Source organism: Mytilus edulis, chromosome 14, assembly GCF_963676685.1.
Source record: "Mytilus edulis chromosome 14, xbMytEdul2.2, whole genome shotgun sequence".
In the NCBI taxonomy this organism is placed as follows: Eukaryota; Metazoa; Mollusca; class Bivalvia; order Mytilida; family Mytilidae; genus Mytilus; species Mytilus edulis.
The window spans coordinates 31,129,577-31,259,514 of NC_092357.1; the positions used below are offsets into that span (position 1 = coordinate 31,129,577).

The following is a 129,938-nucleotide window of genomic DNA, read 5'->3' on the forward strand; positions in this document are numbered from 1 at the left end:
TAAAGTAGATAATGTAATAATACAAAAGAAACCATTTTTGTGTAAAATTCATTTCAAATGTATTCTCCCACACCTTGTCATTTTCAAACTATTCTGCATGTATTGTCATGATTAAATTAAGAAAAAATACTTCCCAATAAAGCACCAACCACTAATCTTTTAAATAAATAAATAATTATTTTTTTTGTGTTTTCATTATTTGATTTGGCCTTTCATTTTTTAATATATTTGTGTACTCTTTTTGTTGTAAAAAACATTTGTTAATTTTCCCTAACATGTTTTAAAAGTGTGTTTTGTTCAAATGGCAAAATCGTGTTTTAAAGGAGGAACCTTAAAGTAGATAATGTTATTATACAAAAGAAACCATTTTTGTGTGAAATTCATATCAAATGTATTCTTCCCACACTTGTCATTTTCAAACCATTCTGCATGTATTATCATAATTAAAATATGAAAAAAAGAAAACTTTTTTAGGATCGCATCGCATGTATTTCAATTGTACAGTCATGTATTACGAACAAACTCAATATTGTTGAATTGTTTCGCGTTTACCCTGTCGCTTTCTATCAAATGGCATATTCATGATATTTTTGTTCATTAAGTGCTAGTCTTTGTAAGAAGCAGGCAATTTAGGTAAAAATCAAAACATGATCAGAAAAAACCCACTGAGCTAATCATGTTATTTAATACTAACCATCATCCTGAGTTAAAAATTATTAGTCTTTCGTTTGTGTGTGTCTGGTAATATCAAATAACTCGGTTAGAAAATTGGTTAGAATGATAGCAAATTACAGAGTTATCTCCCCTTATTCGATAATTTCTAGTGCATTTCAACCAAATTGTATCTTCTATTACCAAAACAGAAAACGAAAATGAATGTTACTTTTGTGCATAACTACATATTATGAACTGAAATCAATGTCAAATTGGGTGGGTTTTTTTGTTCAATGTTTTCACCACTGCCTGATTCTTAGGCAGACTGGCACTTAAAAAGTGTTAATAATGGAAACGGGGTCACAGAGACAACAACCTGAACAAAGAGTATAAAGTTGCCGAAAGCCATCAATGGGTCTTTAAAACAGCCAGCAAATCCCGCACTCGGAAGCGGTTTTCAGCTAGCCCCTAAAAAAAAAAAAAAAAAAAAAAGAACTAGTTCAGCGAAAAAAGACGTCACACTAAACCTCTAAATATTAACCAAAATCTAAAGAAAAAACAAGACCAGACTAACAAAGGCCAGAATCTCCTGACTTGAGACAGACAAAAACATTACATCCGGCGGTGCTAAAATGTTTTGTAAGATCTCAATCATCCCCCTTTACCTCTAGCCAAAGAAGAATAAACAAACACACATCAATACACATATCAATACACACAGTAAAACTCACTTGAAAGAAGTCCGAGTCCGATATAAGAATTGGTACTGTAACAGAAGAAACTAAGCAAAATGACAATGATACATAAACAAACAAAGGTCTAATAGCAGTAACTGACAAGCCAGATTTGGACCTTAATGAAACTGATTGAAAGATTTTCTTTTCATCATATGAAAATCATATATTTGTGTCTGTTGGGTGTCAGTAATTGTATTTTACATTGTGTCTTACGTAATTGTGCTATCTACATGTAGGGGCTTTAAACTTCTTAAATTTAGAGCAAAAGAGCAAAACTGTCAAAACAACCTCGAACTGAGAAATTATCGTTAATATAAAGATGTGAGAAAAGGGTTAACATGTCAAGATATTGCTACAGCTGTTTATAAAACAGATATAAATCTGTCTAAAATAAAATTTTGGGGAAATCTCCTATATTCTTTGTCCAAAAACTAGGTGTAAACTGCACATGAACTGTCCATATCTCAGTTATGTCAATTTCGACATGTTTATGATATGATCAAGGTGACATCAACAAACCAATGACCTTTATGCAGTCAAGTATCCAGATCAGGTCAACACGTGTATTAATAAAATGAACAAAAATTGCAATGGCACGTGAGCATTGCTATGGTTTTACGGGGGAAATGCACAATGATGCGTTAATTCTCTCTTTATTCCCCCTCCCCCTTTTTAGTACATGTTTATAGATGCAATACATTTCTACTATCATTAACCAACAAATCAAAAAATCAAAAATGGGCAATGTAAACATACATGTGACAGTTCCATTCAACCTGAGTTTATGGAGTCAATACACCAGGGAAAATAATGATTCTCATTAAACCACACCCTTTTGAGCCTCTAGTATATAAAAAAAAGTTCACAATACCACTCGTTTTTGAAATACAACAGAAAAGTGTTCATTTGTACCAAGTAAAATTATATTCTTTGGAAAACCCTATGAAGATACTAGTCGGTCAAATATCAATATTCATATTATTATTATTATTCCATTTCTGCTTTTTTTTTCAATTTGTTTTATTATCCATTTGTAAGAGAAAAAATACCTATTTAAAGAGCCAGGAAATTTGTTTAAAATTAAAATCAATTTTTTAAATCATTAACCTGCAAACATAATTTGTAAGTTTAGTTATAGTACTACATATTTTGACGAGGGTCATAGCGACATCAAGGACTGACATTCATGTACTTAGTGACGAGATAAGTTCATCCTATTCACACATCAACAAAAGGAACATATCATTGAAAGCCGAAGGGATTGGCGAGTTTTTTTATCATGTTGTATTTCAAGGGTTAAACGTGACAAAAGCACGTGTCTACGAAATTACTACGAAGGACTTGCAAATATCAGTACAGCGCCCATGTTTTAAATTTCAACTAATATCACCGGTTTAATAGCAACAAATAATCAGTTCTACGGAGCTCATGCATGTAAGATGTACAAGTCAATTTTCATAAAATGACAAAAACAAAAAAAAAAAAACAAAAAAAAAAAGAGAAAAAAACACCGTCTCAAACTTGTAACGTATTCTTGAAATAAAAAAGCTGTTAAAGATATTTCTTATAAAAATAAGTTTTTTGCCTGCAGACAAGAGCAACAAATTTCAAATACTCCATTACAAATTCCGTATGTTGGTACACTATTTCACTAATCTGACACATAGGACAAGTAATTGGTATTTGGAAAATAAAAAAAAGCCATTTATATATTAGCACCTACAGTTGGTCAAGGTTGACTTCTCCCTCACATGTTGTAATATTTTGTAATCTAGACTTTGTTATTGATATTTGCTCCTGATAAACACGTGACCTTGAATGCTCTTGTAAAGCAGCAGAATACAAGAAATGGGTCCTTATCTTTCTTGGTGTAGTAATTTAACAAATAAGACGGGGAAAAAAATGAAACAATATTTACCTATAATATAATTTTTCGGGCAATTTAAGAAAAAATCCAGTTTTACGCTTCCGCATTTTTTGTGCATTACGTTTCCGAAGAAAAAAAAATAGATACATTTCCGCATTTTTACCAGTAAAAAAATGCTAATAATGATACATGTATATAAGACTTTTTTTCTTGGTTTGTATTTTATTATGAATCTGATAATATAATTCCTTCAACATGTATATTATATTCATATTTAAAATTGTCAGTACTTTTCAAAAGTCACCATGTGGAAAGTCACCCCATATGCACTGAATTCCGTACTTGGATATATCTTTTATATTCATTTGCATATTTTTTATTTATTTTTTGGACATTTGGTGTTTGAACTTCTCCGGGTATTTAAGAATTTTGGTGCCCTTTATAGCTGACTATGTGGTATGGGCTTTGCTTATTGTTGAAGGCCGAACGGTGACATATAGCTGTACATTTCTGTGTGATTTGGTCTCTTGTGAAGAGTTGTCTCATTGGCATCCTCCCAAATCTTTGTCTCTACTTATATTTGATATTTTGTAAAATGTTTTGTTATGTATAATTTAACATTTAGTTTAGTATTTTGAATTGTTTCACAATTTTCATGTCGGACCTTTCTAGAAAACTTTACAGTATCAGGTTTGTGATTGCTTACATCCACTTCACACTGATTTTAACTTCGGTGAAATATTTGTCACTGGGCGTAAAGAAATAGCAACAAACAAACAATCAATTTACGATTAAAAACGATAGGCATAAGTGACATATTAAGACGAATAATTATGCCAGAATGACGCAGTAGGTGTTCAAGTAGCGTTTAACATCAAACACCATCGAAGAACAAAACACACGACCCAGGTTTACCTGGCAAACGGACGAGGCATACATTATAATTGAAAATGCTGAAACGTAAATAACCTTTAACAAAATCAATGTAAAAACAAAGCAGAAAAGAGTACTTCAGAAATGCGGAAACTTAGGAATTTTTATGCAGAAACGTAAAACGGCGAATTTTTCAATTTGTACCTCGATGAAAATAAATGAAATTGAATAAGGATTTACATTTTGATATTTAGTTTATCATACTTTCACATTATTTTATTATCCTGTATATCGTTTGGATGAAAAAATAATATTTTAACAAACATATTCTATATGTATTGAGATTTTCTTTTCTCTGCCTTTATAGTTCTAATATAACAATATTGGTTCATTTTTGTATTCTTAGGGACAACATCAAAAGTTCAATGAAGGATCAAAAACTTAATTCACATAGTTTTTTCACTGACCCCCCTCACCCCTTTTAAGTTAATACAGGAAAAATTGATTGACCCATATGGATATATGTAAAAATCAATGTCGGATAACCAAATCTTGCAGCAGTTCAACCCAACCCCCCACCCCCAAACTATTTGAATTAAGTTTTTTTTTTATCTTACATTGATCTTTTGATGTCGTCCCTTATTTTGTGTTGGTAATTATAGTGAAAGTTTTGTCTATTATTTTCCATTATGTAAACCCCTTGTGTGTACGGAACACCCTATTATTATTATTATACAATCATTGCCAATAAAAAGTTACGTGCACCAGATTACATGATTTTTTTTAATAACAATTTAATGTCCAATTTGTTACATATGATGAAGTGTGTTTTTGTTGTTTTCTTTTAAAAGTAACTAATATAAAAAAAGGTTGTCAAGAATCTTGGGGCTGCAAATATATGAAAATGGCACGAAATGTGAATAATTTATAATACATTTAAAACAAATTTGACGAATTACTGCAGATGATGATGATACATTGTAAATGGTGAGACATAAACAATATGTTGTTTATCCATATTAAAATGCGTTCTGACCCCAATGACCCTTCATTTCTATTTTTTTTTTTTTTTTATAAAGATCCACTTGCATTTTATCAAAGTTAAATTTGTTTGTTTCATATATTATATAATTCACAGGCACTTTTCTCAGAATTTTTTTTCCAATATACCTTAATATGACATAAGGTACATTGTATATAGGACATTTTTTTTCTGAGACAAGTGCCTGTGATATAATTGTATAAATTAAGTACTTTATGATTCCAAGTCATTTTTGCAAGTGATCAAACTCTAATATATAATTATTGGATCTACAAATTGAAATGAAAAAAAAGTATGAATGGACATAAAAAAAATCGCACATTAAAATGTCAAAACGGGAAAGTATTTGAAGCTCGATTCGCGCGAAATATTTACTACAAACTTTTCACATGAAATTTAGGTTAAATTCATGTTTTATTCACGTGATCGTTATGTAAAATCCACGTGAACAAAATTTTCCTTTGAACGAAATAAACAAATATTGTTTATTTCTCATCATGTATCACCATCATCAATTACATAAAGTAATTTGTCAAACTTTTTTTTTCAAATTAGAATTTTAATATTTTACAAATTATTGACATTTCGTGTAAATTAAAAAAAAAATCTAGCCACAAAAATCTTGACACCTCTCTCGAAAACAGAAGATTTTGTCTTCTGCTCGGTTCTCGTTAGCTCCTACAGTTGCCTGTGATTTAAATCGTTCATCATTTGTGGTGTATGTCATCACTTTGTGACAGAATAAATTAATAAATAAATAATTGCAACATGTTTTGATGACGTCAGAGTTGACTTTGCATGTTACTGTAAAGGCTGGTGTGTCCAGTAGTATTTAACAATCATGTGTATATATCCTGTTTCAAGGTCAGAGGTTTTTTGGTACAATCAAATCATTAGTACGTATACATGTCAGTTAACTGAAATAGTTTATCATTTTTTTTTATTTGGCATTTTGTTAGATGGTTGATGGTACATGTACATGACGTATTGTATTAAACAGTCAAACTGTTTTACTATTAATTATCAATATTCAAATAAAGTCAAAGACAATATGTGTCCTATTTTGAAATCTGTTTTGAATGAGATACTTCTATATTTGTAATTATTTAACTCAACAACAAAATAATGTAGTTGAATGTGAAATATTATAAACGAACACATCAGTACCCCCTCTTCAACCCCTTCGTTTTCTATTTCCCTCCTGTCACCAAATTGTCTCCTAAGCAGTCGAATGCATTTGAAATAGGATATCAAGACCTAGAGCTAATGTCTTTCTCTGCCATCAGCTATCGTTATTGCAAGTGATTGTTTTTCGTTTGTGTTTGTCTTGTTTAATAACTACTTTATAATACATGTAAGTGTCTTTTGTAGGTTTATATAATTTTTTTCTAAATGTATGTTTTTAAATAGCTCAAAGATGCCAGCTAAATATACTGTATAGATAACTGTGAAAAATGCACATACAAATATATGTAACGGATCAAGTATAAGCTAGCCGTTTTCTGTACTGAGGTAACAATTTTAGGAGACTGCATGTAAGTTCTTGTTAGTATTATATTTTTTAAAGTTGGAGGGGTTCACGGATGGGGCAATGCTCGTTCTCTGCTCTTGTTGTGAATATAAGTCCAGAAAAGCTTTTCGAGCTTAAAATGTCCAGTGGTCGTGAACTTCTAATCGTTCTAAAATGGTTTAACAGAAAAAAAAGACTATTCATTGTAATGGATTGTATTATTGCCCTAGCAAGTGCGACAATTGCTTATGGTGACGAATGTTTCGAAATATAGACAGTGAATTCGCCGATCCGGAAATAAATCCACGACGAAGAAGATGTGTACATTTAGTTATGACTTTTATAAAGAAAGTGGAACTCTCTGCACAAGAAAAAAAACCAGCCGTAGAACAACCACGTATATAGACTGTCGATGGCTGTTTCAAAGCATATTACGTACTTGTCCTATCTACTCAATCCAATTTAAATTCACATCTTTATCCACTCGCTCTGCGTACATATAAGCGATGGTGTCCCACCACCAATTACACCCTCCAATTTAGAACGGTAAAAGTAGCCCTTCTCTGAAACAAAATAGTGCTTTTGATATCTTTGTTTACTTAAACTAACTAACAAATTTACAAAAAATGAAACTTTTGATGAAAGAGAATATATGTATACCATTTTGAGCCAAAATTTACTTGTCTATGAGTTGGCATTAAAAATGAGGATAAATGCGCTCCATAGTATACTAATTTAAGATTTCCGAAAAAACAGGTATTATTTTTGGAGTTCCTCTATTCGAAGGACAGTTTTTTTCTTAGATGGCTTAAAGGTGTGTTGAAAATTGGCATGTAGAAAGCAGATACATATACATTTCAATATATATCCGGTTTCTATGAAGTTAAACTTAAGGTAAATTGTTTAGAAAGCTGTGAAAAATACAAAATTTGGTTGAACGGATAGGAATTGTTAATTGGTGATCTGACACCATAATTATAACGGAATCGGAGAACTATATTTTGATTTTATCACTATCTTCTTTAAACTCTATTTCAAATGGCAGTCTAAATTTACCATACCTAATCTCGATCAAACTACATGTAACTTAAATCTACATGTTGGATCAGTTGTCTTTTTGCATGTCCGATAATTTCTGTTTATTTACGAAATACTTGCCAATGGACATTAATAGTGCATGTACACCAATCAATCATGGCATAATACTTTTTCTCTCACTTTTAATTATAACTGACATGCACTTTTATTTCATTTGACATATCTGCAATGAAAATAGAAGTAAAGAACGTATTGATTCTAACTGTCATTATTAGTATTTAAAATATTGTGATATTCAGACACAAGACGGTCTCCTACTCAAACGGAAGGCGACAACAGAATTGTTCATTTGAAAGGCGTGATAGTTTGTAATATGCTGTATCATATTCAATGTAGTATTGACCAATATATTTATTTGTTGATAAGTCTGGTGTTTTAATGGTGCTTTTATTTTTCATTTTCGTCTCTCTCTCTCTCTAAAGGTCATTTATGAGGATGTGGCTGAGGGCTTACAGAATAGGGAATAATGGTAAAAATATAAAGAAAAGTGAAAATTAAGGAGCTAAAATACATAGAATAAAGAAAAAAATAAAGAATTTGGGGAAATGAGGTGCTAAAATATAAACATAATAGAACTAAATAACATAAGGTATAAAATAATATAAAAATATACAGAAAATGGTTAAAAAAAAAACAGACAAAAATTGACAAAGAAAAAAAGACTAACACAGAAAAATACAGATTTGAAGAACATCCCATCAAGAACTGTTCAATTATCATTACTTCACAGATTCGACTTAAAAACAGCCATTGCATGTTATCCACATGTAAATATATCAAATTATTTACATGTATAATAATATGACTCTGTTAATTTTCTCGACATCAAAGTATTTTAAACAATTCATAACATTTCAAAAAATCCTACCACAAAAAAGGCGACAACCTTGATATTATTTTAGGTTTGATATAATTGATGTATTTACAAACAAATATCTTTGTGTGTATCAATAAACTGTCAATTAATATGTAATGTGTCATTTATCAAATGAAAAAAAAAATAAAACTTGTCAAATATAAGTGCATTTATCAAAAGGCTTGCTTTACGAAAAAAAGATTTTTTTACCAAATATGTCTGTTATATAGTCTCTGAGTCTACATGTACTAATTTTACCATTACTTATCATTAATTGTTGTTTTCCTCGAATTCGATTCGATGACAAATTCTATGTGCATGCATGGTCAGAATATGGTAGAAATTAAATCAAATTCAAATTTAACTAGAAAAGCATCGTAGACTGGTACTACACATTTCGATCTTTTGAATCACTGAATTATTGAAATATAGTCATGTTCAAGAGCAGTATACTATAGAATTTTTGATTTAAATTTTATTTAAATGTGCTGATTTCGTCACAAAAATTCGTTTCTTTATTCCATCCAAATGTTTTTAATATCCTTGTCAAAAATATACACATGACAAGCGTGTTTAAATGTGGTGAGAAAAAGTGGAAGGATAAAAGCATACACATTCAAATTTCACTCTAAATATACTTTCTACATACTTTATTGACACAATTAGCTTACTCACATGGACCATTTCCGTAGCATGTTAATCTGTTTTAATAAAATTTCGTAATATCTTATAAAATTTGTAGATTTTGCTAACAAAGTCCTTATATTTGTATAAAGTAACATTCGTTTATAGTCGAAAATTGTTTTAAAGTTAAATAAGCTACATTTAAACATTGCTTGCTAGTCCCTCACTGTGATTTATATTAGATAACTCTGGTTAACCTCCCAATCATTTTTTTTTCTCTTCATAAATTTCCCAATCATTCTATCACGACAGGGGTGATAAATAATTATCATTTATAGTCTTTTTGAAAAATTATGAACGGTTCCTTATCCTGGTAAATGTATGTAATCACTTTAAACGTTTCAAATTTATGAAATTATATTTCGTACATCAATGTCTTTGGTACACCAATAACAAAAACTGAAATATATTGAATTGATACATTAAGTCACTATTCAAAATTAAATCAGAATTCTATACTTAATTTTAAAATAATGAACCTGTTCAAGGGAGACAATACCCGCATTCGAATCGAAACATAATACAAAGGAATGTCACTCTTGCATACAAATGGTACATGTACATAAATATAATTAATTAACTGTGCATTCATGCTCCACCTTCAATGAAGATTCTTAATTATAAATAAAACCAAAAGTTTTAAATCTATAACAGAATAGTGAAGACTAATGAAAGCTAACCCACTGTAAAACATATTTCTTTGAAATTTTTTAAAACTTACTCAGAAAAATGCATGAGCCACTCGACTTTCATAGCTCATAATTAACGTTTTACACATTATTTTAATAAAGTAGTTAAAGATTATTGATTTCTCAAAGTGTAAGACGCAATATAAATCGTATGCGTGCATCAACTTACCCAAATAAAGATTTAATTAAGTTCTGAACATTTCGACATGGTTTTGTTTATCTTCACATATACCGGTTTGTAAACAAAATACAAGTACATGTTAAGATCCGACTAAATACCTATATCCCTATATCGTCAGGTAAAAAACGCTACATTTCGTGCTAGCGACTACTCGTTGCACCGAAAAGATTTTGTCCTGATTATATTATGTGTATTTGACAGCGACTTACTTTATTCTCTTAATATGCTTTATGGATAGATAAGTGTTTAATGTCCAGTAGCAAATATTACATATATATCAGGGCGATAACATGTACATGCGATATGAATGGTGAACGTACTGAAACAAATGCAAGGAGCAAGCAACACCTAATTGATGTACGTAAGGAGAACTAAAAAAGATGCAACGAGCAAACAAAACCTGAATGGTATGCATAAAGAATACTGAAACGGTTACTACGAGCGTGCTAAACCTAATTGGCATACGTAAGAAATACTGAAACTGATGCACACAGACAAAATGCATGTTATGTCGTTTTCCTGACAAATTCTTATTCAAAGTATGCAGATCTAGTCAGATTATCAAGGACATACATATATCACATGGTAAACATTTTTATTGCTTTTTTTTTGGCGTTATAGGTGATCTATACAAACGATAACATATCAGTAGTTACACTCCACAAAATTGACACGTGTGGTTTGTACTTATAGTCTACTTATTCACCTTTTTGGCCAATGAAATGTTTAGGTCTACCGGTAACAATTGTAGTGTCTCTCATATTACATTGAATAACTATGAACATGGTAAAGATAAATGCTCGCTGTCATGTGAGATATAAAAAAATGTGTTCTAGGAAGTGCATAAGGGATGTGTATTTATTTAGTCTACTTTTGAGATGAACATCAATTAATAAAACATAACAAAACTATTATGTATGCCTATATTTATTTGGGTATTTCCCATAGTAAAAATTATGTTGGTATTAACTAAAAAAAATATAGCTGTTCAGGCACACCAGAGATCCTTTGCTTTTTACATTTTTATACTATATAATGCTAAATGTTTTAAATTGGGTTACAATAGAAGTTATTAATAGCAATCTTATCGAAACCCCGCTAAACAACATATTATTACTCCAAGCTATATGAAATGTAGTGCAGAGAAAGCTAAAGTGAACTTCATTGTTTGCTTTGCACTCCAATTGCTACATGTACAAAAAAGTCATCCATTTTGTAAATTGTGCGTAGGTAATCTCATAATAAATGTACAAACTATCAAAGAAATATATCATTTTTTTTTGCATTCTAAATAGGTACAATGTAATATGGTTCTAATGGTGAACTTCCGAAATTGTGTAATTATCGTATACATCAAAGTTAACAACGATGATCAATATATCTTCAAGTATGCGTCTGTACCATGCCAAAGTTCTAAACTGTATAACACCGATTTGAAGTTTTCAAGCGTTGATAAATGGTGTCTTTAAATGATTTCGATTTTTCCGTACATGAAAACAAATATTTGTTTCCTGTGCTTTGTTGTCTTTCATTTTACCATCAGAAACACAACATTTGCCACTTTTGTCGTATTTACTGGTTACATTCTTATTCCACCGAATGACTGTTGGGTACGGTTTGTTTTACCAAATCTAAGTTTTCTCGGTATTTTGTAAACTTTTTTTTCTGTTACTTTTATCGTGATTTTTCTGTTACTGGCGATGTTGCTTCTTTTTTCTCTTTCTTTGTTATCATTGTTTTGATTGCCTCTTTTGTTTTTCCAATTTTTCGCAATTGTATTACGCGGTTTTGATCTGTACTTTATATATTATATTAAGTTGATTGTTGTTTGTTGAATGTCCAGTGGCAAATATTTTAGACATATTCAAGGTGAAACCAATTTTACAATTAGTACATAAGGAAGGTTCTGCTAAAATCGTACTCCAGAATTTTCACCTCAAGAGCGGGATTTTTAATGCCTCTAGAAAATGAATGCATGATGAATTGGAGCAGTAATTTTTCTTTACAATTGATCATGCACGACAGCGTATGGAATGTGTTGGACGTTCTCTAAACTTGGCGTTGAATATTTTTGAACCATGCCTTAAAAATTCGAACATGGAATAAGAAAACGGGTTGAGATTAAATAAAATCGAGAATGGAAACGGGAAATGTGTTAAAAAGACAACAACCCGACAAAAGAGCAAGAAGCAGCACGAGGCCACCAGTTGGTATTCAAGACACGTTATAATCTTGCATCCGGAGGTATGCATAATACATGTATGTATTAGTTCGAAACTTATATATGCAGCAAAGTTAAAAGAAAAACAATACAAATACAAAATTTACAAAGTGTTTGTTTTGCAAGAATTAAACAAACAGGATGCCTTGAAAGTTTTTTTTTAGCTTAGATGCACGAAGTAGTCCCAAATTGTACAAATACAATAACAATCAAAACCAAGGAGTAAACACAGACTCAAAAAAACAAAGGACATTTACATCAACAGTTATAAATAATAAATAAGAAACAACACGAACTCCACTAAAATGCGAGAGTGAAATCATGTGCTCCAGAAGGGAAAGCATTTCCTGCACCGTATACGGCAAGCGTTATTTTGTTAAGCCTCTCTTTTATTTCAATTGAATCGTTTAATATGTTTCATTTTTTGGGCCCCTTATCATGCTTATAGTCGACAATACAGTATGGTTTTCTCACTGTTGAAGGCGTACCAATAATTACTAACAGACACTTCATTTTGAAAATTGAAAATCCAAAATCTAGTTCAAACACAATCTTCAACTTTCAACTTGTTGGTCAATACTCCAATTTTAATGTTAAGGTCAACTTCTGGTGTAATTTATCATATTCATAAAACCTCTAAAACATTCTTTTGTTTCTCTAATTCTAAGGAAGTACACTTTAGAATATTGATGACATTCTTTACATGTGACAGTACAAAGAGAAAAACAAACTATAAAAAAAACATGCTAACATTTTGAGAGTGATACAAGGACGTTCAGAAGGAAGACCTTGTCAATATATATTTCTTCTCTGTGCTAACTAGATCTGTGACGCGGTTGGTTGATTGAGGTGACAGGTGCGACGCCATTAATTATAATATTGTCATATTGTCTACCTGGATTAGTATATATATAGTCAGAACAAGGTAAAAAGTATTCATATTAGATATCAGACTGTTGAAGAAACAACTCTAAAATTTAAAAAAATAATCATTTGTTGTGGATTCGAATTGTGTTTTGACCGTTCTTGGGAATTATATTTTGATAATTAGAAAAGAATAAAAATGAGTTTTCGTTCTTTACAAACTGATCGGGAACACTCTACAGAAAATGTTCAGCTTCACAGACAACTTTGTAGACAGAGATCAAATTCTACTCCCACTTTGTGTAATGTAGCATCTGGAGACGTTAATGCTAAAGACAGCAAAGGTCGCACGTTGTTGTATTATGCTGCTAAGTATGGACAGACGGAAATAGCTAGATCGTTGTTAGATGCTGGATGTGATCCTAATATTACTGACTGTAACAAAAGCACTGCTCTCCATGAAGCCACTGATGGTTCTCATCTCGATGTGATCAAATTACTTATAAAAAGTGGTAAGTGTTTAATGCAAGTTGAAAATCAATGTGTTCTCTATTGGGGAATATAGAAAATTATGCTTTAAACTTCATTTGCCAAAAATAAAAAAGATAATCAAAAACAAATAATCAAACCAAAAACAAACAAACAACAACAAAAATATAAACCAGGACATTTCGGTTTCTTCTATATACTTAACTTTTTACACATTTTGATAAGGGTAATGACATATTTCATATTGATATTTTTTTCATTATAAACTTATTGTACTACTAATTGACAGTTGCTAAAAGTTTACTAAAAATAATTATATTATTTTTTAAAGATGTATTGGTTTTCATGCCCAGTTTTGTAGTCTAAATAAATATGAATTATCTAAATCTAATTTGATAGTTATTGCTAAAACTAATCAAATTGTTACAACGTTCTACGTAGCAATTTATTTCCTGAGGACATGAAACTTACATTTAATTGTAATTTTGAAAGAATGTACAATTTTCGAGAATACAATATCTACATTTTAATAAGATCCTACAAAACAATGTTTACAATATCTGAAACAAAAACGCCAACGTTATAATTTTAATAAGATTGTAAATATAATCTCTTAATTTTTTTTCTTTTAGAATGTGATTTGAATATTAAAAATCTACAAGGACAAACAGCATTGATGAGAGCTGTATTGTTTGATGATATTGCAACTGTAAAGATTCTCCACAAAGCAGGTATGTGTTTAATATTTTAGAGGAAACATGTCTTTGGTATAATTAGAAATTGAATTTAAACGATATTCTCTTATACTATGGCTCCATTAAAGGGCTAAGTATACAAACATAGCACAAAGTTTGAAAACCATGAGAGCTTGGCAAATTTGATATACACTACTGAAAGAGTATACTCGTTTGAATTATTTCACATTTTGGGGCCTTTAATAGCCGACCACACGGTCTAGGTTAATTTATGGTGAAATGAGTATGGTGGATGATCTATAAAGACTTACAAAAAATATTATTTGAACAAAAAATATATGTCCACATATTTGAACTCTGATGGATGATTGTCTCATTGGCAATCATACCACATCAACTTATTTTCATACTGAAATATTTTGAAATACTTGCTGTAGGTTCAACGGTATATTAATTTAAAAGTTCAACTGTTATATCTTTATTTAGTTTTTTTCGTCTGAAAATTCCCTCAAATTGTCATAAACGGACTTGTAAACATGAACGTAATTAAAATTCAGTGCAACATTGTTAACCATGACGTATATCAGAAAATTGTGACTTTCGCCATAAAAAATGAAAAATGATGTGCAACAAGGTCGCCCTATTCGTCACTACACATATGATATAAATAATAATTATGTCCATTAGAGCTTGAGGGATTTACATGTAATAATTAATTTTATTGTCTAATATTAACAGATCGTGTAAGTGTTGAACGATATTATGGTGTAGGTGTGTGTGTTATTGTGGTTGTCACACTGACCTAACCTCATCATAAGTATATAGGAGTGTCTCGACAGGGGTTATGCTTTTCTTTATTCTTAATTTTTGAACCATTTTTCTATATCATAAATTTACTATGTCCATTTTTTAAAATTCTTTATATTTCAGCTCTATACTATTCTCTACCTTATCTTTTAATTTTGCTTATCATTGCCCAGCTTTATTTTATTTGTAGCCATTTAATTTTCTGCATTTTTGTCCATTATTCTCTATTCTGTAAACTCCATTCAGACTTTCATATTAGGAAAGTCATACGGGTTCGAGAGTATGCCTTTAATTTCACGTTAACATCCGCTTCGCGTAACAAAGGGATAAACAACTTACATTTTGCATTCATATACACAAAAATATCGACGGAAGGATTATAAGTACAAAGCTACCAATAGAAAATAAAAACGTTACCAATAGAAAATTAAAATGTTACCAATAGAAAATTAAAATGTTACCAAATAAAAACGTTACCAATAGAAAATTACAATGTTACCAATAGAAAATAAATGTTTGACTTATTTTTTTCAGGTGCAAATGTTGACGAAACAGATTGCACAGGGAAAACAGCTTTACTTATTGGACTCCAAGAAGGTAGAGAAAAATCCTGTGTATACCTCATAAAGCATGGTTGCGAGGTGAACATCGTGGATAAACTTGGACAAACAGCATTATACCTTGCTACACACACAACCGTAAAATGTTCACCAAGTGTGTGTAAAAAACTGATCAGCGCTGGATATAGACTTGACAATGATTCCGAGTGGTTACCTAAAGACTTACTGAAAGGTCTTACTGAACGTGGAAGGAATATCCTTGGTCGTTTCTTAAATATTTTCAATAAGAAGAAACAACCGTGTAATTTGGAATTTGTTCCTGAGGAAAGCGATGAACTGGAATTTCCGAACTTTCGAATTTTAGATATCTGCACATGAATACAGTTTCGGTGAAGGATGAAAGTGCTTAAGACAAGTTTCATTGAATACATGTAAATTTCCTAATTTATGATTTTGAATGTGGAGCAAAGATCAATGAAATCCAAGACTCTAATATTGTATTTATATAATAAGAAATTCAGTATTATGTTTAATCTATTTATTTGACAAATTGATTACATTTACGTGTATGTGTAACTATGCTCTAAACATTGTGAAATACATTATTAATATCTAAATTTGATTTCATACATTTTATGCTTTAGTACACATGAAACAACCACATTTAAAGCTTATTACATTTTGTCAATTGAGAATCTGAAAATTTCAATATTTGGAAACAATAAAAATATTGGTTTCGTTTGAAATAAAACGAATAAAACACAGACAACATCAATAAATAAAAAAAAAAAAAACACGCACAAAATTAAAAAAAATCTTGAAAGTGCATCGTGAAAATGTAGCTTTGCAATGTTGTGTGTGATTGAACTCGAACAAACAAAATGCGAAAATATCAAGAGTTTATATAGTAATTTGTAAAAAATCAAAGCTACTTGATTGACGCTAAACTCAATGTTTAAAAGTGCTACCGCTTCAACAAAAAATTGTTCAAAGAGCGTTTGCAAATTCAGTGGTATGAACAATGCAATACATCAATGGTAAGATAGGATGGGTCCATCAACAACATGTGCAGTCTGTGCCATCAATGGGCATCTTTCTATGTACATGGTCGTTTCGTAAACCAGATTCGTGTAACATATGCAATAATGTTGCATTACAAAGTAAAACAAAAGGTGATATAAACTTCAAATTGATAATACTGTAAATTCCAAAGTCTTTGAGCTGTTTTTATCATTGCGAATTCTACAACAGGATATGTTTCACCAAAAAGGAGAAACTCATTTTGAATTTCTATATAATTATGTGTATACAGCTTTTCTTAAATCGCAAGAAACGAGATAGTACACCTTTGAATAGACCATTTGAAAAAAGAAACTTATTGTTGTGTACTGTCTATATAATTAGAAAAGATACTTCTTCTTTAGACTCAAATGTTTGATAAAACCATCAATTGTCAACATACGCGTCGATTTGTCATGTCCACATCTTTCTAGGTTAAACGATTGTTTGATCAACATGTATCTTTAATTTAGCGTTCTAAATACCCAACTTCTAATAATTATTTACTTTATTGTCTGCATATCACCATTAATCAAATACCTTTTCGAAGAAAAAAAAAACAGCTATTACTGTAAAAACATGTATCTGTCGTCTAATGTTACTTATAGATAATTGAGTTATCACATTACGGCGACTTTTTCTTGTTTTATTGTCATGACACAACCCCCTACACCTCATGATTACAGGATTTTTTGTCGTTGCCATTACATTTATAGAATGTTTTATTCCCTAATGCAGCATTGTGAAAGATTGGGACTTGCACGTTTGTCGTGACAACTTTTATGTATTGGCATAATTATCTAGGTCAAAATATAATTTGATTGACAAAAATCTCATTGATAATAACTAAAAAATGTTTCACAATATAATGCACAAATGTAAAGAGGAAAAGTTGATATAAGTGATGTTTGGTTTAAGCATAGATGTAATACCCATTACATCTATGGTTTAAGCAAGGATTTGTATGTTTGATATAAGGACAATTTTCGAGTAATCCTCACCATTTTGTCTACAGTCAGTGTAAAAATTAATATCAAAACAGTTTTATTGTACACAACCAAATACATGTAACATTTTTAATCATCGTAAAAGAACATGATATGACTCCACAGAACGTAGCATGCAGTTTGTTTTTTTGTAATATTTCATCAGCGTAAATTTAAATTATAGACACCAGTAGGTAAATATGCTTTAAACAGTTTATCAAGCTTTGTTTTCAAACAGTTAAACAGTTATTGCATCAGTATCCGCGACAATTATGCCTCATTTATTGCACTCGGAAGATTTTACAACTGTATATGTCTGAGGTTATGAATAACATCTTACAAAAGAAAAAAACACATTACACGGTACAATATTCACTTATGGTTATGCAATAACCTAATTATACCTATTCGAACAAATAAGATGAAAAATACACGGAGACAGAAATTGTACCTTCAAGTTGTATAGGATAACAGTATACTTCGTTAAAGCTATAAATAAAGGCACAATTAAAGTTAGTCTGGGTGCAAAAATGTGTAACACCATAAACAAAATACATAAGTGCACTTTTTAGTGTCAACATTGAGAGCTGATTGGTTTGTAATTGTTTACAATGAACCAATGAAAAACATTCAAAGATAAGGCTTTTTGTTTATATCTTTTGCAATGTATTAACTGTCAATTAGATGTCATAAGCGTAATTAAAACGTCGATATATATCTAATATATCGGTATCTTCCAATTAACTCGATGTTTAATGTTATATGTAATAGTACTGAATACTAGACAAGTATATACAATTCATCCTGTACATCTCAATAGATTTTGAAAAATCAGTAAATACTTCTTGAAAATGACTCTTTCTCAGAAAGACAAAAAAAAAATGTTTAAGTGCATATGTTTATCGAAATGTTTGTGCGCGGAAAAGGGGACATTGTTTAGCTTTGTAGTAATAGCGCTCGTGTTACGATTCCTGTCTTTCAATATTATGCATGTAGCCAAGTTAAAAGAAAGTATCTTAATTTTACAAAAAGTGCCATGAACAAAAGTGCACTCTTCACAAAATAAAATAAAAGTATAATTTTACAATAAGAACTTGCAAACTTACGTTCAAACATGATTAGTATTACTGTATCATTCTACAATTAAACCAAACGGCAAATGTACATGTAGTATATCGTTCTTTGTTTATGTTCCGGACCCTATGAGTATTTGGACCATATGCGTATGGTCGGACCGTACGCGTATGGTCGGGGTAATTAACAATCCGTTACAGTTTACTTTTAATACTTCTAAAGTCTTGATATGGTATGACCGTTCATTTAAAAGACGCTATCACATAGGTAATTTTATTATTATATTATGATAAAAAGATTAGCTAAGCAAAAATTGGAAGTTTCACAGTTAATTTTACTTACTTGTCAAAACTATAATAAACACATTTTATACCAATGGTCATTACCGATGGTCTTTACCGATTTGTTATGGCAATATGTCGACTAAAATGAATAAATTCCAAAAATTTCTTAATAAACTGCTACACAAGAAGTCACTAGAAACTAAAATAGTTTATTTAAGTTGTCTTGTGAATATGGTGTATTGCAATCATGTTACGATATTTGAGATCTAGAGCTTCTTAAAACACCGTAGAAATATCGGAATGGCCCAAGACCTCGGTATCACTGTACGCAGCTACAAAAAGGCTAGCTTTTCACTCGCAAACAAAGGTGTAAATAAAAAGGATCGTGAGCAACCAAGACTTACAAATGCAAAAAATCTTTGATACCATGTGGAAGTAAATGTCACCCCAAGCCTACATGCAAGAATTTAATTAGCGATTATGGCATCAATGTTTAATTTTTACGTAGTATTTGAATTATAAAAATAATACATTGTCATGTAACCATCATTCTTCTTTTAGATAAAGTTTTCGTATAATTGAAACTTTTATAATGTAATTTAAAAAAAAATACCTAAATGGTCCGGCCCGTTAATAACCAAACGAGTATTATACTCATATGGTCCGACCATATGAGTATACGCGTATGGTTCAAATACTCATATGGTCCGGAACATTTATACATATGAGAGATCATAGGTTTACATATGATATGCCTGTAGAAAGGATTTTGTTTTCGGCAAATTGCGTAAATTGGGTATCTGACAGCATATTGAAGATAATATTATTAATTCGATGCCGATATATATGTGGAAACTTGAATCCTGGATTCATAGGATACTACATGTAACAATTACAGATAAATAGAACGTCCACTGTGTAAAGGTTCGTTAGACCGAGGTTCCAAGCTGCTGTATCACGGTTGCAGCTAGTTTTAATGCTTTTAAAATCATGTGAAGTAAATTTATTGACACGTGACATACACTTTATAAAATCTTTTAGATAATACGTCTTACTTTATGATTGATTTATTTTAGTTTCAGTAACGTTCAGTGGCAAATATATCATGCATATTCAGGATGAAATAAAAAATGATTATACAAAACCATATCCGGACGCCCCTTACCAAATGTGTCCTGTTGAAGGATTTGATGAATGAATTCCTTTTTGAATGTCTTAAAGTTTGGTCAGTGGTGTAAAACTTACAAATGCAAAAAATCTTTGATACCATACCTGATGAAATTTATTTCAGAAACATGTTGTGCGCACAGATATCATATCATTTTTGTTATGAATATGTTGTTGTCAAAGAGGAATAACTCTGATCTTTATTTTTTTTTATATATTTGACAAACAAACTTATGAGTGAAATCTAAGAACTTTAAATGAGTACGATTTCATGTATTGAAGTTTTCCCGTCGCATTTTGTTCGTTTTCTTTCTTCTTTTTTTCATCTTTTTCAATGAAACCCTATTGAACAGTTGACTCCCACATCGGCTTATCTTAATAAACAAGTACATGTACAGATGACTCTGCTATCATTTGGAAATTTACTAGAATGTTGATTAACTATACAGAATAGACATTAATGGTCAAATAATGTAATGAATAAAACAAAATCTTAACATTTAAACATTGACTAATACAGAATTCAATTATACCCCTGCTCCTATTGTATGGGACATACTAGTTATTTTTTTGTATACTCGTCCGTTCGCCAGTTAGTGGGTCGTCGGTCCTGTCGTCCGACCTCCAACTAGTCCATTGTATATTTTTGTTTTTAAATCAAATTTCACATTATAAAGCTTACTGTCCCCCTTTTCAGAAACTGGTATAAAAAGTAAAGGTAGTCTTGATTTTTAACTCACCTGGCCCAAAGTGCCAAGTGAGCTTTTCTCATCACTCGGCGTCCGTAGTCCGTCGTCGTCCGTCGTCTGTCGTCCGTCGTTATCCTTTACACACATCCTCTCCTCTGAAACTACTGGGCCAAATTTAACCAAACTTGGCCACATTAATCTTTGGGGTATGTTGTTTAAAAAATGTGGCCGATGACTTGGCCTGCCAACCCAGATGGCCGCCATGGCTAGAAAAACGAACAAAGGGGTAACATGTTGATTTTGGCCTAGATTTCTAAAACCAAAGAATTTAGAGCAAATCTTCAAATAAGTCACCATGACCAAAATGGCCGATTGACCCTTTAAGCAGTAATTGCCCATGGATGACCATAGCTTCGAAAACATTTATTGCTTTTGTGTAATTGCAATTTTAATGAAAATTTATTAATTGATGTCATCAATGAACATGCTATAACGATAAATATCAAACGGCAGTCTGCAGTTCCCTGGCTTTGTACAGGAACACAAATCAAGACTTCAGAAGGTATACACAGTGGTTGTCACTTGTTGCGATGTTAAGTTTCTTCATACTTGTTTTTAGTTTATTATTTTGTTCATAATAACATTAACGGCACCAGATGCGCATTTCGACTATACATGTCTCTTCAGTTATGCTCGTGGCCAAAATATTTAAAATCCAATGTTTATATAAAAGATGAAGAGCTATAATACAAAAGTTAGGAAGCAGGTTTGCTAGTTTGAATTGTTTTAAAGTCACATCGGGGATTTGTATACCTGAATATACGCTTTGCCCATTGTTGAAGGCCGTACTCTGACAATTTGGTGTAAATGTCTGTTTCATTATGTCTCTTGTGATGAGTTGTTTCATTAACAATCATACCACATCTTCTTTTTTATATAATCAAAGAGGAATAACTCTAATCTTTTTAATTATACACTTGTTAGTGATATCTTTGATAATACCCAAGACATGATCATAATGTCATATTCTGAATTTGTCCGGGTGCATTTTATTTGATTTTTAGGACCATCTTTGTTCATGGAACTCTGGTGAGTAATTGGAATGTTACTCATTAGTCTTGATACCACGCCTCTTTATCTAAATATACTATATGTTTTAATGCTATCAATTGGCAATTTACAAGGAGTTTGACGGGAGTTATATAATAGAGAATTGTACTGAATAAAGCAAAATGAGCAAAGAAAAATATAAAAAGAAAGAATAAAGATTAATGGGGTGCAAAAACATAAATAATGATTTGATAAATAAAGGAATAAGGTGATTAATTATTCAGTACAGATATGAAGGATACACATAACAAAAAATCATCTCATTACCAAGATTTTTTTTTTATAATACAATCACTTTCAGGAGACCTTAACAGAGTAAACGCCATTTCTAAAGTAAGAAAATTCCTTTAACTTTAAAAAAAATTCAGAAGTTGAATATTTAGAACCTAATATACCTACATGTACCTTTAAAACCATCATAACAGCAAACTATTTAGATTTGTTTTGTAAAGATGATTTTCCATTGCTCCTTTATATGATGCGGGGCATACATGTACATGCATCTATTTTTTTGGCTTGTTCGTCCGCTTGCCTGTTAGATCGTCGGTTCTGACTTCAGACCTCCCATTAGTCTGTTGTTTTTTTATCTAATCGCAATAAAGTTTTACTTTTTGAAGCATAATGAACACTTTATCGGAAACAAGATAAAACAGCTAAACACAGTTTTCATTTTGTATAGAGAAGGAATAATTAAAAATATGAAAAACAAGGATTGGGAAAACTGAAATAAGACCTTGAACATTGAATATCAATATTTTTTGTCCTTATAGTGGGAGATAATATGGAAATAATTGCGCAAATTGTGATATTAGCATGACATTTGGTATACAAGTTGACTAATTGATAATTACAATAAATCAGCTACTGGCCATACAAATTTTCCGTTTTTATTAAGATGACCATCGCGCATTTTGCAAATGACGTCATATAAAATTGGCTACATTTCGCAAATCCTCGAAAGCTGTGTTGTAAGTATAATTCAATGATAAATTTGATTAAACGTAAATTTAAATTCCTTAAGTACGAAAACAACACATTATTGAAGAAAACGAGTGACGTCCGGTTCCAAAATTGCGTCAAAAACGTTGAAATTATATTTTTTTCATAATTTTCATCAACTAAACAAGTGATAGCACTTTCTTTGTTAAGTTTAAATGCCTAGTTTAATGAGAAAGACAGGTTGCTTATCTTGTAATTATCTAACAGTTGCCAATACAAAAACATGTACAAGGAAGGTCAAAACGGTAGCATTTACAGTTGCCAACACAGCTGGATTTTTTGCCTCCGCATTTCAAAAGTTCCTGACACGAAGATGCAATGGCACCGAAAGAAGTCCATTTTTGCTTTCAAGTGTCATTATTTTTTTTCTCACCCAACCCCAGTGTTCATGACTTGGTACATGTACCTGTCGAATACATGAATTAGGCTGAGCCCAAACATGGCAGCCTTGATATGCTTCTCTTTTGATGTGCTCCTGAGAAGAACCTCTTGAAGGCGGAGTTGCATCACAATGCCGCTACTTTCTGTCTAACAATTCACATCGTGCCTCGTTAACAGCAAATGTTGATATTGTTCTGTCATACATGATGCAAACAAATGCTTCTATGATGTCCATGTCTTTGTCTTCATATTTAAACGAAAGTCAGGAATATGACAGTTCTTGTCCATTCGTTTTTGATGTGTTTTGTTATTTGATTTTGCCATGTGATTATGGACTTTCCGATTAGATTTTCCTCTAAGTTCAGTATTTTTGTGATTTTACTTTTCACATGTCAGCCAAGCTGACCTCTTCCCTTTTCCACGAAAATCTGACAAAGTGTCACATCCACTGAATGCATGAAATAAGGAGGAACAGCTACACGAGAACAAGATGCATTTGATATGTCACGTACAAGAAGCCATCAAAAGTCTTTCTTCCTTTCAAAACATATCCAAAATTTGTCCATCCTAATTTTGCGAGTGTATTCTTAATACTAATACATCTATGTCAGTACTACCTAAAATTACCTTTTACAACAATTTTCATAATCATGCAAAACATGGACAAACATTCGTGTATCTGCTTCTGCATGATTACAAGGGATACCATATGGGAAGTATCCTTATTGCAATTGCAAAGAATAATTTCACCATGAGTAACATTTTTATAAGCCTCTAAAGAAGCAATTCTGTCGACAAGGAACTTGAAAAATTTCGTTTCGTTGTCGTCTTTACAGGGAAAAATACTCCAAACCCTTGGTGTTCTACTAGAATCAACACCTGTCGGTCTAGCACAATAACCTTGTATTGCCTTTGTCCTTTAACAGCTTTTAATATAAATTATTCTTTCAGCAAACATCAAATACAATCTTTACTTTTTGAATACTTATCGATGCAAGATTTTATGCAATGCAGTATGACAGCATTTAAAAAATCATGAAATATTTTTGCCTAGCTTGGTGGCCTCGAATTAACCATTGCTGCCCCATTAACGATACATGCGTCAGAATTTGGATCAGCATATCATGCATATCGCACTAGAATGTTTCAAAATATACCTATTTGCAGTGATTAAATACCACTGTTTAAAGTGACATCCTGAGATAAAGACGGAGGAGCAGTTTAGGTTTTATGGATAAAGAAATATTCCAAGTCGAACTGTCTACTGTGACAAGAAATGAAAAGTTTAGAAAAGATATCGCAATCACTTTAAAGGTTCTCTAGCATTATTTTTGACAAAGACGTTTCCAGTTTAATTTTACAGCCGTAATAGGAAGAAGATCTTTTTGATCTGGTTAGAAAAAGCAGGTTCTCTTTCGTTTTTCATTTGCTTCAAAAGATCTGCGTATTGTTTGTACCAATATCTTGGAGTTTATTTACATATCTTACCTGCTTCCGAATCAACAATTTCCTTAATAGACTGAGTCTTTTTATAAATCTGACGACTCTTCTAGATTTCCAAACTCATGCATCACCTTACAAAGCCTTTGCAGGTTGCACTTTGTAAATACAGCTGTTTCTCAAACCACGCCTCCTTTTGGGGAAATCTAGAATATGCATAAAAGATTATTTTTTTTACATACTGGTTCCCAGTTATGCTCTCTGTGTTCCATCTCACAGAGACATAACTTGTTACCAGTAAATGAGACCTGTTTGTGACCTTCTGCTGTTGTCTGTTCTATGGTAGGGTTGTTGTCTCTTTGACACATTCCCCATTTTCATGCTCAATTTGATGTGCATATTGTTTATATTGAAATCTGTGGTAACCCTTCATTCGAGGTAGGGGTAGTTAAGAAAATGAGTGTTAGTTTAAACTCTGATAAGTTTAGGGCATATTAAAACGTTGGAAATATGCCACACAGCCCTATATTTTGACCTTTGTAAAAAATTGCAGTGCATATGAACTTTCAAGTTTAGGATAAGATTTTTTTTTCAAAACTTCATAGTAAAAGTGGTACAGTTTTAGCCGTAAACGGAGTTCCTATGGACAATTGCATTGTCAATATTTACAGAAATGCAACCTGAAGATTTTTAAAGAAATTCTTTTGTGTTTTCGTAGAGTCTTCATCATGCCGTTCATCTGTTGTAGAAAGACTCTTACCACTAAATCTTTCAAATTCATCTTCTAGTCGACTGACTCCTGGTCCAGCTACAATTAAGTTTTTTAAAAGGGATCTTCTGTTTAACATATGGCACCAACATTGCCCTTCACAATTTCATTATTCTGTTTTGTATCTGATCAATTGTGTAATAAGAAACACAATTTGCTGGTCTTACGTACAGTGAAATTATCATTTTCAAATTGTATTGCCACCTGTTTGTGATGTTCGGGAAGGGACGCCAGGTCTCGGGGTAACGATCCTGCACAATCTACACTATCAAGACCTAAACAGATACGGTACCATGCTTTACATGAACTGTTTGTCAAGTACACGAAATGAGCATACTACCAAAACAATTATTTGCACAATTCCCTCGATTTTGATAGCTAAATAAATATCTTTCACTATATTGCAGAAACAGGTATTGTTAGGTTTGAATGAGGTAAAATTGTCATTATTTTGTCCATTCATATTAAAAAAAAAAATGCGTAAAAATACTTTGGCTTCGTAAACAATTCTTCTTTTTTCTATTGAGATGTTCTTGCCTTTTACGGGGACTAAATAAATGGACAAGACATCATTACAAACACGTCTTTATTCTCCATAAGCACGTTCACACTCAAGAAACATTAAAAACAGCATTACGGGTCTGACCTTACACCCTTACCTGGAATAGCCCCGACCTCGAACAGAATTCAACCCTAATACATAACATCCCCCCGCTTAGCAAAAATTTGGATAATTTTTTTCCACAGGTTGAATTCAGTTCAAACCATAATACTATGTAAATATCAATTTATAAAAAAACAATCTTCAGTACAATACGACTCCATATGCAAAAATCTTATTGAAATACGTTTCAACTCTTATCTCTACAATCTCACATCTTACTCCATATGCTCTAGTAAAATTTGTTAACGTTATGAAATCACAATACAATTATTTGTAAAATAGCATATATATATATGAAACAATTTTGTCATGACTGTAGCTGTTTATTATACATCGATAAGGAACCAACAGAGACCGCTACCTCTTATTGAAAATGAGCTTTCCACAATAGGTTTCATCCACCATAACTGTTTCTCTCACACTCTCATACCCCACCCCTTTCTCTCTCTCACAGACTCGTGGATCCGTATTTATAGTTAATGAAACGTGTTTCAGAAAAGCAGCACCTCTTGAAACGGCAATTTACGATTTCTATCACACCGCTACTGACAATATTCCACATGAACATTCATTCTACTGTATCAAATGTACACGCTATCAAATGATTTCCGTTATCATGAACAAATTTGATGAAAATCAGTTATGTGCAAATAGTGAAAACTGATATGCAAATCTTGAATGAATTTATGCACACTTATTAAAAAAAATAAAAAATGGGCTATTCCAAGTCAACCAAAAATATAATGAAATGCAATAAATTTGAACAAACGATTAACATTAATAAAGTGCTTCAATTAACAGTTCAAAGTTTATCAAATTGTTGGACATCTATACAAGAATACGAATGACGGCGAGATAACCCTCACACAAATATCAGGTGCAACAGAGATGATGCTAGTGATTCTTTTCTTTTCTTTTTCTTACATTACTTTGTTACGCAAACTTTATCTCTGGATACTTATGAATTAGCGGCAGTGAAAATCCCGCACGCTTATGCACGTCATTTATTTCATTGTAAGCGGCGGAATAATTTCCACACGCCCAAGCTATAATACACTTAATTTATTATAGGCGGGGGCCTTTTACTAATAATCTCTTTGGCTTTAACGTTGAGATCAGAAATATCCATCCAACGTGCGTTCTATGCAGGTTCGCCACAAAGATGAACTAAATACTTATGTGTTCCGTTCACTATTTTACAAGCTAGTATACGTTTGATTTTAACATAGTCTTTGATATGCCTATCTGTGGACGATTCAGGTGTCGTAAAATTAGTGTCTCGGAAACGCATGGGTTTTCTGTGTGTCCTTTTAGAACGTCGCAAGGGTAAATTATTTTCTGATGTGCTTACATCCGGGACATTGGATAATTTATTTTCGGATGAAACAAGATCATTGCATGGACTATCGTTCTCACTGTGTTCCGAATGTTCATCTGATAGTAAATCGTGTTCTACTGTGAACTGATTGACATTTGTAATAACTGGATCCATGAAATAGTTACACTGATTAGGTTTGCGAACATATGCCGGCTTTAGTCTATTAATATTGATTGACGGGAAAATTTTAGATGTAGTCTGGTCTTTTAATGTATATAAGTGTGGACTTTCACAATTTTCCACAACATATGGTCCTGCAAATTTGAATTTAAATTTATGTCATGGACCTGTCGGGTCTTTACTCATGTATACAAAGTCGCCAAGTCTTAATGTTAAGTTATGAACTTTTTGATTAGCGCGTTCCATCATTGCTGTTTGCGACTTTAGTGCGTGATCCTTTACTTCATTCCGAATAATATCTAATCTTTCGGAAAATTGTTTAAGATAGTCATGATAATCTTTTGGGATTGACGCTAAATTCAAATCACGAACGTGTTCCGACAAAGGAAATTTAGGACGACTGCCGTAAAGAATTTCAAAAAGTGAATATTTTACACTGTCATTGGCAGTTGAATTTAATGAAAATAAAATAGATGGTACCATATCCTCCCAATGTTTTCCCTGTTGAATGTAAGGCGTCATGCGTTCTGCAAACGTTCTATGCGTTCTTTCACACAAACCAAGACAGTGGTGAGTAAAACTCGGTGTGTATTGCTGATTTATCTCCAGTAATCGACACACTTCCTTAATTGCACGAGCGGTGGCTTCCGAACCACGGTCACTGATCAGAGTATCGCAAACTCCATATTGAGACACAAGTTTAAACAAGACTTCCGCAACTGTCAACGCATCTTTGTTTGATATAGGCTCTGCAACTAAAAATTTTGTGAACGCATCGACGGCTGTAAATATATAAGAGTTTCCTTTTGCTGACACTGGTACAGGTCCGTATAGGTCCATTTGCCAAACCTGAAAAGGCGCTTCAGGCGTCTTAAAAGCGACGATACCTGCTTTTGTTTTAACTTGAGTAACTTTTCGGCTCTGACAATCGTGACAACTTCTAACATAATCCGTCACACTCTGTAATAATTTCGGGAAATAATAATGTTCTTTTAACATGTCCGCTGTATGTTGAATGCCACCGTGTCCACCTAACGGTGAGTCATGGTACAATCGAAGAACGGTTTTAATAGCGACCTCTGGTAACGCTAGTTGATACGAAGTGAAAAGTTTTGTCCGTTTACACTTTGCTGTACGAGTATGAAAAAGCAATCCATCCACCATGTCATAATTTGGAGTTTCGAGTAGAAGTTTTCTAGCAGCTTTCTGTGAAGAGGGTAATTTATTCTGTTCAAAATATGATATAAAAGGTCCAAAGTATGGGTCCCGCACTTGCAGTTTTTGAAAATTGTTCTTACTAAAAATCACCATGTCTAAAAATTTCAATTGAATCAGTGAATTTAACTTGCGTATTGTTCTCACTTGTAGCCGTTTCTGTATTAAGATTAGTTTGGGTTTCGTCACCATCGGTATTTAACGTTGTAAAATTTGAATGATCTTCCTTTTCCGTATAAATTTCTGTATCCTGATTTTTAGCACTTGTTTTGTGATCGACTGCTTCTGACTGATTTTCAGTGTCAATATTTTGAGATGAAGTTTCCGGTATATCACGGTTTCCTGTATCTGCTGTTATATTACGGTCTTCAGAATCACATTTGTCCGTGAATTGTTGATATTTTATGTAATCTGGTAACTGACTTTTTATTTTGGAAATTGTTTGATCTGCTACATCGTAATCTTCTGTATCAGCGTCATATCCAAAATCTAATTGTTTGTTTTGAAATTGTTTACTGCGCTTAAAATGTTTTAAATTCCTAATGGAGTCGTGACTTTGCATTACGTTGTTAACTTCCGGAAGATTGTGTTCTTGAAAGTCAGTACTTTCAGAATCAATAAAATTCGGAAATTTAACACGCTTTCCTTCAAATTGTATATCACCAACATGTTCGGGAACGTACGGAAAAAATGGGTCCTCTTGATCAGGACTATCAATACCTTCACAACAAGTCAATCGAGTTGACCGAGATAAAGCGTCTGCAACCTGCATATCTTTTGCCGGTTTATATCGTAGTTCAAAATTGAACTGTTGCAATATTGCTACCCAGCGTTCATATATGGCCCCTTTAAGTTGTTTTTGAAATATAGGCCGAAGGGCCTGATGGTCGCACTCGACAATAAATTTACGACCCCTCAAATACATTGCACAATCTAAAATAGCTGTTACCATCCCTAGTAATTCTAATTTTGTAGGTCCGTACGATCTTTGCCATTTGCTTAATGACTTAGAACCAAAACGAATTACACTGACCTCCTTACTATCGCTAGCTGTCTCCTGATACTGGTACAACATGTATCCTATACCTTTAGAACTGGTATCCACTGCTAAACAAAACTCCGTATGAAAATTTGGAAATGCTAAGATCGGAGAATTTGTCAATAAAGATTTCAACTTGGTAAATGCATTTTCTTGTTCTGATGTCCAACGAAATTTGGCGTTTTTCCGAAGAAGTTTGGTTAGAGGTTCTATTTGAGCGCTAAAATTTGGAATAAGTTTCTTGAACCAGTTCAACAGACCTAGTGCACGGCGAAGTTCACGTACTGATCGGGGTGACGGATATTTTTGAACTGCTGTAATTCGATCAGGCGGTGGTTGTATACCGTCTTTAGAAATAAGATGGCCAAGGAACAAACAAGATTTCTGTGCAAAATGACATTTCTTGGGGCCCAATTTTAGGCCAGCGGCTTGTAAACGATTAAATACCTCATGTAAATCACTAAGGTGTTGCTCAAAGGTTTCTGATGTTATTAAAACGTCATCTAAATAACACAGACACGAATTGAATGTTAACCCATGGAGCACTTTGTCCATTAAAAGTTGAAATGATCCTGGCGATGAACTTAAACCCATTGGTAGGCGGAGAAATTGATATGTACCGTAACAAGTGTTGAATGCAGTATATCGTTGGCTGTCTGGAGATATAGGCATCTGAAAAAATCCTGAACTTAAATCGATATGAGTTATGAAATTCGGGGTCCTGTTTGAGAAAGACTCTGTTAAATCCTGTAATTCTGGTAGTCCATAAAAAAACTGCAGAAACAAAATCTGAACTGAGAGAGACTGTTTGAAGACTGATTGAAATCGCTATTTTGGCTATTTCGGGACTCCTTGGCTCTTTTTGAAACTAACACTATGGGATTTGTGATGGATATATCTTCGGTTTCACCAACTGGGGAAATTATTCCTTGTTTTAGCAAATGATCGAGATGATCCCGAAGTACTTGTTTTTTATCTGGGGTAAGGCGATACGATCGCTGATATTTTGGCTTGAAATCCGGTTTTAGTATAATCTTGTGTTGCACTACGTCCGTGAAACCTAAACCAGGATTTTCATCTGTTACAAATATGTTGTCATGCGATTTTAAAAACCCTTTCAATTGTCCTTGTTCAGACTCAGATAAATGTTTTGGAATATCAAAATAGGAGAAAAATTTTGTCCCACTAAGTTCCCCATCTTCACACTTTTCGGTCGAAAACTGTACATTATTAACCTCTGGATTTTCTCTATTTCCTATACATGTAGCTATTAAGTCAGAGTCATTGTCAAGTATCTCAAATTTCGCAACAATCTGACCCCTTGGAATATCAACTATTTCACTTGTAGAATTAAACAGTTTGACAGGCACCAGTTTATCTTTATTTACAGAAACTACCGATTTCGCTGTCAAAACACCTAATTTAAACAAATAAGTATGGTTCGTGTATATTCACGATACCATGTAAAATATCATTATGAACTTTGCCCCATACTATCATCTCAGAATTTGGCAAAACTGACAAACGCTTTTGATTTTTCACTTTACAGAAACGGGAACATACGGTCAACTTTGAAAAATCTAGCATTATTTTCTTCGAGACCAAATAGTCTGTGCCTAATAATAACGGATGTGATGTTTGTGAAAATACATGTACTAAAATCCAATGTTTTCCTTGCGGAATTTGTATTTTAATTCGTGAAACACCAATAATGTTAACAGATTGGTTATTAGCTAAAACAATTTTCTCACTAGTTGAATTTACCCATGACTTGTGAGTTTCAGGTATTGAATTAAATAATTGTTGTGAAATTACATTTATTGAGCTTCCCGTATCTACTAGGGCTGCAATTTTCAAATTCAAAATCTGTACAGGCAAATAAATAAACTTATTCCGGCTTTCCATATTTGATGTAGAACACTGCATTTCATCATCGGAAGTTTGAAAATGTTCAGATTGAACAGTGTTAATAAATGACCTAGAAGGCGAACGACTACGACATCTGGCACCTATATCAGTCCTCCCGAAAGACCGTGCCTGGTGTCCTCCGGGACTGTTCAGTTTCCCGAAAGTCTATTACAATTAACCGCTAAATGACCAATTTGGTCACACAACTGACATGTGATATCGGAACTGCTAACTCCTTGTCCGTTCCAGTTGCAATAACGTTTAATATGATTTGGCGAATTACAATTGAAACAAAGATTGTTTGTTGCCTGAGGGAGGTAGGTTGCCTGCTGACGACTGTTGGTTGCCTGAGGGGGGTTGGTTGCCTGCTGACGACTGTTTGTTGCCTGAGGGGGGTAAGTTTCCTGCTGATGACTATAAGCAAATCGATCGGTACGTCTGTTTTGTTTTGTACTTTCATCAGTTTTAGATGTAGTTAAATTTTGGACTGCCTTAGTGAGAGTGTCTATTTGTGACTGTAAGGAGGCGAACTCGGAGTCATGTTTATCACTAGGTTTTGCCTGTTTACTTGCCGCAGCTACTTGTAGCTCAGCCTTCCAATACCCATAAGCTTCGCCCATTTTAGCGGCTGCTAATGCCGATGGGCTGTCTCTATGGTGACCGGCTCTTACAAAAAATGCTAGTTGTTCGGGTAACCCTTGAATGAATTTAACTAAAATTTCGTGATCAGGTTTTTTCAATGTATTTGCTTTTTCCACAAGTTGGCAATAAAAATCATCAATTGACTGGCCTGACGATAAAGACATGTTTTCAAAGATTTCACTATCAAGCATAACTGTAGGATTTTGCCAGTCTAAATCAACATATTTATCTGTGAACAAATATACTATAGCTTCCCATGATGCCTTATTTTCAGACGATAGTGAATTAAACCAGGTTAATGCTGGACCAGTCAAATGTAAATGAAGCGCCGCTATTATGCGGTTGTCGTCCAGTGGTGAAATTTTATGTAGGGTTGCATATGATTCAAACTCAGCAATAAATAATGCAGCATTTTCATGGGGATAGCCGCCAAATTTCCGACAGTTTGCTAGTTTTTTCCATCGTGTCTGAAATGGCAAGATTTGAATTACATGTTGAAAAGTTCAAAGGTAGTTTTGGGGACGGAGTAAGTAATAAATTAATATCTGGCTCCTGAAGCTGATTTAGCGACAAAAATTCGTTTGATAGAACAGAGTTTGGTTGTTCAAGTTCAAATTCTAGGGAATCGACAGAGTACTGGGACAATGGTGATATAGAAACGGGTAAAGGCAGTAGAGGGGTTTCAGGCGATTTAATTGATATCAATCCAAATTTGACCTCACTGTCGTACTCGTCATCAGAAAAATTTGCCGAGAGTTGATTTGAAGTCATTTACTAAATTATGTTACCAACGATCAGGATTACCCTATACATGTAGCGAGTAAATTTTCACATACACATTCATAAGATGCCATTTAAATATAAAGAGCAAAAATCAACAGTTGTGGTCTAGCGAGCTAGAATGATAATATTACGCTTTTATATGTATACTTCAGTCTAAATGTATTACGCTTTGTTTAATGCCTTGTGTAGCGAGTTAATTCTTCCATACACTGAACCACTATACATACAACCATGTTCATGTATCAATACAAAGAGCAGAGAGATAAATTCTCACAAACAAAACTGAAAATCTGTGAAAAACATACCAATCAGTTAGGTAAATGTTTTAATTACAATCTTTATTAAGCCTTAAACAAAGTATGAGAAGCCAAAGCTTCGCTAGTGTAGGTGACGGATGAATCCCATCCAAGTACAGAGCGAACGATGTACTATAACTCGTTTGCAGATCGTAGTGCCGCTTTCTGGATGCCAAAATGTCCAAATTGAAATCCGGTGAGTTTTGTCCTAAAAATTCGTTTAAAGTGATGATGTATTTATTCACTTTTAATAACTGCTCATGTAGAATATCGCCCTTCTTTAAGAAATGGTCGAGGTCATGGTGGTTATGAAACTTGTTCCACCAGTAAATAGTATAAAACGGAACTTGAAGAAAAATAAGTCGCACTGTTGGGAACTTGTGTATAAAGGTGTAGATATCCCGTAAATCCTGGCAAAGATCTGTTACCACTTGAAAATCAGATGATTTCAAAAAAATATATTTACCAGTCTTGAATGTTAAGTCACAGGTGCCCAACCATATAAAAAGAGTAATGTGTATCTGCCCTAAGTCCTGAAATGTCTTCACAGCTTTTTTCTTTCAACCATTGTAAATTATGTTGTACTGTCGTGCCGGGATGTATCCACCATACAATTTTCCGTTCAGGGTGTTTATCTACAGTCTGATCCTTTAAATACCTTCCCTTACTGTCAGATAAAACGACAGGTATATTTTTCAAAGTTCCCACATTTTCTAACCTCGGACTTAAGTTGGTGAGATTTTTCTCGGCTTTAGAAATAAGACTCATTCGGGTACAAAAATTTCAACAACCAACGGAAATAAAATTGTCTCTGTGTAAAAACCAGGTGCTTGCCGACTACATGTAGTGTCACGCTTCAGTGCACGCAAATCGATACTCGTGGTAATTCACAAAAATATTTCAGTTACACAGTATAAAATTGAAACAAATTGTCAAAAGCGGTTTACAAAACAAATTAATCCATTTGAAGTCCTCCACCATGAGATGTTCTTGCCTTTTACGGGGACTAAATAAATAGACAAGACATCATTACAAACACGTCTTTATTCTCCATAAGCACGTTCACACTCAAGAAACATCAAAAACAGCATTACTGGTCTGACCTTACACCCTTACCTGGAATAGCCCCGACCTCGAACAGAAATCAAACCCTAATACATAACACTATGGAATTACCATTTTTTTTTCATTTTGGTACCTTTTAAGGATACTGTTGCCACTTCTAACGTTTATCAATTTCGTATTGTCTATTTTAAAGAAATATATTATTTAATAGTTATAGGTACTGATATATATTTTTGCACTGCTGCGATTGTAGCGCGTTTCAGCATTTTAATAATGATACTAAAACACATGTAATTATGCAAATTTATAACTTATTAAATATTTGAAAGAAACCAACAGAAGTCAATTTAGGAATACGGTATACCAGATAAAAGATAACCTAAATTCGTTGAAATCCCTCGTAATATTTCCAATATTCTCCAAATGGCAACTGGGCTACCAGACGCCAACTGTGATAAATTCAGCCAAAATGCCAATACACTCCGTTTGTAAGCATCGCCAAACAAAATTAATCAATCCATGACAAAAAATTTCAACACTCAAAACAAATTCTGTAACTACATAGGTTTTCAACTCAACCATATCAATTCAACGTAGTATATCAACTTTATTTACAACAGTTCAACGTAGTACATGTATATCAATCATACTATACAACAGTCCAACGTAGTATATTAACCATACTATACAACAATTCAACGTAGTATATCAACCATACTTTACAACAGTTCAACGTAGTATATCAACCATACTATACAACAGTTCAACGTTGTATATCAACCATACTATACAACAGTTCAATATAATATATCAACTTTACTATACAACAGTTTAAACAGAGAATATCAACTATACTTTACAACAGTACAACTATAAGCAACGTGTACAACACAGCGTTTATTCACTTGACTGTACATTTACAACTTGGAACAAACTTGTTATTCAACAGCACTGTTCAACTTAATGCATGTTTATAAAAACTGAATAAATTTTGAACTAAATTACAAAGATAAACCAATAAACCAAATGTCATAATTGAATGGATCTCCCTTTTTGATCAGTTTATTACATATTTATAGTAACAAAAGGCTGATGTTACAGGGTCAATATAAACATATCGCCTATGTTCAACATTTGATGTAGTGGCAAGTTCACACACGTAAAAATGCAGCAAATGCGAAGTTAAATGCTGTTTGAAGCTTTATAATTTTTGTATTTCAAATTGCAACAATAGCCATATTATCATAATGAAATTCATTTTAATGTATAAAAAGATGGCCAAAGCATTAGGTATTATTTTCAAATAAGTGATGTCAATTAATAAAACTTTGTCCCAATTGTATATTATATGACAGTTCTTGTCCATTCGTTTTTGATGCGTTTTGTTAATTGATTTTGCCATGTGATTATGGACTTTCCGAATTGATTTTCCTCTAAGTTCAGTATTTTTGTGATTTTACTTTTTATATAGCTATTGTAAAAATGCCCATGACCCAAAATTAAATAAACTTCACAACCCAATGAAAAATCACCTACACTGTTAGCCTACAAATGTTAATCAGCATTAGAAAAGAGTTCATTTACATTAATTGAAGATGTTCATCGAGCCTAAATATTAAGCTTGTCTGGATGTATTTCTGAAATATGTTAAATTATCTTTTGTAAAAACTTCCTTTTGGGTTTTGTCTATTAGCAGAGTTGTTTAGCAAAGGTGCAATGTCATTCCTATTATCTGTACCTATATGGAACATTATCAAATTCATTGTCCATAAATCGACGACAACTTAAAGCAGAATGATCAAATAAAGGCAACAGTAGTATACCGCTGTTCAAAACTCATAAATCCATGGACAAAAAACAAAATCGGGATAACAAACTAAAACCGAGGGAAACGCATTAAATATAAGAGGAGAACAACGACATAACACTAAAATGTAACACATATAGACAAAATCCCACGAGAATAACAAATATAACATATATATAACATCAAAACCAAATACATGAATTTGGGATAGACAAGTACCGTGACACGTCTTATCGCAATGTGAATTTACACTCAAAAATAAGAGAAAACAAACGACACAACGTTATAATGTAATACACACAGAAACGAACTATAATATAACAATGACCATATTCCTGACTTGGTACAGGGCATTTTTAAAGGAAAAAATGGTGGGTTGAACCTGGTTTTGTGGCATGCCAAACCTCGCACTTTTATGGCCATGTGAAATATAACATCAAAATGACAACACAGGACTACAATATAAATAAATTGGAGAATACAATTGACAAAGAATCACACGAACAACAGCCAACAAAAGGCAACAAGTTCAAAATTTAAATACGCCAGAAGTGTATTTTGTCCACACAAGACCTATGTGTGACGCACAGATACAAAAGTTTGAAAGCCGAAACGAGTACAAAGCCGAACAGCATCGAGGACCAAAAGATCAAAAAGGTTGTGCCAAAAACGGCAAGGGTTTTCCGTTAAGTTACCAGAAAATCCCTATAATTTAGAGTAATTTATACTTTTGCAAACAGTAAATTTAATAAAATGAATATTCAAAAGATGTACATGATAAAGCTGAAGTATTAACTAATTACAGGAAACAACTGAAATACATTTACATAACCAGACATTTGAAACACAAAAGTAGACACATCCGAATACGTTTAAACCTCTACGCCAAGTGACGTCCTATTTGAAACTGAAAAATGACGAAAAAATGACGTCATTAGAATTAGTAAAACAGAGCATCAAAAAATGAAAAATGACGAAAAAATGACGTCATTAGAATTAGGATTAATTTACGATTATATATTTGAACTAAATACTGATATTGCATTTAATAACAAAGCACATTTTAATTCTTATTAATATAAAACTGAGGTAGCAATTAACTATATTATAAAACTATGTCAGGTTTGTTATGAATCTAACTTCAAACGTAAAATATCGTACTGATTACTTTGAACGAAATCAAATCTGATAAATGAAGGCGGTGATTAATTTTCTTTACCATAACACAGAAATATAATAGAAAAGACGTCAACACATTTGACAAAATCCGATGAGAATTACAAATATAACATTAAACATTTAAACTAAATACATGAATTTGGGATGTATAAGTACCGTACCACGTCTTATAGTAATGCGAGTTCACACTCGGCAAAACAGTCACAATCGGGAATAAGTCACGTTTGGTAATTAAAAGATTAGACGACATTATGACAAAACACAATCTACCATGTGGTAAAAATGTCCTTAGCTAGTTTGGTCAACGAAACATCGTATGGATCCACCAAATCGTGATGGTGTCCATAAAATTTACGAAGTGTCAATTTTAATCTGTCCTCCTCATAACTTTGTTGGAGCAGTTTCTGCGTAAGGAGCACACTCCTGTATATGAAGTCCGTATAGTGTGAACAAGCACGTGAATAACGTATCAATTGTGATATGTAAACACCATACGAAGGGGCAGAGGGTATGTTACTGCTGAGAAATGGGAAATTGATAATTGGGAAGTTGAAATCGTCCCGTTTATCATAGATTTTCGTGTGAAGTCGTCCATCTACGTCAATATTGAGGAAAAGATCAAGGTATGAAGCAGTCCTTCTAGTATCAGTGGTATCCTTAATTTCAAGTTCACTTGGATATATGAGATGTAAGTATTGGCTGAAATATGGGTTATTCAATGATAGAACATCATCAATATATCGGAAAGTAAAATTAAAGAATTTCGCAAGGTGCTTTTTCTTTTTGTCTTTTAGAAGGTTCTGAATGAATTCTGCTTCATACGAGTACAAAAACAAATCAGCCAGCAGGGGTGCACAATTAGTACCCATTGGAATACCGACTGTCTGTTGAAATATAAATCCTCCAAACTCAACAAATATATTGTCGATCAAAAAGTCTCAAAACCACATTTGAGACATGCATGTCTGTATTGGCAATTGCGTTTATTGCAAAAAACATTTAAAATTAAAATCGTAGCATTTATTACTAACATCAGCTTGTTGTTGTTTTTGAGTATTGGCAGTTAAAATACGTAACCACAAAAAACATTTATTGATGACCATTTCCTTGTATGATCCCTTGATACCCTTAAACGGAATTGTTGGTCATAAGAATACCATTTTTCAAAAGAATGATCAGTTGCTGCACCCCTTATTATGGACATATACGAGAAAAGTTCACTTGCCTTTCCAGAATACCTTTCGATAAGGACCTGGTCATAGGCAATACATGAATCAGTCCAATCTTCAACAGAACTAACAGTATGTTTATTTTTTAAAAACTTTGTTTTAAATAACTAAAATTGAGAATGGAAATGGGGAATGTGTCAAAGAGACAACAACCCGACCAAAATAAAAAAAAACACAACAGCAGAAGGTCACCAACAGGTCTTCAATGTAGCGAGAAATTCCCGCACCCGGAGGCGTCCTTTAGCTGGCCCCTAAACAAATATATACTAGTTCAGTGATAATGAACGCCATACTAATTTCCAAATTGTACACAAGAAACTAAAATTTAAATAATACAAGACTAACAAAGGCCAGAGGCTCCTGACTTGGGACAGGCGCAAAAAATGCGGCGGGGTTAAACATGTTTGTGAGATCTCAACCCTCCCCCTATACCTCTAACCAGTGTAGAAAAGTAAAAGCATAACAATACGCACATTAAAATTCAGTTCAAGAGAAGTCCGAGTCTGATGTCAGAAGATGTAACCAAAGAAAATAAACAAAATGACAATAATACATAAATAACAACAGACTACTAGCAGTTAACTGACATGCCAGCTCCAGACTTCAATTAAACTGACTGAAAGATTATGATTTCATCATATGAACATCAGCTACAATCCTTCCCGTAAGGGGTTTAGTATCATACCATCATAACATATATGAGAAGAACATAACCCGTGTCATGCCAACAACTGTTTTTAGAATAAATGTGTTTAGTTCCGACGCAAAGACCTTATCAGTGACTCAATATTAAAGCCAAAATATGCAATCTTTAATGACTTGACAAAAGTATCGTAATTATATCCCTTCTTAATAAGTCTATTCAAAGGTTTTGTAAGTTTATGAGGTGAATACTGACACCTTTGTGCTTTATAAAAAATATTTCCATAAAAAATTGGATGTGAAATACCTAAACGTATAAAAAGTCTGCATGTTGAGCTATATTTACGAATGATGTCTTTATACCGATGATAAAATTTAGTAAATGTTTTGACTAGTTTGTGATATCGAAAACCCTGGTGTAATAATTTTTCAGTAATACATAAATTTCTCTCGTTAAAATCTAAAACATTGTTACAAACACGATCGAATCGTACAAGTTGAGATATATAAACACCGTAAGATGGTGACAATGGAACGTCACCATCTAAAAACGGATAATTAACGATAGGAAATGAAAAATCATCCCTTTTATCATAAATTTTAGTATTCAGCTTTCCGTTAGTGATATAGATATCAAGATCGAGGAAAGGGCAGTGGTCATTGTTAGTATTAGCTTTATTTAAAGTAAGTTCACCAGGATAAATTTCATTAATATACATACTGAAGTCGTCATTATTGAGAGCCAAAATATCATCCAAATATCTAAAAGTATTATTAAATTTGTTTATCAGATGTTGTTTTGATGGGTCTTTGCTTATTTTTGTCATAAATTGTAACTCGTAACAATACAAAAAGAGGTCCGCAATAAGTGGTGCACAGTTAGTCCCCATTGGAATTCCGATAATCTGACGATATACACAATCCCCAAAGCGAACAAAAATGTTATCTAGTAAAAATTCAAGGGCATATATAGTATCAAAGCATGTCCAATTAACATAGTTTTTTTGTTTATTGCTACTAAAAAATGACCTAAAAGAGTTTGAACATATATATTCACATTCTGATTTTTTGAATGCCCATTTAAATAGGTGTGTGAATTTTTTCTTCATGAAAATGTGAGGCAATGTGGTATACAGGGTAGAAAAATCAAAACTTTGAACAGAACTAGCATACCCTCATTAATGCCAATTGTGTTTTCATTATTTGTTTGAAATTTTCACGATGCATAAGAGACAAATCAATGTATTCAAAAGTCCAAATTTTATCCTTAAGTTTTTGGCTTATAAATATGTCAACTTCATTAAAGCTAGGTAACATTAGAGGTTCATCATAAACTTCTATAACCTCACCTAAGGCAGCTAATTGCGGCTCATTCACTCGAATGTCTACAGGGTGCATGGCAACTAATTCGGGTTCATCAACCCGCAGTCTTCTTTCTATATATGCTTTTTGCTCTACATCAACTGGCGGACGCCTTCCCACATTTCTGACAACTGGTTGTGGCTGTTGTACTTCCCTAGGAGGCCTCCTAACCCGTAGCTCCGGACATCTAACCTGGTCCTTTCGGCGACGTCTACCTCTACCTCTTGGCATTGTTATATCTATTATAATCATAAAGACATATTAGATACATACATCAAGTCTTAAAAGTCCAGTTTATATTTAAAATATATAAATTTGACTTAAGATAAATTAATCAACTCCAAATAAGTTGAAATACAAATATGTGTTCACTGCGTAGCCTTAACTAAACTTTTGATACACCTTAATGCATCCATACAAATGAAGTTGATTATAAAACGTAACTAAAAATAGCTACAATGTGTGCTTTTTAACAAAATAAACATCGTTTTGAAACGTTTTAATAGCTTCCATTACCACGCTTAACTTAATCAAACTATGTATCCGCCAAATTAAACATACATGCTATTCAAGTGAGCGAAACATTGAATAATTAATCGAGCTATTTGCAAGAAATAACTTTCAAATAAAATCAAATAATTTCTTTTACAAATTACAGAAATAAAATAATCCGTAAAATACAATTGCAGTAACTATATCTAACTATCAATAAAGCATATGTCCTTTTTGTGTTCCTTCCGAGTTCAAATCACGAAAAGAACAAATCACGAAAAGCATGCAATTTTATACTAATTAAAAGGGGAAAACCGCTTATGAAAAATGTAATTTAACAAAAGACGCTTAAGTCCATCAAAATTAAAGAAAAGTTAACTCTAGTTTAGCAGACGATACTCTCAATTTATTAAATTGATTTAATGCTTAATGATTAATCTTTACAAGGATATGGTCGATGTGTTATCCTAAGAAATTTCCAATACCTGTTTAAATGTCTTTGTGAATTTTATTTATAGTTATGGAATTCAAACATTAGAAGTATCTATTTTATTTCAATATTGCTAGTATAATTATTATTCTTTGGTTATATGATCGATAAACAGTTAAAGAGACCATTAACAGTGGTAAAGGAAAACCTGTTTAAGATAGTAACTTCTGATTTATCAAAAAAGACGTGTATTATTCGCAAACAAATTCCAGATTTTGATGAATTATGAGGAATCATAAATCTATCTATGATATATCTATTGAAGGTAATTGGAAATATTCATAACTTTCTGGCTACTTGTCTTATCCAAGATTTGTGTTGAACAATGCATAGACATTGAACTACTAACAATTTGATAAACAGTGAGTATCATTTTTTCAATATATATATATTTTTTTGAATATCTATATGATAAAAAAGGCAACATATATCTGATACATCATTATTTCTCTTTGAAATACAGATTTACAAAAACTTCTTTGATTGACACAACAGTGGGTATACGTCAGTTGAATTACATAGATACCTCAATAGTCACATTAATACCAGAAGTACAGTCCCCGGAATTTGTACAGTCACAGATAGGGAAATATTCGAGGGTTTATATATTTTTTGACCGCTGGCTCCCTCTACCCGGTCACTCCCTCACATTTGAAATGTAATATTATTCACAACAAAATGAAAATAACTCAAGAGGCATCGCCTTTATTTGTTCTCCTATTCGCAAAGTAATAACGAAACCCTAACGTCCAATGAAGCTCTCACCATACTGCATTTTTGTTATGCTTTTAGAAAGCAGCTGCAGGGTAATAAGGGCACGTCGGAATATATTTTTGCATAGACAATTGATTAAAGTCACAAGAAACCTCAAATTAAAAGAAATAATGCATATGTTTTTTTATAACTCAATGGATAGTTTTCATTATAAATCTTTTTAAAATTCTTTAATTTGTTCATATTAAGAAAAAGTTTTGCTACCTTCCAGGAAGCATTTCCCAACATATTTTCCATATGCAAAGTGACCTCAGTGTGATACATCTCGTAAAAGTCCGGTGATCGCAATACGCATGGATGTCCTAAAAATAAACTATTATCTGATTGTACATGTTAAACACGTGCTCAATATCCATGCTGTTTGGTAAATTGTTGACAAACATATTTGAATCAGGTGACAATCTTTAACTTCGGCTTCAAAACACAAACTTTAATTACCTGCCATATTTTCACAACAACACTGACCGATGAAAAAAAAATTGACAATTACACGAAATTTAAGCGAAAAAATGATAAAATCGTGCACAGAAGACTAAGTTTATGATGTTTGAATGCATTAGTTCAAGAATTGGAATAACATTTGTTTTCACCGGTCACTCGTTTAATTATGACTTTAAATATAACTTTTTTTTTTAATAAAAAAGTAGCAAAAATTATTGTAATTTTAGTTAAAATTACCGTTTTAATGTGATCGATATGCAACTAGCCGTTCAATAGGCGTATGTCGTTCTTGAACTTGATTTTCAAAAAACATTGTTATTGTCTATCATTTTTCAGATTTGTAACGTTTATATTGGGCTATTGTGCAATTCTCCGCCACAATTAACAGACTTATATCACCGTCTAATTAACCTATTTTATTTCAACCATTGTAACTAAAAACAATACAATAACATGTCACATATTGATTAATATTTTGATATTCACTATTTTTTTTTTGTATATGCAGCCATATGTACAAATGTATGCGTTCTAAAAATAACCCAAAAATTTCATTTTAATTTTAAAACTGATTGATAACAAGTTTAAGAACATGAAGATCATTCTTCAAGAACCATTACTTTAATTTCCGAAATTATATAGAATACCCTGTGGACAATTTTGATATTAATAACGTTTTTTCCGCCATCTTGAAAATGGCAGCCATATTGGATTTTTTTTGAGTTGGTCCATAGCAGAAATCAAAGGGTATAAAACCAAGAACTACTGTGCAAAGTTTCATGAATTCCTCATCAAATGAGCAATTCTGCTCTATATCTGCACCAATCGGCCGGACAAAAATAATGTTTTAAAGAGTTATTTTTAATTAGTACCTACAAGAAAAATTATTTCAAAGCAAGTTAAAAAATCCTTTACGTATGCGAAATCAAATTAGGTTGTTCAATGTTTGTGTTGTAATAGACAAAGCCACACTCATATATAAACACAAATATGAAATGTAAAAACTTGATGGAAAACATTTTATTAGCGGTTAAAAATTGTCATGACTAAAAAGGCCAAATTTAGTGAAATTTGCGAAATATTAAGAAACAATATAAACATGCAATGGATAAACATGTTGCATTGAGAATGTCTAACAAATACCTGCAGTTAATAAAAATAAGAATACCACAGGCCTTGGGTAATACGTCAATATTTGTGTAATATAGATCTCTGACAGGATATATACTCTAACTCGACAATGTTAAAATATATACCTTGTATTAGTCCTGAATACAATATATTTTACTGGGCATCAAATGAACATTTATAATGACATATCATTATGATAAGATTACGAATGATAAATATATCGTTGAATAAACACACAACTTTTACATGCAGTTTGCGTAGGAAATAATTCATCCGAGTTAATTTTTTTACCGTGTTTCAAACTGATATTTTTAAACGAACGATTATTCCTAGCGCAATTGATCAATATAATTATTGGCAATGTTCTGTTTACTACGTGTTACGGATCTGATTATAAAACATAGTTGTTAAGAAAACATAAACAAAGCATAGGTATTACATATCAATGGCAAGTAATTCAATCACTGATTTTAAACCAAGATAAATCTTTAAAACTGAAAAAAAAACAGATCATGAAATTCCATTTAATCTTTATATTGATTTTTTCCCCAAGTTAGTCTTTATTTGTGAGATATTGACTAAATTATACGGATGGCTTTAATGGTGTGTGTTAAAATTTGCGTCAAAACAAGGTTAAAACAAGAATTTTCCTGCAATCAAAGGTTTAACTGATTTAACAAGAAGTGAATATTCCTATTACATCGGGACATTCAATGATTTGAATAATGGTCAGCTATATATCTCGAAATCGAAACAGGAAGAGTAAATATCGAATCAGAATATCAACTGTCTACATGGACATACAAAATAAAACCAAAAAAATCTACTCGATATTGCTTTATATATGTGTTTCCCTCGAAACAAAAATGAGTTTGCGACTTGAACCTATATTCCAACTTTTCACATTTTGTTTAATTTGCTATCATGATTCGTTTTCACAAAAGAAAATAGAACTAAAACTGATCGTAAGTCATGAACAATTCAGTATACCTACGATCATACTAAATCCTACAACCATATCATCTGCTCTATTGATTGATGTTTACATATGGCAAGAAATACGTTACTTGCATGTTCTCACTAAAGCGACTTCATTAACATATCTGTGTTCGAGACAACAAAGCTGATACATAAAAAAACAAGAAAGAACTACGAAAATCGCCACTCCATGAGCTTGATTGTCACTATTGCGAGAGGAAAGCCTGATTACTAAATGTACTTGTATTTAACAATATGATAATGCTTACGTGTAATAACAGGGGGAATATTCGGCGGCCGAAAAATAAGGTAATCCTGCCATAATCTGTATGTGCCTATCTCAGATCATCAGCGTGTAGTTCAGTAGGAATTGTTTGTTGATGCGTATTCTATTTGTATGTCGTTCATTATTTAGAATTTTCAACTAATCATTGAAATGACACAAAAACTAACAACTATATGTCACCATAAGGTCTTCAACAATGAACAGTCTATAACGGTTAGTCAGCTATAAAAGGTTTGAAGTGACAAATGTTAAAAGACCTGATTATTGTTAAAATACAGAACTAAAACATTGCACAGCATAAATGATGACCAATAAAACAACGAGCTCCTGATTTGAATAAGATGCATACAGAATATGGCTGAGGTGTTGACATCGACTCGTGTAATTCTCCAAATGATTCGTTTGTTTAATAGTGCGGTGACTGAAAGCAGATTTTTTAAAAATTTAATCTCCCCACCGAACACACACCTATATAATATATCATTGGAAAGAAGAAATCGTGTACTATAATAATATGCCTGTCGTCAGGACTTGATATGGTCACATTTTTTTTTTAATTGAGGTCAAAGGTCATGTAAAAATCTGTGAAAATTAGGGAAGGTTTCAATTTTGACATTTTTTACTAGTTCTAAACTCTACCTAAATACAGATGATACTGTTTTGGCTTAAGTAATGTTTGTTATTATACATAAACCTTAATCATTTAGGCTTTTTTTATCAAAAAAAATTCTAAAACAACGTTTTGTAACCAAAACTTCAAAAATCAAGTTTTCAACCTATAAAATGTTTAGAGCACCTTAACCTTATGAAAAATTTCAATTTCAGGTAAAAATCAAGTGTCATAAAGGACAATACTTTAAAATTAGTTTTTAAACTATCATATTGAGTGAGGTATCAAACCAAAGCAATAGAACACTACAGTCAAATATGAGCTCAAATTGTTGCTTTTTTTTTCTTCACAATTATTACTGCTTCCATAGTATTATCTGTTGTTGTGCATTGTACTCTGGTTAATATCTATCACATTATAGGTTTTGTACCTATATTCCCCCTTTTTTCCTTGCAACGTACCACAAACTTCAAAAGTATTCCATATAAAAAAAGAAGATGTGATATGAATGCAAATGAGGCAACTCTCCATTTGAGACCAAATGTGACATAAATTAACAATTATAGGTCCCGTATGGGCTTCAACAATGAGTAACATTCATACTGCATAGTCTTCAATTCCCGAAATGAATAATGTAAAACAAACGAAAAATCTAACGGCCTGATTAATGTACAAAATAAATAAGAAAGAAACAAATATAGTATATAGAAACAAACGACAGACACTGCATTACCGTCTCGTGAATTGAAACAGACACATACAGAATGTGGCGGGGTTTAACTTTTTTAAGGGTGCGACAACACTCCCCTAACCTGGGGACTGGGACCGTGTGTACCAGTGCAACAAGCGTTATACCAAATCAACTGTTATCTCCATCATCTTCATTTTCATCAACCGTCACAGGACATCTTTAAATATTTCGACACATTTCACTCTTCTCAAAGCAAACACGTTATTTTGAGTTTTTCTTTTCAAGTACAGACAAGGTATTGTAGGAAGTCCGAAGACATTTGCTTCTGAAAAAAATACCAGCTTCAAACCATCCCTATCAATTCATCCAATATTTAACAAAGATCTAAAAGGTGGTTTAGGAAGGTGTGATGAAATCCAGATGCTTGTATGCAAGGATGCTGGGGAAACATTATACGAGACGTACACACTATCTTGACATAAATTCGCTCAATTTCATGGTTCGCAATGCATTAGATAGCGTCGCACTTTACTTTAAGAAGCATAAAATCCATTGGCATTCAATGTTTCAACAAGGTGTTTTGAACCAAACTCATGGTACATTTGTTAAGCCAATCCTAAATGAAGAGGAGTAAAAATAAATTGACCACACTAACGATTGACTCAACAATTGCTTAGCATTTACGCAATTTCACTGGTGCCATTTCCTGAGAATAGTCTTGGCAGTATGCAGTTTCATCGAGTTATATATAAGTTATATTTCGAGTTTTCAATTGACTATCAGCTGATATGGCATCTCAAATAGTTATTTTGCTACTAAATGTTATTTTATATTTGCCTCGAACTTGTTGAAGTTGTTTGACAACTGAATTGCTATAGAAATCAATGAGTTTAGACTACATTTTACAAGTGGAATATTTCAAATTTCAGTCGAGTTTTTTTTGTATATTAAGCACTAAATATTATTTAACGACTTTTGTCTTTTCTTTGGACTTAATGGAGCAAGTTGCAACGGACTTGACATATCACGGAATATTTACTGAAACTATCCGTAAATTATTTTGATTTTACAAAAAGACTTTTCTGACAAAGTATATTTGATGTTTTATAACAAAAAAACATAGAATATAAATATATACAAACAAAGTATGTGGCATATATCAGTGCACTTTAATTGAAAATATGTGCATATATAATAGCGAAAAAGGTAGTAATTTCATATATCAGTTGAGGGAAAACGGTATTATTTAATTTTCCCAGCATTAGGTTGGCCTTTTGTGTACCCAAGACAGGTGAAGGAAGTCAACTTAGGAGCGCCGTGATTGGATGTAAGGGTACAATATATTTTTTTATTTATCTATGAATAACTTCAGTGTTTATATTTACAGTATAAATTTTAAAACCTATTGAAATATTTTCTAGAGAATTATTCGAAAAGGCTTTCAAAATTTCGTAATATTGCTGCAAAATGACGGTGGGCATGGATACCATAAACAAGCTCCGTTGGAAATTGGTCATGATACTATTTGGCTTCAATTTTTAAAATAGAGTAATAAAGTACTAACACCACACATAACTGTTTTATCCAGGTTTTTATTATAAAAAGTGGTAAACTTAGAAAATGTTAGTATTGTCGCCTATGGCAGAATAAATAGTACTGTTTTCCCTATATTCAAGATAGCAAGGGAAATCAAAATTAATGAGACTTCAGTCATATTATACTATTTTGAAGCATTTGATAAGTGCATTTGATTTTCATCACAAAGAATAGAAATTTTTAACTGAGAACAGTACTGTGTTGAGAAAAGTGCTGAGTCATCATTATAATTCAAATTGATGGGTACTGATATAAAACTTTATTCTAGAATTTCAATATTATCTATATTGTATAAACTGCACCAAACTATTCTTCTTTTGTATTTGCTTTCACCTTTAGCAATGATTAATTCAACTGGAAATCCCAGAATTCAAGTCGCGACAAATATTTTTAACCATATATTTGCCTTTTTTGCTGTGTTAAATTCCCTAAATGTATCACTTGGGTATTTCTCTAGACATGATATTTTAAAATAGGAAATTGTCTGGTTAAGCTTGTAATGTTTATGGAGTAAGACAATATTTGGTCATACTAAAAGCATTTTCAGTGTTAAAATTGTCTATTTAAGAAAAAAATGAGGCCCACCTGAGGCTAAATTTGATAGAATTTGTACACTCCTGTGTAAAGAATTGCTCACATTGTTGGTAATTCATGCAGCAAATATTTCAATAGTGCTTCATTTTGTAGTTTCTATCTTTTATTATATCAGGCATATATAATTTGTCATTTTGTACAGTCTGAAAGGACTTTTGTTGAAAATTAATACTCTCAAGGGACATAATTCAGCCTTTTCATAGATTAATACAGGTAACAAAGGCATCTTTAAAGTTTAGTATTTTGCATATTAAATATTTTAAGTGTCTTATATCTTTGTTTTCATCATCTCAAGACAGAAAAATAGATTTTAGAACAACCTAGCACCACAATATGGCATATAATAAAGCATGGAATGGAGATTAGTATGGAAAATCTTGAATTTGTACTTTTGTTGTAAATTTTGGATAAAATGAATACAAATTGAATGCAATTGTCATTTTTATCTGTTTTCATGGAACTGTTTATCATTCTTTTTAAATGAGATAAGATATGACTGGATACAGGTTGTTTATTAGGCCTTATCTGAAAGAAGTAGAGAAAGAGGTAAACCTGCATGTAGGGGTAAGGACAAAAAATGATCCATGTTTCTTTAATTAATGAGGACATACAAGTATTTATTATAGCTAAGGTTTTCACAATAACCCAGTATTGCATTAATAGTGTCATAAGAATTCTTTATAGCTTTATGTCACAGTATAGGGAAAACGGTAGTATTTATTTTTCCCAGCATTAGGTTGGCCTTTTGTGTACCCAAGACAGGTGAAGGAAGTCAACTTAGGAGCGCCGTGATTGGATGTAAGGGTACAATATATTTTTTTTATTTATCTATGAATAACTGCAGTGTTTATATTTACAGTATAAATTTTAAAACCTATTGAAATATGTTCTAGAGATTTATTCGAAAAGGCTTTCAAAATTTCATAAATTTGCTGCAAAATGACGGTGGGCATGGATAACATAAACAAGCTCCGTTGGAAATTGGTCATGATACTATTTGGCTTCAATTTTTAAACGAGAGTAATAAAGTACTAACACCACACATAACTGTTTTATCCAGGTTTTTATTATAAAAAGTGGTAAACTTAGAAAATGTTAGTATTGTCGCCTATGGCAGAATAAATAGTACCGTTTTCCCTTGAGAGCAAATTATTGACTAATACACAAAATGTGACGGAAGGCAAGTGATTAAGTTCCGTGTTTAAATTGAAGTTTTTTACTTCATTCCTTTTCCATTGAATTTTTATTTTTTTCATGTTTTGGTTCCGAAATTTTTATAACTTATTAGTTTAATGAAAAACTATATGATTGAAATATTATGAGATAGTTTGTATTACTACTATGAGGAAGAAAATAAAGTTTGCGTCTGAAGTTGCAATTAAAATTACCTCAATTTTAAACAGTCCAAACTTCGCAAATTTTATAGGTTAGAAGAAAATGAAATACTGAATAGAATATTTTGATATATAAATGTCGCTTCAGGAAAAACTATTTCAATTAAATGTAAGCAAACATACACAATTTTTTCATTTTGAAAAAGGGGGGTTGAATGTCTCCAATATACTACTAGTCATTAAAACAACTTTTTGAAAAATGTGACCGTACGAAATTCTGAGGACAGGGCAAAAACTAAAGAAGACATATTTATCTTTAATTTAAGACCATTTTTAGCCGTGTGTTATTTTGGGAGAGTAAACTCGCGATCTAGACGACTTTTTACACTTCTGTCACTGCACTATAAATACTTGGCATTTAAATATTTATCTTTACACGTTTGTGATAAAGATAGACCAACAAGAGCTTTTTAGACGTAAACATTCATAAAAACCAATGTTTTCATTTTTTATGTGAAAAGGACTATAACAAAAATTATACAACAATACAAATAAATTACTTTCCATCAAGTGGCGACTTGCAGTGCCAGGCAAGATCCAGTCTATTACGTATTTTTTTAACGATAGCAATATTTTTTTTATATCTAAATGAAGTACACTTAAGAATTTAATGCTTCTTTTTGTAACTTAATTCAGGTGTATAAGTGTTGACCGAATTTTATTTTATATGAAGGGCGGAATAACGCTAGATTGCAGTAAGCCAATCGGAGTATCGTATTATAAGGACACATACATCTAATGCAACTTTTATGCACTCATATTTATTTAGAATGTATGTATAAAAATGAAGATGTTGCATAATTGCCTATGAAATACTGTACATGTCTCTCTTCACAAGATCCTGTTTGAAAATAAGCTAGTAATTATAATTGTCATCGCAAAATTGACGCCAAATATGCAACGCGCTACAAAGCGTCACATGTGTACATATTAATTGAAAAGGACTCATCTAGTAATATGTTAAAAACGAACATTGTCTAACGTTAAGTTAATGTAATGCAACTGCTATCAAATGACTAAACAAACATTCATGTGTTGGAAGTCTGCAGTCCGAAGTATCAGTGTCCATATGAGGACAAATATTACAATGTATAGTGGTCTTGCATATAAAAATGATTGAGTCGTGCCTAATATACATTTTAACCATTTCATAAATAATTTAAAGATAGTTCTAGAATATCGGTCGGTTAAGTCTAAGAGTACTAATTAAGCCTTTCTAATTCTATATGACACCTCTAAGATATATCAATGTAATTAGTAGATCATAATAATGAATCGTGATCAATATTTCAATAAGAACGGTAATTTATTTATTTCATTAAGAGACAATAAGTTTAAAATCATCGTTCAATGTCAATAGTGAAAAGTAAATTAAGGTAGCCAAGGAAGATCCCATTTACTGACTTCAAAAAGCAAAAAAAACAACAACATTTAAATCCAAAAGTAAAAGGTAATGTTTTAAACGCCATAACACGATTACCTTTGGCTGTCTGCATACAGGTACTGCATGCATGAACATAAAGAGTTGTGTCATGATTGCAAATGAGACAACTAAATAACCACCGAAGAAACCCTTGTTATTTTACTGATTTTTTTTATGTATATAAATATAATATATGTAGTGTTTATAATTTGGTATTTTCAGAATAGATATACATTGCAGATAGAATTTAAATATGGAGACAAATGGAACACTAATTTGTGATCCTTTACAAGATGATCTTTCTACTATATCAAATGAAGATAAACGCCGAAATACGATTAACAGAAATTTAGAGGTATTTTGTCTTTATTTTTTCATGATTTGTTATCGCAAGATTAACGCCAAATTTGCAACGACCTACACAGCGTTACATGTGTACATATCAATTGCCTGAGACTCATCAAGTGTTTCACCAACACGAACTTCGGAAAAGAAATGTCTTACGATAAGTTTGCGTAACATCCATAGGAAAATCATAATCATTCGAACATGTTGTATGTTTTTTTGTTTGTTTTCCATGTATTTTCAAAGTATATAGAGACAACGTAAATTCACGTTTTGCACGACAAACACATAACTATCTTCCTAACAGTCTCAGAGTCTATTACCGCCTTTCGAATAAATAAATAAAAAAGATGATTTAACAAGTTCACATATCTTTGAAATGAAAGAAGTATAGTATCATTTTAAATCTAAGATTTCAACTCTGATAAAAACAGTATAGTGTTGTAAAAGCAAAAATGTCCATATTGAAATAAATAATAACTCAGTACAAGAGGGACGAAAGATACAAGAGGGAGAGTCGCAATCATAGATTGAAAATAAACTCCATGACCAAAAATAAAAAAAAGACAAGCAGACACATAATACAATAAAGTCACAACAAAGGAAACTATTGACTTAGCAACGTAAACCCCACCAAAAGCACGTAAACCCCACCAAAAACTTGGGGTGATCTCAGGTATTCCGGAATGGTACGCATATCCTGATCCACTTGTGGCACCCTTCGTGTTGCTTATGTTATTACAAATCCGGTAAATAGTCTAACTCGGTAGGTCACATTCGTGAAAGGGAAAGTGTATTGTACTTACGAGATAAGGAATATATATATCCGATACCATCTGTGATGGCGTCCGTTAAACTAACGAAGGGATGATTTAAACTTTGAAACTTTGGTTTAAGGGCTTCGTGGTGAGTAGCAATCATCTATCAAAGAAATCATGATAGGCAATACATTCCCGGGAATTTCGTATCGATTGGGAGATAAGTACTCCTTATGTAAGAGCTGCTGGAATTTTGCTTCATAGAAATGGAAAGATCACAACTGGGAAGCTGAAATCATCTCTTTTGTCGTAAAGATTTGTTATCAACCAACCCTCATTGTCAATTTCTATATGTATGTCAAGATATGAGGCAGACTTATCGGGGCTTTTTATAGCTGACTATGCGGTATTGGCTTTGCTCATTGTTGAAGACGTTCGGTGACCTATAGTTGATAATGTCTGTGTCAATTTGGTCTTTTGTGGATATTTGTCTCATTGGCAATCATACCACATCTTCTTTTTTATATTAACTGTGTCTGTAGTATTATTTATCTGTAGTTCGATGGGATAGATTCGATCAACAAGTCATCAATGTCTTTAGTGTAAGAACATCATCTATATAGCGAAACACAAAGTTAAAGGGAATTTCTTACTTCTTATCTTTCTTTCTAAGTTGTTCCTGTATGAAGTCAACTTCATAATCACAAAGAAACATTGTTATTTTTTAGTACATTTCCCCCCCCTTTTCGTACAAAATAACTCACACAACCGAGGCACATAAAACAAACGACATATGGAAATCGGTTTGCAAATAGACCTATATTTTTCCAAAGTAGTCACGTGGTTTTACCTCATCTTCAAATAAACAAGTTGTCGACTTGATCAATTAACAAGTTGAATTCATCATGTCGACTTCTTATTACTAGTCCTTATATTTATATTAACTAGTCGACATTGTAATGCAATTATTTCCTAATCATTCCGACAAGTTGACGCTACATGATGATTAAATTACAACTTATAACACACAACAAAACTAATGATTCCGACTTATCAGCAACAAAATAACTTAACAAGGGGTGCAACATATGCACTTCCAAATAATAATGTCGTTCCAGAGAATTGTTTGTTAAAATCAGAGTGATTCTTTACAAAGTAGGATGTATCCCTCTCCCAGACAAGATAATTGAATCTACGTTCGCTACTCTTATTGAAACAAAGTAATACCAAATCTTTTTGAAATTGCAAAGGAACACAGAACAGACCTATGATTATCGAGGATTTCCTCTTTGGTAAATGTCGTGAGGGTATATAATAAGTTACCAAGCAAATTGTCAATACCTAATTCATTTATCAAGTAGTTATTTAATAATATTTAAAAACAAACACTATATTGTTTTGGGCTTTATTTGCTGGGAAAACAACATATTTGACATGGAGGTAGGACAAGTGTCTTGCAACATTTGGGTCTTAAATAATTGATGTAATGTGGGTATTGATAAACCCATTAAGGTTCTTAATTCGGATTTGTATTAACGACCTTACAGCCTTCACCCATTTCGAAAGAGTATCTACGTCTTTGTTCTCGCGTTTAGCCCTACGACTGCCATACTCCTCGACTGAATCTATCAGTATATTGAAGTTGTATTTCCAATTGTTGGAGTTAAGCTCAAGATATTTCGAACCTCTGGAGAAAAGCAGGGTAGTGTTTTTGACAAGCAGGGACCTGATTTAAAAGTACAAAATTCATAACTCGATCAATGATATTGGTTAGCGTAATGATGCATTTGAAGAAGACACATGCATCTATAAGTGCATTAAAGCATTGTCAAAAGGGTTACTGCAAATTGAAAATCATTGCATGTATATGTATTAATATTACTATTTGTGCTTTTTGAAGAAGAGACAAAAACTACTAATTATTCAAAATTCAGTAAAACTTGAATCCATAGTTCTTATTGGTACGATCCTCATTCAGATTATTCGGTTTTGTTTCTGTAAAAAAATTGTCACCAGAAAGGGTACTTAACTTGAAAGAGAGTGTCTATTTTAAAATTGCAATATAAGTTGATTAATCGAGTGATTGGTGTCAATACCACTTTCAACCTTTTGTTCTATTTTACGGTGATTCCTTTATGTTTATGAAGGAAGCCAGATTTACGAATACATCATTGACCTTCCTAGGAAAATTGACAACCCTAATCATTCTAGATTGAAATCGAACTTGTAACTTCATTGTCAATGTATTTTGATTTCTTAGAACACTCAAAAACGAAGTTCACATCAATATTGCAATATGATATTGGTATGATAAGTGTGCGTATTGAACAACAGTATCAGTTTATATGCGTTATATGATGCTAGAAGATATGATCATTTTTTAGTCGAGTGTCCTGTCAGATTACATCACAAGTTCAGTCAGATGTACTCCTAAAGAGAGAACAATTCACGAAAATTACCATGAAAGTGAAGAAGAAAGATCGAAGACACACGAATTAAGTTTTCTGAATAAATGTATTATGATATTTCTGTTTTGGGATTCATAAAAAACGGTAACGCATAAACAAATCGTTGATCGATGTCAACAACGTTTATATCAACAGGATAATGATTCGTATGACTTAAAATTATACAGTGAAAAAATATCTTCGTTAAGTATTTCATTACTATTACGTAGCTTTTTGTGCAATTTTGAGACATAACTTGACAAATGTCTATCATCAATGTCAAAAAGGCATCTAATTCGATTGATAGAAACATGCATTCATAAAATTAGTAACTTGCTACAAATTGCAATAGAACAGTAGCATAATAAACAAGCACATTGAAAAGTAAAATCACAAAAATACTGAACTTAGAGGAAAATTACTTCGGAAAGTCCATAATCACATGGCAAAATCAAATAGCAAAACACATAAAAAACGAATTGACAAGAACTGTCATATTTCTGACTTGGTACAGGCATTTTCAAATGTAGAAAATGGTGGATTAAACCTGGTTTTATAGCGTTAACCCTCTCACTTTGATGACAGTCTCATCAAATTCCGTTTTATTTACAATGATGCGCTAAAACAATAGTATCATTTCATTTTTTAAATATGCTTTACACGAATATTTTATTTTATTTTAGTCCAGTTCCCAGTCATATACAAACGAGGAAAGTAGTTCAGACGGAATGAATTTTAACCATAGAACTCTTAGCCAAAATTACCATGAACGGGAAATAGAACACATCTCCATGACACGAGAAGTATGTTTTCTAAATAAAGATATACTCATATTTCTATTAGATAACTTTATTAAACAGCAATACAGGTAAAACGATTGGTCAATTTCAACATCATTAAGATCTGTATGTGATTATTTCAAATTGTACAGAGGAAAACAACTCAAACAAAATGGTTTGAACCGAACATATTTTATTACAACTATTAAGTTTATCATGACATTGCGTTACTGTGCAATACACCTTATCGCTATTTGTCCGCCATTACGGGAAATCACACAGGTTCCCGTAAAATTTTGACATCATAAAGCAAAATATCTGACGCCACAATGGAAAAGTGATTGTTGTTTGCGTCAAAAGTTCAAGCGGCCGGGTCAGCCGGGATTAGCGATAAGGTGTATTGGCGAATACCCCCCATTTACTTATCCTAGATGTTATCTTTTTTGTAAGATAATTGACACATGTACCACGTACTAATTGTAGTTTATTATACTCTTTATTGAAAAGAACAAACGAAGTAAATGAATGTAGTATTCGATGAAAGCAACAAAAATTTCATAAACCGTACACAATAGTTAAATGTCAATCAAAAAAGTAAATACTATTATAAGAGCGATTAAAATACGTCACTTGATACCCTTCGAATAAAGATTAATAAGGGTGATTTTACAAGTTCAAATATATTTGAAAGGAAAGAAATATGTTATCTTTTTTAATCTAAAGTTTAAACTGTGGCAGAAACAGTTTAGCGCTTTTTGAAGAATAGACAAAGAAGATTATTATTCCGAATTCAGAAAAATTTAATCCAGAGTTATTATTGATGCGGTCCTCATTCCGATTATTTGCCCTTAATTTGATAAAAAAAAAAGTCACCAGAAAAGGAGATTGATTTACGAAAAAACGACGAAAGATACCAGAGGGACAGTCAAACTGATAATTCGAAAAAAAATCTGACAGCGCCATGGATAAAAATGAAAAAGACAAACAGACAAACAATAGTACACATGAAACAACATCTATAACTTAAGAATAAGCAACACGGATCCCACAAAAATCTAGAAGTGATACCAGGTGCTCCAGAAGAGTATGCAGATTCTGATCCACATGTGGCACCCGTCTAGTTGCTCATGAAAATGAGTACCTATCTCAATTTAAGAGGGCAATATTAGCTAACTAATCGAGTAATTTATGTCAATGCAACTTTTTACATTTTGTTCTATTTTGCGGTACATTTCTTTATTATGGTGGATGAAGGTAGATTTACTTGAGAAAAACGTCGACCTTTCTAGGAAAACTGGCAATCCTAATCAGTTAAGATTGGAATCGAACTTGAAACTTGACTAGCGAAACAGTAATTCGACATTTCCTGTTTACATATGATAAAGGTTTTCTTATCCCAGGCATATTTGGCACAATTTTTTTTTTTGGATCCTCAATGCTCTTCAACTTTGTACTTGTTTTATAAATATTTTGATATGAGCGTCACTGATGAGTGTTATGTAGACGAAACGCGAGTCTGACGTACTAAATTACAATCCTGGTAGTACCTTTGATAACTACTTAGAGCACTCAAACACGGAGGTCTCATCAATTGCAATATGATCTTGGTGAGATAGTCAGGGATAATGAACAACAACATCAGTTTACATGTGTTTATATTATGCTAGAAGATCATGAAGATATGATCATATTTCAGTCGAGATTCATGTCAAATGACAACAGATTTACTCCTAGAGACAGAACTATTCATGAACATTACCATGCAAGTAAAGAAGAAAGATCGAGGACACAAGAAGTAAGTTTTTAGAATACATTTAAAAGAATATTTCTTTTTTGGGATTCATAAAAAAAACGGTAAAGCATTTTTTATGCTATTGATGTATTCTTCTGACATTACAGTCTCGTTCAGTTTCATTGAAATCTCGTTCTGAAATTATTTCCCAAAAATGTGATATAAGTGTAAAAAAGCAATGAATTTGATAATTATCATTCTCAAACATAACTCTGAAAGAATTGTGTATTTCCAATAAGTTGTATTTGAGTGATGATTTTTTTAAGTTTTATTACGAATCAGTCATTTTTAGTGAAATTTTGAGAAAAAAGGGGGAGGGGTACAAACAATGATTTTACAAGAAACATAAATTACCATGTTGTTCTTTAAACAGAGAAAACATACTAATTGACAAAATTGACAAAATGGTAAAGGAGTACTGCTATATTTTGGGGCCAAAAAGGGGTCTTACTGGACCTACTCCTTTGACATGAAAAAGCATCAAAATATGATAAAACTTACGTATATTAACACCTACCTATAGTTTTTAGTTGAATTTATTCAGATTGGTCCCCTTCATCTTTATTGAGAGTATGAAAAAAAGTTTAATTGTGGAACTGTGATTTTTATCACGATAATAGCCCAAAAATGGGTACAAATTGATGAAATTAGGAAATACTTTCAGAGGGCTGTAGCAAAAAAAGCGCACTACCATATGATTTTTTCTTCACCAATTATTTTTTTACAGTCAAATAAACCCAAAAATCAGTTTTAGAAAAAAAGTTTAATTGTAGAAATTGTTGGCTTGCTTCTCAGAGGTCTACATCCTTAACAGCGTAAACTATCAACAGGAAAATGATTCATATGACTTAAAATTATACAGTGAAAACACTTTTTTTTAAATATCTTTTTAAAGTTCTCCATTGCAATAACTTAGCTTGTTGTGCAATTTTGAGACATTGCTTGAACAAAGTTTAACATCACTGTCAAAAAGGATTCTTAGTCACTAAAAATTTACATGTATTTGATAAAATTGGTAACTTTGTACATTTTGTAATTTGAATTATTGTCTTTTTATATTCTTTTATTGATATTTTCTATAGAGCAGGACAAATACATATCATCATAGAAGCATTTTTCCATAGATTTATAAATCGTAACGTATGTGCTTTACGATCTACGTATTTCAACAATATGATTTCGCTCTAATATTTTTTTTCATCAAAATCATAAAACAGATTGTTATGAAACGGTCATTAAAACACGGTGTACAAATACGCTTGTATGCTATGACCATGATGAAATTGCCATTGAATGAAAAATATCAATAAGACCATGAGTGTAACGACTGAAACATTTTGAGGTGTCTGTCTCATTTATAGATATTTTTCTTTATTTTTCCCTCGATTTATAGTGACTTTGAATTAGACCTACACACATGTATAAGAAATAATGTTAACTTGTTGTTAGTGAAATAACAATACACCTGCATTAAACCACTTGACAATTCTGAACAACGTAATCACATCCAAAAATAGATCATCGAGTTTTAAGTTGGTTGCCGGATATGTCATTTCAAAATCATTTTTATTTTCTTTCTTTGGACGAAATCTTCACACCGTATATATAAAACTGAAAAAAAAAAAAAAAAATTCAAAAACATAAATTTAAAGACGATGTGTAGTGATAATCAACATTCGTATTACGTTTTTGGAAATATGCGTTTCGCATGGCGCTGTGTTTATGAATTGGTTTATTGTGCTATGGTTTAATGTTTCACTTTAACTTAATCTGTGCTTTGGTCTTAAAGTGTGTCATCTAAGTTAACACTAATAGTCTACTTTTGTAACATCCTTTTGACGTTGCTCAGTTTTTATACATTCCGCTTATGTGTTATTGTGTTATTGTGATATTTAGTATTCCTGTTTTTTTTCCTTCACTTTTACTTATATTCTTTGTTTAGAAAGTGTATGCATGTCACTTTGTCTTTTGTTTCTATTTATAGTGATTAAGACTCAAACACAATGTTGTCTGCTTCAATTCATTTTTTTTTAAATTTTCACCTATGATATTTATTACGCATATTTGTTGACATAATAGAATTGTATGCAACTAAGAGTTTAGCTAGCTAAGAAACCAGGTAAATTCACCATTGTTAAAACAGGGAAATGTTTGTTCGTTGTGAGGAATAGGACAAATATTTTTCCAATTTATAAAAGTGTACGACTGCAAAATTGAGGATTCGACCAAACACAGAAGGAAATAGAAAAAAAAAGAAAATTGACAATACAAAATGGATGTTTTAAAATAAGTATCATTTTCTCTTTTTAACTGGATTTCGAATCAGAACACATATGCAACTAAAGAAAAATGGTATCCAATGTGACTACCATCACGTGCATTTACATGACAAATAAGCGAATATGTTATTATTTACAAATGAACTCATCATAGATAGTAGGAATAGATTGAGTCTATACACCAAATACAGCTAAGGTAATCTGTCCCTGAGGTAGAACAGCCTTAACAAGAATGTGTCCTCAGTAAACGAATGCCCCACTCGCACTTTCATTTTCTATGTTCAGTGGACCGTGACATTGGGATAAAAACTCTAATTTGGCATTAAAATTAGAAAGATCATGTCATAGGGAACATGTGTACTAAGTTTGAAGTTGATTGGACTTCAACTTCATCAAAAACTACCTTGACCAAAAACTTTAACCTGAAGCGGGACAGACTAGACAGACGGACGAACGGACGGACGAACGGACGGATGAACGGACGCACAGACCAGAAAACATAATGCCCCTCTACTATCGTAGGTTGGGCATAAAAACTGCATTATGTTAAGTATAACCTAAGGCGATGTTAAACAATTGAATCGCAAAAAACTAACAAGAGAAAACACAAAAGTCAAAGAACTATCAAAATCACGTGCGACTACCCTACTGGTATCAGTAGATCTTAAATTTTCCATACATTTCTTTTTATAGCTATTCAGTTAAGACTATGATACATCGTTTCGGTCAACCAAAAAGGGTTGTGACTGTGAAACTTTTGTGTTCCCCTACAAAAGGTACAACATAATTGGTATGATTTTTTTTCACTGTACGGAATATGTTTTTGGATGACAGCGGTGATACCAAGAATTCGGACTTTGACGTATACCAATATTGTAGCCAAATGAATGTATTCCTGAACCTTTTAGGTTTTTTGTTACTTTCGAATCACATAAAGTTGTTCCGTAGCTTTTTTATTTTTTTATAAACCGTGTAAACTCGACCACCTATTTTGTTAACTTCAAATGGTATCATTAATCGTCTCGGAAATTTGTCCAATCGTTAATATTCTGACAAATTGATAAATAACAAAAATGTGACAGTTAAAAGCCCCCCCTTCCCACACACACTTTTGACCTTAGAGTGAAATTGAAGATCTTATTGACCTGGTTTTCCTTTGCAAACCAATTATATTCTTACGACTAAGATACAACAAGATTACTTAATGCATTTACTCCTCATGAATACCTAAACATTGAATATTGTTTCAGTATACATGGTATGTCGCCAAAAAAAACCAAACCACACACACATGGTACAGGATTATTCATGATATGAACACATGAATATTTTTAGTGTCTTGCATAGTTTTCTGAAAAGTTGAACAGGACATTGGTTGCCTTGCCTTTCTTTTATGAACGAATGCAAATACAAAAAAAGAGTGAAAAATTCTCAAATGAAATTTAGAATATTTTCTATTTCAGTCGAAGCTGAATAAAAAGAAATTACATCTTTATTCGTGAGTAGAATGTTTGTATTATCGATCTATTACAATTACATAGTGCGGATAGTATTGTCCCTTATACCATTGAATTTTATTTCATATCACGTTGCATGTTAAATTAGATTACGCCCTTGGGTTACTTCTGTTACCATGAATTATAAAAAAAAAATGGTTAATATATTTATATACACGATATACTGTGTGTGAAACAATTTTTCAAAAGTCATATGTATTGATTAATAGTTTGAGAAAATCCAACATAAACTAGCGTCTTGTGTGACCATAATACACTGTTTCTTTTTTATACACACATATATTAAAAGGAGGCTTATATCAAATTTACGTGTACTTGTACTGTTTAAACTTGTATTCTGATTGTTTGACCCAATGATGTAATGAATCTAACAAATACCCTATCATGACTACGAATAAGAAGCAATAAAGAACATACAATATATTTGTCTGTACATTTGTCATGGAATGTATTGCAAAAAAGAAACACAACCAACTTGTCAATTAAAACTTGATGTCGATTAAATTACTAAAGGGTGATTCAGCAGTAACAAAGTTAGATCAAAAGCCACTAGGTAGTCAACAGCAGCTTAAACGGTCATTAAAACACGGTATACAAATACGCATGTATGCTATGACCGTGATGACATTGCTATTGAATGACAGATATGAATAAGAACATGAGTGTAACGACAGCTTAAAGTAAATTCGGCGAAAATTACCAGTTTAGTTACTAGTTGCGTAACTTGTTATCCGCCATAAAATTTACCTCAAGACAAAGTTTACAGTAAGAATAAACAAGTTTCAAATAACATCATTATCAAAATCAACATCATTATCAACTATAACATCAAAATCATTATAGACATCAACACTAATACAATACTGTAAACGTCATAAACGTGACTGAACTAACCCAGCTGATAAGTTTTAGAAGAAGTAACTAGTAACTTAAGTCTTTAAATACTTTTCATATGAGGACAAGACCGTAAAAATTAAAAACAAAAGAAGTCAAGATATATCACTTGTATAAAACACAATGAATTATTTTAACATGCATACAGTTTATACAAAGGGACATATTTATTGATGCATGCATGATGAGAACTATTCCCAGTAAAATAATGTTGATATGTAAAGTTTGAATATATACATCATGAGACGGTACTTTATAAGTATGCTTTAGAAATAAGAAATCACTTCTCAGTATTGTTCCAAATGTTATGAAATGTGTTGCGTACACATACAGTTTGTTTAAAGTTAAGTATATTACGTATGTCGTTTTCTATTAACCATAAGTACTACGTTAGAATGTTTTGCCACCTTTTCGAAGCGAGAGTACACAACAGTAACTAATAGTATATACTCTCACTCCGATTTATTTGTTCTTTTTAAGGCAATTTATCTTGCTTTGCATACTTTTAGTTTTGACAGTTGTTTTTATGTCTGTATTGCGTACAATATTGAGTCAGAAAATTCTTTAATGTATGGGCAATGTACTAGGATTATAATTTAATACGCCAGACACACTTTTCGTCTACCAAAAAAAATGTTTTCTTATCAAACATGTCAAATGGAAACAACCAATTGCAAAGGCTACAGTTGTGGCTCTCATGTCACGCAAGGTCCTGAAGGTGGAAGGCCATATTTGAACATTTTTTAAAGTTTCATTTAAAGATCTAGATGCTTTAAACACCTTTTTTTTATATTTTGTACACCTTATCACATATTCAAGAATTAACCAGCAGAATTGAAACCTTATTTCGATATTGTGTATATAAAAGGCATTGACACGACTTGTCATTCTTTTTTTAAGGACAGAATGTGAGAAAAATAGTTCGCAGAAAGGATTGGAATGTTTTATTGTATGTATTAATACAATAATATTGTATTACATTTGTATTACCTATGAATATGTTTCGTCAAATAAATCACTTGATATTATAATATAATGTTTCCCGAACGCTTTAAGTACATCACCATGACCAACTGTGAAATATTCATATTTTGGTTTAGCTGATTCGATCATAGTCATTCATTTTTTTGTATGAAGAATACATCAGACTTTATTGAAAGATGAAGTAAGAATATAAGGATTTTGACAAAAAAAATGCAACATTGTGAAACCAAAAAATTCCCACCAAGGAAGCGTAAACAAAACATGTTCTTATGAATTATAAACCTCTTTTTCATATAGTGCAAAACTATTATCAAGTTGACCAAAACCTATCTATATATATATACGATATTTTAGATAGTGTGGATATGTCACTTATTTTAAGTTCTTTTATGTCAAAGTATTAACGCATTTATTTACCAGAACAGTAAACATTAACCTTCGCTTCGATTCGATCCAAAACAGTGTTATCCAATGAGAATAGAATTGATTCAAGGATGATTGACTTTATACTGCTTATACAACAACAACGTGTTCGCCCTTTATGCAGATATAATTACCCTTGCTGTCGCTTGCGCTATAATATGGTACATAAATTGCCAATCCATGGTAAACGCGGTATTAATTCAATCACCATGAATTATTTCTTATTTCTTTTATCAAAATAAGTTAATTGTTACTTGTTACTGCATGAATAATCGTGTTTTCCTTTCTATTTACTCTCAAAAATAATTTAGAATTTTGATTTAGATATGCAAGGTGCTGATACCTAAACATGCTTGGATTGAATATAACTTTGGTTCATTTTGTTTTAAACAGCCTTAGGCCGTACCTTGGCCTATATTGGTTTACTTTTATAAATTATTACTTGGATAAAGAATTGTCTCATTACCAAATCTTCCTATATCCATTTAAGGGTTAATCTTTTAAAAAGTATGACCATGAGAGGATTAGGGTCGATGAAGTAAAATTTTAATATATTTGTTTTTCGAGGAGGTTTTATTGAATCGCATGCTCGGCAATAAACGACAGCACATTGTCAAAACTGTTGATAGTTTAATCAAAACGCAAAGAGAATATTTTTTTTCATCTTTCTGCATTTTTAGCAGATTAGAAAATCAATTATTTTATTTTCCAGTGTTCACGACAAGATAAATGGACAAAAAAGCTAGAATGTGATAAGAACAAACCAGTTGCACTCCTTTACATTATAGGAGAATCACATCAATATTTGCCTACTGAATCTATTAAAAATCAACTCAAAAGTGGTTTGCTTGAAATAATAAATACGATAAGTAAGCTTACATTCTTTTCATCGTCATTCAATTTTTGTTTATCAATATGACAACTTCAAATGGATTTATTTTATATTGAATTATTTCAACTAAAAAGAAATTTATTATACAGTCATGCAATTTTTTATAGTTGATTGTTGTATGTCAAAAATAGAGATGCAATTCAAAGAAATCAAATGTCTATTGGCATTTGAAACCAGTATTATAACCGAAAGAGATATTACACGAGAGATGAATGAATAATACGAAAACACTAAATACGTTAAAAAACAACATGCAGCGTAAATAAGTATAGCAGTATAGTTTTAAGCAAAATCGTTCTAATTTGCTTTTGATGTCAACGTTTTTACGAATTTTGTTATAAAGTTTTAGTTGCTTAACTTTTATCGTTTTATAAAATGCATTGTGGTTCTTTCTCTTACTCTCTGACCTTCTTCTTTAGCGATCAGTGTTATCATTCTTCATCAATTGTAAAAAGCAGAATAACCAAAGACATGCAATGTATTTGATAAATGTCCACAATCTGTTATGTCCATGGCCGTCCTCAATGGTTTGAAAAGATTCAACGAACCATTGGTAGGGTTATGCCCTATGAAAATTAACCGGTGTCGGTTGGCCACCAAAACTCAGAAACCGTAAGTTGTAGACACCTATGATAATCACCATTCATCATCAATTCATGTGACTTTGAACAATACCTCAAGGTCAAATGTGTAAAAGAGGGACGAAAGATACCAAAGTGACAGTCAAACTCATCAATCTAAAACAAACTGACAACGCCATGGCTAAAAATTGAAAAGACAAACAGAAAAACAATAGTACACATGACACAACATAGAAAACTAAAGAATAAACAACACGAACCCCACCAAAAACTAGGGGTGATCTCAGGTGCTCCGGAAGGGTAAGCAGATCCTGCTCCACATGCGGCATCCGTCGTGTTGCTTATGTGATAACAAATCCGGTAAATAGTCTAATTCGGTAGGTCACATTCAGGAAAGGGGAGGTGATTGTAGTTACGACGTAAGGAACATATCCGATATCATTTGTGATACGGTTATTCCAAAACGGTCAACCAACTCGTGATGGCGTCTGTAAAATTTACGAAGGGATGATTTCAACTTCACCATTTGGAACTCTTGGTTTAATAGCTTCCTTGTGAGCAGCTAGGACCTTTGACCTTTCAACTTCCTGGTCGATATCTCCAACAGGGTTAATCTTACAGAAATAGTAAACAGTGATAACGTCTAAGTGATTGAGGCACTACTTTTTTTTACATTTTGACCGAAGAGACTTGACATATTTTTAGAAGCATAACCCTCGTTAACGGTTCCGAAAAGATAAAATAAGGTTTTAACTCTTAAACAAAATGTTAGATCCATGGGGTCATTTGCAATGACATTGTGGATTGATGATCTTCACAAATGTCACAAGGTCAAAAGTAATCTCCTAAAAAGCGAATCTGTAGATTTTTTTTCATATTTTTATAGTTTTATGTGTTGAAGAACTTTTCAATACATTCTACGTCTATTGGAACATATATTTTACATTGAAAAAGGAAAGACCTCTCAATTGTTCAAGAACAGTTGCCATTTTAATTAGGTCTTTCCACTTTTTTGTGGAAAGACCTTTTGTTTTTCCATTTTTTTTTATTTTTTTTTTTCTTTTTTTTCTGCCGTCTGAGATGCTTCTTTTTGTCTTACAACATATCGAATGGATTTTTTGGTCAATGATGTTGTACAGTAATGGCGGTTTCAAAACTCACCCTGTGTGACCAAACACTTATTCTTATAGGAGTTATCTCCCCGCATCCCCTTTTTATTGTTATCACTATATCTCTAAAACCGTAAAAGATTTTAGCAAACTGTTTTCACCAAATTGTTTGTCTACTCTTGAGAATGATTTGGTTTATTTTGACTTAAGTGATTGGAAGACATCTTATGTGAGTTATTCCCCTTTGAAAATTTAAGATAGGCGATTTGTTGGATAAATTCATACGTTATAAGTCATAGAGGCCTACAGTCTTTTGATATGCAGTCCTTGGTCCATTTGAAGGAAATTGAGGTCAAGGTCAAAGGTCAAGTTCATGTTCTAAATTTTGAACTTTGTTTGTCATCGTTATTCCACAGAAACTGTGGCAGTAAATGATATGATGTGTTTGCCAAAAACTGTTTACAATAAGGCGCAACTTCAACCTATTTCAGTCAAAGTGTTTTGGTTAACCCTTTTATGAGATTTCTCCCCTTATGTATTTCAAACCAGTATTTCTCTACAACCATACAAATGATTGACCTCCGGTCTTCCGTTTTGAGTTCACTGACCTATGACCTTGAAATTGAGGTCAAGGTCGAAGGTCAAGGTCATATTCTAAATTTTAAATTTTGCTTGTTATCGTTATTCAAAAGAAACTGTTACATGATGTGTTTGCCAAATAACTGTTTACAATAAGGCACAACTTCAACCCGTTTAAGTCGAAGTGTTTTGGTCAACCCTCATAAGAGTTTTCTCCCCTTTTGTATTTGAAATCGGTATTTCTCACACCTATACAAGTGATTGACCTGGGGTCTTTTGATTTGAGATCTCTGACACCTATGACCTTGAATTTGAGGTCAAGGTCAAAGGTCAATATGACGTTCTAGATGTTGACCTTTGCTAAAAATTCTTTCTTGTTCATTATGAAACAATGAAATCTTCTGCATATACCTATTAATCTTACTTTTTATATCAGTTTGAGGTACCAAATTACATTAACAAGGAGTGACATTTTCTAACATCGTTTTTTAAATTTCATTCTTATTATCGAGGTGGAAAGACCTTCAATTGTTCTGTGAAGAATTGGTTGTTAATTATTATTATTATTATTATTATTATTATTATTATTATTATTATTATTATTATTATTATTATTATTATTATTATTATTATTATTATTATTATTATTATTATTATTATTATTATTATTATTATTATTATTTTTATTATTATTATTATTATTGTTATTATTATCATTATTATTATTATTATTATTATTATTATTATTATTATTATTATTATTATTATTATTATTTAACTTTATCATATCTATTATTGGTGGTATGACTTATGATATAATTATGTTTAGTATCAATTTTCTTACTCATTTAACATATTTTATAATTGTGTTTTCCATGTAAGGTATTTGGATGATAACTAATAATGGAAAACGAGGCATTGGTATGATGATTAACGACGTCTTCCAATCTATTGATAAATGCAAATTCCATATTTTTGACGAAGATTCTTACTTTACTAATATAAAAAAGGTAATTGGAAATATAATCCTACGGTAGTATTGATGTTTTTGTTTAATCTCAGAGATAAATGTAAAAAAAAAACCGCAGGCACAATGCAAATTAGACTTGTATTATTTGACAACTTGTTTGTTTAGTGATTTTCTTAAGATGTATACATGTACATTGGTCGGTACCTTTTTATGAAATATATTTAAAAGAGGGACGAAAGATACCAGAGGGACAGTCAGACTCATCAATCGAAAATAAACACACAACGCCTGCCTGGCTAAAAATGAAAGGAGACAAACAGACAAACAACAGAACATATGACACAACATAGAAAACTAAAAAAAACAAGCAACAGGAACCACACCGAAACATAGGGTTGGTCTCAGGTGCTCTTGAAGGATAAGCAGATCATGCTCCGCATGTGACACCCGTCCTGTTGCTTATGTTATAACGAATCCGGTAAATAGTCTAATTCGGTAAAACACAATGTTATTTGACAAGCAAATGTCATGATTGGCATGTTTAAAAAAGGAACAATGCTTGGAACTAATATATAACCTTGTCTAAAAAAGACTATATAAGTTATTAGACGACCCTCTATTTCCTGTGGTAAGAAAACATAACTTCGAAGCATTTTTTATATGATCAGTAGTGTAGTTAAAACAGATACTTTGGAAAACAGCAATTCAGTCATCCTGAGGAAAATCAATTTTTGAAAGGAAATACTTTATGAGATATTGGTGCAAAAATTTAAAAATCTAATTTATTTCAGAGATACTTTTTTTCTGTATAAAAAAAGTTACAAAAAAAGACAACATAGTCAATTTAAAAATAATTGACATATAGTTGGATGGTGTTTGCTTTTTATTTTTAACTTAAGAATTTGAAGGTTCCTTTAATATTTGTCGCCTCTTTTTTTATTGTAATCCAACAGTAGTTAATAATGTTTAGATAAAATAATCGTGTTTTTATCGTTCTATTAAAGACAGTACTACTAACATATTGCTACTTAAGACGATGATGATAGAAACATTCAACACGACTTCACGATAGATGTTTTGTCTACAGTTATTTATTTTGACAAGTAACAAGTATTTCTAATAAAGTTTATGTTGATTAATCTTTATTGAAGGGTCGAAACAAGAAACAGCCACAAAGTGTTCCATCAGGAACTGAAAACATTGCAAATTGCATCCGAGGTAATTCAATATTGTTTTTATTTATTTATTATAAGAGAAAACGTTCATTTAGCGCCATCGTACAATAACGTGTTTTACTCTCTTGATCACATATCAAACACCTAACAATGCACTTTCTATTTTAAGTTTTGTAAAAGTGTGATACATTGGACGTCTTGAATTTAATAGATATACAGAATTGTTTGTTTTAAATAGAAACATTTAATTTGTGGTAAACTATATCAATATCTATGCTATAATTTCAGAAATTTCTTAGCAATCTTTGTACTAGCCAGAAAAATTCAATATATCATTCTTCGTATACAGTTTTGAATTAAACAAAAAATAAAAACTATGGACTTTCATTTTCTATGAAAATCATAAGGTAATTACTTGCATTTACTGTTTTAAGTTTAAAAAACGAATCATTAGTTGGCAGTTTTGTTTGTCAAACATTTAATTTTTTTCGACTTTAATCTTAACTGTTACCTTTTGAACATAATGTGATCTTTCGAAAATAAAAGTATTACAAACGCCCTACTGATCCTCTATGATTTGATTGACACATATATTTTTTAATATCAGTGTTGTAGTCTTTTTCCCCTCGTTTATGACATAAATAATTGAGACTTTCCTCAACTACACATTACCTTTACGTGTTTTATTCAGGATGTCAATTACAGCTTAGTCTTGATCTGTATACCGATGTTTAACTTTTCTTCTGTTGAATATTTGAATTGATTTAATGATCTACGAAGTTTGGTGTTTGACTGTCAGTGTGGTCATGTTTTTTTCTTCTTTTGAAATGTTGTATGACAAGGTTTTCGTACACAGTATAGGTGTAATAACACCATCGATCTCCCCCTCTTGTTAAATCTTGACAAAAAAATTGTGCAAAATTGTAAAAATATTTTACAAAAGTTGTTTTATAGTCATGTACTATAGGCATACCAAATAGTTGTTCATTATGTATTTTTTTACGGACATGGAATGTATGGTATGTTTTTTCAACCCTTATTCGTATGCAACTGGATGTGACGTTCTATGATTTGATGTTGCAAGTTAGTTTAAGTGTTTTTCTTGGTAATGTGTGGATTTGAAAGTTACTGAATAAATTCGTATGAACATCAGCAGTAACATGGTATTGATTTAACATATTCAATGTACAAAAAAGAAATCACGAGACAATACATGCATGTATGTTCACAAAGTCCATATAAGAACAGTTATAACAATACAAATTAGAATGAAACAAGAATAATACAAGTTTGTTCATTTATATCATAAATTTTATACCTTTTCAAAACTAGATCACTTGGAGATTCCTTTGATATTGATTATTGTTGGAGGCAAACAAGAATCGTTTGAAGTTGCTATGAATCATTTGAAGAGGAATATTCCTGTTTTAGTAATAGATGGATCTGGAGGTTCGGCTGATTTCATCAGTAAGGGATACAGAATGAGCATGAAGACAACATGTACAAATGAGTTAGTGATTTTATCATTCATTATTGTGCAAGCTGCATTTTTGGCTGTATATTTATAGAAGTTGTTAAAATTCTTTCATAAAGAGTTTAGAAAAAATGTCATACAGATAATCAAGCAATATGTTGTATTAACACATCTGTATTGATGCCTTTGCTTTTAACGAAACGGTTAAAATCTGTTACAAATTTATCTTTACCTACTATACGCAATATGACAAAGTTTAACGAAAAATTCACATTTCAAGGTAGAAAAGTCCCGTGTATAAATACAGTATGTATTTACAGATGCAATATAATACAGCCGCTTCTCAAACATGATCATTGTTTGGTAACGTGATCAATGGTCGGGAAAATATTCCCTAATCTTAAATGATGACTAAATGCCTAGATGTTTTTTTTTTTTTTATAAATTTGCCATTACAGTTAGCAAATATAAAGCAAAATATTGCGTGAGCAAATACATGTTATGGTTGATGTAATTGTTTTCAGGCTCATGATTGAAATTCGTCGTAAAATGTGTCTTTAGTTATTTTTATTTAAAAGATCCCGTAAGTGTGATATTCTTTTATTATATGTCATTATGATATATTATATGAATTAGAAAATATGTTGAATCAAAAACGTTAAAATTATTCAATCGCGTAGTTGAATGAACTATTTGTGGATTCTTATAAATTCTATATAACTTTTTGACTATTCTAAATTTCGGTATATTTCTGAAATTAATTCTTACATACTTTTGATTTTTTTAACCCTGTATGCAAACATTGCCCATGTGAAATTTTCAAATTGTTAGACGTATAAACATTGAACGACAAAAAATATGTGACGTATTAAATTTTCTCACATCAGACACGCCAATCAAAGAATGTGTTTGTAGATAGATGTTGTTGTGTTCTGTTAAATGTTCCTTTTAAAATTGTTACACGATGATCAAGATGATGACTGCTGTACCTATATTTTGACTATTTTATTTATTAAGTCTGTTTAGTTGATCACGCATCATTATAAATATAACGGAATTTGATGAGACTGTCAACAAAGTGAAAGGTTTAGCGCTATAAAGCCAGTAGTACGGCGGCTTTGTGAAAAATTGTGCACATCCTGCTACAAGCATGAAATTTGGCATAGACCTTCCTCAACTATTTATCTTTTATTTCAGATAGGGAGGCATTTGAAAAAAAATGTCTCAATTCCGGTAAAATCCAAAATGGCGGACATCATACTTATATTAGCCCAATATCGAAGGCTAGTATGTGAAAAGGTGTTATTAACATGTTACTATCATAATATTTGGTACAAACCTTTGTTATGTACTAATTTTGGATATATGATATAGATTAAATGTCTTCAAAAACCCTACTTCCGGTAAAATCCAACATGGCTGACATTGTACTAAAATAAGCTTATTTTAGGGAGGGTAATTGAAATGTGTTTTAAAGTATTGCTACTATGATTATATTGTGCAGGAACCTTTCTTTGGTGCTTCTCATGGATACGTCTGTCTTTAAAACCCTTACTTCCGGTGATATCAAATATGGCGGACATAGAAATATTGATAATTTTTCATTTTAATATTCAACTTTTTTCAAAATGTAAATAAAAGGTGTTTTTTTTTTGCTGGTCATTAAACTTTTGGCTTTAAGTCATCCTCAAAACCACTCATTCTATTCAGCTTTATATGTTTAAATACAAAGTTAACACTTCCGGTAAAAAAAACCAATATGGCGTAAATTTCAAAGATGAGTCCTCAATCCATACCATGATGTAGAGTTTTTGAATAGATAGATTAAAACAAAATAAAATCACTAAAGTTCTTGAACATCTTTAGAATGACTTATTTATGGCCGCAAATACATGTTTATTCACAATCGGAGAGATTATATTCCAAATTTACAAAGATCGTGGTATTGTTTCTTACATCTATAATGTACAAGCTCCTGATAAGATGAAGAGGCCTCACAAAGAGTTTTCCAAAAGGGTTCCCATGGATCATATTTTTCCCTTCGCCATTCATAAGCAATGGACTAGTTAGCGTATGAACCAAACCAATCTTGTTACTCATTCGCACCCGCCATGGTATATTGCACGTTTTACTTGCTGAAAAAGACTAGACCGAGTCGTGGGAATAGCCTCAATAAGTATTTCCTCTTCCAAAAACACATTTTTTCTTGCCTCGTTAACCCCATCTGATAAGTTTGTTCGATCTTACAACAAAACCACGTATCGTTCTATCAATGACATTGTTAAATCCATAGCTGGTGATGTTGGCTGATCAATCATCATTCTAAATGATAGAGTCACATCTTTAAACACCATCCATGTCACCAACGCAGTTCCTTTTCCAGCAAACGTGTAATCTCTCAATGCCTAGTGTATTTGAATGGTCATGGATAGATATATATCTGAAGCTTTTCCCACTTCCAAATGCAAGCCAAAGTTTGCCTGCCCCTATGTCACTGAAGAGCGAAACAGCAATGACAGCAACATCAGTATCGACTGTTCGATTGATGACTTAGTTGAGTATGTGTTTTACTGCATCAGACACATGCATCTTGATTCAAGTGTCAGCCTCTTCATGTGAACATGATGCTAAGCTTGAAACATCATCATGTGGTGGATAACACAGAACATCCTGAGCAATTGTTGCTACAACTACCTTTTCCTCAAAATCTATTGAGCAAGCTGTTGCGAATGAAAACTTAAAAGTTCTTTCTTATTGTCGTCATCTTGTTTTGAATCTTGATTCGTCTGTGTATTCTCTTTCCCCTAAATGTAGCACTTGCTTCTTATAACAAATGATCAGGATATTCTATTTTATCTACCTCGAGATGCATTTCAAGTTTATCACCATGTTCACATTAAGAGGCTGACATTAATAGAATCATGGTGCATGTGTCTGATGCAATGAAACACGAACTTGCACGAGTCATAATTCGAATAGTCGTTACTGATGATGCTGTCGTTACTGTTTCGCTATTTCGTGACAGGGGTAGACGAACGATGCATTGTGTTTGGGAGGGCAAAAAGCTTTGGATAAATATATATCAATGACCTATCAAATGATAGCACCTGGCAATGAGTGATTACACACTGTTATTGTGATGCATGTCTTTACCAGTTGTGATATGGTTCTCTGATTTCTTGAAAAGGAAAAAAAGACTGCGTAGGAGACATTGATGGCATTTGAAGATGTGACTTTAACATCAAAAAAGATGATTGATCAGCCTAAATCACCGAGGTTTAACTGTAAGATCACACAAACTTTTCAGATGGGGTTAACATGGTTAACGAATCAAGAAAATAACTATTTGCGCAAAAGGGAAGACTAATTGAGGGTATTCCCTCAACCTGGTCTAGTCTTTTCCAGCATGTAAAACGTGCAATATACTAAGGCAGGTGTTTAGGAGATCGAGCTTGGAATTGGCTCTTATGCTACCCAGTTGAGGCGCTAATGGATGGCGAAGGGACAAAGAGGATCACTTTTAAATAACTCTTTCTAAGGCCTCATCATTTCAGAAGCTTGTGCATTGTAGATGTACTGGGGAGTGCGGTTCAATGCCAAAAAAAGCTACATCCTAAGCATCAGACGCCAAGCCATAAAATCAGTTTAAATGGACACATACTACAACAAGTCAAGCATAACCCGTACCTAGGCCTTCAAATTTCGGAAGACCTCAAATGGCCCAACAACTTATTAAAAGTGGCAAAGAAAGCAAATTCAACACTAGGCTTTCAAAGAAGAAACTTGAAATACTGCCCACAAGATTGCAAAAATATAATTTATCACCATAGATTACAAGTCACGAAAGGAAGGATGTGTCTCCAATATGCTTGCCCAACTGGAACTACAAGACCTCCAGACAATTGCAAGACGAACAAGCTAGAAGTTGATATATATGTACAAAGTGTTATAAGGGCTGATTTCCGCTATTGAATCAGACGAATTTCTCAAAAAGCACGTCCTAAGAGAAACATAACTGCCAATAAGTTCGAAGAATACCCCTCAACAAATATTGTGGAAAAGCAAGTAAAGAATCACTCTAAGTGTTTTGACATTCCACTAAGCAAAACACCACAATACTAAAACTCATTCTTTGTAAAGACACTGATCGCGTCGAATCAGCTAGACGACACTGTAGTGCACGCATCAAGCGTAAAGAGCGTCAAATCTGATCTTACGCCTCGTCAATAAATTGACGGCACTCTCTCAAACCGTTATATTAAAGCCAGAATTGGTATCGAAAATATATTCATACAGATACAGAGGATGTCGCGGTCGTTGTTAATGTGGAAAATCGGGTCTCCCGTGCACTGCTTTGTTTGCATGTGGTGGTGACTGTGAATAAACATGTATTTTTTGCCAAATAGTAGTACTTTGAAAAATGTTTTAGTACTTCAGTAATTTTATTTTGTTTTAACCGATCTATCTAAAACTCTAAATCAAAGATATGGATTGAGGACTCATTTTTGAAATTTACAACATATTGGTGTTTTTTTTACCGGAAGTGTTATTTAAAAATTTACAACAGAATAAAATTAATGGTTTTGATGATAACTAGAAGCCAATAGTTTAATGACAAGCAAAAAAAAAAAACAACATCAAAAAACATTTTCTTTACATTTTGAAAAAAGTTGAATATTAAAATAGATAATTGATATTTCTATGATGTCCGCCATTTTAGATATTCCAGAATTAAGGTTTTTAAAGAGATATGTCTTGTACATTGTATCCATGAGAAGCACAAAAGAAAGGTTGCTGCACAATGTAATGATAGTAGCAATACATTAAAACACATTTCAATTACCCTCCCTAAAAATAATCTTATTCTAGTACTATATCCGCTACGTTGCATTTTACCGGAAGTAGGGTTTTTTGAAGACATCTTATCTATATCATATATCCAAAAGTAGTATATAACAAAGGTTGGTACCAAATATTATGTTAGTAGAATGTTAATAACACCTTTTCACATACATCGCCTTCGATGTAGGGCTGATTTAAGTATGATTTCCGCCATTTTGGATTTTACCGGAAGTGAGACATTTTTTTCAAATGCCTCCCTATCTGAAATAAAATAGTAATAATTGAGGAAGGTCTATGCCAAATTTCATGCTTGTAGCAGGATGTTCACAATTCGTCTGAAATATGCTTGTAGCCGCCGGACTACAGGTTTAATCCACCATTTTCTACATTTGAAAATGCCTGTACCAAGTCAGGAATATGACAGTTCTTGTCCAATCGTTTTTTATGTGTTCTGTCATTTGATTTTGCCATCTGATTATGGACTTTCCGATTAGATTTTCCTCTGAGTTCAGTATTTTTGTGAGTTTACTTTTTATCCCGATTAATCACGTTGCCAAATAGTATTTCACGTCAGGAAAGGCACAATTCTATTAAAAAATCATATAGTACTAGAACACACCCGCGATATGGCGGGTCTGTGACTATGTTTAAATTATCTAATTCTGTGTTAGCCTTTTTTAGCCCGTTCTTTTAATTATTGGCATTGTCATCTGATAAAGTCATACTGATTATAAGATGAAGAGTTTTCTCTGCTTTCAAAAACTTTCTGCTTGAAGCTGTCGAGTTACAACTTATCAATAATTGGTAATATAAATTATTAATCATTTAGAAAACAAAAGGGCCTGAAATAGAGAAATGTTTAATCAACATCATTGTGCTATTAATGATGTTTAAATCTTCGATTCGCCGTGTTTATGTCGGCAAACAAATTGAAACTGTACTAACTATAAGTCTAGATGTTTAGTATTTGAAAATGTTTGAAACGCATGGAGTGGATTGGAAAGTCTAACAGTTCCCCTCAAAGAAAAGACTTATACAAATATATCTATAAATTTCTGACGTTGTCATTAAAGTGCAACTCGTAAGATCATAACCTTAATTGCCAAAAATAAGAATAGACATTAGACAAGTGAAAATAAGAAAAAAAATAAACAACAGTAATGATAATATTAAGGATAATCTTACATTATTAAAAAAAAAGATTAAAAAGCGACTGTTTTAATGGATATATTGACTGACTAAAACGGTGGACGGTTCAGCTGATAAACGTTTAACGTCATGTTCTAACTGTCACGTCTTTGAATACATGGTCTAACACAGACCGATAACCTCATTTATACTGTAATTTCTTGCAATTTGATTGGCTGATATTGTCCTAATAAATTACAGTACATTTTTGTATTACGTCGATTGGAATGATCTTCCCTATTTATTACGTTAATTATAATTATCTCCCTTATACCATTGACCTAATAAATTCATATCGTGTTTGGCTTCGCCTCACCCGATATGAATTTTTATTAGGACAATTGCACACTGTGTAACTAATAAAATACAACTTAAAACTTTTGCAAAAATAACTTTGTTTAACTACTTCTATTTAATTTCTTTGCCAAATCTTTTAAGAATTATTTTAAACGAGAGACGTTAGATACCAAAGGGCCAGTCAAACTAAAAAATAAACTGAAAACTAATGTCTAAATAAGAAACAGATAAACAATAGTACGCAAGGCACACGTTTTGCTGATTTTACAGAGTTACCTCCCTATAGTGTTAGGTACCACCTTTAAGGTTTAGTTAGCTTCTGAGGTAAATACTGGTATGTTTGTGCTTTGTAAAGAATATTATCATAATCGAATAGATGTGAAATACCTGAACGTATAAAAAGTCTGCATGTTGAGTTATATTTACGAATGATGTCCTTGTACCGATGATAAAATTTAGTCAATGATTTGACTAGTTTGTGATATCGAAAATCCTGGTGTAATAATTTTTCAGTAATATGTAAATTTCTCTCGTTAAAATCTTATACATTCTTACATACACGATCAACTCGAACAAGTTGAGACATATAAACACCGTAATATGGTGACAAGGAAACGTCATCATCTGAAAATGAATAATTAATAATAGAAATGACAAATCATATCTTTTATCATACATCTTTGTATTAAGCTTTCCACTAAAGAAATAGATATCAAGATCGAGGAAAAGGCAATGGTCAGTGTTAGTATTAGCTGTATTGAACGTAAGTTCAATAGGATACATTTCTTTAGTATACATACTGAAGTCGTCATTATTAAAGGCCAAATATATCATCCAAATATCTTAAAGTATTATTAGATTTTTGTATCAGATTTTGATTTGATGTCTTTGGGTCTTTGCTGATTAATAAATGCAGTGTATAAATTAAACGAATGAAGATGTTCTACGATTCTCACTGATATATGCATACTATAGCTATTCCTTTTTGTATATTGACAGTGACGGCAAGATCATGTTCTCTGATACATTTAAATCTGAAATGGTTGCAGCAGCAAACAGTATTCGTAGGACCACTGATTCAAACGTTTGTGAGGAACTAGTAACTAAACTGCATAATGAATTGGAGATACATCGAAAATATGTATGCATTAGATGTTAACATTCACATATTTTACAATTACCTTTTTTTATTTCAGATAAAGTCATTGTCTCACATACTCTTGATAGCATGTTAAAGAATCATCAACTGTTATAATAAAACCCGAGGTCAATGTTTAATAGTGTGTGATACCAAACAAGACGATGTGTTATTGTAGTTCAGAACGTAAAATGTGTCATACATGTATCTGTTCGCTACAATATTAATCCCGCCCATCTCCCACGCACTTCTCCAACATTTGACCTACATAATTAGAATCATAACCGGATTCGTACTAGCATGAGTCTGCTCTTATGTTAAGTTTACCTACTTTGAGTTTGAATACTGTTTTAGCTACTGTTTTTTTTTGAATTCTTATATGCTAGCCACAAACAAACACGATATCCGTATGTCATCGAATATAATTATATCATGTTACTACAAGTTTGTTTTAGCTTTGTATTTTATAAAACAAAAACATAACAACGTACAAATATCTCAAAATCGTAAATACCATAACAGATAACTTATAATTGTCCTTATTGCACGGACTGTCAAAACCTGAGAGTTAGTATCGCAGATGACCCCCCTCCCTTTGCGTAGATAACAGCAGTAAATCAGCGACGCTTTTATTCAATAAAACATTGACTATATGCTTATTGGGTGTTATTCCTCCCTTCAATAAGGCGGTTAAAAGCTGCTTGAATAACTCTGTTGGCTGATGATCTCTGTGTACACGTTTTTCAAGTTCATAACATAAATGTTCAATGGGTTATTGATCTTGAAATCACGCTGGCCATATATACATATGACCATTTTATTCTATCATGTGCAGTGTTTTGATACACGAGATATAGCACCTATCAGTGTCCTGTTTAAACTTATATCATTGTCCATGCCTTGACATGAATTGTTTGCCGTTTGGAGCGAACATTTCGTCACGATAACGAACTCCAGTTCATACACATTCAGTTAGCGCATCCAAAAGACGTGGTCCCTATACCACCATAATACAATCATACAAGCGAGCGTATTCATACTAAATAACTGAAATATGTACGTATCCCTGTGTATGTGCAATGCACTTTTTGTTCATGTTGTTAAAATTAACTTAGAACGTTAGTGACCTAACGACTTTAGCTTAAACTATTGGAAAATTACCTTAGTATGAATTAATTTTCGCGGAATTAATTTTCGAAATTTTCATTTATCGGCCAAAATTAGCGAAACTAAACAAAACGTGAAAATAACCCGCTCTACGATATGTCGTTTCTTTGTTTGGCTTAATATATTCATGGCTTTTAAATATTCGGCTCAAAGCGTTACCAATAAAGATAATGTACATTCAGCCGACCCATTTAACAGCGGTGTTTTCATTTTTGAAAGATATTCCAAACAAAAAAGGCGTCTTTAAATTGACCAGACACGTAAAACAACCGATCAAAAACAGAAATAATTTAAGGCTTTCTGTTTGTCATTAAATTCATTAAAATATTAAGTTTTAAAATTTTAGCAATTCTAAAATTAAATATTCTGGCAGTATAAATAGAAATATATTCCAGACATTTATGCTCCATCTCCGAAGTGACTTAAGAAATTAATCAAATTATTTTAATTGCCATGACTGTTTATTATTAACTTAGAAATTAGGAAAATTGCAAATCAACTGCAATGAAATTATAGGCAGCTGTGGACAACTAGGGAACCATCTTGTGCACATTTGTTTAAAAACTGTTTAATGTTTAAAAATTATTCTTTTTTCAGATTTTTGTGCACTCGGTAAATGATACCACTTACCCATTGGAAAGAACTATTCAAGATATAATATTCCAGTCATTTTGTGAAGGTTTGTTATTCATCTAGTATACTTTTTTTTATAACAAACTCTTGAATAAGTCGACTCTGCATTGAACATATGGAAAACACCAGATGTTTGGTACCACGTATATTTATACAATTATTCAAAACTATTCATGACTGGAATAGAAATGTTATTCTCCCAGCGATGCAACTATTGCCCTATGGCAAATCAGAGGGCATAACAATTATAATATTTAAAGAAGATAACCATTAAACAACTAAACCTCCTACTTACCAGTTTCCTTACTCAAGACAGAATATTGATATAAGCTGTGTGCATTGACTGGATATTTGTATCGGTCTATGTTTGGTTTGATTTATTCAGTAAAGTAAGTCTGTTATCACGATAATCAATTAGTAAATATTATTTATATCTACAAATGATATATTGTGCGTAAATGATATGCGAAATAAAGGCAACAGTAGTATACCGCTGTTCAAAACTCATAAATCCATGGACAAAAAACAAAATCGGGGTAACAAACTAAAACCGAGGGAAACGCATTAAATATAAGAGGAGAACAACGACACAACACTAAAATGTATCACACACAGAAACGGACCAAGCATCAGACAAAATCCCACGAGAATAACAAATATAACATCAAAACCAAATACATGAATTTGGGATAGAAAAGTACCGTGACACGTCTTATCGCAATGCGAAGTCTGTATGAAACTGCTTCAAATTAATGTATTGGCAAAATTAAAGACATAATAAGACATTAAAAACAAATTACATTCAAAGAACACAATAGTTTTTAGTGTTCAATATTGCAAATGTTGTGGGAACCATTTATGATATCAATGCAGTTCTTGAAGCAAATGTTATGCAATTACTTACACAAGCATACAGTTCTGTTAACATCCTTTCTTTATTTTCACTAAATTATTAGCCTTGATATACTAATTTTTCTCATTCATTGGCAAATAACAATTTATTATACATTTTGTTTTGATGTCTTTTTCTCGGTTTTAGTTAGTTGCTCGGATTTGTTTTCTCTCAATCTATTACGATTGTCGAACAGCTGTATACTACAGCTGTCTTTATTTATAAACATTGGAACAATAATCAATTGTATTAATAGAAAAAAAAGTAGATGTTTGACAAATATGTTTACTCATGATTTAGGTGAAAATAAAAATTCAAACCTATAATCTTAGATCACAGAAGAAAACATTACTTGCAGGAATCAAAACTACCAGGTATGTTTTTAAAATAAGTTTCAAATTACATGTATTCACAACTATGAAAGATGCTTTCTTCCAACTGTCTCATGGATACATGCTTTTGATCAATTAAAAAAAAATGGTTCGAAGGTGGATACCATAATATCAGCTGTTGCCCTGGCATATCATGTACGTTTTACCTTTTCATTTCATTTGACTTCTTGGTGTATGCATACAGATTTTTCGTATCTTTTACTTGATATTGCTCAATATTTCAACTCATGTTTTCTTTGGTGCTGTGTTTTTAAAAGCGAATGACATACAAGTTAGAGGTAAAGTCAGCTACATGTAAAACAAGACAGGTTTTATTCATCATTTTCCTTTTTCAAAAAAATACATGTATCAAAGTCAATAATATGACAGTTGGAATCTATTCGTTTAATGTGTTTGACATTACTGCCTTTGACATTTTTTGAGGGACGTTCACTTTTAAATTTCGCTCGGAACTTGGTATTTTCTTTTGTTTTTACCATTAAAAAAAATGGATTTGATGATACATAACGGTTTGAGTTGTGTTTTTGTTTAATTTTTTATACATACTTGAACCTTGCGTATGATTTATTGTTTCAGACCCGAAATTTGACGTGAAACTAACAAAGAAATTACTACATTATGTGAATTTATGGGACAGACCTGACATTGCAGAGAAAGAAGTATTTAAGTTAGAAAACAGAGATGTGTTAAATATTTTAGAGGTATTCGTTTTCAATAAAGCAAACAAAGACTGGAGCTGCTAAGTTTCCGATAACGCCAGTTTTTGGATAGTTTTTTTTTTAACTCAGTCTTTACGTGTTTATGTATGTTTTTAGACTAACGTGGTAATTTTTTTAACTCATTCTTTACGTGTGTATGTATGGTTTTAGACTAACGTGGAAATCTGGTTATTTAATCCTTTTTCGTCGAATAATCCGATTTGCTTTTTCTCTCAATATATCCTACTCGATATGTAGAATTCAGTTGAGGTTGTTTAATGATAAAACAATTACACTGACTTTTTACTTGAGATTTCATTCGTCGAAACTCATGTGAAAAAACTAGTGAAAAAAAAGATGATGTTGATTAAGTACCCATGAGACAACTCAATCCAGTCATAATAAATGAAAATGAAAAAAGGTATCACATATACATCTTGTTCGCTGCCGTTTATAGCTGACTATGCTGTATGGGCATTGCTTTTTGCTGAAGGCCAAACGATGAATATAGTTGCTAATTTCAGTGTCATTTTGTCTCTTGTTGAGAGTTATTTCATGGGAAATCTAGCCACATCTTCTTTTAAATGGACATGGTTCGGTTAGTCTATTCTCCCGTCCTCTTGTTAATTAAAAACATGTTTAACACATCCGCGACATTGCGGGCATTTAGAGCTTGATTGAAAGTATGTAAACGGTTGTAGAGAGAGTTTTTATGTAAACTATCTTATGTCTGGAGAATTTCAGAAAAAGCAACAAAATTCAGAGGTACATTTGTACTTGGAGATTTTTGAGCAATATCCATTTTTCCAAAAGTTTTTTCTGTTCAATTCCATTGTTTTCGCATTTCTATATACTTTGAACATACGTATACTATAAATAAAGTGTTTTTTCTATTTACTATCAATTTCAAGGTTTTTCTGCATGGCAATCACTTCTATACAATACAGAGAGTCTCTATCAACGCGAAAATTATTGTCCTGTTCCCGTGAACATTATTTGCAAGGTAAAAACTGGAATTCTTGTATGACTTGAACGTATGTCTGATGATGGAAAGAATATCCGGACGTCTTTAATTTCGTTTTTCTCGAAAAATAACTTAAACTGAATAGTCATAAGATTAGATGAAAAAAGCGTCTAGGCATAGTACCTATATAACACAGCGTCATAATAATTAATTTATTGTGGAAGGCGGAAAAGCGATACACACAATGATTTCTTTTCATTTAATGGCATAGATATAATTAGTCTGCGTTGATAAAAACAACAGTATGAACACAGATCTGCTCTGTCTATTTCTTTCACATTTATTAAAGAGATTAAAAAAGGGACAAAATCAAGTAATCATAGTGTTGTATTGTGCTTACCTAGTCCAACTTGCAATCTTGAGAGATGCATCTCTATGTGATTACAGAACCTAAACCGTAACAGTTACAGGACAGTGAGTTGGATGAGCTTAGTGGGGTGTGCATTCTTCTGTCTTCTTAGTTTCAATTGTCAATCCTTTACATGCAAAAGTAACTGGTTATCATCTAACTTATTTTACCTGCGAAAAACCTCAAATTGCAAAAAGTGTGGCTAAACATAATGCCAAACGCGATAATTGGTGTCTATCACATTACCATTAGGTTGTGCGTAGCTTTTTGTGCATGTATCTGATTGCATTTTCTAACGAAAGATTTTTTTATAGAAAGAATTTAAAGATCCCAGGAGTTCTTTAACGGAATTACTCAGGAATTCATTGGTGTATAGCAGAATAGATTGTGTTCGTCTAGTGCTTGAATACATCCAGAATGAAACTCTATATAAAGTTTTTTTGAATCATCATTTAAAAAACTTATATACGGTAAGTATAGATAATAATACATCACTATATTACATAATCTGATTTAAAGTGTACTTTACAATTTTTATAATAACATTCATTTTCAAAAAAGTTCAGTTCTCGTTATTTTCCGTTTCAATTGCATCCCAAGTTTTATGCATTTTGTATAGGATCACTCTGATTCTAAAAAACATATTTGTTATGTTCGGAAGACATGTTTATCAACAGACTGTCGGCTTTCCAATAGGAAGAAATTGTGCCCTTCTTCTTGCCGACTTATTTCTTTATTATTAAGAAGCTGATTTCATACAGGAACTTCTTAGGAAGAAAGATAAGAAGTTAACAATATCCTTTAAATCTACTTTCTGCTATATAGATGACGTTCTTTCACTAAATTATTCAAAATTTGGTGACTATGTTGAACGCATCTATCCCATCGAATAAGAGATAAAGGATAATACAGATACAGTTAAGTCGGCCTCATATCTTGACTTACATCTAGAAATTGACAATGAGGGTTGGTTGAAAACAAAACTTTACGACAAAAGAGATGATTTCAGATTTCCAATTGTAAACTTCCATTTTTAAGTAACAACATTCCAGCAGTACCTGCATACGGGGTATATATCTCCCAATTGGTACGATAATCCCGTGCTTGCATTTCCTATCATGACTTTCTTGATAGAGGGTTGCTGCTCACAAGGAAGCTATTAAACCAAGAGTTCCAAATAGTGAAGTTGAATTCATACCTTCGTAAATTTTACGGACGCCATCAAAAACAAAACCGCTTGATTTAAAACTCAAATATATCGAGAATGTTGAAATGGTTGACGCGCGATCGACATTTATACCAAACCAAAAAGTTCACAAAGCTCTTTAGTTCGTTTGCACTTTTTTACACATTACACAAGTATTCCACACTCCATAATAAAGACAAATTGAAATAGTTGGTATTACATTGTTTTATGAAAAAATAATGGCCAATGTAGATAATGTCTTAGGGAGGGATAAATTCTTCTTTGTAAAGTATCACTCTGATTCACACATAAAACTGACATTACTAATATGATTTTAGTACGTTTCGAGGAAGTGTTTTTCAACAGACTGTCGGCATTCCAATGAAACCAATTGTGATCCCTCTCTTGCCAACTTGTTTTTTTTATTATCATGAGGCTCACTTACATTTAGAAATTGACAATAAGGGTCGGTTTCAGGTAGGTTTAGGTAGAAATAAAACTAGTTTTAACCCAACATATTTCTCTGTAGCTGTACTAAGTCAGAACTTTAACTATTGTGTATTCGTTTGATTTGTTTGAGATTTTGATTTTCAGTTTTGAACTTTCCTCGGAGTTCAATATTTTCGTGATTTTAAACTTTTCATACATGTTCTTAATATGGCTTGTCCCAAGTCAGGAGCCTCTGGCCTTTGTTAGTCTATATGCTTTTTAGTTTCTTGTGTATAATTTGGAGTATAATATGACGTCCATTATAACTGAACTAGTATACACATTTGTTAAGGGACGGGAGCGAGAGTTTTTCACTACAATGAAGACCAATTGGTGGCCTTTGGCTGTTGTCTACTCTATGGTCTGGTTGTTGTCGCTTTGAAACATTCCCCACTTCACTTCTTAGTTTCAAAATGTGTTAGTCTTGATTGTTATTTTTTAAGAATACGCAGAATTGTTAGAAAAAGAGTTATGCGAAAGGACTACTTCATTTATATTATTATAATGAACTCAGTGATCAAACACTCTTTATCTGGTCTAGCTTTACATGTTTAGTTACAAGTTTATTGTATTGCATTTAGAGAAGATCATATATTAGACATGACACATCTAACTCTTTATCATGTTTATTCACATTACGATTTTTATATTTCTTTTCTGAATAATTTTCTTTGTATAGTTTCACCTCTTACAAATTTTGTTTAATAATAACCGTCAAGAAAAATCACTTGGTTTCATTGATGCCATCATGTTATCAGTAAACCACTCACAGAAAAGATATATAAGCTAAAAAGTAGTCATTATCACAATTTATAAGCATTGCTCGGATACTTGGGACACACCCCAAGCAAACCAAATACATTAGGAAATGAAAGGAAGTTCATGTTCCATGTTGCAATCAATGTCTCATCCGTTAGAAGTGAAAGTTATTAGAAGTAATGTTATAATCGAGAAAAAAAAATTACAAAAAATTTGGTTAGGAATTGAATATATGAGTGTCATCTTTGATTTAGATATTTCCTAACGTTCAACCAAATAATTAAGACGTCAAAGTGTATCAAAAAGAAAATAACTGCTGGTTGTCATGCCAGGTTCTTTATACCTAAATATGCGGAGGGAATTGGATAAGTGTTGTACTGTGTTTATGTTTGATCTCAAGGTGTGTATCTACACAATGGAAGGTTGAGATTAAACATATCTAAATAAAAACATTGGCTTAGCAAAAAAAAAAGCGATTTGATTCTAACCTTATGTGCATACATCATAGGTAAGGAACGATCTGTATAAAAACTTGTTTCAATTTGGTCTTTTGAGTGTTTAAACAACCATGTTTGTAGTCGGTGAATGAACATACATTGTGTTCTTTCAGGACACGGGTTGCCAAGCAGGAAACTTTATATATAAGGTAAATATCATTACATTAAAGTTTTATAAATAATCAAACAAACAAGTATTTAAATTGTATGATTATTTTGCAAACCAGCAAAGGACATTTAATAATTTTTACAATCAAACATACCATGAACAACTTTTTATCTGCGTTTAATGGTATTCGAAGATATCTTATCATTTTTTAAATCTAATGATCAGCGTAGCACAAGTTGCCTAGTTGGAAATTTAAATTCTGATGTTGACATTTTACATACATTTGCTTCTATAATGTGTTGTAGGTCACATTTAACCATTTATGAAAGACATTAGGTAAACATAGTGTTTATACGTAACTATCTTGACATTTCTAACCTCTATCCTGATTGACACGAAAATATTCTTCAAACTTGCTACACTGAAACGATAACAACGAGGTATTATATAGTATTTTTGACAATGAAACGACAAGTGTATGCAATACACATCATCCAGAATTTATCAGCGATTTATTTACCCCTTGTCAACTAAGCGTCGTAATGTGCTAAAAGGAATTCTTTGTCATTCTTTAATTAAAGCTGCTCGTAAATCCTGTACATTCAGAAAAGCTTGAACCCTATTGATTTTTTTACCAATATTATCCCATACATGCTCACTGGGATTCATATCCGTTGACATGGGTGGCCTATGAATAGTGTCAATTGCCTCCTGACGTATAGAATCTGAAACAAAACATGATATGTGTGGCCTAACATTATCGTTTATGAATATTCGTCTAGTTGCAAGATTGTGATTGTCTAAATATGGTACAACGATATCCCGGATGAGGTGTATATTAATCAATGAACAAAAACAGATGACAATATATTATGTTGTTAAGATTATAAACAACGACAGCACTCATAATCTGTACAATAAACAATATGTTTATGATTTTTGCTTAATTGGTATTTAAGCTAGACGAATCATCCAGTAACAGGAACATTGTCGAATTGGTAAATAAAGCAGTGATAGAGATACTCGGAAGCCGGGAAATGAAGCCCTTTACAGCAGGTAAATTGTGCATGTCAAGAAGATACTGAATGTAGAGACATGTAAGTTAGACTAATAGCACCTACATGTACGGAAGGTCGGCAAACACTCTTAATTTAGGAACAATGCACTGCCCAGTGTGAAATACCGGGTAAGATCTAGGTTTCACCGAGTAGTAAATAGCGATACTTGGATTACAAAAATTACTGTCCTGAATTTTTAAGATGAAATTGAAAATAGAAATGGGGATATGTCAAAGAGACAAAAGCCCAACCATAGAACAGACAACAGAAGAAGGTCACCAACAGGTCTTAAATGCAGCGAGAAATTCCCGCACCCGGAGGCATCCTTCAGCTGGCCTCTTAAAAAATATATATACTAGTTCAGTAAATATGAACGCCATACTAAACAACAAATTGTACACAAGAAACTAAAACTATAAATACAACAAGACCAACAAGGGCTAGAGACTCCTGACTTGGGAAAGGCGCAAACATGCGTCGGGGTTAAACATATGCATGAGATATAAACTCTCTGCCTTCACCTCTAGCCAATGTAGAAAAGTAAACGCATAACAATACGTACATTAAAATTCAGTTGAAGAGAAGTCCGAGTCTGATGTCAAAAAGATGTAACCAAAGAAAAAAAACAAAATGAAAATAATACATAAATAATAACAGACAGTAAACTGACATGCCAGCTCCAGACTTCATTTAAACTGATTGAAAGATTAAGTCTTCATTATATGAATATCAGGCACACTATTCAGAGTATTCATTGATAAAACACAAATGCATTACATTAACGATATTGCATGTAAGTATGGTTTATTTTGTAAGATTTATAAGTATTTGTACTTGTTTGAGAGTTTTATAATACAAGTATAAAATTGGCCATGTAAATGGTTAATGTGTCAAAGAGACAACAACTCGACTAAAGAGCAGAAAACAGTCGAGGGCCGCCGATAAGTCTTCAACATAGCGAGGAAATTCCTTACCTGGAATCGTGCTTTAGCTTGCCCAAACACAACAATGTTTGATAGTGTTATCAATAGTGGTTGACATATTTAATTGCAATAAATACAACATGTTAAATATATTTTTAGCAAAATATCTTACATGAGTAACCATAGAAAACATCCAAGAAAGCTTTAGTCTAGCAAATCTAAGAGAAGTGAAGACACATTAGAAAAATCTTGATAAACAAATCCTTTCTCAATATTTCTATTAAAAATTGATTAGATCACCTTTCTGTTTAGATTGTTCAAACTGTTAGGATGAAGCCTAGATACCGTTAATGAAATTTAATTAATGTGTTAAAGTAGAATTTAAGATACTTATAAATATAATCAATTCGTCTAAAATCTGAGCTGTGTACTTTATAATTTGCCTAACAATGACATTTATGGCTTAAATTTCTGACCTGATAATAAGGTCTTTCCTTTATTATTGCCAGGTCTATTGTATTTGTTCTTAATATTATCAATATTATAATTATTTTATTCCTCTGTTAAATTTTGTTCTTGAGATAGATATGTGTTTCGCATTTTTTCGCTTATAGATATTTCTTTCATTGTATCGTACAGTCTTTTCTCTTTTAGATTATACCCTGCTAAGCCGAACAATTATCTTTGTGAGAGTCATCTTGTTATTTACTGTTTATCAAGTGTTTTATCTCTTCTGTAACAAAAAAAAGATATTGATTAAATCAATTTTTATAAATTGTTCTTTACACCCTCGGGATCTTATCGAATTTGGATCAAAGCGATTAGATGGAATTTTATAGGAGTTAACTACCTTTACCAAAACCTTTGTCTGTATGTTTTTGTCACTTATAAACTGTTAGCCGTATTACCCTATATTTGTATTTGAGGCTCCTAGGTACTAACTTAGAAAATGAGGTCAAAGATCAAGGTCAAGTTCTCAATTTTGACTTTCCTTTGTTTTTGCATTTCCCCTTACACAAGATATATATGAAAGAACAAGCGCAAACAGTTTGCCTAATTGTAAAGAAGATATGTAACTTTTGGTCTGAAAAAATCTAATGACATCTTATAGGAGTAAGTGCCCCTGAATTGTCTTAATATGAGGTAAATTGATTATTACTTCAACTTGGTTCAGTATCATCCACATGACCTTTTTAAAAAAGGTTGGGTGACATATGACCTTGGTAAATGCCAACCGGAAGTGACCTTGATAAAACAGAAAGTAGTCATGATTGCCTTTGTTTACTCAAAAATACTCAAAACCAATATATTTTGTTAATACACATACATAAACTAAAGACCAGAATTGCCGTTCCATAAACCGGAAATGGCCAAGTATCAAAGTTTTACATTTATAGTAACTGTATATTTTTGGAATCTATTTGAAAGAAGCTATAATTTGAGACCGGAATGGATATCATTCAAGTATCTTCCTTATTTCACATAAAAGTATAAGGAAACCATTTATTAATCGCATCAGTATATATAAACGTGAATGACTGAAATTCCAATTTTAACTTTGAGTTAACTGGAACTAACTTCTTTTCAATATCTTTGAAATTTGATTCGGAAAGACCTTTAATTGTTCTCTGAACAATTGGTTTTAAATTATACATTGATTTTGGTTTAGAATTCACGGTGTATTAGAAACTTCATTTCGGAATACGATTATTTCCAATGTTGACTAAAAGTCCAAACTACATACCTTCTGTTGTGACTAAATTTTTTTTTTTTAATTTAGAAAAACAATAATTTTAAAAACAATTTAAAAAGCAATACTATCAAACGTACAATGGTTATTTTATCAGATGCACATGTCGACAATGTATGTCCCAGCAATTGTTTTGGATGCTGAAATTATACATCATGTTAACGATTATTCTGTAGATATAATCTAAGTATAGATTCCTTTAATTCATTCAAATGACTCAAATATGGATATTGAATACATTAGATTCATAATTCATATTTTGTTGGAAGCTATACATGCTATAGTAATTATTTATCTTTTTAATTAAGTTTTATCTGTTGAATAAACATTCTCTTGTAAAACAAACTCTTGTTGACACCTTTAATGTTTTTACATTCAAGAGTGTGTTAATGGACTTTACAAGATGGTACAGGACTTTCTATGACAAAGCGGTGGGTTGCACCTGGTTAAATGGCTAGCCAAACATCCCACTTCATGACAATATTAAATAATATAACACTTAAAAGACACCATTTAATAGAAACACACGCAAGAACATTCATCACAGAGTAATGCAGAGTAAAGCACAAACAAGTAATGAAGTAGTCGATATCTTGCAACAGGTCCGACCATGCAATTTGTAGAAGGTCAACAACGGTTTTAAGAGTGTTTGGTGTTGCTTAGATGTTGAAATCAATTTTGTATATAGCGTTTGTCAAATGTTTGTATAACCTTTGTTTAGGGGTTTTCTTTTTTTTTTCTACTTCTGAGTTTAAATGTCCTTTTTGAAAATGTATCTCCTTTTCTAACACTGAATATAGTTTACGTTGTTGTTGTTCTTTTTATATGACATCCAATGACACTTAATGTAACAACCTCCGCTCGAAACCACGATTAGAAAAAGGTCTTTACTTAAGTTGTTTAACCGTAGAGCAGTTTTCTTTGTTCTACGCTTGGCCTTTTTCGGACAGTGTTATCCTTCAACTTGTCTAAACACTCCTATAATTATTTTAATATAGAACTGTTTAGAGTAGTTCTAGGATAGACTTTTCTAAAAATTATGTACTTTGGTTTGAACTGATGCAATGATGATGATGACATTATTGCAGATTCTGAAAAAGAAGAGATTCAGGAAAAAGATATTTTCAAGCACCTGTTCATCTGGGCAGTACTCATGGACCGAAGAGAATTGGCAATGTTATTTTGGAAGAAAGAAGACAAGGACTTTATATGTAGGTTTGCATAGTCATCCAAAGATATTTTTATAAAGAATGCAGATTTACACTAAAATGATCAAATGCAAACGTGCATGTGTCGATAATATTATATCTTTACTCTCATGTTTTACCATCAAAGCTTCAAGCATGACATTCAATTTTTTTTTTATTTTGCTACCTTCATTGTTTAGGTTCACTTCAAATTAATACAAATTTAGTATAATAAAAACACTCTTAATAGTTGACGATGTTTGAGAACTAATAATAACTATCTGAAGATATAACATATAAACTTTTCATACACGAAGGTCTTTAACATTGAAATAATCATCATAAAGAATAATATATTTCAGTAAGTTCGTTTTTTGCTTCTCCCTTGAATACAATCATGATTGATGTATTGCATGTAAACGTATATTTCTATATTATATACTTTTAAAGTGTACATCTTTTTTATTGTTGATGTGTGATACGGATATATTTTAATACATTTCAATCTCTCATTCAGGTTCTGCATTATATGCAAGTGCACTCGCTAAAAGGCTTTCGGAAAATCCCATTGCCGGAGAACACACGGATCAGCTGGTAGCTTTATGGGCAAGCCATCGGTGAGTAGAAACTCACGTGACAGTAAACTATATTACAGTTTTTATTGATGAGTACATGGACATTTTGAGTATACTACATTGAGACAGCTATCCAAAACAACACTTACTACCAAACGAGAAAAAATGTTATATTATTCTGGAAACAACCCATATTTACTTGCCAGAAGATAATCTAGATTTTACCCAAGTAGACTACAATGTTTAACATGGTGAAGACAAAATGACATTAATTACCTAATTCCTTTCCTATGACAATTCGAAAAAAGGTTTGTATCAAACACAATCTCTTTTGAATATTATAACATTATTGGCCGTGCTATCTTTTTTTCATTGATAAGCGCGAATATCTGAAACCGTAAAGTTTAAAGGACAAATATTTTTTTTCATCAAACTAATATTTCGCTTTTATAAAACTCTGGGACCATACACTTTTTGCTTGTTGCATCATTTCGTGTATTTTCAAAGTATCAGAAGGTTTCTGTAAAATCAAAGAGGTATACTACGAATTTGTTTATTATAGTGACATTGTGTATATATACAGTATAATAATAATATGTGTCAATACAATGTTTGTACACTCGGCCCATTGGACCTATAAGTCTATTAAAAAATATCAATGTTTTTGATAGATTTGTACATTTTCCCGTCGATATTGTTTAGTAAAGCTTATAAAGTAACAAAGCTCGGTCCACAAAGTCAAAAGCTTTCTTTAGGTCCACAAATGTTGCAATTACATTAGCATTGTTTCTAATCACACTACTAAGAGTAAAGACGTGATCTTCGCGAGAACGATGTCTCCGGAATCCATTTTGCTCATCAGCAAGAAAAGAACCTCGTTCTCGTCTAGATAGGTCGATAGTCGGTTATTTATGAAGGCACTGTACAGCTTCGATATACAAGACAATAAGCTTATTTCTCGATAATTAAGAGGAATACGATGGTCAGATAAAGGATCCTTCAATGTGAAAAATACTGTTGTCAAAAATCACTTGAAAGAGAGAGCGAATCACTTGTAAGACATTTGGAAATTTTAAGACTTCGTACGGTTTTTGATCAATTCCTGTTGATTTTCCATTTTTCGCACTTCTGATTACAGTTTCTATTTCCTCAAGTGTTATGTTACCATTTAATTCTTCGTTGTCATGGATCCGAAATTATATCCTCCAATATTGTTTTATGAGATAATGCATACCTATCAAATTCACTGTTTATAGGGAAAACGGTAGTATTAAATTTTCCCAGCATTAGATTGGCCTTTTGTGTACCCAAGGCAGGTGAAGGAAGTCAAATTAGGAGCGCTGTGATTGGATGTAAGGGTACCATATATTTTTTATTTATCTATGAATAACTGCAGTGTGTATATTTACAATATGAGTTTTAAAACCTATTGAAATATTTTCTAGAGAATTATTCGAAAAGACTTGCAAAATTTCATAAATTTGGTGCAAAATGACGGTGGGCATGGATAACATAAACAAGCTCCGTTGGAAGTTGGTCATGATACTATTTGGCTTTAATTTTTAAAACAGAATAATAAAGTACTAACACAACATATAACTGTTTTATCCAGGTTTTTATCTTAAAAAGTGGTACATTTAGAAAATTTTCACATTGTCGCCTATGGCAGAATAAATAGTACCGTTTTCCCTAAATCCTCTTCCGATTTATCATTAGTATACAAATGTTCAAAGTCGGATTTCAATTTATCGAGAACCCTAATTTCATCAATCAAGATTTCACCTTCAGTATTATATACTTCCATTGGGATCAAATTGTTTTTTCGTGGTCCTAGCCTTTTAATTTTTTCCCAGAATTCATTTGGGTTTTTCGTAGTCATGATTTCTATATCAATACAAAACGATTGTCGATGTTGTCTTTCACATTTTCGTAGTTTACGATCGAATATAGTTTGTGTAGATTTGAAATATTGTCGTAGTTTTGATTTAACGCTAGCTTTTCATTTGAATTCTAAAAACTGATTTTTCTTGGTTCGCATGCCATTCCATAATAATCTGAGTTCGTCGTTCCAATTCGGTTTATTCATTTTAAGGCGTTTTCGTGTATTTGTACTGTACTAAAACGTGGAATTTTATCACACATCTCATCGATTATGACATCGCAAAGTTTTGAATATATTTCGTCTATGTTTGTTTGTCTATAAATTTTCTTCCTCGTTAATAGGAACATTCTTGATAGTTACCGTTACATCAGTGTTATTTAATGGGTCTAATACACGAGCACTTCGCATTACATTACCGATCGAAGAATCAACGTGCCCGCTAAGTACATTTTCGTCATTCATGGGATTACATACAGACTGTATATCATTTTCCAATTGACCGAGACGGGTAGTTAGTAGTTAAACAGAATTCACCAGTTCGTCTATACGTGTAGATTCTCTTGCCATATCTATATAAAAATCAGATTTCAGTGCCCTCAATTTTGGACTTAAACATACCTTTCATACTGTCCTGCCCTTCTTGTATCTCCTTAACACTTGATGCAATATAAGGTATAAGATCATTTTGATTAACCATTTTAGTTTGTTTACTTTGCGGGCGGGGTGTCTCACCTTCAGAAGATCTAGACCTCTTACTTTTGGGTGTTCCCTGCATAACAGCCCATATAGAATGATTGTCATATATCCATGAAACTTTATATCCAAATTTCAAGAAAAACTTTGAAGTTAATACACAATTTATGGTCAATTTACAAGCAGACAATTTTCACACCTGTTAATACCTGAACGAAAGAAGCCCAAATACTATTACAATTCTCGGTAATCTTAACAGAAAAGATATATATATATAAAATCATAAAGACAAACCACTGGATCAAGACCATGTATAATTTCTACCTTCCAAACATTCCAAACCTTGGCAATACAATCTCGATATTTGAAAGACATTGATTTAATATACTAAGTTAAAGAAACAAAATTCAATATTTTTTATCTTTCGAATATCTTTTGAATCAATATTTGTCTATTTATACGAGATTGATGTCACAGTATTCAACGTCAAAATAATCAACGTCGCTCATAAACATTAAATAATTCCATTAGGTGCAAAAGGGACAACTCCCAAAACTTAAGCCTTCTTTCTTCCAATAAACTTATGTATTCTTCTTAGGATTATAAATAACATAATCAATACCGGAAACAGCAAATGTGTACCTTGATCTTAAGCATTGTAAAGCACATAAATCAAAAAGATTTTTTTCTCTTTTATTATAAGAAAACCAATTCATTTAAGGCAGGTATCATTATCGATATTACAAGGGTTACCCTATATACCGATAGTTATTACTCTAGGCAAAATATTTGACAAGCTAGGCTTGTGATTGATTAGTTTGATAGCTTCATTACCCTAGAACATATGACTTAAGTATAAACTAGTATTTGTGGAAATTATTTGAAATAAAATGGTATAAAACACCAACAGTCATTATTGACATACATATGCAGGTTTTTAATAAAATAGATTGAACTGTTTTAGATAAATGTAATTTTTAAACGATTTAAAAAAGGCCAATTAAAGACAATGTTGTGTTTATTTGATTTGGTTTTTGGTCATACGGTGCAATTTCTGGTAAAAGACGATGATAGATCAAATACGGATGATTTCTAATTTTACAAGTTGGTAGCCATGAAAACAACCCTTAAAGTTGCTCAAAAGCACCACCTACAAAAATATATCGTTCTAGCTGTCGTTCCTTAAACAAAGTTGTATGTAATCAATTTTAGAACACATTTTAAAAAATGACAAATGAAATTTATTGATCTTAACTTGAATATTCTATTATGAAGTTTTATTACAGCCTGTTAAAAATTTTGTTAAGTCTGAACTTGTTATTTTTGTTTGCAATTTCATTATCATTATTTGAAAAAAATACAGGACTTTATACATGATTATTAAGCTAGCCCACCAAAAAACTTAATATGAATATGTATAATTAACGATGTGATTACTGAAAAGATGAATTTAAAAATATGCATGTACCTATCTTTAAACATTTGGTCAAAATATGTGTGCTTGGTTTATTCGTCTACATCGTGCATTGTCTTCAGAAGAAAAGAAAAAACTATGATATTCTAGACACTGAAAAAGTAATGTGTGCCTTTTCAAAGTAGACACTCTATCAAACTATGTAAATCTCTTGTACAAAAAATTGAAATAGAAAAGTTGCATGATGTATTTTGCAAAAAAAAATCAGAACGATGGGTCCAGCTCTTAAACCACGTTTTCGTCTTTTTTTAACATTTTAACATTTTTTATTTGAGAATCAGTAAAGTGTATTGCACACAAAAAGAGAGTCTGCTGTCAAATTTTAAACCTGTGATATCGATCTATCATGTCTATAGTGAATTTATTTACAACCACTGACTAGCCAAGGTAGATGACACTGCTAGTGGGGGTTGCCTCCCGAAGCTATCAACTGCCAGGTAATCAACACTGTTGGCATATATTATCACTGACATCTTCGTAATTATACATTCACTGTTTAATAACAAAACATTGCAATTTCGAAACACTTCAGATTGTATATTTCATGAATGCATAACTTTAGCTGTATTTCGGAATTGTGATCTTCAAGTTCGTTTAATATTTTGCATTTCTTCCTTTTACATTCGAGTATCACTGATGAGTCTTTTTGTAGAAAAAAATCGAAAATTGTTGGAACTTGCAAACAACATACTTAAATTATTACATGTAGAATACTTAGCTGTCAAGACTAACATTAAGGTGAAGGTGTCACACAACAATTCGTCTTCAAGAATTATTTTTAAAAGTGAGGAAAAGAAACCAGCTTCTTTAGAGAAAGACCAGGATAATTTGTTTGGTAATATTATGATAAAATTAAAAATGGAAATGGGGAATGTGTCAAAGAGACAACAACCAGACCATAGAGTAGACAACAGCAGAAAGCCACCAATAGGTCTTCAATGCAGCGAGAATTCTCGCACCCGGAGGCGTCCTTCAGCTGGCTCCTAAATAAATATATAATATATACTAGTTCAGTGATAATAAACGCCATACTTAACTCCAAATTATATATATATCATAAAATTGGCGTTAATAAATTGGTTGCCAACTTAGTTTTAGTTGGTCTGAAGTATTGTCTATTCCGAAAACCAATTACAATTTAACAAGAACCCAAATTAATTTAAAAAAAAAACAATACAAATAAGTACATTCGAATACTTTGAATGCAATAACTTGTTCGTTTTGTATGGAGAGAAAATCTCAGCAATACGTGTATGATATTAACTGATTTAAACAAAACATATGGAAACATATGTTTAAATGTAAGAAAAACATACGTTTAAAATGCGGTAATGTAATATAGTTGGACTGTAACGGTGAAGTTGATTTTGCTTTATTTGTCTGATTGAATATTTTTTTTTAATAAAATCCCTTCATTTACCAGCTGATAAAATGTACTGGTCCGACGCAAATTCTACTGGTCTCGGACCATCAGACCTGCGCTAATTTCGACCCCTGCATGCACCGTACGAATAATTGACGACAGGTCAAACAGAAAGAGCCGACGATAAGCTATTGAATGGTATTTAATATAGACGTATGTTAGATAGATGCATTAAAGTAGCGTACTATGCGTCTTTTTGAACAAAATGTCAATTGGCTTAGATTCTGTTTATACAGTTTTAAAACATAAACGACACTAGGGTAATCTTGATTTATGACAAATTGATGTTATGTGTCCGTATGAAACGCCTTCTGAGAAATGTTCTTTAAGATAAACAACGCAAAGCTACAGCGATGAAGGGGGTATGCTGGATCTCAGTTTTTGTTTAAAAACAAACCCATTTTGAGGATTATCTATTGGCCTATATAGGGTTAGTGTTGCAGCACTTAATTTTCCTTTTTGAAATGTGTATGTTTAGTGTTTGACGTTTCTTTGCCACGATGGTGTTTGTATAAGACGATAGTTAGCAGTTTTTTTTTTAAATTGAGGCCAGTAATCAGTTTTCCATTTAGGTTTCAGTATGGTATATATTTTCAGATTTTACGAAGACCTTGCCTACAGTGTGATGACAGAAATGTATTGGAAGGACAACTCGCTCGCACGACAACTTTTGGTTACAGAAGTAAAAAGATATAATTCTACAACAGTTTTTGAAATCAGTGAAAAATTTGCACTGATGAAGTTTATTGGACATGCTGCATGTCAAACAAAGCTAAATAAGATTTGGAAGGGTCATATTTTCAGTGAAACATCAACTCTAAAGGTAAAAATAAAGCATTAATAAAAACACCATTTAAAACCGAAGAATAAATCAAAGAGACAACATCTCACCTTAAAACAGAAAACAGTTTTTGTATGTGTATTGTTCTTATTGTATGAATGTCTTTATATCAATAGTGACAGTATTAACTACTGGAACGGTAGATCAAAGTACGGTCTTCAACACAGAGTCGTTGTATCATACCAAACAGTAAGCTATGAAGGGCCCAAAAATTAACTAGTGTAAAACCTTTCAAACAGGAAAACCAACTGTCTAATCTATATGAAAAACGAGAAACGAGAAAATATTAATCAACAACCTAGATTGAAAAATACTGATGCGCTTGAACCAATAGCAGCACATCATGATATAGTGAAGTTTGTTCTTAATTGTGTTCGTATGTCAACATAATAGAGTAAAAGGAGTTCGCTGAAAAGTGCGCTGAGTGACGGGCGAACTACCTAAAGTGACAAGAGAACACACAACTGCATATAAAATATGATATAGACAAATAACACATAAATAAGTCAGTATTACTTATTTTTTTGTTCTACTTTTCGTTTATATTACACTTTTTCATGATGTTTTACGGGGCACCTAGACACAGGGCATATGTCAGTCTGTCAAATTGGCCGCCAAGTGTTGTTTGAAATCTACTGTGCTATTAATTATATTGAAAATCGCAGTGTCCAATGTTGAATTAGCTCTGAAGCCTTCATTTCTCAAAGATATTTTTGAACACGTTTTAAAAACCAAAAGAAACCAGCCATTGGATTTATACAAAATGTGCGATTGGATTTATACAAAATGTGCAACACGGGTTACATTGTTAATCTATTATGTTATATTGTTTCGAGAACATAATTACAGTGTCTCCTATGAGAGAAAGGAAGTGCAAAAACACAATTTTATTGGGTTATTTTGATCAAGTTTGCATTACAACACAACGTATTTTAGAAGACTAATTGAGGAACGTAACATCATGAGATGCTGATTCTTACATGTGATCTTTTGTATTAACGGGAAATAAGACAGGTGAAAATTGTTAGTATCATAAATGCTGAATTCAGACCTCTAATTAGCATACAATGCAGGAAACTTAAACTATGACGTCATATCAAATGTCAAAAAGATTTTTCGAAAGGTGCGACATATTCTTTGTGTGTTGTGCTTTATTAGAAAAATTGCACCCGGAACCTTCTTAAAACTCTGGAGAATTCACTGGTCGATATTTTTAAATACTACGTGTTATTTTTTGACAGAAATGAAAATAATCATGTCATTTAAAAATCAAAACAACAAGACTGTTTAATTGATGGATAAAACATGTCTTTTTTAACGTGAGACACAAATTATAATTGTAATTTTGATATAAGGATTTTTTAATTTTTTAAGCTAACAATCAAGCATAGTGTTACGTATACCTTCCGGGAAAATACAATAATGCAGTTGCTGTAGTGACTAAACGAAGTTGGTGACTATGTATTTCCTCTCTGCAAAGTCATACAATACCTCCAGACAAATTCTGAAGAACAAATCATTAGTAGAACTGAAAAGGTGGTTTGGTCTTTAAATGCCATGAAAAGTCAATCGTTTAGAACACACAATCGACTTGAGATTGGCGTTATACACATTTATTGAAATATTTATGTTGTAACTATAGATCATTAAATATACGTGAAAATGCAATCTGTTTTTCTAGGTACCGACAATCGGTTGATACGTATGCTATTGATTTGCCTGTGTATGAGTACTTTTTTTTTATTAACTGTTTTTTCCTCCTTGAAACACTTAATTCGATACACATTTCACGTTTTTAAGATATTGTTTATATGAAAAAGAAGATGTTGTATGATTGCTAATGAGACGACTCTACCCAAGATTATGATAACACATAAATTACCAACTATAGGTGAGCAAAGCTCATCCCACATAGTCAGCTATAAAAGGACCCGAAATGACAAATGTGAAACAATTCAAACGAGAAAAACCAACGGCCTTATTAATGTACAAAAAAAAACAATTATAAAACACATCAACAAATGTCAACCACTAAAATAACAGGCTCCTGGCTTGGAATATACGTATACATACATAATGTTGCGGGGTTAAACATGTAAACGGGATTCCTACCCTCCTTCTCCCATTTGACAGTGGTGTAACAGAACACCATCCAAACGAACAATAAAAATAGTTAAAAAAGGTTAAACTTATCAAATGGATACAAATACAAATGCATCTAACAAAAACACAGAGACGACATGGCCAGGTACTTGTATATCCCATCAACAAAAAAATAACTTAGTACTGATTTGAGAGTACTCGCAGTTACTAACAGCTAGTTCAAAGTCACTTAATTAATAAAACACATCATGCATCTAAGACTAAATTATTCCTTTTCATGAATTTGTCTTACCGATAAACACTTTATCCGGGTGTGTAATAACATGAACAAAACGACGGGTGCCACATGTGGAGCAGGATATGCTTATCATTTCGGAGCACCTAATATCATCCCGAGTTTTTGTGGGAGTTCATATTGCTAAGTCTTTAGTTTTCTATGTTGTGTCATGTGTACTATTATTTTTCTGTTTGTCAGTTTCATTTGTAGCCATGGCGTTGTAAGTTTATTTTCGATCTATGAGTTTGTCTGCCCCTCTGGTATCTATCGACCCTTTTTATTAATCAGTATACACCCAACATCAAATTGATTCAGTCAAAGACGTCATAAACAGTCAGATAATATCATGACTGTGTACATTGGCAATTTACAGATATCGACAGATTGTATATGCATGAATGTGTATTTGTATATAGCAACAATATGTAGTTTGTTTTTGATTTACTGATAAGAACATCAATACTAATACCAATAAACAAAATATTCAATGATAAATGATCATTTCCGATGTGCTTTCCCGTTTGAAATAAGTTTTCTACAGATTCAACCAAATCTCGAAACCAATATGTTTATGTCTTTGCAGATAGTCACTGCTGCTTTTATTCCTATTTTGATAATGCAAATAGTGAGGATAAAAGATAATAGATCGGCTCAGAATGTATCAAATATGACACCTCAACAAACTACTGAATCATTGCGGAACAGAATGAGAAAATTATATTACTTTTACAACTCGCCTGTGATAAAATTTGTGTTTTCTCTTGTAAGTTAATTAAGTTTTTTCATTTGTGTTTGTGCTTTTAGTACTATTACAATAAATGAAAAGCACATAAAATGAAACAACACACATATCAAATGCGGAGGAGAATTTAAAGCGGAAAATGATTTAACAATTTTCAATATTAGAGGCTTCAACTTATTAAACAAACAAACGACAACACAAATTTATCTAGAGGATCATAAAGATAAATATCTATAAACTGCGTTAATATGAATTTTTCCAGGGACAAGTTAACGTCGGATTACTTACAACTATAAACATGTTTAATTATCACATCACATGAATCTACGTGTAAGAGGAATACTAAGATTTTTTTGTAATATATAATATGCAATATTGGCTTGCTAAACCATGCACTATTGTTTCATGATAAAAGACACTGCGTAATGTACGTTTTCAAGTTCAATTGCATTATCAAGGATATTTATTAACCAACTTAACGGAAGTGCGTTAATGTAAAACAATATTCGGGTTTTGCGCGCAGCAGTATGACCTTTTCATTTACCTCCATCGACATGTTATTCCATCCGATAATTGAATTAATGTTTTGGGCATTTACAATTTTTTATTTCTTTTTAAACAGTTAGCATACATGGCAATGCTTGTGATATTCAGCATGTTTGTGCTGACAGATTTATATCCAATTCCAGAGAAAAATCCCTCTGTGATGGAGTATATGGTTATTGCGTGGGCAGTAACTACTTTAACAGAGGAAATACGACAGGTTTGTGATAAAATAGTTTATTTTGAAAGATTAACAAAATAAAAATAGCTTAACAAACCAATATATACCAAAATTTGTCAACGTTTCATTTCGCAGGTATCATTTGGCAAATCATTATGTGTCCCTCCCTATAACACGTATCCTGTATTTATGTTGCCGATTCTCTCCATCCAAATAACAATTTATAAAAGTAAAGCATTAACGGTCAATAAACGGCCTTCAACACGGAGCAATGGCTCAACCATACAAAAAGCTATAAAGGGTCCCAAAATTACACGTGTAAAACCATTCAAAATGTCTAATCTATATAAAAAACGAGAAACGAGAAACACATATAAATTACATAAACAAACGACAACTACTGTACATCAGATTCCGGACTAAGAACAGACGCAAACATTAGCAGCGGGATTAAACGTTTAATGGTACGAAACCTTCTCCCTTTTCTGAAACAATAGCATAACATCACAACATAGAAAAACACACGATGAAATACCAATTGGAAGGATTAACTCAATCATAAAACCTGAATTAATACACTATGAACGAATACATTTGATCTTCGATACCTGAATGCAAATGCACAGTTAATAAAATATTAAGGACAAACATTCAAAGCCAAAAAGCAAACAAACAAGTCAAAACAAAGCCATGGCAAGACACCACCGCGAAATATTTAATCCTTCGAAAATAATCACTTTTGACAAAAAAACGGTTTTAATAAAATCTACAGGTAAATGAAAATTAACTTTGTCGTTTTAGGTATACTACTTCATGTACATATTAGTATAAAATTCTTCCAGTGATTAGGAATAATACCAAGAAAGTTCTGTCATATAAATACATGATTTAACTCTAGATACAAATCTGGGTGAATATCAGCAATACAGCTATACAATTAGAGCTACATTTTGTAGCTAAAATTTCCCTGTACAGATTTAAGGAGAATATCCAAATGTAAATTAGAAGATATTCCAAATAATCAAAGCTGGTATATAGACAAGATCCATATTAATATAAAATAACAAAAAAACATTATAAAAAGTATCAACAGTTTGAATTAACAAGAAAACACGATTTGAGAGTACTCCCAGTTACTGACAGCTAGTTAAAAGCCAAAAACAGTTAATAATAAAAACGCATGCGTCAGTGTCTAAATTGAACTAAAACACATCCCAGGGATTTAATATTTTAACGTAACGAACAGTCAGAGAAGACATGCACATCTTGTGCAATGCCAAAAATAAATATGTAGTAGGATAGTGAGGAGAGACTCATTTAGAGAATCAAATTAACGTATGTGTGTCTCTATACATCCCGCCTCAAAAAAAGATACAATTTAGATATGTTTTAATTTGCTAATATCGATATAAGTGCCAATGTAAACTATATTCAGAGATCTAATAACAATATTGGAACGATAACCTTTACTTTGTTAAAAGGTTTGGATGATTTTACACGGATAACATAGTGATTTCCTCGCTTCAAGTACAATATTACCGTAAAACGTAGGATGTGAAATACCATTTTTAATAAGTTTTCTACAGGTACAGCCAAATTTACTAATCAAATCCTTGTATCTTTGAAAGAATTTAGTAAAGGTTTAAAGTAATTTATGATATCGAAATCCCTGACACCATTATTTCCAAGTGATGCATTGATTCAGTTCGTTAAAATCTATGACATCAGAACACACAAGGGCATACCGAACGAGTTGGAATATATAAAAACTGTATGATCGAGCCAAAGGCACATCGCTGTCTAAAAAAGGAAAATTAAAAATAGGAAATGAAAAATCGTCTAGTTTGTATTTCAGTTGTTCCCTTTTTCAATATCTTTCCGTATGTGAAAATTGTTGTTCTGTTTTTGCATCTATGCCCTTGAACAATTACCCGATATATTAACTAAAAATATACCCTGAATGTTACTGGCCTCTGCTGCGGTGTGCATTTATTCGACACAATAGCGTTGTTGCTTATTGTAAAGGAGGCAACTACGAGCTAAGTTTACGGGTGCTTCAAAACAATAGAACAAACAAACAAAAAATAGAAATTCAGCTACGAACTCACTATTTGTCGAATAGAAACGTGTGTGTTAAGGGAAAAGCTTACATAATCCAATCATATGAGTTTGCCACAGAGACACGTAATCTGTAAAACCAATGGCTTTGTTTACCCTCCAGTAAATTGAATTTGAATTAAACGTTATGTACGGTGCGAATAGTGTTTATTAAACAAAGGAGATTATCTTTTAAAAACAGTGATGCAAAATTTGTGTAGATCATAATAGATCCAACAATTGCCCATGCGAAATGAATACCGTTTAGCGGGTTATCATCGCGGTGTGTATATTTTCGCTTGTTTACGCAGACAGAAAAAAATCGCCAAAAAGAAGTCCGCTAGTTAAAAAATGAACATGCTATAAGATTTTGATAAAAGTGATGAATACACCAATATATTAAACACCACAATATATCATATTCATTGTCTAATGAAAATTGCAAAACTTTACAGACCCGAAAATAACCCGCTATACGGTATTTTAATGCAACATCGCTGTCTGCTCATGCATATGCTTAAATGTATATATGATTGTTGACGCATTGACAATGTATTTATTGTTTTTGATTCACGATTATTTATTCAATACATAAATATTTTCAGGCTTTAGGTATCAAGCAAATGTCCTGGAATTTGATGACCTGGTTTTCATTTTGGACATTTTATGAAATTGTGATGTACAGTCTATTTATAACATCGGTATTGCTGCGATTGACTTTGTCTGCTGATGACTTCTTTCATGCTCGAATGGTGTATTCACTTACTTTAGGACTATTTATCATCAACAGCATGCAGTTTTTCCTCGTTTCAAAACACATTGGACCAAAAGTTATAATGATTGGAAGAATGGTAAGTTTAAATATTATATGTGTAAAAATATTAAACAGCCAAACAGTTAGTATTGATGGCATTAACGAACATTTTTATTGTAACCTTGCTGAAAAAAGATGTTATAAGTATATCATTTATTCTCACATTCTTTTTAGACATAAATTGCGAATTTTAAATGAAGGCGCACTTAACATGGCATTTGTGTTCATTTAAATTAGTTCATGCCTTGTTTGTTTAAATCAAAATTAAATGTTACCTCTTCACTGATGGTGATCCAAAATATATCACACCATTGACGATATCTTATTTCAATACTCATGCAAGACCGATCGGATTTTGTTTCATTAAGTCTATAATGTTGTGCCTTTGAAAGGAAAGAGGTTTTTTTCTGGAAAATACATATTTGCTAAGCATTATAAATTCTGAATGCATGATCAAACATTATCCAGACATGTTCAATTAGTCATTATTAAGGAAATCATATGTTTACATGGGAGTCTACTCACTACTATCAATCCCAAATTCCGTGACTCAACCATAAATAGGGTGTATTCTTTATTTTTGGTAGCGAATCGTGTATAAACACTACAAAATATGAAAGGCATGTTAAAACCTTTCATGGATAGCTTATCTAAACAGCATAAATTACAAATCAACAAAAATGACGATACAAGACGATGTATTATTTAAATATAAATAAATTAGATACACTGTACCTAAATATTTCCTGAACTGATGTTTCATTTACAGAGTGTTTTTCATCAAAATCATTGATTTAGGGCAAGTACGTGATTTTTTTTATCATCAATCAAAAAGATCGCATTTGCCACCCAAGAATTCGAAAAACGATATTGGAACATACAACTATAACCATAGAAATTAAAATTTGAATGCATTTCATTATTTGGATACTTGAGTCTAATCTTTGAAATTCGGTACCAGCTATTGTAATCATATTCCACTAAATAAGTTTGACCACTGTGTTCAATAACACTTTCAATTTGGTCAGATTCTTTTAATCATATGCATTTGATTTGCAAATAAATGTTTTTTCATAAGATAATTTTACATTTTTTTGTATTTAATAGTCATTGAAAATTTAAGTTCAACCTTGTTTAGTGTTACTTTTGTTGGCTACTATACTTTTATTGCATAATGTTGCGTTTAGCTCTCCAAAGTCATAAGTAATTACAATGAACTAATGCTTCTTTTTTACATTGAGTGGGTGTGTCTTATTTACGGTTGTTGTTTTTCTATACACCTAAGAAGCACAAGAAATATGTTAGGCAAAATCAAGTCGAATATATTGTTTCCCTTTAATTGTCAAAAAACAAACAAATATTTCTTGGCTCATAACACATTTTTTTTTATTTTTTTTTTTTAGATATTTTTTTTTTCAAACACTTTACCCCTACCTCTTAATTCTCCAACACAACGATGCACACAAAACGATGCAAATTTTCGAGGTCCATTAACTTAAACTTTGACAAAATATTCATATTACTCAGTGTAAAATCAGTTACTTAATGTGAACTCGTGCGCACACTTATCATGCGATGTGAACTCGAACCTTCGTACAGTGAAACATGCTTTTTCAAAAGATAAAAGATTTATGGTATTTGTTTGGTTTGTTCTAATGTCTTTATTGTTACAATACAATTCAAACACATGAAAAGTAGGTCAAAGGCAACAACAACAAAACTACTGGTGGACGTTTCGTCCCCGAGGGTATCACCAGCCCAGTAGTCAGCACTTCGGTGTTGACATGAATATCAATTATATGGTCATTTTTATAAATTTTCTGTTTACAAAACTTTGAATTTTTCGAAATACTAAGGATTTTCTTACCCCAGGAGTAGATTACCTTAGTCGTATTTGGCACAACTTTTTGGAATTTTGGATCCTCAATGCTCTTCAACTTTGTATTTATTTGGCTTTTTAACTATTTTGATCTGAGCGTCACTGATGAGTCTTATGTAGACGAAACGTGCGTCTGGCGTATAAAATTATAATCCTGGTACTTTTGATAACTATATAATAGGACGGGTCAAATTTTCATAACTTGACAATTGTACTTAACCTGTTCCGCAACAAAAAGCTATTTCTTTTTAGTTGTATGAAGAATCTTTATAAATTTCAGTCATGTTAATTGTTATGTAAACTGCAGTTATGCTTGCATGCATAGGACCGTATTTACAGTATTGATATATGTATCGTTCCTTAGTTAAAACAAACAAAATGTGATAAGCATGAAAATGCAGTTTTAAAGTTTATTTCAATTGAGGAACTCTCCTTGTTAACCTTTTGATCCTTTGAATAAACTCATTCTAAAAGGTTTATTTCAATTCAACCTTGTAATTATACCTTTGAATATTGTTTTTATTGTTATCAATATTGATGTTGTTAGCAGTAAATTTAAAGCAAATCCAATATAATTGTTGTGTGCAAATGCACATTTTAAAATGATCATAATTTTTCGTATTCTGTACCTTGGTTATGCACATGTTTCCTCTGATTTGTTATGACGTTCATGTTTTAACCTAAATTCATGTTCTATATGTACTGATTGATAATTTAGTCTCAGATGCATAATTTTCCTATTAGTTGTTATTAATGTAGACTTGAATAGCTATCAGTAGCTGTGAGTATTTTCAGATCTGCACCTTGTGTATTTTTGTTTATTGAATATTCAAGAACCTAGCCACGTTCACTGTGCCTTTTTTGCTAGATGTATTTCTATTTGTAACCGTCTGATGAGTTCAGCCTTTCAAATGATTTGTATAGTTCGTTCTTACGTTGCACTGTTTCACCACTGTTCCAGGTAAGGTAGAGGGTTGAGATTCCGCTTACATGTTTAACATCGCTTTATTCTCTATGAATGTGGCTGACCCAATTCTGTAATTCAGTAGTTGTCGTTTGTTGATGTTTTACATACTTGTTTTTCGTGCATTTTTAAACCTGAACTACACCGTTAGTTTTCTAGTTTTGATTTGAATTTGTTATTTCAAGGTCTTTGATAGCTGGATATGCAGTATGGGCTTTGTTCAGAGTTTAAGGACGTACGGTGATCTATAGTAGATAATGTATGTGTCATTTTGGCCCTTTGTGGAGAGTTGTGTCATTTTTAATTATACCACATCTTCTTTTATTTAAATTGTATCACATGTAACGGTTTTATGTTTCTACAAGATCAGCAAATTTTACTAAAAATGAAATCACAGGAGCTATATTTTGTTTAGCTAAGGGAAGTTAGTAGAGTTTTCTTTCATTTGTAATGTATTTTGTAATTATAATCATGTTTACATTATGACTTTTATTGTTTTTTCAGATGTTTGACATCATTTTCTTTGTCTCAATATTTGCTGTGTTTTTATTTGGTTTCGGAGTCATTTACCAAGCAACAATGTTTCCGAATTCCGAACCAGGATTTCAACTATTTAAAGACATCATATACATGCCATATTGGCAGTTATATGGCGAGCTATTCCTAGACAATATTGCAGGTAAATAAGAAGTCTACTTTTAAACAATTATATCATCTAGGGGAGTAACCTCACTCTTGGAAAAAAAAATTAGTATGCACAAGTTATTATTTATTAGCATTGAACTAGCTTATATAAGCTTGTAATCTACGATCCGTATTTAATGTTTTGTTTTTATCATGTTTTTTTATTGTGTGCTGAGTCAAGCAATCACCAGCAGCTGGCAATAACATGTTGTTATGCGAATGCGCTCAAGTCTTTGAAAACTGTACTAAGCCAATACCGAGTGTAAAATCCCACAAATATTTAAACCCCGTCGAACTATGTATTTGACTATCCCAAATCAGTTGTTGTCGTTGGTTTCTGTCTGTCTATTTTTATCCTGTTTGTTTTTTTAATTTTTGATATAGAAAAGCAGGTCATTGTGGTATTTCTTCGTTTGAATTGGTTTACATTTTATCATGTCTCGTACTTTTTACAGCTGATTTTACAATATGGGATTAGCCAATTGGTTCAGATTATTCAAAGTTCAAACATGCCATAGAATAGCACAATGTATTTGTATTCGAGAAAACACTCATAGCCAAAACACTGAGCATTTGCAATGGCAAATCTTATTTACGATTACAGTTATGGTGTGTGAACCTATTCACTCACAGCCAAATACAATTCCGAGGACATTTATGATATGACTGTGAGTGACTTAGTATTCGGCTAAACGACGGACGAGAATTGAAATACACATGCTTAACGTCAGGCCAAGAGCCAATACCGGAACCTTTCTTGACCAATCATAAAAAAGTCATTCCTGATATCTACATCGTTAAATAATTATCAACTTGTGCGTTTCTTTTATATTTCGATCGTTTTAGAGTAGATTCATATTACCTACGAGCAGTTTATGGAATTATTTATCAATTATTCATGCGGGTGATAAACTGTCATACTTGGCAACATAAAAAGTACGTTTTGTTCTAATAAAATAAAAAAAATATCAATATCAAAATCGATCCAAATATGTTGATGAAACAAATTCGGTATGGTCAAAAGAGGGGTAAAAGATACCAGAGTGGCATTCAAACTCATAGATCGAAAACAGTTCGACGATAGCAAAGTTAAAAAGAAAAAAGACAGACAGACAAACAGACAGACAAACAAAAGTACACAAGAAACAACATACAAAACTAAAAACAACAAGAAACCTACCAAGTACTATGCAAAGCTGCATAATCTGTATATCTGCATCTGTAATTCAGGAAAAGAGCCATCTACTTGTACCGATGATGCACTATTATATCGTAATGGTACACTAGCTCGATGTCCAGAAGTCAACCAGATAAATACTTTGTTATTGGCTGTTTACATGGTAGTCACACACATAATTCTTGTGAATATTCTGATTGCAATGTTTTCGTAAGTACATCTTATCACTTACTGTTAATTTAATAGTAAACGAAAATCATAGCGTTTATTTCTTAAATAAATGATTAAATCAAAGATCATTAAAATTTTGTATCTTTCGTCAGTCCGTTGCATTTTTGATCTGATATAGTATCCCCTCATATTGTTTCCTTCTTTATTATTCTAAAATCAGATTTATGGTGTTTATTTTCATTTCTAAATTTCCTCTTTTAAGATAATTTTCTGATTTTTTTCTAATTATATGTTTTCCCTTTTATCTCTTTCCTTCTTTTTATAAGATGCATAAAACACAGTTTGTTCTCTGAATTCTGTAAGTAACATTTCAATAGACATTATTTTGTAAACAAGAAAAAAATATTAGAAAAGGCCAAAAATTACTGTAAAAATCTGAATACTAAAACAGAAAAGTTGAGTAAAATAAATCTTAATAGCGAAATTCCCGATTCTGATATTGAAAAACAAAATGATACTTTAAAAAAATCTTAAGAGGGAGAGATAACTTATAATGAATTGACAACAGCTTTGCGTATAATGAAAACTGAGAAAAGTCTAGGGTCAGATAGCTTAACAAATTTTTTTTTTAAATTCTTATGGACAAATTTAGGAACATTAATTTTCAGACCTGTATAAGTGGTTACAAAAAGGGTTAATTGTAAATACGCCAAAAGCAGGATATTATTAATTGTTTACCAAAGGGTGATAAACCTAGACAGTGCATGATAAATTGGTGGATAATAAGTTTTTTGAATACAACATCATGATGAACTAGGATACAGTTGTTTAGCAGAGGCGAAGCTAAACCCGATATGAATTTTTATTGCCCCAATACATTCCGTATTAGGACAATTGAACTCTGTACATGTGTAACGAATTTATCCTGATTATGTTATAATGCATATTATTATATACAAATTCAATATAAGGACAATACTAACCAAATAAATTTTAGATATTGAATCTGAAACTGTGAAAAATTAAATATATTAGGATTTATAAAGCCACTAAAATTTCATTTTTCATTAGGTCAATGATGTAAGGGCTATAATTCCAATTGATGTAATAAATAAGAGAGATAAATCCAATTGAACTTTTTTTTTGATTTGCCAGGTCTTCTCCTTCTCAAAGATTGTAGAAAAAAAATTGTGATTCCATATCATGGAAATTCAACAATGAATTATAAGACTTTTTTTTTAATTTTGGACACTCTATGAAACATGGGATAAAGACCTTTTACACACATATAAGCTCATCAGTATCCCAAATCTATTCTTTTATCATATTTCTTTCAAACTCAAAGAGACAGTAGACAAAAGAGCCCTTTATCACCTTACACATCTTTAATTGGATGAAATTCTTGGAATTTTAATCAGAAACAATTAAGAAGTTAGAGGAATAAAATTGATGACACAGAATATATTATCTCCCAATACGCAGATTATACATCAATAATACTTGACTACCCAAATCTCGAGATGCATCTATCCGCTAACTTCAAAAATCTGCTGATCTCCATATGAACTTGGACAAAACAAAGGTGGTGTGGATAGGGAATAATAATTATAGTCAGGACACAACGTGTGTACAATTGGGATTGGAATTGAATCACTAGGAGTAAACCTTTTCTGTGGCTTTTTTTAACTATTGTCTATGAATTAAAGACATTAAAAATATAATAGAAATATGGTCGTATCAAACATTAACATCACTTTGAAAAATAACTATCATTAACACACTAATTATTTCAAAAATGGGTTTTAACATTACAAGAACCTTACAAAAATACAACTAACTGTCTCATTTATTTGAGAAAACAAACCTGACAAGATAAAAAAAAAGTACATGTATGTTCTGAACACAAATTAGGAAGGCTGAAAAAGATAAATATTGACAAAGGTATAAAAGGATTGAAACTAATAGGGATTAGACGGTTGCTGAACATGTTGAAAAACAACCGTAAACTAAGCTATTAGGAAGTACTGAAAAATAGTCTTTAAAACCTAGTTTAATAAGGCCCAACAAAAAGATGTAAAAACCCTTTTGGGGAAGAAGTTTTTAAAGCGTGAACAGATTTTCAAAATAGATTTATACCAACAAATGAAGACGAGTTTGCATCAGATTCGGTATTTGGAATAATAAACACATACAGAGCAACATCTATTTTGTACAAAGCCTGGATAGATAAAGGGATCTTTTTGATAAATGATTTATGAAACGATGAGGGAAAACTAATGACTTTTCAACAATTCTAAAACATTTATAAAATTAAGTCAAACTGTTTTACTTATAGTAGGGTATGTTCATCAATACATTCATACTAAAAAAGCTCTAAATAACTATCTATACATAAACAAGCTTTATAAAACACTAGGACAATTTTTCCGAATAATATATATGCTATTTATCATGTTTATCTAGAAAAGTTTCGAAAGATATGTATAATGTTTTCTTAGAAAAAATCAGTTCAAAACTTAGATGTGAAGAAAAATGGTTCTTAACACTGAACAAAAATTCTGATTGGATAACAGTGCAATATGTCTTTTTACTGCGCAAAAAAGCTCAATTCTTTACTGGTTCCAATATAGAATAATACACATGATTCAGGGCACAAATAAATGTTTATTTAAAATTCAGATAAAACAAAGCCATCAATGTATTTTCTGCAACCATTAACCATTTGATCATTTTCATCTAATAAATTCAAAAGATTACAAACATTGATGCTTTCCGTGCACAGACGAAATTGAATGGGAGACCATGTATCTTTAAATGTTACAATCATAGTAGTTTATAAACATTCAATATATAAAAATGAAGATGTTTCATTATTGCCGATGTGATAACTATCCACAAGAGACCAAATGACACAGAAAATTACGACCATTAATCACAGTACAGCCTTCAACAATAAGCAAACCCCATACCGCATAGTCAGCTTTAAAAGGCCCTGAAATGACAATGTAGAACAATTCTAACGAGAAAACAAATGACACTAATTTATGTACAAATAATGGACGAAAAACCAAAAATGTAACTCATAAACAAACGACAATCACTGAATTACATGCTCCTGACTTCAGACAGACACCTATATACAGAATGTGGCGGGGTTAAAAATATGATTGCTATTTCGTACCTAATTGCAGATTTATATGTAAACTGTTGCATACTTCACGAACGATCCATTTTAATTTCATTTCGTATCATGTATCTCAATTCGAATATACAATGTAACATGTTATTTTTACTAAGCAAATACGGTGCAAATTCTTATGCATACGGTTTTTTTTCTCCTTAAGTGTGTATTAGATTGTGTCTCATGTCACTAAATTCCTCGCAAAACATCTGGTATAAATTATAAAACTACTTTTTTATATATTAGGCATACATTTACCAAAGTTCAAGACAACAATGAATTGGTTTGGAAATACCACAGATTTTCCCTTATACGGGAGTATTATGATAGATCGTCATTGATACCTCCGTTAATTATCATCAGTCACATAAAAAAGTGTGTTATGTGTATAGCATGTAAATTATTCAAAAAACGTGAAACAAAGAACAAGTTTAGTAAGTAGTTTATACAATACGAATTACTAAAACAACGTGTCAAAGAGCAACGACACAGATAATGTGTTGAATCAACAGAACACTTCAAAGCTTTTCCTCCTTACACAAGTTACAAATCTCATTCATGCAATGACATAGCACAATATAGTAAAATATATATTATTCCATAATTCACTAGGTTACCGAATTGTGCTTGTCAAGTTGAATTTTTAAATTGTTTTGATAAATATCATGTTGGCTACAATAGTTGAAAATATTATGCAAACAATTGTGCAAATCGTTATACAAACAGGAAATTTGGTAGATAAATGTTGTTTAAATGTTTATGTACTAAGACGCTGCTGGTCATACACTTTCATTTGTAATATGGGAAACGATCATTCAGCATTTCAATTTGGCTACATTTCATAAGTCATTAAAAAGATGTGTTTTATGTTTAATCCAAAGTAACAATGTGTAAAGTTTTATCATTTGCATCAACTTATCCAGATATATCACTGACTTTGTTCAGTTCAAATGATTTAAATGTATGCACACAAATAAAATAACAAACAAAAATAAAACAAACTCCGGCGAAAATTCCAAACGGAAAGTTACATACCAAATGACACATTAAAACGCTGTAACACATTAAACGAATGAATAACAACTGTCAATTTCTTGATTTGGCGCAGGCATGTTCCTATGTCAAAAACACTGGTTTTAAAGCTGAACCTCCCACTTGTGTGACAGTTGTATGCTATTCCATGATATCGACAACAATGTGTAAACAAAATACAAAAACATTATAGTAAAAAAAAAAATCTTTTTTAAAAATGGGTACATCTGTTAGCATCAGTTAACATTATGGGATGTTCCCAATCATTATAAATAAAATAAACATGTCAACAACAAAAAAAGGAATGACGATAAAGCTTTAATTAAGCAAACACGAACGAAAAGAATACACAAAACTACCACAGTACAATTGAACAATGATGGGTTGTATAAGTACCGACCCATGTCAAATGAGTAATCCTCCTTATCCAGAAAACATAAACATATCCAAAACATACCTGAACGAACTAAATAAATTGAGGAACGAGGTAAAATTATATTGTATGTTCCTGTCCTATGCCAGGATCCTATAATTCAGTAGTTGTCGTTTGTTGGTGTATATTGCATTTGTGCATTACTCAAGCCGAATGTTTTTTTTGTGTTTTTATTTCTGTATCTAAGTTTGTCAATTTTGGACGTTTTCATAGCTCAATATTCGGGGTTTTGCATAATTATAATGAAACTGTTAGCAGAATATCAATTGTCGGAATACTATGCATTTTCTACGTCCGATATTGTTTACTTTAGCTGCAAGTAGAAACACTTTTCGGAATTTTGGTTCCTCGTGACGCTTTAGCTTCGTATATCATTTCTATGGTCGACTTCTCTTGTTTGCTTCTAGCGCCACCCATACATCATTTGAAAAAAACGTGCGGCTGGTGTTTACAATTTTAATATTAGTATAATGATCAAATACCAGAAAAACGAAAAAAATAGCTCAAAAGTATTTTCTTTCGGGATACCTCTTTCGTCTACATAGTTATCAAAGGTACCAGGATTATAATCTGCATATAATCTACATACCAGTTCTACAGTCATGCCTTATCGAATATATATTATGTACGTGCTAATATTAAATAAATTGAGGAACAATTAACTTGTATGTTACCATTTACAATGTACGACTAGCTAAGTAATGTGTATTTCTTTACAGTTTACAATAAATTATAGCTTGTTTTTTTTTAAATCGTATGTGTATGTGTCTGTCTTTATCTCATGATTTAAATTTTGATTCAACTTATTAATATATTTACGGGAAAATCATTTTTTTTTCGTTTTTCTCAGGTCAACATTGTACAGAAGAGGGACGAAATATACCAGAGGGACAGTCAAACTCATAAATCGTAAATAAACTGACAACGCCATGGCTAAAACTGAAAAGGACAAACATACACACAATAGCACACACGACACAACACAGAAAACTAAAAAATAAACAACACGAACCCCACCAAAAATTAGGGGTGGTCTCAGGTGCTCCGGAAGGGTATAAAACTGATCCTGCTCCACATGGGACACCCGTCGTGTTCCTTATGAGATAACAAATCCGTTAAATCGTCTAATTTGGTAGGTCACCTATGAAAGATAAGGGGATTGTAGTTACGACGTAAGGGACATATCCGATATCATTTGTGAAATGGTTATTCCATAACGGTAATCCAACTCGTGATGGCGTCCGTAAAATTTACGAAGAGATGATCTCAACTTCACCATTTGTAACTGTTGATTTAATAGCTTCCTTGTGAGCAACAACCCTCTATCAACAAAATCTTGTTAGGAAATGCAAGCACGGGAATATCGTATCAATTGGGAGATATATACACCGTTTTCAGGTGCTGCTGGAATGTTGCTACTTAGAAATGGAAAGTTCACAATTGTAAAGCTGAAATCATCTCTTTTGTCGTTAAGTTTTGTTTTTAATCGACCCTCAGTGTCAATTTCTAGATGTTAGTCAAGTTATGAGGCCGACTTAATTGTAACTGTTGTATCGTTTATCTCTTGTTTAATGGGATAGATGCGTTCGACATAGTCACTAAATTTAAAATTAGTTAGTGAAAGAACATCATCTATATAGCGGAAAGAAGAGTTAAAGAATATTGCTAACATCTTATTTTTCTTCCTAAGAAGTTCCTTTATGAAGTCAGCCTCATCATAATAATAAAAAACAAGTCGCCAGAAGAGGGGCACAATTCGTTCCCATTGGAATGTCGATAGTCTGTTGAAAAAAACGTCCTCCAAACGTAAAAAAATATGTTGTCAATCAAGAAATTAGGCATCTTGATAATGTCAGTTTTAGAGAATGTTTGTTTAAATCAGAGTGATCCTTTACAAAGTAGGATTTATCCCTTCCAAAGACAAGATACGTGTATCTTAGTTGGCCATCCGTTTTTATTAAACAAAGCAATACCAACTCTTTCAATTTGTCTTTTAGTTTGGAATGTGAAATATAAAGTGTAGAAAAGTCATTTGTTTTAATACTATTACAAGATGAAAAAGAGTTAGATTGTATGTACTCTAAAAGATCTTTGGAATTGTTAAGTATCCACATCTGATTCACACCAACTCTAGAATAGGCAGTTTCACAGTAACTTTGAAGCCCGTCTTTGATTGCTGATAAACAGTTTTAAATAATTAAGAAAGTGGTTTCGTAGAGCACTTGGAAGACCAAACAACATACCGTTGTTTGTATAGATTTCAAGTTAACAGGAACGAATTTAGAGTAAAACTAGCACACTACATCTACAATTCTAAAAATATATCATTTCAGAAATCAGTAATAAACCAGAAAGTGAGCAATTAGCTATTTTGGAAAGATATTCAGTGTACAGACATCTCAATTCATCAATCCGGTTAAGAAGATATCACGCAACAAACACAGAGGCTGAAAAAGACGGGTATATGTTGATACTATGTGTTTATATGCTTTTTAATTTGATCACCTTTCAAATTTTTCGATGACTTGTGTATGCCATCATAATGTGTAAACTTTGTTCACAGTATTTTAACATTTAAAAAGGGAAAAGGCGTATAATTGACAATGACACAACTCTGCAAAAGATACCTAATTACACAGGAATTAACAACAGTAGGTCATTGAACGGCCCCTAACAATAAGTAAAACGATACCAAATAAGCGGCTGTAAAAGGCAAAGGTAAAATGAAGACATTTAAATGAAAAAAAAAACCTGCCTAATTTATGCACGAAACCGTAACAAATAAATATGTATCACAACAATATTTGACCACCACTGAATTACTAGCTCCTGTCTTTACTGGAAAAGGGGCAAAATATATAAGTTAACCAGGATCGCTCCTATATGTCAAGGCATAGTAAACAGTAAACAGGTGCTATCTCGTTTAAATAAGTTTTCAATAGGTACAACCAAACTTCAAAACTCCATCATTATATCTTTGATAGGAATTTAGTAAAAGTTTTACGTGATTTGTGGTATAGCAGTTCCTGTGTTAATAATTAACCAGTAATACGAAGATTACGTTTCTTAAAATTCCAAACGACAGAAGAGACAAGGACAAAGCGGACGAGTTGTGATATCTATCAACACCGTAAGATGCTGCCAAATGTATATCACTCTTCAAAAAAGAGAAAAATTTAAGGAATTGTTACTTTTTGTTGAAATTTTAGTATGAACTTTTCCGTGTAAAACTAAACCATCCTAATTTTAAAAAAATAAAGTTTTTGCGGTTTACATTTGATCTATTTAAAGTTAGTTCCATTGAGAAATTAAGGCAGCATATGTAGGAAATTTCTTATTCGTTTAACAAAATTATTTACCACGATAACGGTAAGAGTTTTCAATTAAATGCAATAAATACCTGTCTTTACTGGAAAAGGACATTCATTTAGTGCACATGTACTTCCTATCACATTTCGTTAATATGTTGCCGAAACGAACATTAATAGTAACAGCTTCAGGCATCTCATTACACCTCCAGTAAGTATATCTAGCTCTCTCTTTAGAGGGCTAGGCTTTAAATGAGTGGCAACAAATACATTTGCATTCAGATTTTGCAAACGACCGTTATTGAAAAAGATTGTGTGTAGGTAAAGTGAAAAGAGGCAAAAAAACTTTTCACATAATCAAAAGCAAGTAATTGAAACATATAAAAACGAAATTACACTTCAAAATGGTTTATTTTACTAGGTTTTTTTTTCATAACAAAAACTAATGAAAGGTAGAAGTGAACTATACAATAAATTGTAGAACACTTCCTAGAGTCCGAGAAGAAACAACCTTTAAATGATTTTTTTGTTTGTGTAGGCTGGGTAATCAATACATGTAAGAGACCCTTAAATATTAAGAAGAAACCTTACACTTTGATGTGTTTATGATATGTGTGTTAACTAAAGAGTAAAATCAAAATAATACTGAATTCCGAAGAAGATTCAGAGCGGAAAGTCCCTTAACAAATGACTAAATGACTCTCTGTGTGACTGAACATGAATTTAAAATTCCATTATTCAGAAAGTCGGTGTAAAATTTACGGCATACCATTTACACAATCTTTTGCAGCGTTGTCCCGTACAAACACGAACCACTTTGAACGTTCCTGAAGTGCAATTTTTATTCTAGAAATTGGTGTATTGTGTTCATGATGTACTCTTTTGTTTTTAATTTCTATCAACAGGATTATGGAAACAATTAAAATAGCTAATAAAAACACATATAATTTCTTTTGATATTTGAGACTCGCATTTTTGTAGAACACACTGTTGATACGTTGTTCTTAAATCGTCTTAAATATTGTTCTAGATTTGATACCAGTTATACACAAGAAGCAGACATTAGCTTGGAAGAACAATTTGACTTATTGACGTCTGAGGTGTATAAAATGCAGAAAAATCAGGAGGAAACTATGAAGGATGTAAAAGAAATAAAATCAACCAAACAGAATCTGTTGATAATCGATCTAAATGGAGGTTCAGCGAATCGAACATATAAAATATGAAATGCAATTGAAAATGCAAACGATCACGAAAACCAACTTCCGAAGACTTTATATGAAACAAAAATAGGCGGCGGTTGCGGTAATGTTAAGAGATACCATGCGCAAGAAGACAATTACAATATTTGTATATGCCATTAGTATTATTTTGTGCGTTCGTTTGGTTTTCTTTAATCTTGATAATGTGTTTGACCAAACACAGTGGTGTACAGTGTGTATTGCAGGTTTTTACTTCTTTTAAGGAGGTATATATTTTTAGAAATATTATTGTTTTCCGTAAATACAAATGTACTTAAGGCTTTAAGATTTAAGTGAAGTGATTCGTTTTAATACGCCCAACAAGACTTATTAATTGTCTTTATACATGATCTATATATTATGCAAATTCTCGAAGATAATTCGTCTCAGCAACTTGCATCAGAAAACTATGGAAAGCCAACGGGGTCAAAATTCTTAATTCGTAACTTGTAACTGTGCAATTTCTAAATTGTTAATTCGTAAATTGTTAATTTGTAACTTGTTAGGTGTTGTCAAATTCATAATGCTTAATTCGTAAATTGTCAATTTGTAACTTGCACCTTTGTAGTTTCAACATGCTTAATCGGTAAATTGTCAGTTTGTTATTTGTAACTGTGCAATTTCATAATGCTTCATTCGTAAATTGTCGATTTGTAACTTGTAGATTTAGATTTCAAAATTCTTTATTGGTAAATTGTCAGTTTGTTATTTGTAACTGTGCAATTTCATAATGCTTCATTCGTAAAATGTCGATTTGTAACTTGTAGATTTAGATTTCAAAATTCTTTATTGGTAAATTGTCTTTTTGTATATTGATGTTTTGTAACTTGCAACATGTGACTTGTCGATTCGTGAATTGTCGATGTGTGAAATGTCGAAGTGTTAAATGTCATCGTTGTATTATGCTAACGATCATTATGACGACAGATGGCGCTCGGCTTCTTCTTCTGTGTATAATCCTCCTGTAAGTAGGAGCACAGTTATATGGAATACATACCAAAGGAGTATAAATCAATTATGTACAGCGCATACATATAAAAGATAACAAATAGATAAATATATTGTTGGTTTTATATGGCATGTATAAAAGGGACTCGGTTATATATTGAGGTAACCTCGTATAAACATGTTTGTTTACTGTACTGGTCACCAAACCTGCAATGAGGTGTGTCACTTCCTTTATTAAGGTATATAGATGTGTCGCTGGAACGGGCTTCCTTACCACCTCGCAAATAAATTACTGTCACTTGGCAAGAAATTTCTACTTAATATTTAACCGGGTCAAAACAAGACTAAAAAAATTAAATATAAGACGGTGCTGGAAAAATACTAATATTGTCCTGGGCCCGCAAATTAGGACTCAATGTATAGTGTAATTTTTGATTTTATAAAAATGGATAATTACCACGTGAATCACTGTTTACATTTACTCGGAAGAAGTTATTCCTTATTTTGATTGGTCAATTTGGTACCTGGATACAGGACGCTCTTATATATTTCTTTGTTTCGGGATTTGCGGTACATTTGAAATTTTTCGTTGAAATTATTTACCCTCCCACCCGCCGCATACAACTGTGTGAGTTATGAATTTTATTGTATTTAATGTACTTATTTATAAGATGTGCTTGTGTATACTGTGGCTAGCTCATGTGTTTATTCGAGCTGTTGGGATGAATATATTTATCATTTTTAATGGCTAGACGCTATATTTGCTCTTTAACATTAACTTTACATGTTATATGTGACTGTAAGTGGTATAGTCGAGTGTTTGTCCTGTGCTGTGAAATATATTTGTTTGTCTTGTGTATATATTGTGCCGTAATAAAATTGAGTAACTTTGATTTCTTTTGTGAGAAGCCTGGTAATTATGGCAGAAATGGTTTGACAACCATCATTCATTAATATTATAATCTCAATATTAAAATTTCAGAAAAGAATGTAATTATCTTATATGTTTTAATACAATAAACAAATGGATGAACAGTCTTTATTTATTTGGTAATGAACATAAATCAGGAATCTGATGTACAGTAGTTGTCGTTTGTTTATGTAATTTAAACGTGTTTCTTGTTTCTTGTTTTTTTTATATAGATTAGACTTGGTTTTCCCGTTTGAATGGTTTTACACTAGTAATTTTGGGGCCCTTTATAGCTTGTTGTTCGGTGTGAGCCAAGGCTCCGTGTTGAAGGCCGTATCTTTACCTATAATGGGTTACTTTTATAAGTTGTTATTTGGATGCAGAGTTGTCTCATTGGCGCTCATACCACATCTTCCTATATCTATAAAAAATGTTTAATGATATCATATAAGTTTTTTGTAAAACAAACTGAATGAAAAAAAAATTTAAACGAGCCACCTAGTTAATATATACTATATATCAAAACTGTGTTGAATATGCACTATTTTGTAATAAAATCTAAAGGAACCAGAAAAACTTATCGAGGCCCTAAAATTTGAGATATTGTCAACCGGAATGCGAGAAAACCGCATATATTTTAATGGTCAGGTCAATAATGGGATATCATATCGTCAATAGTATGGGACCAGTTCACATCTACAATCATCAATAAGCTTGAAAGAATACAGCGACAACCTGTGAGATTTATAACAGGAGAGTACAAATCCAGAGAAGTTGGTTGCGTCTCAAACACGCTCACCAAACTGAAACTACAGGACATACAGACAAGACGCTCAATTCAGAAGCTAATATTTCTGTACGAGGTGGTCGCAGTGCTATAGAACCAGCCAATTTAAAAAATAGCTCGTCCAAAAAGAACACTAAATTGCTTTCAAGGGCCCGATTTGACAATTATCAGTCAAGAAATGTTGTGAACAAACATGCAGATAAAAAACTACACGAAGTGTTTTGAGATCTCAACGAGTAAAATACAACAATATTCTAACTCATTTTTCGTATAAACAGTATTCGAATAAAACCACATTGAATAAGCGTAGTGCGTACACCGAGCGTTGACAGCCGTTATAAAACTACTCTCGTGCATCGTCAATACATCGACGGCGCTCTCTCTACCGTTGTATTAAAGCTGGTATTTGTATCCAAAACGTTCTCCTACAGACACAAATCTAAAAGCTAGGATCATGGTACAAGATCGAAATATACAAGGAGGTATCTATATATTTTTTAATGACCATGATCGTTAAACTATGAAACTGTTTTTTTTTACTACACGCGTCACCTACATAAATTTGAGAATGGAGATGGGGAATGTGTCAAAGAGACAACAACCCGACCATAGAGCTGATCACAACCGAAGGCCACCAATGGGTCTTCAATGCAACGAGAAACTCCCGCACCCGGAGGAGTCCTTCAGATGGCCCCTAAACAAATATGTATACTAGTTCAGTGATACCGGACGTCATACTGAACTCCGAATTATACACAAGAAACAAAAATTAAAATTATACAAGACTAACAAAGGCCAGTGTTTTTTTTTAAATCTCAACCCCCCCCCCCCCCCCCCTTCTTAATACTCCAACTTTTAAACAAATTGACGCCCTCTCCCTCTGACTTGTCAGAGAAAAGATCTGGCCATATCGCCATTTGCATGAAAGAGGCAATTATCTCTTATATGGTTACACTAATTATACCCCATGCAACGAAGTTTCGGAGGGTGTAATGTTTTGACCCGTCCGTCTGTATGTCTGCCTGTCCGTCCGTACGTCAGTCCATCGGTCCTGTTTCTTGTCATCGCAACTCCTCTCAAACCACAAAACAGAATTTCATGATAATAAGGACATACTAAGTAGATTTACACATCGACAAGAAATTACAATTCATTTTTTTTTCTAGAAGTTACGCCCCTTTCAACTTATGTGCTTCGATATACCTCTGCAACAGTTTGTCGTCGCAACTCTGAAATCACACCACAGAATTTCATGAAACCTTGTAGATAATAAGGACATACTATGTAGATGTACATATAGACAGGAAATTATGATTCATTTTTTTTTCTTATACAACTTTTTGTTCTTACAGTTATTTTATTTCTCCAGTGACAATGTAGGGACGTGGGGTATGTGAGCGCGCTCACTAAGGTTCTTTAATTTTATTTCTCCATGAAAATATTTGCACATTATTTGGGGTTTTGCCAAAGGAGTATGTATTTGGTCATTTTTAGAGTAAAATTATAGCCTGTGATCCTGGCTGACTGCTCGACAGAAGAGCCAGGCGGAATACAACCTGGTTTGTCAATAGGATATTATGATTATATTGTTACGAATTCATTGCAAATGATGTTTTATTTTATATTTGACATGCAAATTCAAGAAAATAGGTATATTGATTAACATCCAGAATCATTTCAGTTAATTAACGATTGACAACATGTTAGATTTAGTAAGGTTGCCGGGATATAAGGAGGTGTGGCACCAGGTGGGGTTCATATCGGGAGTACGGGACATTAAGCAGCTTTTGAGATCGAGGGACTCGTGAATATTATAGTCTTTTTGGTTGTACATTTTTATTGTAGGAAATCTGGTAGCGGCAATTTTTAAGCTTCTTGACCAGAAAAAATCAATATGCATATATATTAATACATAAAATTGAGAATGGGTCAAAGAGACAACAACCTGACCATATAACGACAACAGCCGAATAGAATATATATGTCAGCCCTTTCCTGTCAGAATAAAATGGTCCGATAATAGTATTTTATGATTTATAGAAATCGTTTATTACTAGTACCTGAGGTTTTCAGTAATGATGTAGCCTTTTAAAGCCGACTATATGGTATTAGGTTTTGTCATTGGTGAAGGCCGTAGGTTGCCTTTAGTTGCTTACATCGACTTTATTAGTACTTCGCGTTGGTAGATAGTTGTCTCATTGGCAATCATACGGTTTATTACCGCATTTCCTTATTGTATATACCTGAATAATCCAGTCGTAATATTCCACTGACCAACGACTATTTCATTAACCCCGTAATTAGGAGAGTCTCAATTACGTTAAGGGACTGAAATACTCGGGATGTTTTTTTTTTATATAGTTTCCGTTCTCAAACGAAAGTCCACATCAGTAAACAAAATAAAACTGGGATCCTGTAAACATGCAATTTTTGTTTTGCTTTTTTCAGACGCATTTGATGTAATTAATGGATTAAAATTACTTAGGTATATATTCCACATGGAGGTACTCCGACTTACAGGAGGATTATACACAGAGGAAGAAGCCAAGCGCCATCTGTCGTCATAATGATCGTTAGCATAATACAACGATGACATTTAACACTTCGACATTTCACACACAGACAATTCACGAATCGACAAGTCACATGTTACAAGTTACAAAACATCAATATACAAAAAGACAATTTACAAATAATAAAGAATTTTGAAAACTACAAGTTACAAATTGACAATTAACAAATGAAGAATGTTGAATTTTGATACAAAGATACAAGTTACAAATCGACAATTTACGAATGAAGCATTATGAAATTGCACAGTTACAAGTAACACACTGACAATTTACCGATTGAAAATGTTGAGACTACAAAGTTGCAAGTTACAAATTGACAATTTACGAATTAAGCAATTTAGAAATTACACAGTCACAAGTTACGAATTGACAAGTTACGAATTAAGAATTTTGACCCCGTTGGCTTTCCATAGAAAACACATATGGAAAGTTGTGTTAATGTTAAACAATAATTCAAAACATGTGAATCATAATTCATACTACTTATTATATTTCAAGCTAAAGAATAATTTTTTTATAGACACAACATTTGAAATATTATCAAAATAGCTATGTCGTACAAACAGATGACGTCGATGATTATCCTTATAGGTTTTCCCTGTCTGTTTTAGTTTGCTCTGCATTTTATTAAATTAATAATAAGAGCAATAACGTTAAATACAAGTATAATTGACATGAAAAATATATAATTGATCCTTAGTTATAATCAACACTATAATGACTGACACTATGTTGTGAAAGAGGGACGAAATATACCCGAGGGACAGTCAAACTTATAAATCGAAAATAAACTGACAACACCATAGATAAAAATAATAATAAAAAACCCAGACAAACAGTAGATCACATGACACAACATAGAAAACTAAAGAATAAGCAACACGAACCCCTTAAAAAACTAGTGATGATATCAGGTGCTCCGGTAAACTTATACACACCATTACAAGTATATAACTGTGTAAAAAGAAAATAACTGAACGTTCTAATCAAGATCTATTGTTTTCAGCTTCGCTATGTTCGAACTCAGTATTGTCAAATGTTATATAACAAATGCGTGGCTGAATATTTTTTATCTTTCATATATGTTAAAAAAGGACCAAAGGAAATGTCAAAATTCTAATCAAATGAAACGAGACAAATTACTGTTCGTCAATGTGTTTAGTACCACTGTGTTTTATCATTTATATACTGTCTTTTTTCCGAATTACTTTGACCTTTCACGTAAACATGAGCAGAATAATAGAAATATGATGCAATTCGTTTAAGTTGCATTGCACTTAAACCTTTCATATCCCTGGTCCCGTTGTTCATTTTAAGAGCTTGCTGCACTGTATAGGTTTCTGGCATTGTTGTGTTTTCACTATTGTTTGCCTTCATGATTAACTTTTTGTTAATATAATAACATTTATTGTTCTCCAAAAAAAAAATTAAATTGTGATGATATGCAGTTAATTTTAATTATATTTTTAATTTGATGATTGATAATGTTTAAAGTCACAACCACGTATATTCCTTACTTCTGAAACAAGAAAAAAAATATAATGATATAAACAATATATTTTAATAACAGTTTGCTGTGTTCATATATATTCTTTAATAAAACAAAGTTTGAATACTCTAAAGAATGGTTTTCCCTTTTCTCCCATTGTAGACAGTATTTACTATCATAATGATACCGACATACATTATCTAATTACTACCACAATTTTATATTAATTAGTATTGTATTTTTCATTGTTAGAAATAAATGTTATATCAGCATTAAAAACCTAATTATATCCTAATTCTATCCTATTGTTTTCGAAATATTTTTCAAAATTTAATTCTAACTTAAAAATCCTATGATTTACTGATTTTGTAGACTCTTGAAATTGTGTATTCCAGTACTGTTTGTATTGGTCTTGTGATTGCAACTTTAGTGCATTTTTTAACCATATATCTTTACCAAAACATTGATAAATCCGAATATTTGAAAAACCACATTCATCCAATATATTTTTAACTTTACTCACAAAAAATGAACATACATTATTAACAGTAAATAGTGTTTTAATAGTGTATATGCGATAGAAGATACCTTAGTCTCTTTAGCAGATACTTATTTACACCAATAAGATACTTTTTTTTAATTTAAAGGATATCTACCAAGTTCTCCGTATACCATATTGCATACAAAAAGGGAAATACAATTTGAAGAAGGAATTTGTCATCAACATTTTAATGAGGCAATATTTGGTTTTGAATGCAGTACGTTCTTATCTGTATTTATTTCCGAACTAATCAAATACGATTTTCAAATAATCAAACTGAAACAGTAAAAATTTGTTTCTCCTTAAAATCTTCTTCTCTAGTATTACAATGATTCCAAGCCTGAACGAATTTCAATGACAAAATGAATTCTGAATAATGAAGTTGATTCCATTTTTCGGTCAGTTGTCTGTCCCGACAAGACCGAACCCCTTTACTCAAACGGGCTAAAATAGTGCTTACATTAAACTACCGTCATATGCCATATTTGTTTTTTTTCTTAACAATTTCAGGTAGTAAGATTTTGTTTTAAATCGAGTTCATGAGAAATTATGCACTTTTTGGTCTTACAGTAAACATGTTATTTCACATCAATCAAATGTTGTTTTTGCAGACTCATAATCAAGAACAGCTAGAAAGACTAGCTTGCAGACTGTTGAAATACTAATGTTGACAAACTATAAAACAATATCATTTTTTTTTCTTTTACTCTAGAAATGATGAACGTACAGTATCAAAATTAATTTAGCTGACTCATTACACATGAACTGTATAAAAACAAAACGAATGGGACATTATCGTTAAAGTCAATACAAATCAAGTATTTTATTACATAAATCAATTCCGAAAAACACTTTAAAATTTTTATGATTTTGGATAATCAAATTTTATTAAAACACTGTATCAATAACATGATATTCATAAGATAGATTACTAAAATATTGAATCTGAATTTTCATAAGCAATAAGGTTAATCCAATCAATTATGTTGGTTTGATTATTCACGACTGAGTAGTTGTGAAATAAGTTACACGTGCCCGCATTATTTTATAAAAATATTTAATATCTATTTAAGTTCGTTTTCATAATTTTCCAAAAGTTACCACTAAAATATACAACGGGAAAAACATCTAAACATTTTTCCTGTGTGTATATATACGATGACTTTGACAAAGAGTCGTTGACGCATTTTGTATGTTCTGAGATGTCCAAAGTGCACCTAGAAGGTCCTTGACAGTGTTAAGACGTTGATATGCAATTGTATTTTTCTGTTTTGGCACATACTTATATATGAACCAACATAGATTCGATTTCTAATAGGGACTATGAAGGAATGGATATTTTAAAGTCTTTATAAATTCCATTGACAGCACAACACTAATCCAAATCTGATTTCAAGTATTTCGTGATTCTAAAATACGTTGTTTTTTTGCAGGAAATACAATTATATCTTTTATCTGATGTGACTTTGAAACACTGACTTACGATTTATATTGTCAGCAAAATATCATAAAATAAAAGGGATAAAAAAGACGTATTTCCATTTTTTTTACAACATTGTTAATTCTTTAATTATGTGGCAATTTTCTAGGTCAGTGGCGGATTCAGGGGCCGACATATCGTACGCTTCCCCGTTGATTGGATAATATATGATTTCAAGCATAATAAAAATCATCATTTTTGTTATCCTCGCTACTTGCGGCGTTATTTCTTAGACTGTATGACACAGCTAGTGAATTAATGTAAATGTCCATTCAATGTATAGTAATATTTCTTTTACATTACTTTTTTATTCTTAAATATAAGCATTGTTTATTTCTGTCTGACAAGCACACATATGGACCTTTTCATTAGTATAGACAGTCCCTGGCCTACAACAGTAACAACGTCCTTTTGATGATCAATTCATAAAAAAACCAACTAAATTATGTGGACAGTGGGTCATCGCACACATCTATTTTAAAAGAATTCATTCAGTAAAATTTAAGAAAATAAAAGAGACACATGCATTCTTTTTTGTTTTAATTTTATAATTATAATAAAATGAGCCGAACTTGTATGCAAACGTTTTATGGAAATTTGTGACATAGCCCATTCATGAATCCTAATTATGTTTTTCTTGATAATTTAGCAAACTTGTGTTTCTTATGTTCGTAAATACATACAATGTTGACAAATTCCCCATTTCCTTTCTCAGTTTTATAATTCTTAATTTTTCATAAATGAATTGAATCCACTTCTACATTTTTGTAGATTGAGACCATTGAACCGGAACTATTGAATTTGATATTTACAAAAACACTTGTGTGTGCGAACAGATATTTAAATCTGTACTAACAAGTACAAGGTCTTTAAATATTTCTAAATGGCACAAATTTGTAAATAGGGCAAATTAACTTTGATTTAAATAGTCTTATATTATTTAACAACTGTTCAGTAGAAACATATTTTTCATTTTTTATCCAAATGTAGTATTGTAATTGATTTGAAATTAACCTTAGACAGTGACGAATAATGCTGAAATTTTGACCATGTTTATGTATGTTTAATATTTGTATGTTCTAATTTGATTGTTCTTTCATCAAATATCTGTTTTTGGACTTAAAACGCTTAACATAGGCTGATCTCTTAAAAATTAGTACTATTTTTCTTTTTATTTCAAATGAGTGTGGACAACGAATTCATGTGTTTACTGTATACAATGTATCTAATACACCATTTAACAAGTTGGATCAAATGTACATCGTACTTTTATTGTAGATCTATGCATCTTCTAATACCCTTTTTTGTTGGGAAGGGGTATCATTTTATTAGGGGAAACCCACTGATACATGTTTTGTAATTATGTGTGTGATTTTATGGGTCAGGTATATATCCATAAATTAATATTAAACCGTAGCTGTCACTTTATATGCGAGTGTTAAGTCATTGAACTACTTAAATGCCGAAACATGCACATTTATTATATCATTCAAACATGGGCGGCAGTAATATAATAAAAAACGTTCAATATTACGATTTTAAATACTTGCTGACATATTACCAATACTGCCGATTGTAAATAAATGTTTGAGATGACTTAATCAAATCTGTTAGGGCAGTTTCTGTTTTCCGTTTTCCTGATAGTCACTATCCAACCAAATGCTGCAACCACCTTATATAGAGTAACGGGAGGGATTGTGCCTGATATTCATATGAGGGAGAAATAATCTTTCAATAAGTTTAATTGAGGTCTTGAGCTGGCATGTCAGTTAACTGCTAGTAGTCTGCTGTTAATTATGTATTATTGTCATTTTATTCATTTTCTTTTGTTACATCTCCTGACATCGGACTCGTACTACTCTTGAATTGAATTTTAATGTGCGTATTGTTATGCGTTTACTTTAC

At 32.0% G+C, this 129,938-nt stretch overlaps 2 protein-coding genes across 2 annotated transcripts; both read left to right on the forward strand.

Moving 5' to 3' along the window:
• Window positions 1–13,341: 13,341 nt before the first annotated feature.
• Window positions 13,342–16,444, forward strand: LOC139502722 (POTE ankyrin domain family member D-like). Its single transcript, XM_071292286.1, has 3 exons — window positions 13,342–13,788; window positions 14,398–14,496; window positions 15,802–16,444. Exons 1-3 carry the CDS (start codon window positions 13,476–13,478, stop codon window positions 16,203–16,205), a joined length of 816 nt encoding a protein of 271 aa, XP_071148387.1. The 5' UTR covers window positions 13,342–13,475; the 3' UTR covers window positions 16,206–16,444.
• A 35,790-nt stretch (window positions 16,445–52,234) lies between these two features.
• On the forward strand, window positions 52,235–121,286 carry LOC139502917 (transient receptor potential cation channel subfamily M member-like 2). Its single transcript, XM_071292584.1, has 27 exons — window positions 52,235–52,369; window positions 56,248–56,367; window positions 58,040–58,138; window positions 61,878–61,912; window positions 63,726–63,774; window positions 64,945–65,101; window positions 68,276–68,403; window positions 69,515–69,581; window positions 70,871–71,048; window positions 78,339–78,480; window positions 80,242–80,323; window positions 81,502–81,543; window positions 82,138–82,262; window positions 83,947–84,102; window positions 86,677–86,712; window positions 87,632–87,728; window positions 91,492–91,614; window positions 92,108–92,207; window positions 98,235–98,460; window positions 101,442–101,621; window positions 102,223–102,363; window positions 105,027–105,272; window positions 108,583–108,757; window positions 109,993–110,149; window positions 113,538–113,725; window positions 117,090–117,216; window positions 119,095–121,286. Exons 1-27 carry the CDS (start codon window positions 52,268–52,270, stop codon window positions 119,288–119,290), a joined length of 3,474 nt encoding a protein of 1,157 aa, XP_071148685.1. The 5' UTR covers window positions 52,235–52,267; the 3' UTR covers window positions 119,291–121,286.
• Window positions 121,287–129,938: the final 8,652 nt, after the last annotated feature.

Excerpts from the sequence above, each read along its gene's own strand:
- LOC139502917 (XM_071292584.1), top strand. The coding sequence starts at position 52,268 with ATGGAGACAAATGGAACACTAATTTGTGATCCTTTACAAGATGATCTT. Across the intron at positions 56,368-58,039 it reads ACATCTCCATGACACGAGAA|TCGAGATTCATGTCAAATGA; the intron begins GTATGTTTTCTA and ends ATCATATTTCAG. Across the intron at positions 117,217-119,094 it reads ACAGAGGCTGAAAAAGACGG|ATTTGATACCAGTTATACAC; the intron begins GTATATGTTGAT and ends ATATTGTTCTAG.
- LOC139502722 (XM_071292286.1), top strand. The coding sequence starts at position 13,476 with ATGAGTTTTCGTTCTTTACAAACTGATCGGGAACACTCTACAGAAAAT. Across the intron at positions 13,789-14,397 it reads CAAATTACTTATAAAAAGTG|AATGTGATTTGAATATTAAA; the intron begins GTAAGTGTTTAA and ends TTTTTCTTTTAG. Across the intron at positions 14,497-15,801 it reads AAAGATTCTCCACAAAGCAG|GTGCAAATGTTGACGAAACA; the intron begins GTATGTGTTTAA and ends TATTTTTTTCAG.